Below are 144179 nucleotides of genomic sequence, written 5' to 3' on the forward strand. Positions count from 1 at the left end.
CCCATGCTGTAGGTGCACACAGAGTTTTTAATACATCTGTACACTTCTAAAGAACCCCAGTCTGACTGGGGCATGCAGTGTGGGCCGAAGCCCACCTGTATTACGCACGACATAACTACCTCAGCTGTGTTGGGCAATGCAATGGGATATTTCTATGTACCACCGGTGGCTTCCTGGCACCCACCCATGCTGTGGGTCCACAGGGAATTATAAATGCATCTGTTTCCACTTATAAAGAAACCCAGTCTGACTGGGGCATGCAGTGTGGGCCGAAACCCACCTGCATTAACCCTTTCCAGTCCACCTGTGAAGACATTAGGGTTTAAGGCTGTACAGCTCCGTTGTTGGTAGACGTCCGTCGGGGTTCTCTTACTGTATATTGCCAGCCTCTCTGCTGTCGGAGCCTATCCTACGTGTCAGCTCATGCAGTACTGGCTTTAGACAGCATATAGCGCCGTTGTATAACGGCAGAAAAAGAGTAAGCCCCCTAGGAAAACCATATACAAATTGGATTGGAAAGGGTTAAGCACAACATTACTACCTCAGCTGTGTTGGGCAATGCAATGGGATATTTCTATGTACCGCCGGTGGCTTCCTGGCACCCACCCATGCTGTAGGTGCACACGGAGTTTTTACTACATCTGTACACTTATAAAGAACCCCAGTCAGACTGGGGCATGCAGTGTGGGCCGAAGCCCACCTGCATTAAGCACGACATTACTACCTCAGCTGTGTTGGGCAATGCAATGGGATATTTCTGTGTACCGCCGGTGGGTTCCAGGGAGCCACCCATGCTGTGGGTCGACAGGGACTTCACAATAGGGAGTTGTACCTGCCTGTGTCTATGAATTAAAAAGCCCGGTCTGACTGGGGCATGCAGACACCTTGACAGAATGAATAGTGTGTGGCACATAGGTTCCCCATTGCTATGCCCACGTGTGCAGCTCCTGATGGCGGTGGCACAGGATTCTATTTCTCATTGCTTCTGTACAGCATTGTGGGCTATCGCTCCGCCACTTTTAAAGAGGGTCGCTGCCTAGCCGTGCCAACCTCTGCAGTGTGTGCCTGCGGTCCCTCGTCATGGCAGACGCAATTCTAAATAGACATGAGCGTGGTGTGGCATGAGGGCAGCTGAAGGCTGCCCAGGGACACTTTGGTGTGCGCTGTGGGGGGGAGGGGGGGGCGGTTGGGCAGCATGTAACCCAGGAGAAGTGTCAGTGGAGTGTCATGCAGGCAGTGATTGTGCTTTGTTGGAGGTAGTGTGGTGCTTAGCAAAGGTATGCCATGCTAATGAGGGCTTTTCAGAAGTAAAAGTTGTTGGGAGGGGGGGGGGCCCACTCTTGCCGGTATTGTGGCTTAATAGTGGGACCTGTGAACTTGAGATGCAGCCCAACATGTAGCCCCTCGCCTGCCCTATCCGTTGCTGTGTCGTTCCCATCACTTTGTTGAATTGCCCAGATTTTCACACATGAAAACTTTAGCGAGCATCGGCGAAATACAAAAATGCTCTGGTCGCCCATTGACTTCAATGGGGTTCGTTGTTCGAAACGAACCCTCGAGCATCGCGGGAAGTTCGTTCCGAATAACGAACACCCGAACATTTTGGTGTTCGCTCATCTCTAATCATAATGTTTTCTTGGCAGACTTTTTGCAGGGTGGTTTGCCATTGCCTTCCCGAGTCATCTTCACCCCCCACCAAACTGGGTACTCATTTTACCGACCTCGGAAGAATGGAAGGCTGAGTCAATCTTGAGCCTCCTACCTGAACCATGCAACCTTCAGGTCATGAGCAAGAGCTTAGGACAGCATGTCTGCTGTCCTAACACTCTGCACCACACAATGCTCTGCTTTGGTGTAAATGTCAGCTTTCAAAAAATTACAGGTTCATTAGGGAGCATTTTCGCATCATGTGACAGATATTTTTAAAATCTCCTCTATATGGCTTGTAGTGTAAATGCCGCTGATTTTGCTATGGAAGCTCCGCAGCATTTACACTGTGTCTGAAGATGGACTTAAAGGAGTTTTCCTGACGCAAAATAATTTCTGGGGAGGAAATGGGTTAAAATGAAAAAATAAGCGCCACCCTCTTAAAAGGGCTTCCTAATGCAGTGCAGCCACCCCAATTCATGATGCTTCGGTCCCACAAGCTGCATATGTTGTTCACTTGCTGCAGCAGTGATACAGGTTTGAATGGCACATAACCGCTGAAGCTAGATTTGTTGCAGCAGCAGGGATCGGGGCGGCTGCAGTCGCTACTTTTTTGTTTTAACCCATTACCTGGAGAGACATCTTTTTTGTCTCGGAAAACTCCTTTATAGAACATAACTACAGGAAGCTTTTTTTAAAGCCACTTTTTAGTTTTTTGGGAAGAAGCTACTACTGTAGGTTAGAAGCTACTAGGGGTGCCCTGAGAAAGGAGAGAGAAGAAGAGAGAAAGAGGAGAAAGAAATAAGGATTAAAAAAGAGAGAAAAGGAGAGAATTTTTTTGCACTGTTGCCACTAGCTAAAAAATTTTTTGACGAGGTGTGCACCTAGCAAAAAATGGTTGGAAAATGCTGCCGTAGGGGTAAAAAAGTAGCAGTTGTACCTGGACTCTGATGCCTGAGGCGGTCCAAAGGCCCCTTTAACACACAAGGAGACACCAGTATTATAAGTGGCACATGATAGGTGGTTGTCCAGGTACAGATTTTGCATTGGAGCCTTCAGGTTCAGGTGTGCATCCATTGATTTTAGTAGGCACCTGTCATCCTCACTTGTATACAAATAATGCAGGAAAAACAGGCGAACCCATTTTTAACATGTATTAAAGGGTTAATGTCTTCACTTCTTATACCAACTCCCATAACTTCCCTGTCTATGATAATATATATTAAATATACTACTGTCAAGGGGACCTTGTGGTTGTCTGTGCCCTCCCTCCTCCTGCTTTTTCTCTGTTTTTATACCTCCCTTCCCACCCACTGGAGATGATATAGTTACTCCAAGCCCTGAAGCGCTCATTGGAACACAGAAGTTTTCCTAAGGAGTTAGCAGGGAGTGACGAGGGGGGACACTTGGCTGTAGCAGCACAAGGGAGACACCAGAAGATCCTATTGTGACAGAAGACACCCTGGAGCAGTCAGCATGGATCCTGATTCCTGAATGAAAGGGGCAGAATTGCAATGACTATGATTTCCAATACACTAAGCAGATCCTATGGCTGTTATCATCATAAAGGTCAATAGATCCCCTCTGCTGATTCAATGAGTTCTCAAGAGGAAGCTCAATCTCATTGCATGGATATAATCTGTCAGATTCTCCATCTGTAGTATTCAATCCCTGGACCCTGCGATACAAACCAAAGGAAAAAACACTAGATCTATTCTTAATTTCACCATAGACTTGGGGAAATGGAAAATGAAGCCGCCAAAACCGTGGACAATCAGATGGAGAAATACATGTAATTATGGGATGACTGGCACAATGTTTCCACTGCATATGGTGTCCTCATAGACCTTCATTATTAACCCTTTCCCCCTTGCTGTGCGTTATTCTCTGCTTGCTGTCATTTGGTTGCATCCCTGCCTCTAGTGTTAATATCTCTGCACCCTCTCTCTCTCTCTCTGCTTCTTCATTCTCTCTCTCATATGTGCTGCTCAAGCTGTGGGCGCCAGATTATTGGCTCCGCCACTTTAATATCTTCTGTTTTTTTTTTTCTTTTGAAGAGTTACAATTATGGGGAAATCCGAGAGTCAAATGGACATAGTAGAAAAATCCAATAAATCTGTGAAAAAGTCTTGGAGCGTCATAGAAATTGGCCTCTCTGTCCTGCTCTTCTTCATGACCTGTGGGCTCATTGCTCTCCTGGTCCTATACACAACTAATAAAGGTAAGAAGAATGTACTGCTATGTGATCAGTCAGAGCCACAATTATGTAGCAGAGCTGAATCGATCATTTGTGTATCACCGTGACTCTCCCAGTTAAGGGTTCATCACATTGTGGTGTCACGCTCAGCTCTGCTACATCAATATTTCAGTGTGTGCATTTGTATTTAGAACTCTTTGGGAATGCATCCTACGTGCATCGTGATACGTGTTAAGATAATGTAGTCAGTTTACCTGCAGTCCTAAAGAAAACCCCAGAGAAAACACCTTATATCACCATAATCTCTGCAAGTCTACAAACTCAGCTCTCATATGGGTATTTGTGTAGTAGTAATAATAATATAGTGTAGTAGAGCTGAGTAGGTTATTTAACTCTATAGGGTTGTATTATTTATGCATAGTGATACTTGGGTGCTTGACCTGTAGTCCTATGTAAAACCACATGTGATGTCAGTCAGTATCAATTGTATCAAAAGAAGCTACTTGCTACATCTAGCAAACTGAGCACTGCTACATATGGTGAGCACTGTTGATAAATAAAATAAACAACACACAATACCAAAAATGTCCATATTGGGATCTACAACTAGCAATCCTAGCACTGCTACTTCAGATTTTGTAATCTGAACTATGTTAAGTCTAACAACTACAGCTCTGCTACATCTAGAAATCTCAAACCTGATAGACCTGGCAATCGCAGTTCTCCAATATTTGGCAATCTCAGCTCTGCTTCATCTGTATATATACATTTTGCATTCTACCCAGTGAAGCCATTTGCCTAGACATGACACATATTTCCAGCCCTAATATCAGTAATGTATTGCAATTAAATGTCAGTTCATTAAATTAATAAGTCCAGTTATGGTTCTGAAGCAGTCGGATATTCTTCCGCGGCAAATAGATGCAGTAAAGGGTTAACTGCGGCCTGTCATGCATGATTACACCATTAAGAGAGGAGACAGATTGCTTTCTATACAAATCTATAAACCTTGGAATATTTCTTTACACTATGTGAGCAGCAGCCACTGAAGCATATTGATTTCCGAATGCTGGGGCGATTGGTCATAATAGAAGTGATTATCACTATTAAGTCAGCCAAGACCCTGTACACAGAGGTAGCAGAGCTGAGTCTGGCAGATGGAATGCAACTGATGTAGTGATATGTGCTATATCAATGATCTTACATGGGACTGCTGGTTTGCCCATTGTACTATGTTCCTCTATTGTTAATATGGAAAGACGATATTAGGAAATGTTAAAAGCTCCAACTATTTTAGTGAACTCTTTTAGCTCTGCTACATCGATAGCTAGCTGAGTTGGTTTTCTGGTACACAGAGGTATCATGATTAACCATCTCTGATTTCCCATAGGACACAGGTAAAGTTCCTTTAGAGCTCTTTCACATAGGCGCATATAAGCCACATTTTTATACCCAGCTGTATATATGCTACCGATCTAAAGCATTGTTTTTTGCAATGCATCCGTTTACACGGGCGAATAAACGGCGCATAAAAACGTGGAGCCATGAAAAATGGAACATACGTGTCCAAAATATGCGCCGACACATATAGGTTGGGCAAAAAGATAGTTCTGGAACTATCTTTTGGCCATTATACGCCGGCGGGTCCCATAGACTCCTACGGGAGCAGGTGAAAAAGGGAAGGGGAGGCAGTTTAGCAGTGGCCAACACTGCGAAAAACTTACAGGTGCCTCTATGTAGGCATGAGAAGTCAATTCAGAGGATTTAGGGCGAGTGAGGGTTTTCAGGGGTGCGACGCATTTATTTGCTAAAAACCATGTTCACGGTCGTTTGAATGGGTGAGAAAACGCTAATTACCCTGGTGGAAAAAAGTCCTTTCAAGCAATTTTTTGGCGCCGGTGAGTAAACGTAAAAATGCCTACGCCCATATGAAAAAGCCCTAAGTAGTATCATTTCCTTCAGGGCTCTTTAAGTTTGCCCGCCGGTGATGTAAAAACGCATGAACGGGCGCACAAATTGAACGCAATGCTGTCGGGTGGGTAGAGACAGTTAAGCTCTGATAAACTGTCTCCCCCCTTCCCTTCCCCCCCACCGGCTCTCGGCAAGGGGAGGAGGCGGGACAGGGCAGGAGCTAGTGTGCTAAGCTCCCGCCCCCTCTCTGCCCCTTGTCAGCAGCCAGCAATGGGAGGGGGTGGGACAGGGCGGGGGCTTACCAACTAGCTCTGCCCCTGTCCTGCCATTCCCATTGCAAACATAGCCGGCAAGGAGTGGAGAGGAGAAGAGAAGGGAGAGGGAGTTTAGCAGACACGCTGCTAAACGACCTCCCAACTCCCTTCTCCGGCAGCTAGCATAGGCTCCCATAGAAGTCTATGCAGCGGCCAACATATTCCGGCCGGAAAGATAGTTCCAGGACTATCTTTCCTGCCCGGCGTAAAAGCACCCGATGCTATATGGGCCGGTTGGGCGCTTTTACACAGCGGGAATACGCCCATCTGGAATCCAATGTGTTAAATGGTAGAGTATATCGGCCAGTCATGAATACGGCGGCCGATATACGCTCTTGTGAGTAAAGCCTCAGAAAGAGGCCTCTTTCACACGGCTGTATGTGTTTTTAAGCTCAGCCGATCGCACCTAAAAAAAATCGCATGAAAGAAGATTAACTACGATCAAGTCCTGATGTTACTTAGCGTTTTCTCGTCCATTCACACGGGCGACCGCAGCGTATCAGCGAAAAAATACACTGCAGCACGAAAATGCCTCAGCCAGCAGAAATCCTCAGAATGACTTCTAATAATTAAAAAGACCTGGCTGTAATTTTTGGCACGTTTGCCTCCATATTGGTATTATTTTCTATTGGACAAATAGATGGATCAGTATTTGCCCATTCTAAAAAATATACAGAGGCGAATCCTGCTGAAATACTGATGAAGTAGTAAGGAAATGCTGATGTATTTCAGACGTGGTACAATACGCTTGTCTGAAACCAGCTTAATAGTCTATCCCAGTGTTTCCCAACTCCTGTCCTCAGGGACCACCAACAGGTCGTGTTTTCAGGATATCCTATAGTAAGAACACCTGTGGCAATGTGTGAGGCACTGACAATAATTACATCACCTGTACAACACTGAGGAAATCCTGAAAACATGACCTGTTGGCGGTCCCTGAGGACTGGAGTTGTGCACCCATGGTTTAGATCCTTAACCCTTTGCAATCCAATTTTGGATTCAGGGTTTCCTAGATGGCTTTCTCTTTCTGCCATTATACAATCGCGCCACCTGCTGGCTAGAGCCAGTACTGCGGTATTGGACATGCTGGAGAGGCCCCCGACAACAGAGCGGCCAGTAATATACAGTAAGAATACCCTGCCGGACATCTTCCGACATCGGAAGCCATACAGCCTTCAATCAGAATGTCTTCAGACGTCAGACAGTGGATTGGAAAGGGTTAAGGAAGTTTCCTTCCCCACTCAGTATATAGAGGTCGCCCCACTTTTGACAACCCCTTTGACATGTTACTGAGAACGCTGAGTTGTCAACTATGGAGGAGCCATTGAGTAATTGCTCCTTTGTTCATTTCCAAATTTTTTAAGTAATAGCTGAACGCTATATATCTTAATCAGAGGTGTATTTGAAGCCATTTACAATACTGTTGTTTTCTTAGGTGGCAGAGTGGCATCTGGGCCCTCTAAGGTACCAGGCTCTGGGTAGGACACTGTACCCTATAGCTAAAGCACTGGATTAATACATTACATAGCGTAGATATACAATCCATGCGGTCCATAGGTCATTGTTTTAAAGACTTGTTTAAAGAGTCTTACATTGATTTAAAGGAATGCTGCCATCCAATAGGTGGCGCTGCAGAGGTATTGTTATATCTTCCTTATTTGTCCATAGGTATGGCAACCTTGGGTATCATACTTATTTGGCCTGTAGGTGTCAATAGCGAGTTTGTAACTGGTTATACATTTGTTCATGGTCCAAAAAGCATGAGAATTAAAAGTTTATTATTTCATTAGTTTTTTCCTAAGGAATTAAATGTAAAATATAATTTTAGGTAATGTTTTAGTTTTCATGGCAGATATTTTTAGTTGTGCCTTTACAATAATTTGCTTCTAAATGGCGTTTGAGCATTTTCCTGTGTGTCATTTATTAATCTGGTCAAAGATTTCATGATCAGAGTGGTATTTCTAGAAAAATTCATCTTCATCTTTCCCATTCATGAATAGAATCTCTAAACAGTGGAGACTGACACACAAGCAGAAAAGTGCAAGAAAAGAAATGTAAATCTCCACAGCAATATACTGTATAGTTATTATTATTCATTTAGGGTATATCAAAAACGGAGAGACAACCCCCTATGGACATGATTATGTTCTGCTGCCTTTTAATGTTTTCATCTGTTCATTGTTATTATTAATAATAGTTATTTATTTTTATTTATATTTTTACATTTGTTTTTAAACATTTCTTACTTTATTTACTATCTTGTATATTTTTTAATATCAATGATAAATGATTGAAATATTTTCAAAAAATCTCCTCTACAGACTCACTTTAGGAGGGTTCATCTGCGACTGCCCTACAATTGTATTATCTGGGAGTATGTTGGGGGCAGCGTTGGTTGAGCTCCAGCTTCGCAGTCTTTGCCAGTAACTTAACCATGTGCATCATAAATAATTGCTGTCAGTCGCTGTTTGTAGTGCAGAACGTCTTTTAGTGAATTATTAACACCCTGAGGCCAGAATGTTTGGAAAATTATTTTAATTCATTTTCAGAAAAACTAAACTTCCAACTTGCAAAAAAAAAGCCATGAAAAATGAATCACTTTGTAGGAGAAGTCATCTCTCCCAGTGTAACGACTTAATTATTTATTGCTGCCCTCATAAATATATTAGCAGATATTTAAATCACAGGATGTAATCATTGATGCAAATTATAACCAAGAAAGTGTCCAGGGGATCAGAGTCTGATGTCTTTCCAAGAACAGCGCCCCTCTTGTCCACAGGCTGTGTCTGGTATTGCAGCTTAGCTCTATCAAAGTAAATGCTGCAATGTTTTCCTCTAGAACCCATATCTACAGGGGCGTAACTATAGAGGATGCAGGGGATTCAGTTGCACCCCATATAGGGAACCCAGTACTATGAATAAAGCATTATAGTTGGGGCCCTGTTTCAAGTTTTGCATCGTGGCCCCAGAGCTTCAAGTTACGCCTCTGCATACCTAATTTGCCGTGCACTGGAAAATGCCACGGATGTTTTTACGTATAGACTTAATACAGTAGGAGACAATAAGAGACACCCAACACCTAGCTGTAGTAAAGTGGAAGTACACCACGGGTCCTTCATAAAATACACTCATATACAACCAGTATACGCAAGCGCAAAAAAGATCGCAGCATGTTCTATTTTGCTGCATATTACGCGCGAGAGAGACCATTGTTCTCTAAGGGCACGTAATCTACCCCCCCCCCCCCCCATACACAATTACATTGTGGCGAAGCGACATCGAGGGAAACTTAAACAAAAAAAAACGGGAAGACTGCACATGACAGCGTGCGTGAGATACGCTGTCATCCGCAGGACAATATCGCTGCCATACAGGGCCATAGGCCGGCTCCCCAGTGGTGAAGAACTGCGTGAGTCACTTGTGAGCCTGGCCTTACTATGAATCGTCAAGAGCCTTCACATTTAAAAGGAAGCATTGCTGGCACCAGTGACTGAAGCACTTAGAGTAATAGAGGTTGCTAGATGGAACCGAGATAAAGATTTACAATTATTAGGCCTTATTAGGTATTTTTACGCAGCTAATTTAGCCACAATAAAAAAATGCGGCCATCTGAAGCAATGGTTTCCAATTTAGAAGAGTGGTTTTTAGCCGCATAAAAATGTTGCACCGGAAATAATAAAACTTTGACGACCAAAAACGGCAAATGATTTTATACGCTGCTGGAAAAGATAGGTCTTGCCGTAACTTTGCCAAGATACACTGGAGGCTCCAAGAAACTTCTATGGGAGGGGGAAAAAAAGTGAGAGGGGAGAGTTTAGCTGCATCCCACGCTGGGAAAAGCTTACAGGAGCCTCTATTTAACTATTATAAGTCATTCCGAGGATTTCTGCCTGAGAGATTCCGGCACTGCAGCGTACCTTTTCGCTAATATGCGCATATTAAAGGATGAGAACACGCAGTTGAAGCTCAAGACTTGGTTCCGGCTATTTTTCATTTACTTGATTTTCGGCAGAGATTCGGCTAGCGCGAAAATACATCGCTTGTGTGAATAAGGCCAGGACTCCTTCCCACGAACGGATTGGCGGAAATCCGCTGCGTTGCCCGCTGCTATTAGGTTCTATTGAACCTAATAGCACAATGAAATCTCCCGTCCTCACCCGCGGCATGCTCTATTTGCCACGGGTGTACGCGCAGACGGCTTCCATTGCAGTCAATGAAAGCCTTCTGTTCACGCTATCTTCAGCTGTAGCACAGCGGAAGATAGCGTGAAAACGCTTCCCCGCCCACCGCCGCTGCGTCATATGATGCGGCCAGCGCGTCACATGACACGGACGGCCGCGTCATGTGACGCAGCCGGCATGTCCCATGACGCTGCGGGGGTGGGCGGGGAAGCGTCATGCGGGAGCGAGGACGTCGGATCCGCTGGTAAGTATGGGGTCTCTGGGGGGCGCTGTGACGGGCTTCGCCGCGGAATATTCCGTGGCGGAGCCCGTCACGGCCGTGTGCAGCCGGCCTTAGGCTGGTTACACATGACCAGGTCAGATTCCAGATGCGGAATCCTGCAGCAGAATCTGGCCCTGTGCTCGCCCGCTGACCCCGTGTACCTGTCAGTCAGTAGTCTTCTCTGTGCTGTGTATGGTCCGGATGGTTCGCTGTTAGACATGTGCAGCACAGACTTTTCCCCCCGCTGTCAGTAGGCGATGACGCAGAACCAGCGACCTGTTCACAATGTTAATTGCAGACGGGCCACAGGGCGGATGGCTTCTATTGACTGGAAGCCATTTCTGCGGACAACACACTAAAATAGAGCATCCTGCAATTTTTTTTCTCAGCAAGCAGAAAATCGCAATTGACTTCCGCTCGTGTGCAGGAAAGAGTCCTTTTCAATAGCATGCTATGAGCGGTATTTGCTCTGGATCCCGGAGGTGGATGCCTGTTCCGAATTCCGCAATGCAAAAGCGGCTGTGTGCAGCCAGCCTCAGGGCTTATGCACAGGAGCGTATATCGGCCGCCGTTTTCACGGCCAGCCAATATACGCTACCATCTGAGCTTTCTTCCCTCCTCCTTGCTAGCTCTCTGCCTCTCTTATCCCCTGCGGCTGTTTGCAATGGGAAAGGGCAGGACGGAGGCGGAACTAAGCTCCCGCCACCTCCCCGCAGCCTACAAATGGCCTCCACCCCATTCTGCCCCCTTCCATTGCAAACAGCTGGAAAGGAGGAGAGAGACAGAGAGACGACGATGGGGAGGGAAGACAGCTTAGATGGTAGTGTATATCGGCTGGCCGTGAAAATGGAGGCCGATATACGCTCCTGTGAATAAGCCCTTAGGGTGCCTTCACATTGGCGATGAAATCGTATGATTTCCCAGCGCTACGAGAAATTGCAAAAATACGAAGCCAATGGCTTCAAATGACTCCATGTAAATGTGTGATGCTTTAACGCTTGCGATGCAACATTAAAACAAAATGGTGGCAAAGCTATTCTTTTCGCGATCTCCCCCTATTGTTTCCAATGGGGCTGGCAGCAGGACTTGAAATATAAGTCCCCCCTGCCCGAAAATAATCCATGAACTGTGGAAAAAAAATTTAAAATATTAATACATCACCTTGGAAGCGCAGTTATCTCTGCCGCATCTTCTAACAGATCCCCGACACTCTTCTTCTCCTACTCTTCTCTTTCTTTTCATTCACTGATGGCTGGGCGCTGCCTCTGATTGGTCATAGCGCTCAGAGGCAACGCTTTCAAGAGGCGGGAATTTTTAAATCTAGCTGACTGGGGTAACTCTAGAAGGGCATAAATTAGACTTTTTGAGATTTTGTGACTTTTATGATTTATTTCATGCTATAAATATAGCTGCATTGAACTAAATAGTTAGAAAGGGGATCTCATACTGTTGGTCATGTTATATCTATATATCCTATCATATATAAGTATGTTTAGTGTGGAGCAAACCAAAATAGTAGAACCTTGTTTCAGGTCGAACTCTGCGAAAAAGTTTGGCGCAAACCTCGATCAGTTCATCTCAGCTGAACCCACTAGATGAAGAACAGAAGAAAAAGAACTGGAAGAGAGAGAAGAAATGGAAGAGGAAGAAAACTTTTTTTTTATTATTCTTCTTCCTTCTATTTTTTTCTGTTACACAGGGCTTTTATAGCTCTTAGGCCTCCTGCACGTGGGTGGGACGGACCCCGCATGCGGGATTCCCACAGCTGAGTTCGTCCCGATTCCCCGGGTGACCCCTGCGTACTAGCTGCTGGCGCTCTGGAGTGACGCAGATCCCGCGATACTTCCACAGTGCTCACTGCGGAAGTGACGCAGGATGGCCGGCTTCCATTGATTTCAATGGAAGCCAGCCGTACGTAACCTGCACAAAATCGCAGCATGCTGCAATTTATTCTCTGCTAGCGGAAAATTGCAATCACTTTCCGCTCAGGGAGCAGAAATGGCATTTTGCCATTGAATACTATTGGCTGTATTTGCTGCGGAGTCTGGAGGCGGACGCCCCCCGCGGACTCCGCAATGCAAATATGCTTGTGTGCCGGAGGCCTTAGACAGTATTGTACACCAGTTTTATGAATATTAGTGTAGTGCCGATACAGTTTGAGCCAGCCAAATTGAACTTTTGTAATGTTCACTTAGCACTAAATATGTTGCAAGTACTCAGAGCAATGTTTAATCATCTGTATCGATTACTATGGAGTTACTTTTTAAGGTTACACATTATAAAAAATGATCTCTTGGAACTTTTTATTCTTCTCATAATTTTCTTTACAGATCTGTTTCGAATGTAGTAATAAAATCTTCTTAACCTGTAAATTCCCTGTAGATGAAGATGTATTCCTGGTAGTTAAATAGATTTATATCCACAGCGCATGAGTTGATGTGTGTAAGTAAAGGGAGGATGACAGTTATAAGAGCGATCATCATTCTGTAGCGCTGGGACAATAAAACATCCAAATCTGAAGTTAATTTAGTGAAGTCATAAAATTAAAATAAAAAAAGTCCATATAGAAATCCAATACCTCCCTCTCAGGTGGACCTCTGTGGACTCATTGCGAAAAGATTACCATCTTGTTATAGTTAACCATTAAAAGGGAACTCTGGGAAATATGAAAATAACCCTGATGGGTAACACTTGATAGTGGTCATGTACTTGCAGAGAATCGGTGGTTCCTCATGTTCAATGGTTCTGCCAAATGTAAATTATGGCATTCTTCGGTTCTAAGATGTTCATCCAGACCCAACACTGGATCAGTTGGTACTTACCAGAGGGGTAGACTATGATTTGAGTATGGTTGCACTGAAATTTGATTATTTGATTAATACAACGTTTACACTACAATAGGAGTGAATATAAAGAACTTGTGGGACTGCCTTGGTCTCCAATTACATCTGCTAATAACTTGTACCAAAGTTATATTAGTCTCTGCGCTAGAGAGACATTGATTCGTACATTTACACGCATCTGGTTGTTGTTCATTGACTGAAACAAGACTTCCAGGATCTTTGAGTTGGTGGGAGTTGAGTCGACTTGGGGAAAAGTAGGGGACTTTGTACCCCATGTCCAAGTTTTTCTTCACCCCACATTCACTTGTCCTGAACACCGTTGTGTCAAACATATAGTTCATGCTGATCTTCTTGCTTTATGAAAGGAATGCCAAAAGTAAAATGGTGATATACAAAGCAAGAGCAGGGGCAAGAGGGGTGTAAGAAGAATAAAGTTCTATAAAACTCAGTAACTGGATGAAAAACCTGCAATAGAACTATTCCGATTGCCATATGGGTTTGTCACCTGTGTAGAAGACTAAATAATTCAAAAACAGCTAAAATAATATTGAAGTGGGCATTTTAAGGACTTAATGTATGTGAGGGGGAGCAGTTTATATGAATGCAATCTGCATCATCCATGTTGCATGATGGGACATTGGCTTGTAATCATTGCTGAAGCTCAGCAATACATCAACATCTGTAAAAACAATAGGCTTACAAATTCATCATACTTCGCTATTGTCTAGAATAGATGGTAATATTTATGGAGGGGAATCAGTTATGGAGCTCTCATACATCCCAGCTCCCTAGATACATGTGTATGGACTTTTGTAGTAAATGCTAAATGCCCCAGACACATGTATGGGACTCTGGAACCCGCTGAGATGATAAATGTGTGGCCTGAGAGCAAAGACACCAACATGATGTCAATGACTACTGGGAAGGTTGGATAAACAGCTTGCTCCTTCTCTACTGTTTGTTTTAGTTTATTGAAGGTTAATGGCTTTAGGAAGTCGGTGTTCTTCAGAAGAAATCAGTACGTATTGGACCAAGTTCTATGGAAAGAGGCAAATAGCTATAGAAAATATGTAGAAGAAATGGTAAATCTAAGAAAATGAATTTACTAGAATTCAGTAGTGGAGGAATATTAGCACGAATCTCGTATTTAAAGGAAGCATCAAGCATAATACAGTCAAACCTCTAGTTTCATTGTTTTCTAGTTTAGTTGGTTTCCTGTTTCACTGATTTCTCAAGCCAGAATTTTGCCTTGTTTCACTGGCTGCTTTTAGTTTCATTGGCGGCCGCAGGCCACGTGGCCTCGCTGCTGATGTGGCCCACGTGATCTCCTGCTCAGTGTCTCCTCCTCCTGATGCTCACACGCTACCCACCCTTCTCCAGTGCCGCTGTGGGCACTAGTAAAATAGTACTGTAGTGTAATGTAAGTGGCCATGTTTACCCAGATAACACAGTGATGTCACCTGCAGTCCTATGTAACACCACATATAACGCACAATGATAACGCTGAGGACAGATAATGATGTCACCTGCAGTCCTATGCAACACCACAGATAACACACAGTGATAATTCTGAGGACAGATTATGATGTCACCTGCAGTCCTATGTAACACCACGGATAACACACAGTGATAACGCTGAGGACAGATAATGTTGTCACCTGCAGTCCTATGTAACACCACAAATAACACACAGTGATAACGTTGAGGACAGATTATGATGTCACCTGCAGTCCTATGTAACAGCGTAGAGAACACAGTGATAGCCCTAAGGGCAGATGATGTAGTAGATGTGACCTGCAGTCCTATGTAACAGCACGGATAACACACAGTAACATGTTCAATAACATGTTAAATGTTCATTTATTCTTTACAGTAGTGTTTTATATTAATTCATTATTATTGTTTTTGGTATTAAAAACCATATTTATTCTCTATTAAATGTGGTTTGGAGTTTTTTGGAATGTCTAGAACAAATAATTGGATTTACATTGATTCCTATGGAAATAATTGCCTCCAGTTTCATTGGTTCCAAGTTTGGCCGATTGCTTTCAGACAGATTACCAACTAGACTAGAGGTTTTACTCTACATATTAGAAAATTACTTTGGTGCTGGTCCACCTCAGTGATCTTTTTAATGTTTATACACCAGATTCCACATATGTCAGCCAAGGACTTCTGGCCATCAGCTTATAGTACTTCATAATGTCATTGCCTCAGTTATACGGGTCTGTGTGGAAGGGGATCATTAGCTGCCCCTCTCTCTGTTGTCATTTATTTAGAAAACCCAACTTGTCTGATGTCCCTTTTGGGGCGAGTTGCCCTAAGGACATTAAGTTGTTAGGATCAGTCTATGGCCAACTTCAGAAATCTGTTTTGTGGATATCTAACAAAAAGCATGGGCTAGATCAAAGTCTGTAGAGGACTGTAGCATTAATACTACAGGGACAGAATTGATTAGGCAGGGCCAGAAGACATATATTATTCATTGAATAGACGCAGTGGGCCTTTCCTTTTAAAAAAAAGGGAAAAAAGTATATTTGGCCTGCCTCTGACAGTCCTCAGGGCTCTGGGTACGTGTGTGCTGCGTGGAGAACGTAAAAAAAAATTAGACGCAACCAGCTACGTTTTACAGCAGGCTTGCGCCACTTTCTTTCCTGCCTGTGAAATTCCTTGCTCAGCTGTAGTTAATAACTCTGCAACACTAAAGTTCTGTGACACATTTGCAGGGGCACAACACAGTTATTAAACTTATTATTCATTGAATAGACGCAGTGGGCCTTTCCTTTTAAAAAAAAGGGGAAAAAGTATATTTGGCCTGCAGGCTTGCGCCAATTTATTTCCTGCCTGGGAAATCAAATCACTGGTAATACAGCATGCTGAGGGGTAGGGGTAGGCCTAGAGGACGTGGACGTGGCCGAGGACACGGAGGGCCAAGTGAGGGTGTGGGCACAGGGCGAGCTCCTGATCAAGGTGTATCGCAGCCGACTGCTGCGCGATTAGGAGAGAGGCACGTTTCTGGCGTACCGACATTCATCGCACAATTCATGGGTCCACGCGGGAGACCTTTATTAGAAAATGAGCAGTGTGAGCAGGTCCTGTCGTGGATGGCAGAAAGTGCTTCGAGCAACCTAACGTCCACCCACAGTTCTGCGCCGTCCACTGCTGCCAATCCGAATCCTCTGTCTGCTGCTCCTCCTTCCTCCCAGCCTCCTCACTTCACTACAATGACACATGCTCAGCAGCGGGAAGACTCCCAGGAACTGTTCTCGGGCCCCTGCTCAGATTGGGCAGCAGTGGTTCCTCTCCCACCAGAGGAGTTTATCGTCACTGATGCACAACCATTGGAAAGTTCCCGGGGTCCGGGGGATGAGGCTGGGGACTTCCGGCAACTGTCTCAAGACCTTTCAGTGGGTGAGGAGGACGATGACGATGAGACACAGTTGTCTTTCAGTCAGGTAGTAGAGAGGGCAGTAAGTCCGAGGGAGGAGCGCACAGAGGATTCGGAGGAAGAGCAGCAGGACGATGAGGTGACTGACCCCACCTGGTGTGCAACGCTTACTCAGGAGGACAGGTCTTCAGAGGGGGAGTCAAGGGCATCAGCAGGGCAGGTTGCAAGAGGCAGTGCGGTGGCCAGGGGTAGAGGCAGGGCCAGACCGAATAATCCACCAACTGTTTCCCAAAGCGCACCCTCGCGCCATGCCACCCTGCAGAGGCCAAGGTGCTCTAAGGTCTAGCAGTTTTTCACAGAGACGCCTGACGACCGACGAACAGTGGTGTGCAACCTTTGTCGCGCCAAGATCAGCCGGGGAGCCACCACCAACAGCCTCACCACCACCAGCATGCGCAGACATATGATGGCCAAGCACCCCACAAGGTGGGACGAAGGCCGTTCACCGCCTCCATTTTGCACCGCTGCCTCTCCCCCTGTGCCCCAACCTGCCACTGAGATACAACCCCCCTCTCAGGACACAGGCACTACCGTCTCCTGGCCTGCACCCACACCCTCACCTCCGCTGTCCTCGGCCCCATCCACCAATGTCTGTCAGCGCAGCGTCCAGCCGTCGCTAGCGCAACTGTTGGAGCGCAAGCGCAAGTACGCCGCCACGCACCCGCACGCTCAAGCGTTAACCGTCCACATAGCCAAATTTATCAGTCTTGAGATGCTGCCGTATAGGGTTGTGGAAACGGAGTCCTTCAAAAGTATGGTGGAGGCGGCGGCCCCGCGCTACTCAGTTCCCAGTCGCCACTACTTTTCCCGATGTGCCGTCGCAGCCCTGCACGACCACGTCTCCCGCAACATTGTACGCACCCTCACCAACGCGGTTACTGCCAAGGTCCACTTAACAACAGACACGTGGACAAGCACAGGCGGGCAGGGCCACAACATCTCCCTGACGGCACATTGGGTGAATTTAGTGGAGGCTGGGACAGAGTCAGAGCCTGGGACCGCTCACGTCCTACCCACCCCCAGAATTGCGGGCCCCAGCTCGGTGGTGGTATCTGCGGCGGTGTATGCTTCCTCCACTAAAGCACCCTCCTCCTCCTCCTCGGCAACCTCTGTCTCGCAATCAAGATGTGTCAGCAGCAGCAGCACGTCGCCAGCAGTCGGTGTCTCGCGGCGTGGCAGCACAGCGGTGGGCAAGCGTCAGCAGGCCGTGCTGAAACTACTCAGCTTAGGAGATAAGAGGCACACGGCCCACGAACTGCTGCAGGGTCTGACAGAGCAGACCGACCGCTGGCTTGCGCCGCTGAGCCTCCAACCGGGCATGGTCGTGTGTGACAACGGCCGTAACCTGGTGGCGGCTCTGCAGCTCGGCAGTCTCACGCACGTGCCATGCCTGGCCCACGTCTTTAATTTGGTGGTTCAGCGCTTTCTGAAAAGCTACCCACGCTTGTCAGACCTGCTCGTAAAGGTGCGCCGGCTTTGCGCACATTTCTGCAAGTCCCACACGGACGCTGCCACCCTGCGCACCCTGCAACATCGCTTTAATCTGCCAGTGCACCGACTGCTGTGCGACGTGCCCACACGGTGGAACTCTACGCTCCACATGTTGGCCAGGCTCTATGAGCAGCGTAGAGCTATAGTGGAATACCAACTCCAACATGGGCGGCGCAGTGGGAGTCAGCCTCCTCAATTCTTTTCAGAAGAGTGGGCCTGGTTGGCAGACATCTGCCAGGTCCTTGGAAACTTTGAGCAGTCTACCCAGGTGGTGAGCGGCGATGCTGCAATCATTAGCGTCACCATTCCTCTGCTATGCATCTTGAGAAGTTCCCTGCAAAGCATAAAGGCAGATGCTTTGCGTTCGGAAACGGAGGCGGGGGAAGACAGTATGTCGCTGGATAGTCAGAGCACCCTCCTGTCTATATCTCAGCGCGTTCAGGAGGAGGAGGAGGAGCAGGAGGAGGATAAGGAGGAGAGGGAAGAGACAGCTTGGCCCACTGCTGACGGTACCCATGCTGCTTGCCTGTCATCCTTTCAGCGTGTATGGCCTGAGGAGGAGGAGGAGGAGGAGGAGGAGGAGGAGGAGGATCCTGAAAGTAATCTTCCTAGTGAAGACAGCCATGTGTTGCGTACAGGTACCCTGGCACACATGGCTGACTTCATGTTAGGATGCCTTTCTCGTGACCCTCGCGTTACACGCATTCTGGCCACTACGGATTACTGGGTGTACACACTGCTCGACCCATGCTATAAGGAGAACCTTCCCACTCTCATTCCCGAAGAGGAAAGGGGTTCGAGAGTGTTGCTATACCACAGGACCCTTGCGGACAAGCTGATGGTAAAATTCCCATCCGACAGCGCTAGTGGCAGAAGGCGCAGTTCCGAGGGCCAGGTAGCAGGGGAGGTGCGGAGATCGAGCAGCATGTGCAGCACAGGCAGTGCAACAGTCTTTAAGGGCCTGGACAGCTTTATGGCTCCCCACCAAGACTGTGTCACCGCTCCCCAGTCAAGGCTGAGTCGGCGGGAGCACTGTAAAAGGATGGTGAGGGAGTACGTAGCCGATCGCACGACCATCCTCGGTGACGCCTCTGCCACCTACAACTACTGGGTGTCGAAGCTGGACACGTGGCCTGAACTAGCGCTGTATGCCCTGGAGGTGCTTGCTTGTCCTGCGGCTAGCGTCTTGTCGGAGAGGGTGTTTAGTGCGGCTGGGGGAATCATCACAGATAAGCGTACCCGCCTGTCAACCGACAGTGGCGACAGGCTAACACTCATCAAGATGAACAAAGCCTGGATTTCCCCAGACTTCTCTTCTCCACCAGCGGACAGCAGCGATACCTAAGCAATACGTAGGCTGCACCCGCGGATGGAAGCATCGTTCTCTCTCACCATCCAAAACGGGGACATTTCTGCTTCATCAATCTGTGTATAATATTCCTCCTCCTCCTCCTGCTCCTCCTCCTGAAACCTCATGTAATCACGCTGAACGGGCAATTTTTCTTAGGGCCACAAGGCTCACTCATATAATTTTTCTAAAAAATTTTTATACGTTTCAATGCTCTTAAAAGCATTGGAACTTTAACTTGAACCAATTTTTCGTTAAACTGGGCTGCCTCCAGGCCTAGTTACCACTTAAGCCACATTAACCAAAGCGATTAATGGGTTTCACCTGCCATCTTGGTTGGGCATGGCCAATTTTTACTGAGGTACATTAGTACTGTTGGTACACCCATTTTTTTGGGCCCTCACCTACAGTGTAATCATAGCAATTTCTATGTTCTTTGCCTGCACTCATGGTACAGAAAGGTGTGTGGGGTTGGCCTACACTTTAGCTACATAAATGTAACTTGGGCCTTGTCTATACTGCAGCTACTGAAATGGAACGAAGACTGCGCTCCCACTATACTGCTGCTTCGGAATTGTTACTGGGGCCTGTCTTGAGTGCTACTATTACTGAAATGGAACGAAGACTGCGCTCCCACTATACTGCTGCTTCGGAATTGTTACTGGGGCCTGTCTTGAGTGCTACTATTACTGAAATGGAACTAATACTGTGCTCCCCCTATAATGCTGCTAGTGATATGTTAGTGGGGCCTGTCCTAATGCTACGGCTGAAATGTTACTAATTATGGGCTCTGCCTATACCGCTGCTAATGGTATATCTCTGGGGTGTGGAAACAGAGGCTTCCCAAAGACATGATGGCGGCGAGGCCATTTCCCACCAACGCTGTTACTGTTAAGGTGCATATAACCACGGACACGTGGAGAGGACACGTAGTGCCTCAAAAACATCCCCCGCCACGGCCCACTTAATCCTGGCCACATTCCGAAAACCAACAAAATAAAACCGCGCTACTAGGTCCGCAGTCACCACCACATTACCACCAACGCGGTTACTGTTAAGGTGCATATAACCACGGACACATGGAGAGGACACGTAGTGCCTCAAAAACATCCCCCGCCACGGCCCAATTAATCCTGGCCACATTCCGAAAACCAACAAAATAAAACCGCGCTACTAGGTCCGCAGTCACCACCACATTACCACCAACGCGGTTACTGTTAAGGTACATATTACCAGTCTGACTGGGGCATGCAGTGTGGGCCGAAGCCCACCTGCATTAAGCATGACATTACTACCTCAGCTGTGTTGGGCAATGCAATGGGATATTTTTATGTACCGCCGGTGGCTTCCTGGCACCCACCCATGCTGTGGGTCCACAGGGAATTATAAATGCATCTGTTTCCACTTGTAAAGAACCCCAGTCTGACTGGGGCATGCAGTGTGGGCCGAAGCCCACCTGCATTAAGCACGACATTACTACCTCAGCTGTGTTGGGCAATGCAATGGGATATTTTTATGTACCGCCGGTGGGTTCCAGGGAGCCACCCATGCTGTAGGTGCACACGGAGTTTAACCTACATGTGTCCACTTGTAAAGAACCCCAGTCTGACTGGGGCATGCAGTGTGGGCCGAAGCCCACCTGCATTAAGCACGACATTACTACCTCAGCTGTATTGGGCAATGCAATGGGATATTTTTATGTACCGCCGGTGGCTTCCTGGCACCCACCCATGCTGTGGGTCCACAGGGACTTCACAATAGGGAGTTGTACCTGCCTGTGTCTATGAATTAAAAAGCCCGGTCTGACTGGGGCATGCAGACACCTTGACAGAATGAATAGTGTGTGGCACATAGGTTCCCCATTGCTATGCCCACGTGTGCAGCTCCTGATGGCTGTGGCACAGGATTATATTTCTCATTGCTTCTGTACAGCATTGTGGGCTATCGCCCCACCCCTTTTAAAGAGGGTCGCTGCCTAGCCGTGCCAACCCTCTGCAGTGTGTGCCTGCAGTTCCTCCTCATGGCAGACGAACTTATAAATAGACATGAGGGTGGCGTGGCATGAGGGCAGCTGAAGGCTGCACAGGGACAGTTTGGTGTGCGCTGTGGACACTGCGTCGTGCAGAGGGGGGGGGGGGGGTTGGGCAGCATGTAACCCAGGAGAAGTGGCTGCAGAGTGTCATGCAGGCAGTGATTGTGCTTTGTTGTAGGTAGTGTGGTGCTTAGCTAAGGTATGCCATGCTAATGAGGGCTTTTCAGAAGTAAAAATTGTTGGGAGGGGGGGGCCCACTCTTGCCGGTATTGTGGCTTAATAGTGGGACCTGTGAACTTGAGATGCAGCCCAACATGTAGCCCCTCGCCTGCCCTATCCGTTGCTGTGTCGTTCCCATCACTTTCTTGAATTGACCAGATTTTCACACATGGAAACCTTAACGAGCATCGGCGAAATACAAAAATGCTCGGGTCGCCCATTGACTTCAATGGGGTTCGTTATTCGAAACGAACCCTCGAGCATCGCGAAAATTTCGTCCCGAGTAACGAGCACCCGAGCATTTTGGTGCTCGCTCATCTCTAATTGTGAACATATAACACTGAAATACAGTACCCATGTAAAAGTGCTACATTCTGCTATACCAAGCCAAAATAATACACTTAGTGTGTTAGTGGGAGGTAGAAATTCATAGCAGACTATGCATTACGGGGGCAACATGGTTGAAGACCAAAAATGGTAGTGGCCACACTGGGTCCTTGCCCCTTTTTGTCCATCCTGTAAGCACCATTGATTTAATAAATGCATTGCTTTACACGTTGTGTTGAGTTTATCATACTTGTAAAGATGGATGTTGTGTCGAACATAAAAAAGAGGCAACTTTTCCACCTGGCAAAGAACTAACAATAATCATGCTATTGTTTGCTTCATCCTGAAACATCTGGAGGATCAGGGGCAAGGGAGTGACTTCAGAGCATGACCTCCTATGTGATGAAAACAGAACCAGCATCTGTGCATCAGCAGGAGGGGACTCTCCGAACCGTACACACACCACAACTAGAAGAGGCACACTAGCATTAATGCTACGATAATATAGGTCATATATTATACACCCACTAGTATTGTAATAAAGTCTCATAGTCCTTAGAGAGTATTCCAAAAAAAATATCTGCATGTCAAAAGAAGTCCTTGAGTGGTCCACGTCTGCCACATATTTAGTTAGATCTGTGTCTGCAATCCCTGGATGACAATCAATATAGATTCTAATGCAGTTATCACATGGGTTTTCTTCTAAAGGATGAATATGCCTAGTTATTTTAGGAAAAAGGTGATAACCCTTGTGAGAAGCTTTTACATGAAAGGATATTCTTAAATTGGTTGTCCCAGATGTGTACCAGGGGTCCAGTACAGGGGGTGCGGAACATTCTAAGTGAGCCCCCACACCAGGTAATGCATATTTAGAAGAGCAGAGCTGCATCTGAATCAGTGGTTATACAAAGACCAATATTATAACCATACAGTGACCACATAGTGGTAGTTATCAGTTCTACAGTGGTGCTCTGCAGACCTTATAAGTGATTACAGTGCAACTATATTTAGTGATTCAACTGCGACGTCATCTCTGACTGGCCCAGACCTCCATGATGATTTCTTCCAGCCACGACTTGTCTTAGCAAACTTTGCAACACAAACATCTTTAGCTCCTCACTTTTGCAGCACCCTACAAACCTTTTCCCAACCTATACAAACCTCCATCCAGCTCCTACCCTAAATTCTATGCTCATTGCTGCCCTATTTGCCCCTATTACTGTAATTGTTGTGTTGTCCTAATTATAATTACCCCTTCATACCTACAAAAATTGTGCTACACAGACAGCAAGACTGAGAACAATGGTGCTATGTTGATAGTGCCCCTAAAAATAATATTGCTGAACAAATAGTGTCCTGTAATGTGCCACAGACAGTAATAGTTCACCACATAGTAATGGTGTCATCTTTTGTGCACCAAACAGTAATAGTGTGATGCCAAACAGTATTGGTCCTCATCCTAGTGCCATACACAGTGATATGGACCTTTTGTGCTCCTGCACACAGTAGTAATACTCTTTTTGTGCACCCATGTAGTAATAATGCCCACAATTGTGCCTCTTCCCTCTAAAAAATGATAATGCTGTTTTGAAAGTGATAATGCTTTCTGTATGCACCTTTGATAGTATTAATGCCCCTGAGTACCCCCTTAAAAGTAATATCATATGGTAACAGTGCCTTCAATAATGCCCATTAATAGTAAAAGTGTCAAGTGCCCCCTTAATAGTTATTATGCCTCCAAGTGCCTACTGTATAGTAATTGTGCCCTGAAATAATACATTTGCAAAACAGGAAAAAATAAACCTTATACTTATTTAACCTTGAGGAGTGCTGAGTCCTCCATTGGCGCAGCGCAGGTATCACGATGCAGTGATATCATTGTGCCGCCTGCGTCAGGACATTGAAGGTCCTGTCCGGCGCTCCCTACTCTTCAACAGGTTTCAACTGCGTAAGTGTCCTGTGAATGCTGATACAGTTGAGTATCGGGCCCACCCAGGAATCTGGCACAACGGATGGGCCCCTCCATGTAAATGGACCTAAGATGGCCAACTCCCTTGCCCTTCCAGTTGCTACCTCTCTGGGTTGTCCCACCATTAACTATCAAAAGGATTATGCAGGCCTGAAAAGTTGATTGCCTTTTCAGAGGACACGGCAGGCCACCGATATATGATCAGTGGTGATCTGTCCCTTTTGTGTACATAGTAATGCCCTCTCTTTGGGGCCTCTTAGACCTCACAGATTAATAGTGCCACTTTTAGTACCCCCACCCAGTATTAATGCTCCCTTTTATGCTTTCTACATAGTAGAGTCTCCCTTTGTGCCACCACAGTAATAATTTAACCCCTTTGTGCCTCCATGCAATATTTGCTTCTCTTCTGTCCCCTCCCATCACAGTAATGGTGCCCCATATAGGCAAACCAGATATTAATAGTGCCCCTTTATAGATTTCAATTGTGGCTGCATACTAAGAATGAGAATACAGTAAATAGTGGGGCTCACCTGGGGATCCGGGGCATGCATCATCTTTATAGACCTGTCATCATGAGCAGTATTTACAGAAGGAGAGGTTCTCTGCTTCTCATTTTTTTGTTTTTTATACTTACTCATTTGAAAAAATATTTCATAAATCTGACAAACAGAAAAAATACCTCTTATGTTTTTGTCTATTGATCATGGAAACATAGGCCGAGCCAAAGAATGTCAGTAAATTTCATGGAGAAGCAGCATTGGCAAAGAATTTCCACTTCACTTGACGTTTTACGATTGTGGTATTAACCTTGGCATTACAAATGGGAATTAGCAAGCAAGAAAAAGAAGACAGAATTTTCCAGCGATCTTTACCTACTAATAGAGTAATAGTGATATAGGCAACGGATTATCAAATGTTCCAGATTACTGGACAGTCATAGAAAGTGGAGATTGGTGCAGCATGTGATTCCAGCAATTGGTATATGAGCTTGCAGCATACATCGCGAAAATTGGGGCTCTGCAGAGTGACGGAAATGGGGTGCAGGCATTTCCAGACACACTCACTGTCTATTTGTTTTTCGTCTTAACAGGGCAACCCCTATCTGTCTTGTGGGTCCTGAGCCCCTTTATATCAAGACTTTACTCAAATATTTGTCTCAATGTGTTCATAGAATAGGATTTAAAAATTACCTTTATTTATTTAGATTAAAACCAGAGCAATTTGACAATTAGTGCCAGATAAAGATACAACATTGACGAGAGGGGAGCCGAGGTATGGACTCGACCCTTCGATATCTCCTTACAACTGGAATCCTTTACACCAAAAATGATGCTACACTTAGGAGAGGCCCCTTCAGTGAAAAGCAGTCACTAGGAATGGTGTCGCTTTAGGGGTACCAACGCAAGTGAAAATCAATTAAGGTGAAAAGGTAGAAGAAAATCTACTATGGCCATAGGGATATCAGATATTGTATCTCCCAAAGGCCACTTCACTAGATTTCTGTAGCTTCTTGGTGGACACCTATGATGGGTAATCCAGCTGCTAGTCAGACTGAGTAATGACATAGCATGACCAACCTCGCAAAGTACCACCATATATCAATAGACCCTCTTATACTCCGTGGAGACCCAAAGTGAGTGCCAGCCAAATGGATGCTAACTAGGCATGACGCTTACAAATGGGTTCCAACATAATGTCAAAGACTCTACCAAGTACTAGCCAGTACTGACTTAGCATAGCCCACCTATAGTATACCTAGTGTCTATGGATTTACCCTGAATCATCAGTGGAAAACCAAACTGAGTGCCAGCCAAAGATGGATACTGACTGCGTAACACCCGCACATGAGTTCCAATTTGCTATAAAAGATTCAGAATGCCATAATGTATCCACGGATGTGATCTTAATCCTCAGTGGAAAGCCAAAGTGAGTGCCAGCCAAAATAAATGCTGACTGTGTGTAAAAACCCACAAATTGATTCTAGTGCATTAAATAAGACTCAATGCCTTTCTCAGATGTGGATATAATCTTTCAGCAGGAGTCTAAAGCTAGGTAGAGAAGATAGTGCTATCTGTTCTATTAGCTGGCAGGATACATTAAAGCTTAGTAAAGGCCCTTTTACACACAACGATTATCACTTAAAATTCGCTCAAAAGTCATCTTTTGAGCGATAATTGTTGTGTGTAAATGTGCACCCATCGTGCTCTTACCGTGCACTTTTCGTCCATCGCTGACTTCAGGTCCGCATGAAATCCTCGTCTCTCAGGATGATATGATAGTAAGGATCGCACACTGTGTTCTCCACGGGCAGCGCTGATAACATTCTTTAACAGCTGTTAACATTCGCTGTCCTGCTGGAGAACAAAAGTTACGCATTTAGAGAACAGACCACCCGCTGTTCTCTAAATACATCCAATGAAGTATCAAAGGGCTGATTTAGCCCATTAGTAGTTAAAGCAAAATGATCGCTCAGAACTGTCGGTTTCTGACGAATTTTGAGTGATCATCTGTGTGTGTAAATGCAAGTCAATCTACATGCCCTGACATCTGGCTGAATAGATTAGAGTTTGGTAGATAATGCTAACTGCCCTGATAACTAGCAGCAGGATGCACCAAACCCTAATATGTCATTCTTCATGCCCTGATATCAGGCTGAGTGAACAAAAGCTTAGAGGTTAACTCTGACGGCCCTGATAACTGCCAGCATAGAGAGTCAAAGTGTCCTGTCTATTTGGTAGACTTAATTTAGGTTTTTCTTCACCCGGGCAGAGATTTAGTTTGGCCTACTCCCCCACTTCCCCCCTTCCCACTTCCAACTACATGTAGCATAACTCGTTCGGAAGTAGGGTGAACAGAATATCCGTTGATATGGCATTCAATATGCAGAGTTGTATGGCATTTGCCGAGGTGACCATCTGACACCCAGCGAGTATTGTCCATGGGTACGACTCTACTTAACAGGACCTGTGCATGATATTTGCTGGGCATCAGGCGGTTGTCTTGGCAGCTGGGGTGCAGCTACGGCTCTCCACATCAAACGTCAAATTGGGTAACAGCATGCAGTATACCTGCACAACAACTTTAGTAAATCTGTGTAAACTTGCTGGTACAGCGGCCCGCAGTTATAAAGGATTTTAGGGGCTTTTAGATGGAACGATTATCATACAAAAAACTGGTCAAACAAACTAAAGTAAACGATAATAACTCAATCTGAATGGGAGTCAATGACCGAACAACAAACAATAATTGTTCACGTTACGTTCATCGTTCATTTTATGCCGGTATAAAAACCATCGTTGGCTCATTCAATTATCATTCAGTTTAAATAGCGCGAATGTGAATGCCTGAACGATTCTCATTTGATCGAGCCAACGATGTATCTGTCTGTCTAAACAGGCTGTACGAGAGCGAACGAGCTAGCGGTGACATCACTGGCTAATTCGCTTGTTTTCTCATTCAAACGATAATTGGCTCGTCTAAATTGACCCTTACGTGTGAGAGATAATGATGTGCAGAAGGCGATAAAAGGGAACCCCACTGATCTTTAGAAGGGGTTTCCTGGGTCTCTCTTCCTCATTGCACCCCCACAAGTGGTTGGATCCCCAATGTCCACAATGTCTATGCAGCCCCATGTATACATCACTCCCTACAGACCCTCCAGCACAGTCCCATGTAAACATCCCTCCCTGTTGCCCCACAACACAGTCCCATGTAATCACCTCATCTAGGGTAGGATTGCATCCTCCTCCTTTCTGCTGCTCCTGCTGGGCACACATAGGAAGCTCAGCCCCCTCCTCTGGCTAGGCACAGTCCCTGAGGTTCAGTCCTGCAGACACTGACACACAGCTCTTGTGGCAGTAAGCGTAAACAGCTGATTGTTGGTGGCCGCACTGGTAATCAGTGGTTAACAAAGTGCCCTCTCTTCCTTCCCTCCCTCCTTTTGCCCAGGGCAAACCCCTCCCCCCTGCCCCCCTTACCCCCCAGATATGCCCCTGTATTAGTAGCAGTATTCACAGTTAATTAGAACTGCTACATGTTTTTGTTCTTCCAACTTATTTCCTGTTCATACCCGGAGGCGGCAAGGCATCTTGTGCAAGATTCACTTCTTTCCTCCATTTAGAGGGACCTAAAACAAGCTTGTACAACTGTTTTGGTGCAACGTGTGCTGTGACTTCCGGTATTTCAGAAGCAGGTCTGGGGTGACATCCCCACATCAGCCCAGGACCATATGATGTGTCGGGTAATGCATGCTCAGGGTCATTCTGCACTAGATGCCCAAGGACTAACACCTACCTCTGGCTAGTGCTGAGAAGCTGGCTGGGTTGTCTCTCTATGAAAGGTTGGGTTGGCTCTCTGCTTCTTGGTGCAAGGGTTGCTGGTCATACATCCTATGTATCCACAGTGCCAGTGTGTGCTCCACGTTATAGTGCTCAGTGGACCTATGCTCAGAAGTTCTGTTTAGCATTCAGCTCCATGCCTTGAATCCAAAACCTCTGGATTGTTGTTAAATCCTGAGTGTCATCAGTTCGTTCAGAACTGTGTCTTAGCTTCTCTCCTACAGTGGAGTCGCTCTTTTCGGTGTGGGTGCTCCACATGAGGAGCTGGTCCCATTTGGGCAGTTCTGGTTGTTATTGCCATGGTTGATAGTTGCAGTCTGTTAAAGCCTCATATGTTAAGACCATAATTATCCTATTTATTTGTCCACCAGCTAAAGTCTGTTCTGCTCAGGAATTTGTCACCACCAATTATTCAGACTAGTCTCACCAGATGTGACAGTAACATGGAGAGGCAGCCTATTATATATAGCATATAGAGCTTCATGTGACCACTGTGATATAGATAGCTGCATGTCCTTAATGGTGGTTGCTTAAATAGGAAGAACAATGATTGCTAGTCGACCTGAACTTACATCGTTTGAAGTACTATGCAAAAGCTTCATGCAGCTGTGGGAAAAATGTGGCAAAGTAAGAATGCTTTCAAAACTAAAAGTATTAACAGTTTTTTGGTCAGTTAAAAAAATTCAAAGTGAATGAACAAAAGGAAAATCTAAATCAAACCAATTTTTAATGTGACCACCGTTTGCCTTCAAAACATCATCAGTTCTTCTAAGTACGCTTGCACACAGTTTTTGAAGGAACTTGGCAGGGAGGTTGTTAGAAACTAATCACAGATCTTCTGTGGATGTAGGCTTTCTTAAATCCCTCTATCTCTTCATGTAATACCAGACAGACTGGATGATGTTGGGATGAGGACTCTGGCTGTATCATCACTTCCAGGACTCCTTGTTCTTTACTCTGAAGGTAGTTCTTAATTACATTGGATGTATATTTGGGGGCATTGTCCTGCTGCAGAAAAAAATGGGAGTCAATCAGACGCCTTCAATTTTTAAAAAGAAAAATTCTTACTTTAGAGCATTTTTCCACACTTGCCTAAAACGTTTGCACAGTACTATGTATAGGAACAATTACATTAGGCTGGCTGCATCCGACCCTGTGCCCAGGCAGCTTCCGTGCATACCTGTCTTATTTTCTGCTTAACTGTACTGCAAATGGTCCGCATGGCGAGCCGTCCGACATGCGCAGTACAGTTTTTTTTTATTTTTTAAATCTTTGCTTTTCCTGCACCATCACTAGGCAATGACGCAGGTACCCCTGACCTTTCCACACTGTCATCACAGAAGGGCTGCGGGTCAGACGGCTTCCATTGAGTTCAATAGAAAAAGCCATCCATGCGGAATCTGCTTAAAAATAGAGCATGCTTTGATTTTTCCTCTGCAAGAGAAAAATCGCAATCGATTTCCGCTCGTGTGCAGGAAAAAGCGTTTTTTTCCATTGCATGCTATGGGCGATATTTGCTGCGGAATCTGGAGACAGATACCCGCTCCAGATTCCGCAATGGAAATATGCCCGTGTGCAACCGACTTGTGTGTATACAGCAATTACTATGGAGTTCAACTTTAGACCTCTTTCACACGACCATATGCGTTTTTACATTGGCTAGTACGCACCGTAGTAATAAAGTCGTGTGAATAAGGTCTTCATTTTGGTCACTGATTTGGAATAATATGTACAGTTAAAAAAAGGCAGTATAAGAATACAAATTCCCAACTCACCGCTTCTGTCTCTGTGCCTGTGGAAAAAAAGTGCTGGGAGTTAACTGCCATAATTCAACAACGCATGCTCAAGGTTCTGAAACGCATGAGCATGAACTATATGTCTGGGCTATTTTATTGAACCTGAAGAACGTTCTTATTTCATCCATGTCTGCCGCTGGATCTTGTTGAATTATGGCAATTGTGAAGTGGTTTGTACTCTTACTTTCTATATATTCAACTATCCTCTGTCATATATTCCAAACGGAACCCTTGAAATAGAACTGATTATGTCACCTGTGCAAAAGAAACCAATATGTGAAATGCACAGCAATCTCAACTTGTAAAATTGTTACTTAGGATCAGTGTCACAGTCACATCATCATCAGATCCACTCACTAACACAGTGCAGGCTTTATATTGTTTCGATTGCATTTGCAACAATGTTTCAACCTGACCTCAGAATAACTTAACCTTGAAATTATTTTTCTGTCGTTCCTTGCAGTCAATGACTCTCTGGAGTTCTGAGTCATACTATATAGGGAAATAATGAAAGTAGATCTCCAGTTATTGTTGCAAAACATCACGTGGAGATCCTCCCAAGGATACTTTATTAAAGCACTGGATAAGATTGTGCCATATTTCCCTAAGTGTTACTTCCTAGGCTGGCATAAATCATACTGCCTTGAGTTCAGTGTAAGAGAATGGGAGGAGAAAACAAGGGCAAATCATTGCTAAGACGTCTGGGTGACTCTAACAGAAGTTTGCCCAGAACTGTTAAAAATGACTGCTGTAACTGAGCTGCTTTCAAAACCCAGTTACAAAAGGAAGGAGACTTCATGGGCGTAAAACACAACCTACAGTGACAGAGCAAGAAGAGTTTTCAGCGCAGTTAAGTTTAGAGCATTAAAATATATAAAATAACAAGGGTATAGTTACTTACCTGCCTTCTTCCCACGGACATCATAGCATGCCAGGAGAATGGGAGGTGACTGATGGACTGCAGCAGTCACCTGACTTCTGGCCAGTACTGAGAGTACTGAGATTCACTGGAGCCGCTCCGCTGTTTCTTGTGGAGGGAAGAAAGGTAAGTACTAGAGATGAGCGAGCACCAAAATGCTCGGGGGCTCATTACTCGAGACGAATTTTTCGCGATGCTCGAGGGTTCGTTTCGAGTTACGAACCCCATTGAAGTCAATGGGCGACTCGAGCATTTTTGTATATCGCCGATGCTCGCTAAGGTTTTCATTTGTGAAAATCGTGGCAATTCAAGAAAGTGATGGGAACAACACAGAAACTGATAGGGCAGGCGAGGGGCTACATGTTGGGCTGCATATGAAGTTCCCAGGTCCCACTATTAAGCCACAATAGCAGCAAGAGTGGGCCCCCCCCCCCAACAACTTTTACATCTGAAAAGCCCTCATTAGCAATGCATACCTTAGCTAAGCACCACACTACCTCCAACAAAGCACAATCACTGCCTGCATGACACTCCGCTGCCACTTCTCCTGGGTTACATGCTGCCAAATCCCCCCCCCCCCCCACGACCCAGTGTCCACAGCGCACACCAAACTGTCCCTGCCCAGCCTTCAGCTGCCCTCATGTCACGCCACCCTCATGTCTATTTATAAGTGCGTCTGCCACAGGAAAAGCAGGCACACACTGCAGAGGGTTGGCACGGCTAGGCAGCGACCCTCTTTAAAAGGGGCGGGGCGATAGCCCACAATGCTGTACAGAAGCAATGAGAAATGCAATCCTGTGCCACCTCCATCTGGAGCTGCACACGTGGGCATAGCAATGGGGAACCTATGTGCCACACACTATTCATTCTGTCAAGGTGTCTGCATGCCCCAGTCAGACCGCGATTTTTTATATATAGTCACAGGCAGGTACAACTCCGCAATGGGAATTCCGTGTGCACCCACAGCATGGGTGGCTCCCTGGAACCCACCGGCGGTACATAAATATATCCCATTGCAGTGCCCATCACAGCTGATGTAATGTCGTGCTTAATGCAGGTGGGCTTCGGCCCACACTGCATACCCCAGTCAGACTGGGGTTCTTTAGAAGTGGACACATGCAGTTACAACTCCCTGTGGACCCACAGCATGGGTGGGTGCCAGGAAGCCACCGGCGGTACATAAATATATCCCATTGCATTGCCCATCACAGCTGAGGTAGTAATGTCATGTTTAATGCAGGTGGGCTTCGGCCCACACTGCATGCCCCAGTCAGACTAGGGTTCTTTAGAAGTGGACACAGATGCATTTACAACTCCCTGTGGACCCACAGCATGGGTGGCTCCCTGGAACCCACCGGCGGTACATAAAAATATCCCATTGCATTGCCCATCACAGCTGAGGTAGTAATGTCATGTTTAATGCAGGTGGGCTTCGGCCCACACTGCATGCCCCAGTCAGACTAGGGTTCTTTAGAAGTGGACACAGATGCATTTACAACTCCCTGTGGACCCACAGCATGGGTGGGTGCCAGGAAGCCACCGGCGGAACATAAATACATCCCATTGCAGTGCCCAACACAGCTGATGTAACGTCAGCTGTAATGCAGGTGGGTAAAAAATTAATTTGATTACACTGTAGGCGAGGGCCCCCAAAAATTGCTGTATCATATCAACAGTACTAATGTACATCAGAAAAATCGCCCATGCCCAACCAAGAGGGCAGGTGAAACCCATTAATCGCTTTGGTTAATGTGGCTTAATTGGTAAGTAGGCCAGGAGGCAGCCCAGTTAAAATAAAAATTGGTTGAGGTGAAAGTTTCAACGCTTTAATGAGCATTGAAACGTATAAAAATTGTTTAGAAAAATTATATGACTGAGCCTTGTGGGCCTAAGAAAAATTGCCCGTTCGGCGTGATTATGTGAGGTTTCAGGAGGAGGAGCAGGAGGAGGAGGAGGAATATTATACACAGATTGATGAAGCTAAAAGGTCCCAGTTTTTGATGGGGATACAGAACGATGCTTCCATCCGCGGGTGCAGCCTACGTATTGCTTAGGTATCGCTGCTGTCCACTGGTGGAGAAGAGAAGTCTGGGGAAATCCAGGCTTTGTTCATCTTGATGAGTGTTAGCCTGTCGGCACTGTCGGTTGACAGGCGGGTACGCTAATCTGTAATGATTCCCCCAGCCGCACTAAACACCCTCTCTGACAAGACGCTAGCCGCAGGACAAGCAAGCACCTCCAGGGCATACAGCGCGAGTTCAGGCCACGTGTCCAGCTTCGACACCCAGTAGTTGTAGGGGGCAGAGGCGTCACGGAGGACGGTCGTGCGATCGGCTACGTACTCCCTCACCATCCTTTTACAGTGCTCCCGCCGACTCAGCCTTGACTGGGGAGCGGTGACACAGTCTTGCTGGGGAGCCATAAAGCAGTCAAGGGCCTTAAAGAGTGTTGCCCTGCCTGTGCTGTACATGCTGCCTGATCTCCACGCCTCCCCTGCTACCTGGCCCTCGGAACTGCGCCTTCGGCCACTAGCGCTGTCGTATGGGAATTTTACCATCAGTTTGTCCGCCAGGGTCCTGTGGTATAGCAACACTCTCGAACCCCTTTCCTCTTCGGGTATGAGAGTGGAAAGGTTCTCCTGATACCGTGGGTCGAGCAGTGTGTACACCCAGGAATCCGTAGTGGCCAGAATGCGTGTAACGCGAGGGTCACGAGAAAGGCATCCTAACATGAAGTCAGCCATGTGTGCCAGGGTACCTGTACGCAACACATGACTGTCCTCACTAGGAAGATCACTTTCAGGATCCTCCTCCTCCTCAGGCCATACACGCTGAAAGGATGACAGGCCAGCAGCATGTGTACCCTCACCAGTGGGCCAAGCTGTCTCTTCCCCCTCCTCCTCATCTTCCTCCTCCTCCTCCTCTTCACCGCGCTGAGATATAGACAGGAGGGTGCTCTGACTATCCAGCGACATACTGTCTTCCCCCGGCTCTGTTTCCGAGCGCAAAGCGTCTGCCTTTATGCTTTGCAGGGAACTTCTCAAGAGGCATAGCAGAGGAATGGTGACGCTAATGATTGCAGCATCGCCGCTCACCACCTGGGTAGACTCCTCAAAGTTTCCAAGGACCTAGCAGATGTCTGCCAACCAGGCCCACTCTTCTGTAAATAATTGAGGAGGCTGACTCCCACTACGCCGCCCATGTTGGAGTTGGTATTCCACTATAGCTCTATGCTGCTCATAGAGCCTGGCCAACATGTGGAGCGTAGAGTTCCACCGTGTGGGCACGTCGCACAGCAGTCGGTGCACTGGTAGATTAAACCGATGTTGCAGGGTGCGCAGGGTGGCAGCGTCCGTGTGGGACTTGCGGAAATGTGCGCAGAGCCGCACCTTTCCGAGCAGGTCTGACAAGCGTGGGTAGCTTTTCAGAAAGCGCTGAACCACCAAATTAAAGACGTGGGCCAGGTATAGCACGTGCGTGAGGCTGCCGAGCTGCAGAGCCGCCACCAGGTTACGGCCGTTGTCACACACGACCATGCCCGGTTGGAGGCTCAGCGGCGCAAGCCAGCGGTCGGTCTGCTCTGTCAGACCCTGCAGCAGTTTGTGGGCCATGTGCCTCTTATCTCCTAAGCTGAGTAGTTTCAGCACGGCCTGCTGACGCTTGCCCACCGCTGTGCTGCCACGACGCGCGACACCGACTGCTGGCGTCGTGCTGCTGCTGCTGACACATCTTGATTGCGAGACAGAGGTTGCGTTGGAGGAGGAGGAGGAGGGTGTTTTACTGGAGGAAGCATACACCGCCGCAGATACCACCACCGAGTTGTGGCCCGCAATTCTGGGGGTGGGTAGGACGTGAGCGGTCCCAGGCTCTGACTCTGTCCCAGCCTCCACTAAATTCACCCAATGTGCCGTCAGGGAGATATAGTGGCCCTGCCCGCCTGTGCTTGTCCACGTGTCCGTTGTTAAGTGGACCTTGCCAGTAACCGCGTTGGTGAGGGCGCGTACAATGTTGCGGGAGACGTGGTCGTGCAGGGCTGGGACGGCACATCGGGAAAAATAGTGGCGACTGGGAACTGAGTAGCGCGGGGCCGCCGCCGCCATCATACTTTTGAAGGACTCTGTTTCCACAACCCTATACGGCAGCATCTCCAGGCTGATAAATTTGGCTACATGCACGTTTAACGCTTGAGCGTGCAGGTGCGTGGCGGCGTACTTGCGCTTGCGCTCAAACACTTGCGCTAGCGACGGCTGGACGGTGCGCTGAGAGACATTGGTGGATGGGGCCGAGGACAGCGGAGGTGAGGGTGTGGGTGCAGGCCAGGAGACGGTAGTGCCTGTGTCCTCAGAGCGGGGTTGGATCTCAGTGGCAGGTTGGGGCACAGGGGGAGAGGCAGCGGTGCAAACCGGAGGCGGTGAACAGCCTTCGTCCCACCTTGTGGGGTGCTTGGCCATCATATGTCTGCGCATGCTGGTGGTGGTGAGGCTGGGGGTGGTGGCTCCCCGGCTGATCTTGGCACAACAAAGGTTGCACACCACTGTTCGCCGGTCGTCTGCACTCTCAGTGAAAAACTGCCAGACCTTTGAGCACCTCGGCCTCTGCAGGGTGGCATGGCACGAGGGGGCGCTTTGGGAAACAGTTGGTGGATTATTCGGTCTGGCCCTGCCTCTACCCCTGGCCACCGCACTGCCTCTTGCAACCTGCCCTGCTGCTGCCCTTGCCTCCCCCTCTGAAGACCTATCCTCAGTAGGCGTAGCAAACCAGGTGAGGTCAGTCACCTCATTGTCCTGCTGCTCTTCCTCAGTGCGCTCCTCCCTCGGACTTAATGCCCTTACTACTACCTCACTGATAGACAACTGTGTCTCATCGTCATCGGCCTCCTCACCCACTGAAAGGTCTTGAGACAGTTGCCGGAAGTCCCCAGCCTCATCCCCCGGACCCCGGGAACTTTCCAATGGTTGGGCATCAGTCACGATAAACTCCTCTGGTGGGAGAGGAACCACTGCTGCCCAATCTGAGCAGGGGCCCGAGAACAGTTCCTGGGAGTCTGCCCGCTCCTCAGAATGTCTCATTTTGATGGAGTGAGGAGGCTGGGAGGAAGGAGGAGCAGCAGCCAGAGGATTCTGAGTTGCAGCAGTGGACGGCGCAGAACTGTGGGTGGACGATAGGTTGCTGGAAGCACTTTCTGCCATCCACGACAGGACCTGCTCACACTGCTCATTTTCTAATAAAGGTCTACCGCGTGGACCCATTAAATGTGCTATGAATGTGGGTACGCCAGAAACGTGCCTCTCTCCTAATCCCGCAGCAGTCGGCTGCGATACACCTGGATCAGGAGCTCGGCCTGTGCCCACACCCGGACTAGGCCTCCGCGTCCTCGGCCGCGCCCACGTCCTCTAGGCCTACCCCTACCCCTCTGCATGCTGTATTACCAGTAATGCAGAAACAGAACGCTGTAATTAAATGTGCTGCTTATTGGCCTGTGGTTGGAGGCTGACTTCGCTTACGGAACGCCAGGAAATAATTTGGCTGCCTGCGTATGATTTTGTGGAACTACTACACCCAGCACACACGGACCCAGAACACTGAGCACAGTGACAGGCAGGCCAAATAGATTTTTTGCCCAATATTTTTTTGAAAAGGCCAACTGCGTATATTCAGTCAATAATATATGTCTTCTGGCCCTGGAGTGTGTGACAGAACTAAAGAGTGTCGTACTGTTATTAACTGCAACAGAGCGGTGGTTTCTGAGCCAGGAAATAATTTGGCGCACGCCTGCTGTAACACTTAGCTGCCTGCGTATTTATTTGTAGAACTGCTACACCCAGCACACACAGACCCAGAACACTGAGCACAGTGACAGGCAGGCCAAATAGATTTTTTGCCCAATATTTTTTTGAAAAGGCCAACTGCGTATATTCAGTCAATAATATATGTCTTCTGGCCCTGCCTACACAATTCTGTCCCTGGAGTATTACTGCAGGGCGCAATGCTCTGCACGGCCGATATAGCAAAAAAAAAAAAATGTGCAACACTGCAAAAAGCAGCCTCCACACTACTGCACACGGTTAGATGTGGCCCTAAGAAGGACCGTTGGGGTTCTTGAAGCCTACAATCACTCCTAACACTCTCCCTGCCTAACCACCACTTCTGTCCCTGTAGTATTACTGCAGGGCGCAATGCTCTGCACGGCCGATATAGCAAAAAAAAAAAATGTGCAACACTGCTAAAAGCAGCCTCCACAGTACTGCACACGGTTAGATGTGGCCCTAAGAAGGACCGTTGGGGTTCTTGAAGCCTACACTAACTCCTAACATTCTCCCTATAGCAGCTCCGGCACCAACAGCACTGTCCCTCAGCTATGTCACAACGCATCTGAGGCGAGCCGCGAGAGGGGCCGATTTTTATACTCGGGTGACACCTGATCTCGCCAGCCACTCACTGCAGGGGGGTGGTATAGGGCTTGAACGTCGCAGGGGGAAGTTGTAATGCCTTCCCTGTCTTTCAATTGGCCAGAAAAGCGCGCTAACGTCTCAGAGATGAAAGTGAAAGTAACCCGAACATCGCGTGGTGCTCGTTACGAGTAACGAGCATCTCGAACACGCTAATACTCGAACGAGTATCAAGCTCGGACGAGTACGTTCGCTCATCTCTACTAAGTACCTTTTCTTTTGTTATTTTATAGCATGCTTCGCCATTTTAAAAAATATATTTATAAAAATTATACTCAAACAAACGCTTTAACGTGTTTTTAAAGGTCTTTTCCAGGATATCGGCTATTTCTGTGGTTAAAATCAAACAATTTATCCATTTTGTAACTCTACACAACCCCTCTGTATATGAGCGTTCGCAGCGCTTTCAGATAATCTTTTATTTATTACCCTCTCAGCAAGCTGGGTACTCATTTTACCGACTTTGGAGGCATGGAAGGCTGAGTTAACTTTGAGCCGGCTACCTGAACCTGCGGGGAATGAACTCACAACCTTCAAGTGGTGAGCAAGAGCTTAGGACTGTATTCTGCTGCCTTAAAATTCTGCAACACAGGGGGCCCTATTAGAGAAAGATGGACCACCCAGGACCCCTCTGTTAGCCAGAGCGAATTGGCTATCCTGGATGAGGGTCCGTCTCCTCTGTGCAATACATATGTTGTAAATATGGGACTACATGTGCTTAACCGTTAATCAGTGGTATTGCTAAGGGTTCGAGATACTGAGGATGGCATGGATGAGAAAATGGAAGAGGACACTGATACAATTTAATGTGGCGATTGCTAAGACCAGGCAAAATGTTAATATCAATATTCTCCTCATTCCAGTGTGTACCGACAGGGGGAGCTATAAGCAAGTATTCTATATTAAAAGTGGAGTTTTCTCTTTAAGACTATACCATCTGCAGCTGTTGTGATGGATAATAATAGTAGCCCATCATTTTCTACTTATCCTCTGAGATTAAGTAAATTAGCAACCGGAGATGTAATTGGTTGCATATCACTGCAAATAAACAGAGTGCAATTTGTAACAAAGTGAGGAAAATTGTTCTCAGACTGATTTCTGGATGTAAACATGCAGTGATCTGGTCAGTAAGAGGATGAAGAGACCTTGTAATGGAGATACGCTAGACCGATTTGGAGTAGAGGGATATGTCTTGTATTGACCATACTCTATTATATTGTCAATATTTACATCATTCCAAAAAAATTTGTCTTTTACATTGCTAGTATTCGGACTTGTGGGTGCTTAATATAGTAGTCAAATAACTTTTATGTCAGTCTTTTTCTTAATGAGGTTATTTCATCTGAACCAGCCCTTTCAGGGCGCGTTAATGTCAGAGGGGCAGTCCCCCACTCAGGGTCCTCTTCATGAGTCAGATTAAAGAAAAGTTACAAAGAGTTGCTCTCACTGTGGCGCAATGCCATCATTCTTTACTTGTTCGCGCATTACATTAAATAGGCACTGTGTAATAATACTGCAGGGTAGCTTCAATCTAAGTTGTCTGAACATAACAAGAAGGTGGGTTTACGAAAACATGGTGTCCAATCACATTATGGGACAATAACAGCAGCAGAAGAGTGTACTGATCTTGTCGGAGGCAGTGACCTGTCCATTCACATGAGAACAAGGATGGATTTCATGAGCAATGTCATAATGTGAGGAGGGCAACAGAGGCACGTATGAGGTCCAGGCTGATTGTGGAAGGGGCAGAGTTCGACAACAGCAAAAAGCAATTCAAAGTAGTCAGTCAAATCATGGGAATAATAACAATAGCTGAAGCAGATTGTGCTACTCTTTTAGGAGGCAGTGACCTGTGCGCTCATATGAGGACAGGTCTACATGTAATGGCTTAATATGATAATGAGAGGGGGCAAGTGTGAGGTCTGGACACATGGGTGGAAAGGGCAGGGCCCTCCAGCAGCATTAAAAAATTTTCAGGTATGGAGTTTGTTGATGTGATAGAAGGCAATAACCTGTCCACTGATGTGATGTTAATGAGGATGAAGGTGTTTGACAGAACATGAAAGGGAAAAGGAGGCAAGTGGTGTAAGAGGAGGCTCCTCAGCAACACAGAGAACCTCATGAGATGAATTGTGTAGAAGTCATCTATCTACTCATGTGATGTTAGTGAGTGTTACAAGGTATTTGTGGATCTACTGCGTCGTCCTACCGAGTGAAAACACCCGGCAGGATAGATAGCTGACACCGAGGTGAAGATTGTGAACAGGCTGGAACTCGGTACAAAAGGACGAGAACAGACCTGACCCTGAACTCTGATGGGCTAAAATATTCCTTACTTGGAGATACCCTGAAGGTGGAGAGATCCAGGCCGCCTTTCCTATCCCTGACTCCTACTCTTCCCTACCTACCTAGTGAAGATAGAAATCCTGAGTCAATTGCACCGAGCTGAGCAGATATGGAGGAGTGAGGAGTGGACATAAGGTGAGGGCAAGAGACTGTCCTATACGGAGACAACAGACACAGGGGATAGACAGCAAACAAGAAACCAGTAGCAAAACACACAGAAAGCTGGATTCACCCAAAGACACAGTATAATCCAGCTAAGCATACAAAGGGAACTGAATACAGACAGCTTGCATGCAGTCATACAAGGAAATGCACAACAACACCAAGCATTCTGGGAAAGGTCTGGGGAGGTTAAATAGGAGGATAATTGCAAATCACCACCAGCTGGGTGGAGGAGCCAGACACAGTAATCCTGTGGCTGCTGGAAGAAACAGAAAGCAGACTCAGGAGGCAGAACGACTCCTCCATCTGCTAGACCCAAGAGTGCATATGACGTGTGTATGGTGGGACATGATATAGAAAGACAACGAAAGTAAGAAGGGCCACAGAGTGAAAAACTTGCAGCAGCAGCCACAGAGCATGTCAGGAGACACATTATATAGAAGTCAGTGTCTTGTCTACTAGTGTGATGTCAGTGAAGATGGAGTTGTGCGTGGTGGGACATGATCTAAGGAGGAAATGGGAGCACAGGGAGGGCCTTTCAGTAACACCTAGCATTTCAGGAGTAGATCATGTGATTATTTTATTGTCACCTGCAATTAGAACATACACAAGTCACAGACTGATGATGGAAGCAGTAGAGACCCCCAGTAACACCATTACTAAATATTAAGATTACGATTTCAGCCAAATTGTCATCTACAGGTTGGCCTCAGAAAAGTACCCCAGCCTCACACTCTTATGAAAGCTGTCTAAGAGAAAATCTATCTTTGTTGCCCATTGCAACCAATACAGATTTTCTTAGACAACTTTCATAAGAGTGTGGTGGTGGTGGCCTACTTTCCATAGCCCATCCTGTACTTACACTATCCAGTCCTGAAAGATGTGATCATTCCGAGTGGATGTAGTGGGACAGATTAACTAATATTACCTAATTGTTAGACAGTGCAAACTTCGACTAGACAGTCATAAAAAGAGCTATCCAGGGTCACAATTTTTTCCCCAAACAAGCTCAGCTGGCAGTTGCAAAATAACAGAAAATTATATTCATCTTCCCAACTTTCCGTAGCTTTTGTTCCGCTGTCACTTGGTCCTCGCTGATCTTCACCTTCCAGATTACAGTGACGATAACACAACACGAGTTCACGTGACCGTTGCAGCTATTCATAAATGGTCTGCAGCGGTTACACGGCCCTGTTGTTGGTGATGTCATTGTAGCTCCCTGCTCCGGAAATTGAGATCAGCGGGGACCCAGCGAATGCAAAATCAAAACTACGGGGGAGCGGAGAAAGTGAGTATATCTTTTGTTGTATTACTAAAGCAGACTAAGCTGGTTTTGGTAAAACAGTGTCCCTGGATAACCCCGTTAAATGTGACAGTTTTATAATAGTGACTCTGCTGAATAATAAACCTGTCACATCTTTAGACGGTCAAGTCTAACGTGGCTTACTTTATTACAAAAAATGTGCCAAAATGTGGCTCGAATTTTGATGCACAATGACACATTTAGTCCATGCCCTTTTCATGAAGCCATGCCCCTTTGTCAAATGAGTTGTACAAAGTGCCTAAAAAACTAAAGTGTCTAACAACACAAGTAAAGGCACATTCACACTTGCATATGCAGTTCCTGTCCGGTTCCAGTCTATTTCCATTGTTTGACTCGGTCCTCAGAGATGAACAATGAAAATACTAGGACCACCAGATTTGGCACATGCCAGACCTGAACAGCACCAATGGACTCCACTAACTATATTGAGGTCTGTCCAGTTTTCGACATTCCAACCAGTACAAAATAGCACAGTAGGCTGCGCTATTTTGACCAAGATTTTATGCCAGATTTTACACAAATTGCACCAGAAAACTGTCAAATTTGCAATAGTAAATTTGCTCCATTATCTCCTAAAGTAACAATAGTGAATTTAATGTATTCATCCGCTACAAAACTAGAATCTCATTGGGGCCTCCTCTGAACCCGCTGGTCCATTTCTCTGTGTTATCTTTCATACCCACCTTGTCTAACAATTCCGCCAATACTCGCGATGAGAAAGATACGGCCCCCCGTTATTATACCCAAAGGGCCAGAAGAGAGGCTGTAGAAATAAAAAGTTACATTTCAAAGACTTTCTGCCTCATTTGCTGCATTTGTCTTTGTCAAAGAAAGAAATAATTAGTTTCTTTCATGGCAGACTGAATGTTTAATTAGATAAAGATTATGCAAATGAGCACATTTAGTGAGTGTTTTCAATTTAAAGGGACTAACTGATTTCAGTGAATACAGCCACAAATTAAAACTGCTTCAGCTTCGCCACCAGCATGCAGTCACTGGATAAGTGGGGTCTGTAATAAGTGCAGGTAAGGCTCGCTCTGATAACTTTGTCATTATTAAGCACACGCTTCTTTTCACAAGTAGAAAAAAAAGAAATCAGATTTTCTAAATATTGAGAAATGGGAACAAAGAGATGAGGGCTACAGTAAAAACATTTTAACACATTTATATTAAAGTGGTGTCCAGTTTGGAGAACCCCATTTTTCAATGGGCAGGTCCCTTGCAAATAATCATGAAGAATCACAGGAGAATCCATTAGTGGGACACCCAACTTGTTTTCCATTATGCAGTAAACTGAACAATAAATATAGGGAGTGACAAACTGGCCACCCTCTCAGGGCCTCCATTTCCCCAATGAGCGTGACCTCCATTAGTAAAATATTCCATGCTGTCAGTTCCAGGAGTCAGGAAGAGTGTTCATTAATATTAAACCCTTTTCCACCCTACACCATTGGTAATGTGACTATTAATCTGTTCACAATTCGAGACCAATAGGATTGTTAACGTAAACCCATCTGCTACCCTAGCCAGGTGTTTGACCATTAAGGATTGTCCAGTTAGCAGACTACATTTCTGCTATAGCTCCTAGTGTCTTAAAATAACAAAAAGAGCAGTACTTAGCTGACCTCTGCCATGGAGATCCAGTGCCCTTGCCTTGCCGTCCTCTTGGTTATTGTTGTGGTAGATGACGTCACAGAAAGTCACCTAATCAATACAGCCAATCAGAGGCTTCAGGGTCACAGTTCTGAAATTCTGGCATCATGGTGCCCAGGATGTGATGCCAGGAACCTCTGATGATTTCCTGTGACATCATCCTCACAACAATCATAGGGAGGATGACAGGTCAATGGCGCTGCGGTAGAGGATGGGTAAGTATGGTCTTTTTTTGTTGTTTTAATACACTGAAAGCTTTAGCAGGAAAGATGTCTCAGTAAATGCACAACCCCTTTTAAACTCTTTTAAGTACAAGGCCCTTTTTTCCCATTTTCGGTTTTCCTCCTCCCCTTTAGAAAGTCATAAATCTTTTATTTATCCATCGCTGCGCTGTTTTTGCGGGCTTGTTTTTTGCGGAATGAGTTGTATTTTTTAATGGTACTGTTTAATGTGCCATATAATGTACTGAAAAACTTAAGTAGAGAGAACTGGAAAAAAAACTGAATTCTGCCATCTTTGTGTGTCTTGTTTCTAAGGCAGGCACACTGCATTACATGATAACTTTATACTATTAATCAGTATGAATACTATGATAGCAAGCTTATAGAGTTGTTTTTGCTGTGCTACTTTTTATTATTTTTCAAAGATATTTAATTTTTAAAATTATTTTCTGTCGCCATCTTCTGACCCCAATTACTTTTTTATTTTTTTGTCGACATAGTTGTGCAAGGGATCATTTTGTGTGGTACGTCCTGTAGTTCCGTTGGTACCATTTTTAAATACATGCAACTTTTCGATCGCTTTTTATTACACTTTTTCTTGCAGACAGGGTGACCAAATAAGGACAATTCTGGCGTCGTTTATTTATTTTTTTTACGATAAATTATGCATTACTTTGATAGATCTACCTTTTACGGACACAGCGATACCAAATATGTATTTTTGTTTTATTATTACGTTTATTCTATTATAAATAATACATTCTTCTACTTTTTTTATTGTTATTATTTTTTATTTAATAATTAGTAAAAAAATTTTTAATCTATTTTTAACTTTTATTTTTAGTCCCCAAAGAGAACAAGAACTTGCGATGCTTTGATCGCTCCTGCACTATGATGTAATACCATAACATTACATTATGCTGCGATCTGACAGGGATTCTATCAAGCCGTGCCATAGCACGGCTTGATAGGCATTCAACTATGACCGCCCTAGGGCCTTTCAGTGCCTTGACACCCACATGGCTCCCTGTGATCTCATTGTGAGGAGGGGGGGCATATGGGACCCCCGAACATTGGTCTGGGGATTTAAATTCTGGTGTCAGAATTGACGGAGGCATTTAAAGGATTAACAGCTCCAATCAGCCACGCGGCTAATCGGAGCTGTTGCGGCCGGGTGCAAGCTGTAAGAAACAGCTGGAAGTTGCGATTTATGGAGTGAGATTTCCGCACTATCTGTCTTTTTACATACCCTGATCCTGCAGGACATAACTGTACATTCTGCAGCATTAATGGGTTAAAACTAGCTCCCCAACTTAATTCTTAACCCCAGCAGTGATGAGCAACATATCTACATGACTGCTGAAGCCAAGCAGAGGCCTCAGCACTGTCATTATACTTTGTTTTACGGGCAGCGACTGTCGGCCCACCGTGCCAACCAGCCGGCTTGGCCCCGAGCTAGTGTGGTTAGCTGCTGACCCTGATGGGCAGAGGTACTGGAGCAAGGCACTGTGAAACAGATTGACCTATGAGCAGGGATTAGAGCTAAGATACACTTAATGGCAGCTAGGACAGGTGACACCAACCTGGCAATATAAGATTGGAAAACTCACCCTGGGCTTAACAAGAAAATGGGAAGACCCCTGCCTAGAAGTGGGATAGGCATCCTGACAAGAATGCCCCCATGGTCTTCCCCTCAGAACTAACTCACCCTGTCAGGACACAGGAGAGGTGTACCAAACACAGGACACATTGCAGTACAAACTAAACACAGTACAGGATTGACTTAGCACAGAGACAGGAATGATGCAAGTACTGGAAGAAAATGAACAAACACAAAGAACATGCAGTACTATCAGAAACAGAAACCAAGTTGAGTGACTGACACAACACACACCAACACTGAGGCAATGAGGGAGGATTCTCAGCTCAGCTAAATAGGTAGGCAATTGTCCATGCCTTACAGCTGAGCTGGGAGCACTGGAGAAAAGAACCCTTGCATTGCTGGTGAGATGTGTGCAACAGTTCAAGTTACAGAGAAGACGGGACGATGCCTGCAGAAGGCAGGCAAGTCAAAGAAACGAGCCTTATATACTTCTACATGCTAGCATCATTGATGAGGACTGTGATTAGCTGCAGCAGTCATGTAGATGTACGACAAGTCACCACTACAGGAAAATAAACACTGGTGGGGACCATCAGAGCAATGGTGATGAAGCAGCAGGGGATTTAACAGAGAAGTAATGATATTTGTTTTCTTTTCAGTACATTTCCTACTGTTAGCCTAATTTCTTTAACTCCCAGAAACCCCTTTCAATTGCCCCCCAAGTAGAACTTCAGAATGCGAAGCAAATGACACAAGTGGAAGATACGGACAGTAAAACACAAGAAACTTTTTAATTTTTCACCTGTTTTAAATAATGGGCTGTGTCAGCCGTGCCAAGCTTCCTGGCATCAGACAATGGCACTTTATAGTTACAAAAAGAAACGTTTAAAATCTGCTCTGAAGCAATTGTCTTTTTAATGCCTTTCAAAGACATTAAATTAAACGAGAGCATTACAGCAGGTTTGTTTAAGTGATAGGATAATAGAATTCTGTTCTTATTCAGAGGTTTTCGAGGCAATTATAGGGCTTTAACCACATGTTTCCAAGTTTCTGATTTTGCTCCTGAATAGATTAACTTTGAAAATGCCTGCCATATAATTACATTGTTATTGTACAGGGACTCTGCAAGCACAGAAAGAATAGAAAAATAATTGCACTAATTAACCCCCAAAACATACCCCAATAATGAAAGATATATCCCTGTTTCATGTATGGCAGCAGAACATTATCCTGATCCCTAAACGATGGGGCACATTCAGCAATGGTGGAAACTACATTTCCACAGCAAGCAGTCATATTACTTTTTAAAGCCAGTCATACACATAAAGGTGCGTACCCACTTGCTTTTTTTTCTCTAGCGATCCGAGATTGAGTGCCTTCGCTGTGATATCGCTCATTGTTTTTAATGGGGCCAGCGGCAGCACCAGCCTCATTGAAAACATAGGGAGTACCTTGCGGACTTCTGCCACAGGTGTGGCAGAAGTCTGTGATGCTATCACATTTCTTTCAACGGGGCCAGCACTGCTGCAGCCCCATTGATGGTAGTGGGTTGCAGGCAACCCCTGCAGCGATGATTTTTGGGAAAGGGCTTCAAATATAAACCCAACCCTGAAAATCATGGCTAACTATAAAAAAAAGTTAAAAATATATAAATATAATTACCTAGAAGAGCCATCCGGCTCTTCTCTCCTGCCCCGGCAATTTTCTTCTGTGTTCTGGAGGCTGGGGGTTGAAAAATACCCACCCCCAGAAAGCGCTGGTGTCATTGGCTGAGCGCTCAGCCAATCACAAAGCCCTTCCCCGAAAATCATCATCGCTGCGGGGGTTGCCTGCAATCCACTGCTTTCAATGGGGCCACAGAAGTGCTGGCCCTATTGAAAGAAATGGGATAGCATCACAGACTGTGACAGCTGTGGCAAAAGTCTGCAATGAATTCCCTATGTTTTCAATGGGGCTGGCACTGCTGCTAGATTGAAACACTGAGCGATATTGCAGATTTTTTTCTGTGTGCTGCAAGACTTAAGAAAAAAAAACGCAAGTGAGAATGAAATCATTGAAAATCATTGGTTACATAATCATCACTCACGCATTGCAATAAAAAAATATCGCTAGCGGGTAGGCACCCTAAGCTAGATGTCAACCGAATGATCATTCAGCCAACAGTTTGAATTCAGGGGGAGCTGTTCCAGTATTAGAATCATAGAATCATAGAACGGTAGAATTGGAATTTTACCATCTTGGGCCACTACAATGGGTACAGAGCTGTTCACATGGACAGTGGGCCAGATGACAGCTGATGACAGGGGTCCAAGCAGTGGACCCCGCTGATCAAGTATTGATAACCTATCCAGAGGATGATAGGTCATCAATAAATTGGACCCATACAACCTCTTTGTAATTGCTAAAACAAGTCTGTCGAAGTTGGCTGCCTTCACCAAGATTTAGAGCACAAAACCTGTTATTCAAGCTATGGACTCAGGACCTTTTCTTTTTGACTTCCACAATCCATGTACCCCTGAATGATGTAGTTTTGGAATCATTTTATGAATCAAGGTGGATGGTTCCTGGTAATTTCTTGAGTGGACAGTCTTAAACAATACTCCACACAGGGAGTTTTTCAGGTGTTGATACTAACTTATGTCCTACTGCTAAAAACTTGACTGGCATAGTATGTTGAGTGCAACTCAATGACTCAGAGTGGTGAAGAACTTAGTCCATGTGTACAGTGTAAACACAATGATAATAGTTGACATTGCCAAACTTAGATTGTCTTTGAGTCAGGGCACTCCACTCATATATATTGTTTTAGACTGATAGAACAATCTGCGTTCTTGAGAACTGTGATGTATGAGCGCCATGCAACCAAGAATCCCATGCTGCTCCCGTCTCTTGTGTCACATGGACAAATGTGGAATTCTAAAGATAAACAATTATATCCAGTTACCTAATTAGAACCGGCGCCTGTCAAAGCCTTGTTAGCAATTCATTCTGAGGTCTTAACTTTAATTTCACACTGTCATGCTTATGTCAGGATAATTTAGAAATTTATCAGTAATTCTGAAAGATTTGGCAATGCTTTTCTCTTATCACAAAACACGTTTTTATTTGGCAGTCAGAGCAATGTTTCTCAATGTCTGTAGCTGTAGCCTGGCTGGGTGTTCGTCGTCAGTTATATCTATGGGCAGAGTTTTTCATGTTGGAATTAAAGGAGCAAACCCATGAAGTGCAAGTTGGATCATCTCATTGGACCTCAAAGTAAGTTTCCAAATACACATATAAGAGCTTTAGATGTTTATCAAAGGTAAAGTCCTACTTGTTGAGAGAAGATGACAACCTGTCCTATAATATCATTGAAGCACACCATTGGAAGGGTTCGCCACCGTTTAAAGGGTGTCTGTCAGCTTGAAAATGTTGTCCAAACTGTAGGCATGATGTTGTAGAGCAGGAGGAGCTGAGCAGATTGATATATCGTTTTATGGGAAAAGATTTAGTTTAATTTGCATTTTATTCAATTATATCTACACACATTCTGAGCTGAACAGTCCAAAGGGCGGTCCTATCAGTGAATAACAGGTAACCCTATACATACAGTCATACACAGATAGTTATAAATCACTGATAGCTCCGCCCATTCTGCAAGTGCTGTTTTATACTATCCTTGCCAGTTTTCTGAGTAATGGGTAGGGTTTACTGTTAGGGGATATGGCTTCCCATGGCCTGGCATGTTTACTATAATTTATGCAAGTAATTGGCATAAATCATAGTTCAAATCTCTAGCTGTTAGCCACGTGGGTTGACCAGAGATCTACTTAATTTATTAATAGGCGTGCATCTCTTAATAAATTAGGCACATTTCAAAGTGATGTACCCTATCTCAAGATTAGCACAGGATACGCATGTCTTAATACACTTTCAACTAAGTGTTCTACAACAATCACAAACTACAATAAATGGGGCAGCATATGTCCACCTTAAATTCTCTTTTCGGGAATGCCAAACAGGAGATCAGCCGTCCCTCATTAGCTCCAGTTACATGGCAGATGGCCCTTTGGGCCCCCTCAGACACCAGTGCCAGGTGTAACTGCTACCTCTGCACCCCTTATTGCTACACCTATGATTACATTCATATACCCTATGCTACTGACAAGAGTCAGTGATATTTACATGTCTCAAAATATGTTTCAACCCATCCCAAGCTGCTAAGCTGTTTTCCATGTTGAAAAGTCTGGGACAACTGCTGGAACAAGTCACATCACTGTTTCTGGCGCGTTCTGAATCTATTACTTTTATTCTGCTTTGAAAATTTTAAAAAAATGAATAATTACGTCTTTGTGATATTAAGTTTAAAGAGTTACTGCCAAATGAATATGTAACATTCCTGGAGAGGCCATGTTCTGCAAGATTGTGGAATCCAAATGGTTCTTCCACTATCAGTATATAGCTTCCACCCTATCTTGTCTCCATTTTACTCCTGAACAGGACCATCGCACCATTTCCAAGCAGCCCTTTCTTTTCTAACATGCTCATATTAACGCACAAGACACTGCCCCTACATGATCAGCACAGCCACTTCTTGGAATACACCGTGCTGCATGGGAACCAATCCATCTAACTTTCAGTTTGACGGTATAGTTTTGGAACCTACCAGATGCTCTTTTTATAAGTTACTAGTAATTATTAGGAAATTATAGTAGCAGTGTTTCTGGTGGCGCAATTCACCACACAGCTCTGCTACAAGCATGTCATGCACACACAGGTCTGCTACGTGCACATCACACACACAGCCCTACTACATGCACATCACAGACACACACAGCTCTGCTACATGCATGTCACACACACACAGCTCTGATACATGCATATCAGACACATAGCTCTGCTACATGCATGTCACACACATAGCTCTGCTATGTTGCTTTTGCATATAAGTTACATGTAATTATAGACTTCAGCAGCTCGCTTAGGAGACATGTTCGCTCGTAGCTTTTGCATATCTGCTACATGAAATTTAGTAACATGAAATCATGGCTTGTCGCTGTGTCATGTAAACTGCAGTAGCTCTATGGCGGCGTTGAACCCTCTGTGGTGACATGTTTGCACGACAGCGACAACACTGGCTAGTGGTTGACGATTAGATGAACTGGACTGGTGTTGGCGGCATTAGCACTTGAGATGAAATCACATTCAGGAGATTTGAAGCTAGTGGTAAAGGACTATGCTTTAATATAGTTGGTCAGTATGCACCACCAGCTATGTATGTGGACATTTGTGAGGTGTCATTTATTGGAGTCTCCACACAGGTGTGCAGCTGTCTCATAAGCAGGTACTAGAGATGAGCGAGCGTACTCGGATAAGCACTACTCGCTCGAGTAATTGGCTTTATCCGAGTATCGCTGTGCTCGGGTCTAAAGATTCGGGTGCCGCTGCGGCTGACAGGTGAGTCGCAGCGGGGAGCAGGGGAGAGCGGGCAGGAGAGAAGGAGAGAAAGATCTTACCTCCGTTCCTCCCCGCTCTCCCCTGCAGCTCCCCGCTCCGTGCCGGCACCCGAATCTTCAGACCCGAGCACAGCGATACTCGGATAAAGCCAATTACTCGAGCGAGTAGTGCTTATCCGAGTACGCTCGCTCATTTCTAGCAGGTACAAACTGGCAGACTGAGTACTGCTGTATCTATCGCAACTGAGGCCGAGGGGGGTTTGTGGGGGATGTACATAGTAACATAGTATGTAAGGCTGAATGAAGACAATGTCCATCTAGTCCAGCCTGTCTATCCTCCTGTGTTGATCCAGAGGAAGGCAAAAAACCCCAAGGGCAGAAGCCAATTAGCCCTTTTGGGGAAAAAATTCCTTCCCGACTCCCTAATGGCAATCAGACTGTTCCCTGGATCAATCCCTAATAGTTCCTACCTGCCTGTATACCCGGATTGACAATTAACCTAAGATTTATATCCTATAATGTCCTTCCTCTCCAGAAAGACATCAAGTCCCCTTTTAAACTCCTCTATGGATTTTGCCATCACCACTTCCTCCGGCAGAGAGTTCCACAGTCTAACTGCTCTTACAGTAAAGAATCCCCTTCTATGTTGGTGATGAAACCTACTTTCCTCTAATCATAGCAGATGTCCTCTTGTTACCGTCGCGGTCCTGGGTGTAAACAGATCATGGGAGAGATCCTTGTATTGTCCCCTCATGTATTTATACATAGTTATTTGATCGCCCCTTAGCCATCTTTTTTCTAGAGTAAATAATCCCAATTTTGATAGCCTTTCTGGGTATTCCAGTCCCTTCATTCCATGTATTAGTTTAGTTGCCCTTCTTTGAATCCCCTCAAGCACTGTGACATCTTTCCTGAGCACGGGTGACCAGAACTGTACGCAGTATTCCATGTGGGGCCTGACTAGTGCCTTATATAATGGAAGGATAATGTTCTCATCCTTCGCCCCTATACCTCTTTTAATGCACCCCAAGACTTTATTTGCCTTTGCAGCAGCTGACTGGCATTAGTTACTCCAGTTTAGTCTACTATCCACTAAAACCCCCAGGTCCTTTTCCATATCACTTTTTCCTAGCGGTACTCCATTAATTGAATATTGGTGGCATCCGTTTCTCCTGCCCATGTGCATAGTCTTACATTTTTCAACATTGAACTTCATTTGCCATTTTTCTGCCCAAGCCCACAGCTTATCCAGGTCCATTTGTAGCCGCACATTGTCCTCCCTTCCATTAATTATATTGTATAATTTTGTGTCATATGCAAATATTGATATTTTGCTGTGCAGCCCCTCTATCAGGTCGTTGATAAATATGTTGAACAGAGTGGGGCCTAATACCGAACCCTGTGGCACCCCGCTAGCGACTGTGGTCCAATCAGAGTACGAACCATTTATTACCACCCTCTGCTTTCTATCATTGAGCCAATTTTTTACCCACTTACACACGTTTTCGCCCAGTCCGAGCTGCCTCATTTTGTATATTAGCCTATTATGTGGCATGGTGTCAAAGGCTTTAGAGAAGTCCAGATATACGAGATCAATAGATTCTCCCTGGTCCAGCTTAGAGCTTACTTCATCGTAGAAACTGATCAGATTTGTCTGACATGAGAGACCCTTCATGAATCCATGCTGCTGAGGAGTTATTCCCTTGTTCTCCTTGAGGTACTCATCGATGGCGTCTCTCAGAATCCCCTCGAAAACTTTTCCCGTTACTGAAGTGAGACTTACTGGCCTGTAGTTACCAGGCTCACTTTTACTCCCTTTTTTGTAAATTGGAACCACGTTGGCAATGCGCCAATCCAATGGTACTACACTGGTCTTGATAGTGTCTAGAAATATTAGATATAGCGGCCTAGCTATCTCGTCACTTAGTTCCCATAGTATCCTTGGGTGTAATCCATCTGGGCCCGGCGATTTATCAATTTTAGTCTTCTTTAGTCACTTCCGCACCTCCTCCTGCGTTAGGTATGAGATATTTTGTGATGGGTTCATTTTATTCCCCTGCATCTCGTGTGGCATTTCCTTTTCGTTTGTGAATACACTTGAGAAGAAACTGTTTAGTAGATTTGCCTTCCCTCCATCATCTTCAATGATCTCTCCTGCATTATTTTTTAAAGGGCCAGTGCTCTGCCTGCAAATCCTTTTGCTGCTAATATAGTTGAAAAATAGCTTCGGGTTGTTTTTGCTCTCTTTGGCGATCAGTCTTTCTGCTTCCTCCTTGGCAGTTTTGATCTTATCTTTGCATATTTAGTTTTTTTCCCTGTATGATTTTAGTGCTTCTTCGCTGCCTTGTTGCTTTAGTAGTTTGAATGCTTTCTTTTTTTCATTTATTGCCCCTCTTACCGTCTTGTCGAGCCACATTGGTTTCCTTTTAGCTGAGTTTCTTTTATTTTTAAAGGGAATGAACTGCTCACAGGAGGTATTTAGGATCCTTTTAAACTTTTCCCATTTGTCCTCTGTACCGTTATTTTTGAGGATGTTGTCCCAATTAATGTTACCGATAGGAGTTCTAAGCTCATCAAATTTTGCTTTACTAAAGTTTAGTTTCTTTGTCTCTCCCTGATAAGGCTTCCTATTGAATGACAGCTGGAAATTGATTGTATTGTGGTCACTGTTCCCCAAGTGCCCCTCAACCTGCACCCCCTTTAAACGTTCCGGTTTGTTAGTTAGTACTAGGTCCAGAATGGCTCTCCCTCTTGTTGGTTCCTGCACAAGTTGGTTCAGGTAATTATCTTTAATTACTTTCAAGAACTTATCTCCCCTGTGAGATTTGCAGGTTTCGTTCTCCCATGTTATATCTGGATAATTAAAGTCCCCCATGATAATTACTTCGTTGCGGTTTGACACCTCTTCTATCTGCCTTAATAGTAAGTTATCATTTTCTTCTGTTGCTTTTGGTGGTCTATAGAAGACACCTATCAGGATTTTGTTATTTTTTCCTCCCTGTATTTCTACCCACAGAGATTCCACCTGTTCTTCTTCTATGTAGTCTGCCCATAATCCCTCATTCAGCTCATAGACCATGTGATTGATCAAATGATGGTGAGATCATCACAGGTCCTGTCAGCACACAAGCTATGTATGTGTACATTTGTGAGGTGTCATTTATTGGAGTCTCCACACAGGTGTCCAGCTGTCTCATAGGCAGGTACAAACTGGCAGACTGAGTACTGCTGTATCCATAGCAACTGAGGCCGCAGGGTTTGTGAGGAATGTAGTCTGCCCATAATTCTTCATTCCCTTTAGGAGGAGGTTAAAGGACCTGTGATGATGCCACCATCATGTGATCAGGGAGTGGAGCTAAGTGAAGGTATATGTAAATTTGAGAGGTGTCATTTATTAGAGTCTTCAGAGAGGTGTGCAGCAGTCTGACAACCAGGTACAAACCAGCAGACTGAGTACTGCTGTTTCCATAGCAACTGAGGCCGCAGGGGTTTGTGAGGGATGTAGTCTGCCTGTAATTCCTCATTTATTGCAGAAGGAGGATAAAGGAGCTGTGATGACACCACCATCATGTGACCAGGGAGCTGAGAGACGGTAACTGACATCACAGGTGCTGTCAGAATCTGCTTGTAACTCACACATCACACACACATACAAATTGGACGGACAAGTGGTCGTTAGTAGTTTGATTCTTGACCGAGAGTCTTCAACACTTTGAAGGTCTTCAGCCAGTTTCTACATATCATTTACTTTGTCAAGCAAGCCAACTCTCAGATTCAATACTGCTTTATGCTATTATTTGCTGTAAACTTAAATCACGTTTGGAGACGCCTTTTATGAAGATCATGAAGAAAGCTGATAATATTCTGCAAGAGCTTTTATGTTACCGTACAATAGACTAAACACCGCAAGGTAGTAGAGCTTTCTGTGGCCTCAGGGCCCATTCACATGGGCGTATTACGTATTTCGGTCCCTGAATACACAGTGTATTCACAGACCAAAATGCCCTGATTCTATGCATATTTTTGGTTATCTGCATTTTTTCCACGCGTAAGTACACATGAAATCCCATTGATTTTTTGCTTAAATACAAAGCAAATATGCAGATTTCCAGTGTATTTACTGTGTACTTAATTACTCCCATGGACTACTTAGGTGGGTAATACGCACCAAGATCTGAAATGCTGTGTATTTTCTCAAAAATACACGTGAAAAATATGCAGCTGTGAACGAACTTATTAAAATGAATGAGTTCTATTCACTGCATATTATGCGTATAATACGCTGCCTGAATACACTCATGTGAACGAACCCTTACTATATGCCAAGTGGCCAGTTTGCACGTTGTCAGACCTCTGTCTTTCTGTGTGTGACCAGTCCTCTGACTTAAAAGTGGAGCCATAAAAGACTTAATGTGCTTAAAATCTTTTCTACCATTAAAACTTAATGAAGTAGCAAAAAAAATAAAAAAAGTTGGCCCCAACCATCCAAATAGTTAAGGAATGCTATATAGTATCTTGCACTATTTGTGTTGGACAGGAGCGACATGTCTCTAAAGCTGAGCAACTCACGTTACTGATCAAACAAGATGTTATTTTTACTGGACTGCTGTTGTCTGAGCATTTTGTGTTTTGGAGACGGACAGAGAATGTGCAGATTTTAATTTGGCCTCTATGTAGACCAAAAGATGAAGTATGTGTGGAAAATACAATAACTCCAGTTATAATATTTCAAGGGGCTTAAATGAGGGTTATTTGTGATTTTGTGACTGCTCTGTATCCATCAACATTCATACGGAAAGTCTAAAGATGAAAAGGATGCAGATTGTAGGAACCAGATGTAGCTTAGCTGTAAATGACTGGAGTGTAATGATTCATTGTTTATGGCCAGGCTTAAAGGGCAGTTCTACTCACCATTGATAGTGACATTAGTGGTATAGGACATATTTCTAAACTAATGCTAAACACAATTTTAGAAGTAGATTGAGCAAAATGACATTGTTTAACCAGGAATGTCACTCCCATCATTCCTCAGAATGCAGCGCTGAGTTCAAATTCTCTGGATCCTTTGAAGGAGCAATTTGTCCTGTGCTCATCGTTGCCCCCTAGTGTGTAATTCATTTTTAATGTTTGATTGGAGCTAGAGTTTGCCACTAGTAGTTGTGTTTTCCCAACAATTGCCCAGCTGAAAGTGCAGATGCAGCCCGGCAATTGTCACTATTACATGAGCATTAATGAAGGGAAGGAGGTAACTACTATAAAGAGAAAATTTCCACCATAGATAGTGGATCTTACTAAAGGCCCATTTAGATGGGACGAATATCGGGCAAATGATGCCCAATACTCGTCTCCGCACATGCTCGCTCTCGTGCTGCTGCACAGGAGCTAGTATCGCTGGCTCATAACAGGACGTCTGGAGGAGATTTCTCCCCTCGCACTCCCCCACCCCTCTCGATTGACTTAACATAGCGGCTGTTCAGTACTGAACGGCTGCTATATACACTGAGCAATCAGCGATCTGCTTATCGACCATCATTTATGCTGCATAAATGATGGACAATGAGCTGATCGTTCAGTGTAAATAGCAGCTGTTCAATATTAAATGGCCGCTATATTAAGTCAATGGAGAGGGGCAGGGGAGCGCGAGGAGAGAAATCTCCTGCAGCCTCCCTGCCCTGCCCTGCCCTGCTGGCCACTTTGTGAGTTAGCCAGCAATACTAGCGATACTAGCTTAAAAGGGGCTTTCAAGTTTTCTGACAGTCCAATATTGAAGAGGATAGATCATCAATATTCAATCAGCATGGGTATGTTGCTTGGAATTCCTGCCAATAAGTTGTTTGAAGAGTTAGCACCATGGCCTCTTCCCTACATAACAAATACAGCGCTGAACATTTTGTAGTGGTAGTACCTGGTAGAGAAGCTCAATCCCATCCACTTGAATGGAACTGGGCTGCTCTCAGGCAGCGTGACGAATGAACGTGACCTCACAGACCTGGAGAGAGTTTGCTTGTCTGCTTCAAACACCTGATTTGTTGGATTTAAGAGGATAGGTCATCAATATTTTTGTCCTCAAAAAAACCTTTAAATGTCTTACAGTACAAGTGAGAACATGACATTGATGAAGTCTTTGATCTCTGACTACATAGGGCTCTATAGAAAGCTTTAATTCCTTTGGCACTTTTCAGAGATTTATGTTACTGAAAATCTGACATAATCAAGTGGTTTGAGCTCTCCATAGAGATCTTTGATTCTTGAAATCAATGATGGTCCAAGTTCACAGATTTTACCATTTCTACCACAGAACTAGATGCAATGAGTTTCAAGACTGCACTGGTTCTGTAAGAACTGGACTGGACTGCACTGGTTCTGTAAGAACTGGACTGGACTGCACTGGTTCTGTAAGAACTGGACTGGACTGCACTGTTTCTGCTGGTAATTGGCATGTCTCTTTGTAACTGTGCATACAGACTCCTGTCGATCAGTGGCAGAAGGCGGGGGTAGCAGTGAATATATGTATATTAATGAATGTAATTGGACTCATCTCTGGCCGACGCAGCAAAATCAGCTTGTCTGTTACTATACTGTGCTGCCCAAGGCCTCGTTATGGACCTGACAGGTTCTATTTAAGATCATCATAGATACCAACATTTAGATGCTCTCTGAAGGTCGCAGACACCAACAGAACAGTTTATGTTAGTGAAAAACAAAATCCAGCATGCAGGGGGCCTCTTCTTAGAGCACCCTACAATGCCCTGTATTCCAAAAATGTGCCAGGGCTGAGGCCTTGTGTGCCCTGGATACTCTGCACTATTTAATCGCACATGCCTGAAGACAGTTAAACCCAGAAGATGACTTTAAATTCCCAATATGCCTCCATGCGCTTTGTGTATCTGTTTTATTTATTTATTTTTTTTTGCTTATTATAAGAATCCGATGAATATCTCACATGAGCCATTGTGTGACTGGAAGATGTAATGTAATTACATGCATAGAGAAATTATGTTTCCCTTGGTGGTTTTTGCCAAATATTGATAACATGTATCACAAAGGTCCTCTGGGAACTAAGGTTGTCAAAGTTATTTTATCTGAAACAACATGTGAAGGTTATAGGAATCTCACCGGAACTCCGGCCACATGTGACAGGAGGTGTTCTGATAAAGCTCTGAATTGAAGAGGGAGGGTAGAATACAACAAATCAAACTTAGTATGGCTATATTGTATCTGTATTGATTTTGGGATTCTTTACGAGTATGAGAACCATAATTCATCCCATAACTCAGTACGGATTTTGGATCATAATAAATACATATTTGAGTATATGCTTCAAGAAAGAATGTAAAAGACAGGGGGCCCATAGCATCCTAGAATGGTAGACTTGGAAGGGACCTCCAGGGTCATTTGGTCCAATCCCCTGCTCAGTGCAGGAGCACTAAATCATCCCAGACAGATGTCCATCCAGCTTCTGTTTGAACACTTCCATTGAAGGAGAACTCACCCCCTCCCGTGGTAACCTGTTCCACTCATTGATCACCCTCACTGTCAGAAAGTTTTTTCTAATGTCTAATCTGTGTCTCCTCCTTTTCCGTTTCATCCCATTGCTTCTAGTCTTTCCTTGTGTAAATGAGAATAGGGCTGATCACCCTGCACTGTGACAGCCCTTCAGATATTTGTAGACAGCTATTAAGTCTCCTCTCAGCCTTCTTTTTTGCAAGCAAAACATCCCCAGATCCTTTAACTGTTCCTCATAGGACGTGAAAAAATATAAAAATGGATCTTACATTATGGTGTCCCATAGGATAGATCGGCAATGTGTTTCTCACTTTACATTCTTTTCATGACCCTTCGGCGAATTTCCCACCCCTCTATTTGCTAACAATGCAGGTTAGAGAAGTCTGATGCAAGTTTTTGTTACTCACATCTCCCATCCTCTCTGCAGAGTCTGTTTACAAGCTACAGTCAATCTGCATACGGAACATCACCAACAGCTGCATCCAATCCCAATCTTCAGCGGTGAACTGTGATTGGCTGCAGATATCTGTGGCATTCTGGAGAACGGGAGATGCAGCGCTGGAGATATGGGGGTCTGGGAGGGGTGGCTATAGATTATTTTATTAATTTTTCCAATTTCTTGCTGTGTTTAAAAAGTAAAGTACTGAATTGCTCTGTGTACTTATGAGCCACTTATTTGTTACTTGGAAGCAGTCAGCTGTTCTCATGTGAGTTTTCATTCTCTAAAGTTTCAAAAACTGAACTGAAATGTTTTGCTTCTTCTTTTATTCAGAGACCGTATGCACAACAACAGGATGTGTCACCGCAGGTACGCTCTAACATTTCCTAATTAACCCTCTTCACTGTGGAATGGAAAGTTCTTTAAGTATGTCTCATCATTTGAGAATTTGTTTATTTTATCACACAAAGTTATTTAATTAGGTTGGATACAACATAGATCTTCCTTGTTCTCTCTAGAACACAATCACCTCAGGGGGTGAAACTCCATTAAGGCGAAAGAGTTGTACCTTTTATTGGTTTCGGTGTAACATGTTACCTTTTTTTCAGCTGCAAGAATAATCCAGAACATGGACTCCTCTATAGAACCTTGCACTGATTTCTACCAATATGCCTGTGGTGGTTGGTTAAATAAGCATGTAATACCAGAGACCAGCTCCCGCTACAGCATTTTTGACATTCTCCGGGATGAAATGGAGATTATATTAAAGGGTAAGTTACTAACACTGCGTTAAAATGCATGCATTTACTAGTTAACAAAATGGCACATAGTCCTTTACTCCCATATGGTTTATAAATCGTGGGGGTTAAGGAGGTTCTCAAGTTAACTTTTTTGCCAGAAGGGGGAGCATTGCATCTAGGGAAGAATACCTCCATAATATGTACTGTGGCAAATGGAGGTATCATATTGCAGCAAGTGGAGCGTACATGGAGTATGGAACCATGGGCACTCTGTGTGGTTCCGTAGAGGCTCGGTGCTTGTGGCTCTGCCAGGTGTACTAGAGAGACCTTAGTTTAATACAGCAAATAAAAGATAGACCTAGAAACACTGAGATTTCTGACTTGTGGTCTAAGGTCAGGTACTCTACAACTTTATTTGCAGAATTTTAATCAAATAACTCGTATCTTTGTATGTTGTTAAGGTTTACTGGAAGATTCCAACCTTGATGACCGCGATGCCTTTAAAAAAGCCAAAATTTTGTATAAATCCTGCATGAATGAAAGTAAGTAATGCACAATGATAATAATTAGTGTATTCTTATCTTCCAAATCAGTGTCCTTGGAGGTTCTCCGCAGCAACACAGTTCATATTAATGGCTAGAAATAGTTTGAATATAGTTATGGGAACATTTACTTTAGAAAGCCCTAAGTTCTCATACAGAATACCTTAGGGGGCATGAAAACCCATTGTCTTAGACTTGCTGCTATATACACTATAGTCAGTATTTATGTTGATTTTTACTGCTGTTGAACAGAATAGAACTACAATTTTTGTACAGGTTTTGTGAATTTCCATATTTAGTTTTTTTTAGATGGTTTGTATCCACGATCCTTACTATCTGTATTAGGCCCAATGTCCATGGGGGGGTTTGATTTGCAGAATCCGCAATTCAAGCCGCCCATTGGAAAGAATGGGCGTCTGCAGCTGAATTAAAGCATGCAGATTTGTTTTGCGGACCTTTTGGTGCAGAAAAAAAATTGCAGCATGCTCCATTTTGCTGCCGTTCGCACACGGACTGCTTCCATTTAAGTTAATGGAAGGCGTCCGATTCCACAGGAAAGCAGGAGTTTGAAACAAGGAAAACTCCACTGCGGATGTGCGCCGGCGCTTATGCACACATCCGCAGCACGGAAAAAAGAAGACCCGGACAGGCAAGCAGGGTCGCCAGCCGCGAGCAGGGTCGTATTCCACTGCAGGCTCATGCATGCGGAATCCGACCCACCCCTGGACATGAGGCCTTACTCATCACCCTCCCCTTTCCTTCAGTTCTACAACCATTCACAGTCATCCTTGCTTTATGAAGTGCAGAAACACTTACGACACAACTTTCCCAACAGAATATGTTGATATCATCAGAGGTCAATTGCGGCGGGTTACATTAAAGTTGGAAATGTTCTAGTGGATTGGTTAGCATAGTATCCATTGTAGATGGTAACACAACACAGATGGCCCATTAGATTCACTAATTATTAACTTGGAAGAAATGTCCAACAGCCCAATTGCAAAAGGATGGCATATTTTAAGAAAAAAAGATATTCTAACACGTGTTCACCATTTTACGGTGTATATATAGATTGAATTTATAATGAAACATTACATTATTTATTCTCTACTGATCCTGCCTGTGTTTTGCTCCAGAGATGAACTCACTATTCTGCTAGTAGAGCCACTGTATACATGCATTACTAATCTTGTACTGATCTTGCATTACATCCTGTATTAGAATCCAGAGCTGTGCTCACTATTCTGCTGATGGAGTCCTTGCATGCTTACATTACATTACTTACGTGGTACTAATCCTGAGTTATATCCTGTAGTATGCTCCAGAGCTGCATTCACTATTCTACTGATGGAGTCACTGTGTACATACATTACTTATCCTGTACTGATCCTGAGTTACATCCTGTATTATACCCCAGAGCTGCACTCACTATTCTGCTGATGGAGTTACTGTGTACATACATTACATTACTCATCCTTTACTGATCCCGAGTTACAACCTTACTCCAGACCTCGATTTGCAATTTTGCTGCTTGTTTTTGAAAACGGAGTGTAAAAGTTCAAATTCTCAGACAGGCTGACCTGTGATCAGGCTTGTTTACAGTTAGTACAGTATGTTATTTTAAGGGTTTTTGTCTGTCTTATCAATCATTGATGGCAGTGGGGGAACAAGTTGTGTAGTGAAATAAAAACCACACATACTCACATCCCGCTGCACCCTGCTCCATGCCATCACTGGTCGCCACTCCAGTCCTTTGTTTACATCCACAGCAGCAGTCACGTGGGTTGTTTGCCAACGGGAACCCAGCAGGGACATCATCAGTGATGTCCCATGAACCTGCCTCTGGGTTTCTGCATTAGAAACCCACGTAACAGATTTACAGACCATCACCAGGCCTTTTGGCCAGTTGCTGCAATGAGTATATTTTTTTTATAAAGTTTTGACCATGGGTAGCTCAAAACTATATGAAAGAAATAACTCGGAAAACCCCTTTAACTTTACTTCCCATAGCCAAGAGCTTAGAGTTACCACTAATGGTTTTCCCTGCTTTAGCTTACTGTACAATGCCTGGTATAAAGAGGACACATCTCAGAATACAAATCACTAAAACAAGCTCTGGGCAGACACTGAACCTGCAGGAGATGCTTGGAGATTTCAGCTTTGAGACCTACAGAATTGTTCATGCAGCTTTGGACTTTGGTACAGTCTGTAACTCAGGATCAATATCTATTACATTATATACTCTATATTCTTCTCGCAATGGCCTCAAGGACTTTTAGTTTTAAAGTGATACACTAAACAAATGCTGAAAAACGGCTATTGCTTAGAGTGGAGCCTCAACGTCTTTCCTACATGGTCCACTCTGATCGGGGATCTGGATACACAGGTGTCTTCTGGTAGGCCACGCTTGTACATATACAGTAAGTCATTCCTTATGCAAGTTACTGGGTTGGTTAAGACTTTAGTGCTGGAATAGACATCTCCACTCTGGACAATCGCTGAATATTTATCCTTTAGCTTGTGCAAGATAAAAACCCAATTTTGTTTTTATTCCTAAATACCCCATGTCAAAGAACATAATGGAAAGCTACAGCTGCCATTTCTTATCCTTATTAGGTTATCATAGAGCTCTCTAATGTTTAATGTGCTTCTTGACTACATCCTTGGGTATCTCTAGGTAATAGTTAGGCCTTCAAAATGGCTGCTTTGACAGTACAAGTGACTGGAGCCATATGGAACGTACTACATTGTGACTCTCTTGTACTATGGGGTTTTTGTGAGCATGTTCGATAGGGATCTGTGGTCTTCAACAAAATCAAGCATTGTAGCATAACACAGAAAACAGTTCTCTTAGCTTATTTTGGGATATGTCCATTGTTTTCCAGCCAGCGCTGATAGACATTTGTACTTTTGACAATCTATTGCTTTTCTTAATCTCCGATCTAAGGTATATTACAACATATTGAGATGACATCAAGGCATACCTTTTCCGTGCTGATTTGTGTGTCTTTGCATCCAGGTCTGATTGAACAGAGAGACTCATTACCTCTTTTAGAACTTTTAACTGTTATTGGAGAATGGCCAGTGGCTTATACAGATTGGAACCTCACCAAAGGTAACACTTAGCACAGTTCTCCTTCCAAACAACAACAATCTCATAAAAACACTGTTTATCATAAGTGAAATAGGATAAAACTAAAGTAAAAGGGCTTCAGAGACTTGACCAATGTTCCAATAGGGCTTTGAACCTCATTAAATTAAAAACACAACTTAACTACCTTATTTTCTTGCTGATTCACATGTCTATTATAAGATATGAATCATGGAATGTTGAGCAACTCTTTTTTAGGTATTTTGGGTTTCTACTAATGAACTCATTTGCTAAACATTTTTGAAAGATTTTTCAAAATGTGAAATATGTTAGTTTGTGCTATTTTGTTGCTTTTATTATTTAACTATGTTTTGTGTTCATAGAGTCCAGCTGGAGTTTAGAAGAAAAAATATCCATTTTGAACCATAGATTCAACAAAAGAGTTCTCGTTGACCTGTTTGTATGGAATGATGACCGGGAGTCAAGCAAGCACATCATTTATGTACGGAGATGAGTTTACATATTTATTGTTCTCACTTCCTGTGCTAAAAGTGTTTCTCTAATATTTATTGAATAATTCCAATTGCAATTAATGGAGCTATCAATGGTCTGGTAAGTGCCAAAATGCAAAGTAAGCAACATGGGTTATTGAGACTAGATTGTTGGGTGCTTGATGTTCACTGGTGAATGGAATAGTAGTTTGACATCTAGTTAGTCTTTGTTTGGACTCCATTTGCCACTGTATGGAAAAAATTTAAAAGTCCTTTATTGGATGCTGATATGGGCACAGTTTTGTCACTGGAAAGGTCAATGGAGACTGCAGATTGTATACTTGTTTATTAATCCTCTGTATCAGTAAATTTCTTCTCTCCTAAGTCATTAGCAAGGAGGATTTGTATATTAAGCAGGAAATACTTTGGAACTCATACGGTACCCGTACAGATCACTTTGGGGAACTCAAACAGTAGTACACAGAACTCACCGATGGCAACACTTCTCTATCCAGTTTATAACACTAAGGCTGCCTTTCCACTAGCCTTTTTTTATCGCTGCGTTTTTTTCACGTGATTGTCAATGGGACTTTCTAATGTTAAAAACGCAACGCAATGCACCAAAAACGCAATTGCATTGCATTTTTAACATTAGAAAGTCCCATTGACAATCGCGTGAAAAGGAAAAACAGAGACGGAAGCTGTGTGAAATGGAGACCAAAGAGGTCTCCATCTCACATATTGACTACTATGGTTCCATTCTGGTTCTGTCCTCCATCCCATCCCTATGCAATTTTCTGCTTATAAGATAGATCAGACAAAGCCTTACCTGAATGGAACACCAAATAGAAAAATATATTTATATATATACAGAAGAATACAGTACCATAATTAGCATGATGCCTAAGGCCGGTCTCACATGACTGGATTTGAATCACGTTGTTGTAGTAATATGCAGGCATTGAAAGGCACGGATTTCCAAAGTTTTGCTCACACTTGCGGGTAGGAATTGCAGATTCTGCGAGCAGTTGAAAAATCATGGCACACTCTATTTTACCACCAGATTCCGCACATATGAGCTGCATTGATCTCTATGGATGCATTAGATCTGCAGTGCATATGCAGTTAACATTACGTATGGACACAGATTCACTCGCAAGTTGCTAGGAGATCAGATAGAAATGGAATAAAGAAAGCAGGAATTTGTGGAGGGAGAGAGAGAGAGATCGCCTGTGTGGTGTTGGGCTACTTTCTAATGTCATTCCTGCTTGCGACCATATGAACTTCGTTTCTGCAATCATTCGCAGGTCTTCTGCACACGTAATCTGACCCATTCGTGTGAGTTCGACCTAAGTGTTCATAGCCACCAATGTATAGCCAATCGTTTTCCCCTCTCCAACATGCTCATACTTCAACTTTATCCAAAAAACAATTTTGTGATCTATCCATGTTTAACAAAATTTGCATGTATTTTAAACTTTATACAGTATTTTGCAAAATACCATGAAATAGTTAGCAATTCAATTACTAAATGCTTCACGAAGTAACATAGTATGTTAGGCTGAATGAAGACAATGTCCATCTAGTTCACAAAATACACAAAACCTTCTTTAAAAATGATTTTAATGGCCATGAACAATGAGTATTAATATTATGTGATGTTTTCAATTGCAACAGGCACCTTGTCATAGTTGACCTGCTGTATAGTTGACAGGCTTATAGCTTGTGGGTTCACAATATAAAACTGCCCTTATACTAGTTAGTGTGCTACAACTCAGCCTGCGCACACTTGCCTGCTGCAGGTCATGTTAATGGTGCCTGACACCGGTGGCTCCAGTTGGGTTTACAGTGAATTAAGTCATTTTCTATGTCAGTGTTGCCCAGTGGTTTCTCATTCAGTGTGTAATGGTGACATGTATTTCTTTTGCTCATGTGCATAACCTTTGGTTTATCAGTGTTAAACCTCATTTTCTTATCTGCCCAAGCCCTCCATTTGAATTCTGTCCTCTCTAGTGTTATTTTACATAATTTTTTATCATCTGCAAATGTTAATATTTTGCTGTGCAATCTCTCCACAATCTATGTAAAAACATATTAATGAGAATAGAGCCCAATACTGCCCCCTGTGGTACCCCACTAGTAATGGTGACTCAATCAGAGTATGTACCATTAATAACCACCCTTTTAATAAAAAGAGGACAACTATGAATTCTTGGTATGATTCATATTAATATATTGTATACTACTACCCATGCAATAAATAGTATTCTCTTTTTGCTTTTAGATCGACCAGCCCAGCCTTGGAATGCCTTCCAGAGATTATTATTTTAACAGTGGAAATTATCAGCGTGTGAGTCTAATATTAATACTTATGAAGCTATCTAATGTATGTTTCTAACATGGTTAGGTATAGAAATTAAGTAAACTTAGCTAAAAAACAGGTCCATATCATGGCTGCAAAACCCAAAAGCCACATGGTTCTATTGAACTAAGCTTAGATAACCATAAAATTCTATTACTTTTCTAGTTACAGCCTGAATTATACTTCCGAGCTATATTCATAATTCTGCAAACTTTTGAGTTCAATTCTCCCAGAATCCCTGGAATCTGAATATTCACATGGCAAATTTTTCCCTCGCATAAGGATTGCTTATTTTGGACAACCATCATTCCTCATGTCCCCTTTTAATTCACACTAAACTGATGGAGGGGATATCCCTTTATTAGCTTTAGATACATCAATTTTGGTGAGACTACTACTGACATTCACAAAAGGAAATGGCTGTTCACCAAAAGAATCCATTCCCAACAATAACGGATGAGTGCAATGGGCTTCTAAAATGGATCAACTGGTCTTGAAGTGACCCTTTTGATTAAAGGGGTTTTCCACCATAGTAAGATATGTCATATTGCTAGGATATACCATTATAATTATTTAATGATTGGTGGGGACTAAAGATGAGCGAGCATACTCGGTAAGGCAATATACTCGAGAGAGCATCGCCTTTTTCGTGTACCTGCTGGCTCATCCCTGAAGATTCTGGGGGGGCCATTGTATTCGGCTCCATGTGAACACTCAGTGGAGCTTACATTCTGCTCTTCTTCTTTTCTGCAAAGAAAGACAAATGCAGTTACTGAACTCTCTTCATGATGAACCAATCAGCAATTACTAATATGAAACCCACATGTTTTCTAGAAGAATAGAACCTAAATGCATTGGTTAAACTCAAACCCATTATAGCCCAGAGCAGTAATCCTATCCTTGTGCCAAGTCTGCTTAGGTTCTTACTTATGGGAAGGCTGTCCCTTACTCATAGAGGCCCCTTTTTTGTTGCAGTTTAGTCTGTTTATAGGTATAAAATAGTGGGAATCACAACATCCTGTGGATAATAACTTCTTTACCCAGTGGGGATTACTGTCTGGCACTATAAATTCCTCAATGAGCAGAACAGGCTCCTGATAAAAGCCATATGTATTGTATACGGCACAAAAACTGCTCTCAGAGTAGATTGAACTTTTTTCTCAAAGAGAAACTTTTTTATTTGCAATTTCTGCAAGAAATCATCCACAATATCCCATTTTGTCACATCCTGTTATATTTTGGAGGCTTACATAATGGGAAACTCAACTTTTGTGAAAGTTCCCTAGATTACGGCCATATAGGCATTATGTATTATCTACTGATCAACAACTTTAAGAAAATTGCTTCTGGAAGCACCTATGGAGAGAAGGACGGCTTACTGATTGCCCATTTAAAAAAATAAATAGTACCTTTATTAACCATGATTCGCTTGTGTAGTGGATACATTTCCATGGACTTCACTAGGCAAAGAATAGCCCGGTTAGACAATGTGACACCGCTATAGTTTAATAGATAAAAGGCTCCTAACAGCAAGATCCTAAAAATCAACAATTTCATAGAGGTAATAATAATAATCTTTATTTATAAAGCGCTTACATATTCTGCAGCGCTTTAGAGGTAGCCATGATCTAAGAAGTAGTGGTCCATACTAGACTAGTATTGTGCTGAAGAACATTTCTTGCATTACTGTACTCAAGGCTGGTAAGATCATCGGGATGACACACTGGAATGTGGCTGTCTCATTCTCTAAAGTAATACTGATATAGCAATTTTCTTACCTAGAAAGTAGATATAAGTTCTTCTTTCAAGTATATATAATATTATATGAACACTGCAGACCAGCTGCCCATATGTAGTAGCTTGAATATGTTCCTTAGATAGAGCATCATTGTGTGGAGTTATAAGTTCTCAATTGTCTACCAAGTGATGTTGGAATATGTAGAATCACCACAGTACATTGGCCCTAGGTGTTACATACAATAAATATGATCTCTGTTTCTCCTCAGATTAGAGAAGCCTACCTCCAGTTTATGATCACCATTGCGAAAATGGTACGAGAAGACAAGAACCTGACAAAAGATGACAATTACGTGCAAGAAGAAATGGCTCGTGTGATGGATCTAGAGTCTGATATCGCAAAGGTGGAGATTAATCAGTCACTACTCATTTAGTGAAGGGTTGGTCATACAGTGTGCAGGAAATATCACAGATCTTTTTGTCTTTTAGGCAACGGCACCGTCTGAGGAACGAAATGATGTCACCTTGTTATATAACAAAATGACCGTCACGGCGTTCCAGCAGAAGTTTGCAATAGATGTAAATTCCTGTTCATGATAATCCATGCAGTCCACCATGGCCAAAATACGCCTTGGCTAACAATTGTGATGTCAATTTCTTCGGTTAACATGATTGCACAGCTCGGCCTATTAAACATGTCAATTCTATAATGCAGGGGAGATGAGAAGCTACTAGACATATGTGGCACTGTTTATCTCGAGAGAAACAATAGGAACGTGACAATAAAATTCATCCAGTCAAATTTTCTCCATTATAAATCAATACATAGTAACATAGTATGTAAGGCTGAATGAAGACAATGTCCATCTAGTCCTGCCTGTCTATCCTCCTGTGTTGATGAGTGATGATTTCCTATGACAGTGCCAGTGTTGTCCATAGTCTATGTCTGGTGCTACATATTGAAACTGACTGGGGGTGAGCTGCAATACCAGACACGGCCTATAGACAACAGTGGTGCTGTGTCTGGGGAAAACTGCTGATTTTTATCTACGCAACAAAAATGATAATACTAAATAATCCAAAATTCAGTGAATATAAATCCTTAAGTCATCCTTGGATTGGCAACCAATATGGTCGCCGGAGGTATCTTTCACGTGGCCGTAGGCGCTTTTATGTACGCCCACCGGTGCCGTAAAAACGTGTGAATGGGCACACAAATCCAACGTTTGTGCACCCGTTCTGATGGCACGCGCCCCAGTCCATATACGATGAGACTGCAATGCCGTTGCCTTCCCTCCCCTTCCACGCTGGCTCACCTCATCTCTCCTTCCCTCTGGCTGTTTGCAGTGGGAGTGGGCAAACAGCCGGAGAGGAGGAGAAAAGAGGGAGGGAGTTTAGCATTCATGCTGCTGAACTCCCACCCACCTCCCTTTTCCAGCCGCTGTCATTGGCTCGCATAGGAGCCCATGCAGCGGCTGACGTATTCTGGCTGATAGTTCCAGGACTACCTTTTGGCCCAGCGTGAAAGCGCCCGCCACTATTTGGCCGGCCGGGTGCTTTTACGCCGCGGGAATATGGCCATGTGATCTGATGCATTGGAATCTAATGCATCAGATCATAGCGTATATCGTCCAACCGTGAAAATGGTTGCAGATATACACTCCTAAACAGGATTCTGTGCTACCTGGTTGTTGTCCAGTAGTCCTTCTTGACAAGTGATGACTCCTTTAGGTTAATATTGAGGGGGGTGTACTTTATTATACGCTTATAATAGCACAAACCATTTTTGCTAAAAAAAAAAAACCTATGTTTTTCATTTTAGGATTTTAATTGGACTACCTTCATCCAAGAAGTAATGTCTTCTGTCAGTGTTCAGCTTCAACCTGAAGAGGAGGTTGTAGTCTATGGGGTTCCTTATCTACATCAGCTTAAAGCAATTGTCTCCAATTACTCAGCGAGGTAATTACTCTTAAGGTGCGTTTAGACAGAACGATCATCGTTCAAAAAAGTTGCTAGATCATTCGAATTTGAACGATCATCTTCAGTGTAAACACGGCCAACGATCGAGCGATGAACAACAATTCAGCATTCATTTCATGCAAGCATGAAAGTCATCATTGGCTTGTTCGTTAATCGTTCGGTTTAAATACTGATCGTTCAGTCGCTCTCATTCACTTATACAGAGAATTTGAACGACTGAACAATTTAGCGAGCGAACAATATATCTGCTTGTATAAACAGGCTACATGAGCAAACTTTGATATTGTTCACTTGTGCGAACGGTAAATCATTAGGTTTGAAAGCCCCCTAAGTATATTTAATTTTTACATGTGTTTTGTTGAGAGACAATATTTAGTCCAGCCGCTCTTATCATGTCTTATGTGGACCCATTATAATCAGTGGGGCCCTTTAATGAGTAAGGCATTTGATGGTTGACTGCATTACTGTATGTATGTACTTATATGTGATATGAATATTCTGTAAGAGTTCATTTCCATTGTGTGCTTAGTAGGGTGCATGGTATTAATGGGCTTTAAACTACTTACATAAAGATGTTGTGGCGACCTTAGTCTAAGATGTTAGTCTTACAAAGGATAATGCAGAGAAGGGCCTTTATGAGCCATGCAAAATAACAATAAGTATGAGGCTAAAATTTAATATGATGTATTTATTATTTACAAAAATGAAGCCCTTTTGCATATATTCTTGGTCACAGTTTTGTGTATACAGCTCCTATGCAGACCTATGTGTGTCTATGTTTACCTGCTACAAGCCAAACTTATGTAGTCAGATCCTGCAGTCATTTTTTTACTGTCTTCGATCTGCTAACTTTTCCACACATGTAAATTATCATTAGAGAAGGCAAAGGGAGTGTAATAAGAGCCCTTTTACATGGACCAACACTGATCAATGGGATTGGTGTTAGTTTAAATGGCCTTTACACAGGCCGATGCTGACTATAATGGAGACAAATGATCATTAATACAATTGTTTGCCTCCAATACAATACAATCATTGTTGACTGCACATACTCTGTTCACATGGGGAGATGGGCTGCTGATAATTATCATTTTTTCTGTGGCATAAACAAAACAATCAGCCAACAAATGATCTTTGGCATATTTACACATCCCTGCTTAGGGCTAATGCCCATGGACGGATTTGCACCGCGGTTCCCGTGGCATAAATCCACGGCGGAATAACATAGCTATTACGTTCTGTTGAACCTAATGGCTCAGTCTTTACATGTAGGATTCTGCCGGGGATTTACACCACGGGGGAAAAATTGTGGCATGTTCTATTTTACTGTGTTTTTTCACGGCGGGAGGTCTCTTTTGTTTATCCCCGTGGCATAAAAACGCGGGCGTATCCCTTTCCATCCATGGGCATGAGGCTTAAGAGTTATTACAAATGATTTTCCCGATTAGAAATACTCATAACTCACATTTAATGACACTCAGATACCAATGGTATTTGATATCAATGGAAACAGAAACTTAAAATGATTTCAACATCAGGTGCGCAATGTGAGCCCCCTTTGTCACTCATCACACATTGAGCCTATAGTTATGTCCCTGCCATACACGTTGTAACATGTCATCATTGATGGATTCAATGGCTTCTGTGATGCATACTTGCAGACCATGCATGGTGGGTGGTAAGGATGGCATGTAGACTCTAGGACCCCCAGAAAAAAAATCATAAGCTGTAAGGTCCAGGCAAACATGGAGAGCAAGAAGAAGTTCACTTTCATTACGACTCGCATGGCCAACCCAATTTTTTGGTAGTCACCTATTGAGATCACTTCTGACTCAATTGTGATAATGAAGGGGTGCTCATCCTGTTGGAAGATGAAACCTGGGATTTCCTGTTCCAGCTGCAGCAGAAGCCATATTTGTAGTGTTCAGGTACAAAATCCCCTTGATTTTTTCCACATTCACCTTGGGGGAGTCTATGCCATATAGATATGTGGGCTTTCCTTCCCCCAGATCCTGACATTACATTTGTTAACTGTGCCTGAAAGATGGAAGGCGGCTTCATCACTAAACACTAAAGATTCCATGTAACCATCGCTTTCCATTAGAGTCGGCATACTCTCACAGAAAGAATGTCTCCTCACTTTGTCGTGCGGTTTCAAGGCCAGTAACAATTGCAGTCGGCCGGCAAATGTTTTCGCAGAATTGTCCACACAGTCAGCTGCCGGTTGTCCAATTCTCTGCTTGCTCTGATGGTGAATTTCTGAGGACTTCATATGAAACTTGCTGGACACCATTTTCACTTGCAGATGCAACTTTTTTCCTTAAAATTGGAGTATCACTTATAAATTGTGCACCCACTGTGGATCTTCACCAAGCGTTGTTCTAAAATAACATTGCACACTAATAACAGACTAGTAGACATGAAAAATCAAGGACGCAAAATGCTCTCATGTCTTCGTTGGCAGCCATTTTGTCTCATATGCTCCTTGTGATGATTATGGTAGAATGAAACTTTTTGGGTCTCATTTAGCAAAACTGTCATTGTTGTCCATAGTAACAAATCACAGTGCAGCTTTCATTTTACCTCAACGGCTTGAGAAATGATAGCTGCGCTGTGATTGGTTGCAATGGGCAAAAAGGATAGTCTTGCTAAATGAAAATTTTCGAATTTCCATTGATATCAAATTAATATATCTGAGTGTCATTTAACGTGAGTTATGAGAGTTTCAAAACAGGAAGAGGATTCATAATAATCCTATATGTCAAGCAAGTGATTTGTGTCATACAGATTTTACCTCTTAAAGGGGATGTTTACTTTGAGCAATCTCCTTGTATTAGAAAGGTCCCCCTACAATAAGCCAATCACATGCTGTCAAGAGTCTAGAAAATCTCAACACACATCTGTGATTTGTAGGTAAAATCGTCAGTAGTAACATCAAGAGAATGGCGAAGGGCTGCTTTCAGGTGCTGCTTGACACCACCACATTCCTAATCATCTGCAACAAAAAGTGTTGGTGCCCCTATTTCATTTTGTTTACTCTAGTAGATTTTCCATTTCCTTGCTTGTTAACATTACAGCCCTTGTAAAGACCACATCCTTGTGAGGGTTCGCAACAATCATTGAAATGGGGGCAAAACCAAGCAGCAATGGGTCTCTCTTTCCATAGGGAAATAGCAAAAGCATAGGGTCCCTTTCAATTATATACGCCATTGCTTGTCAGCAAGTGTTCAAATCCACTGCAGCTCTACCACAGGGGTAATGAAACCTTACAAATATCCCATTTAGAGCAATAATCTGTCTATATAATGTACAGACATGCTGCGTTTCTTTGTCTCAAAAATTGCTTTGAGCCACATTTCAGCCACACTGAGTTACAAATAATGCTTAATTGTAATAATAAGGATGTAGTGGTAATGTCACATCAGATGCTGAGAGTCTGTGCACATCTGATCTACATACCACTGCAAAAGTCTTCTTTAAGTTTGTCATATATGCACCATAGTGGCCCAGAGTCCTTTGACAATAAGCCTGAGACTGAGGTAACAAAACTGAAACATGTGTTGTATGCTCTATTAAAACAGCCTATCATTTATGTAGAATAAGAGGCGATCATAGCATAATGTCCCTTGCTCCTAAAGCAAGAAGGTTAGTACTTAAAAACGAACACCCACCTTCTTTCATTTTCTCCAGCACTTTGCAGAATTATCTTGTTTGGCGACTGGTAATTGACCGAGTTAGCAGCCTGAGTAGACGCTACAAGGATGCAAGGTCCAGTTACAGAAAGGTAAGTTACAATATTCATTCACCATAAAATCGTTTTCCATAAGTTCAAACTGACATGGGAAGAATACTGTCACTATTGGTTAGTGCCAGAACTGGAATTGTTGCAGACACTAGTTGATCTTTTCAACCTTTGAGGTCTAGGAAAATTCTTTATGTGGAACAGATTATGGTGCACATTTAGAAAGGTTTTTATACCGGTTTCTGGCATAGAAAGCTGCTAATTTTTGTGTAAACGTATATTTGGGCATACATTTGTAGACTTTTTTTAATGTGGGTGGGGCTTATTGGGAGGGGTGTGGCTGTCCAGGACCATCGGATTTAAGTATAATTTACACCAGAAGCTGGCATAAATTATACCACAAATGTAGCCTGGTCAGACCTGGCATACATTTCTGTCTAGGCTCATGGAGCTGTCAGGGATCTTGTCATTTATTTATATTTAGCACACCATGTGCTTGGGGAAATTGTAATAAGCTCGGTGCAGGAAATGCCGGGGTAAGTAAAAATCCCCCTATGTGTTTCAGGTCCCACTGACCTCTTCAAGAGGTCAACTGAGGGATCAGTGTGACCCAAAATGCATGACTTTTTGAGTAAAGTTCTTTCAGAATCAACATTCCCCTCACCTCGCCCATTGAGTTTGGCATTGAGTCTTAGTTCACTGGGACACAGAAGCATCTAAAATATATAAGTTTACTTTACCTACTCCAGGTTATTATTTTGTACTTTTCAGCTCCAGTATCCTTTGGTTTAGGTTGCACCATGGCCTGTACCTTCTTCACAAGCCAACAAATGTGAGAGGGAACCATTATCCTCAGAGAGATCCATGAAGACATAAGCTACTGTATGATCAGTTCCATTAGAACCATAGTTTGTTTTTTGGAGGGTGTGAGAAAACCTAAGCACCCCAAGGAACTAGTGTGAACATTAAGAGAATCTGAAACTTCATTTAGATGTTGCTCCTGGTCAAACACCATCCTATTCTCCAAGGTTTATTGGCAGCATTACTAAATACTAAGTCACCAAGGTGTGCATTACTGCAATATTCCTTGTCTGTACAAGGCATGGAGAAATGAATTATGGTGGATAAAAGTGAGCTGAGATGATCTGTTTTTTTTATCCAGGCTCTGTATGGAACCACATTGGAAGAGGCTCGATGGAGAGAATGTGTTAGCTATGTCAACAGCAACATGGAGAATGCTGTCGGAGCCATGTATGTCAAGGAAACTTTTGCTGGTGAGAGCAAGAGGATGGTATGTAACGTTCACACTAACATGCTATCCATCTGTGAATAGTATATGCCACAAAAATATCACTAATCATCAGTGAAAATTAGTTCAATAGTCACTCTTTACTGTTTCTTGGAAACCTGCTAAAACTTTGGAGTTTGTAATTGCTTTCCATGACATTTCAATGGTTTTGGACAATCCTTTTTTTGTTAATGATCAACTGTAATCTGTGGGCTAATCTGAAAGCTAGCGTTCAATTCCCTTGCAGTATTATAACAGGGGAGACAAAAAGTTACGTTTGAAGTCAATGTCCAAATGCCAGATATACCTAGTCTTCTAGGGCTCTTAAAAGGCACTTTCTGATCTTGGTAATAGAAGAAGGTCCTGAACAACCACCACCCAACACCCTATATACTCAAAATGCCATAATAGGGTATCCAAAAATAAGCTGCCTAGGCCTCACAACCCCTGGTTAGTTGGATGTTGTATAACGGTCTAATTTACTTTAAAAAAAAAAAAAAAGAGAGACCTTGAAAATGGTCAAAAATTGAAGCACAAAGTATATTAAGAAGTTGCAGTATTTTTATTAATTCACACTGAACCAGTAAACTCCTTAAAATGTTGACCAGACAGCAAAAAATATATTAACTTTCGATGAATCTTCATATTTTACTAACATTGTTAGGAACCACAAGCATTTTAATTCTTTGTTTTTGTCATTCTTTTGTCTACTATCACGACTTATCTTTGGCGCTGTTTAGCACACATTGATCAAATACTAGCCATGATTGTTTTGTTCTATCATTTGCTAAGTATGTTTCTGATTTTACTGCATCTCAACTCCGGGGTGTTACAAGGATAATTAACAAGTGAACTGGATATCTCAGGAATTCTGTTTGGGTCCTGGTGCCAGTTATGTAAAAGTATAGGATCAAATTGTGCAAGCACAGAGATCACATCTGTCCTGTAGATGGAAGGTATATGGGGGGGGGCATTATTATACATCTTATAGATTTAATATTAAAGTAATTGAATAAAAGAAGACATTTCAATTCCATAATTTACCATTGTTCCTCTTGTGATATAGTAGCCATATATAGGGCCTTTGAAGGGGGCATGGAGTTAGTAAAAGTTATAAATGATATGTCTGTATAGTGTTAGTTTGGGGCTACAAGGATTTTGGCAGGACTTTGAGAATCCGGGGTAGAGTAGGAAACCGCTTAGTGGAGTTAAAAAACCCTTGATGGGGTCAGGAAACTCTTGGGTGGGTATCCTAGGTATGGTTACGTAACACTTGTGTGTGGTTATTTAACTGTGTTTCCAGGGAAAAATAACTTGATGGCAATCTAAGGATAGCCCATTAATATCAGCTTGGTGGGGGTTAAACCATCTGATGATCAACAGGAGTGTAGCGTCGTACCCCTACCAATCTGTTATTGATTTATTAGTCCCAGACAATGCCTCTAACTATGGGTGGGGTTAGGAAATTTCTGGGTGGGGTTAATTAGTCGCTCTTTTACAGAAGTAAATTCCTAGGTGGGATAAGATCACATCCATCATGTCCGGCTTTTTGATTTGTGAATCTAGCCAGTCGGGATAGATTGATTTAAATGTATGTGACTATGCATCTCTTTATTATGTTTTTCCTTGAAATGTTCTAGATCAGCGACCTCATAAATAAAGTCCGTGAAGTCTTCATTGAGACATTGGATGAATTACAGTGGATGGATGAAACATCAAAAGAAAAAGCACGAGAAAAGGTCAGTCAGCATCCTTGAACAGGTCCCACATACAGCAGAAAGCATAAATCCACCTTCAAAAACCAAGTCTAAGTGGCCATTTTGCAGCTTTAGTCCTCCAATGTTCTGTTCACATTTCTTTTCCGTCAGCTTTCTTTTTGTCTTTGACATTTTGTTATTATACACAGTATTAAACTGAAACCTAATGGACTCATTATACAGTAAGTCAATTAGGAAAAGGTGAATCCATCAATCAGGTCATAACCGATCACGACAGATAATGCATCCACCATGTCTGTCATCAACATGGTAGCAATGATACCAATGTCAACACTTACTGATGTGATTCAAAATGATTAACAAAAAGTGTAGAGTTCTATTTGATTTATCTTTGGCCCACATTAATTATTTATGCCTGTCAGTGGCAAGAAACTAGTCATCACTAGCCATAAAGACCATGTTCTAGCTTGGTTCATGATAACCTAGTGATAAGATAACCAAATACAACATAGATCACTAATGATTATCCTTCTAATGTCCATATGATTATTTTCAAGCTCCTTATAAAGTTCTGGACCTTATTAAATAGAACCTGAATGTCTCATAGTCAAAGTCAAAAGATTTGAATTACATTTACAGCTCTAAATGGTTCTACAGTGGGCAACTGAGAAAATCAGGGAAACATAGACTCATAGAATCTTGGAGTTGGAAGGGTCCATTCCCCTGCTCAATGCAGGATTCACTAAATCATCCCAGACAGGTGTCTGTTCCAGTCTCTGTTTGAAGGCTTCCACTGACGGAGAACTCGCCATCACCCATTGTTCATTGATCACCCTCACTGTCAAAATGTGTTGTTTTTTTTAATTTAATCTGTATCCCATCCCCTTTGGTTTCATCCCATTGCTTCTAGTCTTTCCTTGTGCAAATGAGAATAGGGCTGATCCCTCTGCACTGTAACAGCCCTTGAGATATTTGTAGACAGCTATTAAGTCTCCTCTCAGCCTTTTTTTTTGCAAGCTAAACATCCCCAGATCCTTTATTTGTTCCTCATAGGAGATGGTTTGCAGACCGCTCACCAATCTGGTAGCTTTTCTCTGAACTTGCAGTTTCCTTGTCAATCTTATATTTGGTCATTTTTTTCAAAACGTATGGCATAAGATACTTTGTCTAATGCTTTACTAAGGTCAAGATATACTATATCTACAGCATTTCCCTAATCAACCCAGGCAATGATTCTGTAATAAAAGGAAATAAGATTCATCTGGCATGACTTGTTTGTTACAACCCATGATGGATCTGGTCAATTACTTCATTCTCATCCAAGTATTTGCATATATACTGTTTAATAATTTGTTCAATGACCTTTCCCGGTATAGAAGTCAGGCTCACAGGCCTGTAGTTACCTGGGTCTGCCTTCTTCCCTTTTTTTTTGAAGACAGGGACAACATTTGCCCTTCTCCAATCTTCTGGGACTTCTCCTGTTTTCTAAGAATTTTCAAAGACTATGGCGAGTGGTTTAGCAATTACCTCTGCTGCTTCCTTCAGTATCCTAGAATGTAATTCATCTGGACCTGAAGATTTGAATTCATTGAAGTTAGCTAAGTGTTCCCTCACCATCTCTCTGCTTATAGTTAGCTTGTATTCTTCCTTCCCTAGCACAGGAAAGATCAGTTGATGTTACATCTACTTTCTGAGAGAAAACAGACACAAATAGGAATTTAAAATTTTAGTCCGCTCAGCTTCATTTTTTAACCAATTCACCATTTTCAGGGCTCAGTCACAAGGGTGCATTCAGGCGCCGATGCACCCGTGTTACTGCACGAAGACGACGGCCGCACTGCAGGTGCGGATAGCGGCCGCACTGCTGGTGCGGACGACTCTCCGCACCGCCGAAAGAAAGAACACATGACCGGCAATGGAGCCGGTCATGTGTTCTTTCTTCCGGCGGTGTGGAGAGTCGTCTGTACCTGCAGTGCGGCCATATTATCCTGCAGTAACATGGGCGCATCGGCGCCCGGATGCGCCCGTGTGACTGAGCCCTCATCCTGTAAAAATCCTATAGTATCTTTGACTTTTCTTTCGACATACCCCCCAAATTATTTTTTATTGTTTTAGTCTTCTCTTGCAAGCCTGAAATCATTATTAACTTTAGCTTTTTCTGACACTTGCCCTGCATTTTCTACAGACCACATTATATTCTTCTTGAGATATTCCCCCCTCTTTCCATTTGATAAACATATTCTTTTCCTTTCTAGGATGTGTTTAGATTCTGTGTTCATCCATCCTGGTCTCCTGCTTTCTTTAAATGCTTCCCATTCCCACAACACTACATGTAGATGATGAAATGCACAGGCACTTATGTAGCACACTCAGCAGGGGGTGGGTATTACTTTAAGAAATCAACATGTTATACAAATTAATTTATAACACTTGATTAAAGAATTCATCAAGTCCCGTATCAGGAATCCAATGTTTAATCAATGAGATGGAGATGGATGAGCATATTCTGCTTCTCCTGGTGTGTGGTCTCCTCCTGGCACACACTGCTTTAGCTCCAAGACAGGTCCGGTTTTGAAAAGTCTTGTAAAACTGCAAAACAAGAAAAGAAAACAGCTGCTCGTGTAGAACATTTACATTCCAGAAATGATAACTCTTGGGGAATGCTAATAATAATTGATAATAGATCTTAATGAGAATCTTCATCTTTTAACACCATGCCCATTTTAGGTCTATCATTCTATACTGATTAATTTCTTAATATATCTATATAGCATTGCTTCTGTGATACAAATCTCAAAATTCCCTACATAGAGAAGAATTGACCAAAGGTTGTACACGATAATTGTGGCAAAATGTCACAAATTGTAGTGTAAAGCAGAGATGAGCAATAGTTAGCAACTTTTTGCACTTCTCTGGACATTTTCCTAAGTGCTGAGCAAAGTGTTTGGGGCTTAGTGGAGGGAAATGGTCTTTTACAGGCAGACATATTTACTATCGTTTACACCAGAAACTGACAAATTATAGTGCAAATCTACACCAATTCACAGCTGGCCTATACCTACATTTCTTGAATATGGACATCTAAAGATGCACCAAACTTGTTAAAGGGGTTTTCCATGGAGAATACTATTGATGACCTATCCCTAGGATAGGTCATCAATAGTTGACTGGGTGTGGTCCATCGCTCAGGACCCCGGCCGATCAGCTGAGTGGGTGCCTGCTGTCAGTGCCCCAAATACACTGTTGGAGCTGAAGCAGCGGAAGTCTCCGCGCCGACCTCTGTGTAGTGGCCAGCGCTTGTAACTGCAGGCACAGCCCACATTGACAGAACCCTTACTAAATATATTGGACTCCTTTTCATTAGTTTCAGATTCAGAGAATAGCCAAGATCAGGGTCATGGGCTTATGTTCAAAAACGGTAGAAAAGCACGAGTCAGGGTCACGGGCAAAGGTTTATAAATTAACTACCAGTCCAAGTTCAGATTCATGAATTGCCAATCACAGCTTACAAATACTATTGAAACACATGGCATCATAGGGAAGTCTTCTAAATTGAATGTAATGCCTGCCACTGACCACTAGAGGGAGCTCTAGCATGTAGAACTGCATAGCAGCCACTAGAAGGAGCGTCTACCCAGGCACCGGAATTATCGGACGTATGAAGTTGGTATTTAGTGTCACTTTGTTATACATACCGGGGAAATTAGATCTCTGTATCAGAAAAACGGAGCTCCAATGAACCAGTTTTTCATAAGCAAAATACGTGTCAGATTACAGCAAGCTTCCACTTATACTGAACAAGACTATAATGATAACTTCATCTCAAGTTTTACAACCATTAATAATGGAATTTTTTTGGGACTGACTATTACTGCAATTGGGATTTCTGCAGATGTGAAGTGTGTACCGTGAACACTGTAGATGTCTACATGATAGAACTGTGATAGATAAAAAGTGGTAGAAGAAGTGCGCAGTGACCACCAATGGCTCCAGCACCACTGTATACATATCCTCACAATGCTATTTTATTGAATATTTTACAGGCACTGTCAATTAAAGAGCAAATTGGTTATCCAGACTATATTCTAGAAGATCAGAACGATAAATTGGACCAGGAGTTAGCAGCAGTAAGTACATTATTGGTGATTTATTGGGGCCCTTCTACTCTTATAAAGAAGTGTGGATACAACAATGTTGGAAACTGTAATACTCGGTAATGGATAGTGCTAGCATACAAGTAGCCTTACCACTAAGTAGATCTTGAAGTGCGATCAAGTGATGTTTTACAATTTTCAAACAATGCTGTTATTGTCAGAAGGGCTAGAAGAAGAGAGAGTCCACTGTCTAAAGAATAGTGGATTCCCATGACAAGGTCCTGGCATCCAAATGACCTTCTATAGTGATCAGCAATCACTCACAAAGAGCTCCTTCCAATCAAACAGAAGTGGCTTTCAGAGTAGATCTGCTCCATCTGCTGTTGGAGAACTCAGTGATTGTCAAAGAACCACCTAGCTGATTTCTGCTAACTGTGCTAATCTCAGTTTAGAAATAAAATCTTTATGTTAGACCACGCCCCTTTTAGGATAAGCCACGCCCTTCAACAGTAATAGTGCCCATCATTCCCTCACAGTTATGGTGCCCCAGGTGAGTAATAATGCTCCTTTATGTCCCTTAACAGTAACAATGTCCACCCACATGCCTCCCTCAGTAAAAATGCCCTCACATTCCCCCAGTAATAATGTCACCGCATTCCCACACTCAATAATGTCCCCTTTTATGTAGTAAAATATAAAGAAAACAGTATATTCACCTCCGGTCTGGTCCACACCACACCATCCCCTGCCCACTTCAGGGTAGCATTAGCTTGTTACGTAATTGCTGCGGTCAATCCCCAGTCTTAGCATTGGAACAGCTGAGGCCAATGATTGGCAACAGCCATCATGTTCTAGATGGCACATAATCTCCCACTACTTGGAAGTAAGTCGAAGACCTGAGCGGGGCAGACCAGAGCTATGGGGCAACCAAAAAGGGTGAATATATACTGTTTTGTATTTTATTCCATTCATGGCTGCCCAGGCGGTATATCCATCTTTTTGGGAGATGTCTACTGCCTTCCAGAACTGCGGTACAGAATCCATAAACCAGGACTATCCTCCAAATCTAGGACTGTTGGAAGACATTAATTTACTACCTGCAAAGGACTGGTACAGAAGGGGAATGCAGAAAAAGAAAAAATGGGGAGCAAAACCCGTACAATTGTGATAGGTAAAAGAAAATGCAAGAATTGGGAAGCTTCTGATGGTACTAAAAAAATAGTAGAGGTGCCGCCTACCAGATAATGCAACACCTGAGTGGGTGTGAGTGAAAGGGAGGATAAGACTAAAAGAACTGGTGGTAATGGCGCAACACACTGAATGTGAAAGAAATATTAAAGATGATACAGTGCGAAACGTCTTCTTTATTAAATAACGTGCATAGACTGAATCGAAAACGAATTTCAGTGCAAAACCCCTTCATCAGTTCAGCTGGCTATGATATACAGACAACTGGAGACCTAGGGATGCCCCACTTCACACAGGTTGTCGGGATCCCCCTTGACTTCTGGGACCCCAACATCCCTACATCTCCAATTGTCTGTATATCCTAACCAGCTGATGAATGGGTTTTGCCCCGAAATGTGTTTTTCCATGCTGGCCACGCAAGTTATTTAATAAAGAAGAAGTTTTGCTCTGCATAATCTTTAATATCTCTTTCACATTTAGAGTTTTGCACCAAACCACCAGTTCTTTTAGTCTTATCTAATAGTAGAGTGTTCCCCAACTCCAGTCCTCATGGACCCACACAGGTCATGTTTTCAGGATTTCCTCAGTATTGCACAGGTGATGTAATTATTGTCAGCGCCTCAGACATTGCCACAGATGTTCTTACTATAGGATATCCTGAAAACATGACCTGTTGGGGCTCCATGAGGACTGGAGTTGGAGACCTCTGTTCTAGTACAGGAGGGGAAGGGGGGAACCTTCTGGTAAGAACAACTAGCTTGCATGGCCAAAAGGCAACATTAAAAGAGCACCCCAATCAAAATGCATCCACTGAGGGGGTGGAGCATAATGCAGTGATGCAATGAACACCAAAAAATAGACCCCCCTGCTCCCCAGCCCCTGCACCAGTTTAGCTTGGAGTGTTCCTTTAATCCTTATTGTCCTATTTTCTTATTTTGAAGTTTCCGCTATAATGAAGAATTGACACGGCGCAGTGTGTTGGGGTCACAGCTGGGCCTCTACAATGTGCTTGAGATCTCCGCTGTTATCCCCCTACACGTGAAATTGGCAGCCCTCAGTAGATAATTGCCGCTTTAGTTCCGAGCCCGCTTGTTAGTATGTTCTTCCCAATCTCTGTTTTCTTTAGAGGATACAGGAAGAGTTGAAGTCAGTTTTAATTGTGACATAATAATTCAAGTAAGAAAGACAGCTCCTCACCGCCACGCATTTTAAAATAGCTTTGAGAGTCATTTGTTTTGGCTCCTGCGGTTTAAGCCATCTTCTCCAGGTCACAGACATCTGGCAGGAGTTCCTTTGATTTGCAGTAACTTGAACAGTACTTGTGACAGCTCTGAGCGTTTTCATAAAATGCTTATACAGGAGAGGGAAGGTCAGCGTAATTGCAATGCTTTCACAAGCTGAATAGTATTGAAAGTCAGCCTGACAAATATAATGGCTTCATAAAAAACACGGATCAAGCTGGATACATCTAATGCATGAAATACAGATCTTTCCTTTCCTATTTTTCCACAGTTAAGCTTCAGTGAAGAGAAATACTTTGAGAATATACTGGAAATCCTAAAAGCCACAGCACAAAAAAGCCTAAAAAAGCTAAGAGAGCCGGTTGACCCCGATGCGTAAGTAATAATAATAATATTCTCTATTTATATAGTGCAACATATTCTGTACCACTATATCAATCCAAAGGTACATAAAAAGAGAAAATCAGACATTACATACAGTATTAGACGACTAAAGGATTTGAAGATAGGAGTTAGTGCCTGCTCACGAGCTTACCATCTATAAAGAAATAGGGGTGACTTGAAAGGTACAAGTGCTTGTTCTGTAGGGTGGTCCAGCCATCTTTTAGATATCTGGGGTACTATACATAAAGCTGTATGAGCCGTGACCAGCGAATATCTATATACATACTGATGTAAAGTGTAAGAGGTGAAGGGGATGGTGGGATGAGAGGGTTGGGTTCCGATTGTGAATGTAGAAGAGGGGTACACAGAGAAGAATTAGATTAGGGAATGTGATAGGCCTCCCTAAAGAGATGTATTTTTAGGGTACACTTAAAACTGTGGGTGTTGGAGATTAACCTAATTGCCTGGGGTAGCGCATTTCAGAGAACTGGTGTAGCTCTGGAAAAATCCTTGAGACGGAAATGGGAGGTATGGATAAGAGGGGTTGTCCAGTTGTAAGCTATTGTTGACCTATTCGGACTACAGAACATGGATAGTAGATCAGCTGTAGTCTGTCGCCTGGGACTCCTGCCAATCAGCTATTCACTGGGCACATGTGCTTGTAAACTGAGCTGATTTTTACAGAAAACAGATAGCTCCATTCCCACTGCAGTGCTCAGGTTTGGTATTACAGCCAAACCTCCTATTGAAGGGAATGGGTGTTGTGTCTGTAATACCAAGCCTGGGCACTGCAGTGGGAATGGAGCTTTTTGCTTCCTACAGACATCAGCTCAGTGCATGAGCATACCAGTCTGTTGTATAGCTGATCAACAGGGGTCCTGGGTGGTAAAACCCTAGTGATCTACTATTCATGACCTGTCCTACGAATAAGCCATCAATAGTTTCCAACTGGATAAGCCCATTTAAGGCGGAACATAGTGTTGTTAGCAAAATGGAGATCATGTGTAGGTGGTAGACAGAGATGATGGAGGTGATATAGGGTAGTGCAGCACTCTGAAGAGCTTTATGGATGAGAGGGAGGAGTTTGAATTGCACTCTATGGTGGATGGGCAACCAGTGTTGAGTATTGACATCCCTACGTAATTTGCATGAGGTTCACCTTTGATTGGAACAAAACATGTAATATTTATACTTCACCATTTTCCATCTGAATATAAAGACAAGAAGAATCGCTGGAGGACTGTGTTACCCTAATAACTGTCTCTCTATTACTCTGTACTAGTTGGATAATTGGTGCAGCAGTAGCCGATGCCTTCTATTCCCCCAATCGGAACCAGATTGGTGAGCTAATCCAAAAATTTTATCTGTTAGTGTTGAGCTATAGCTTAAGCCTCTTACCATACTGTACTCGCACATATTATGCACCTAGCCCACCCTTATTTATGTTATTAACTCACATGCAATCATTACCATTGTAATATTCTACCATTTTTACAGTATTTCCTGCTGGGATCCTTCAGCCTCCATTTTTCAGCAAACAACAGCCCCAAGCATTGAACTTTGGTGGGATCGGAATGGTCATTGGTCATGAAATCACTCACGGCTTTGATGATAATGGTAATGATAAAAAGCAGTTGATTGATTATAATATTAATTCATCAAAGTACCACCAGTATCACCAGTTGTGTATTTATGGAACTGCCAGTTTATGAAGCTGCATTAGAGTCCCCCCCCCCCAAACAAATTTTGGGGTCATCCCATTCATTGGTACAACATTCAGTCCACCCTTGTGGTCCATTTGGAAACAAAAAAAATAACTTTTTTTTAAAGTTTTAGGCTTTTTCAAGGTTTTTTCTCCTTGATCATTTTCCCACAACACAGTTTCGGAGCAGTGCTACTCAAAGTAACCAATATGCCAGAAATGTGATCTAGCGTGTTCTCTGTTATTTAACAGGAAGGAATTTTGACAAGGATGGAAATATGTTTGATTGGTGGAGTAACTTCTCTGCAATGCATTTCAAAGACCAGTCTCGATGCATGGTCTACCAGTACGGCAATTACACCTGGGATTTGGCTGGAGGGCAAAATGTGAGTGTTTTTTTTTTATTTCTCAAAGCACACTATCAACAGTCTCTTATTAGTTGACTGAATAAGTCTGTGGAATAGACTCAGCTGACCAACCAGACAGATATAAAGCTGAATTAGTAGTTGAAGATGATTGGGTACTTTTTGTTGTTTTTATAGACTGTTATCCCACTGCTCCTTGAGCTATAGTTACAGTACAGACAATATAATGGGGGTGATCTTGAATGTTTTTGTAGTAAGCAACCTGGAACATTAAAAGAATTTCTAATTGGCTATGACAAAAAGCAAGAAAAAAATCCCCAAATTTCTAGACCTAATTTTGCAATACATTTCTTGGCTCTGTAGAGCAAGAAGACATACCCTAAAGCTAATCTGTCTGAGGGTGTTTCTAGTAAAGCATAAAAGTATTTCAGTGACTGCCTAACCAAAATGTTAATTGTCTCTCTGTATCCTGAGTCTCTACCAAACAGAATACCCAGAGCATTAAGATACAATTTTGGCCACACTATTTAAACGGGGAATTCAGTAAAACATGATATTCTGATTAGTCATAGTTGCCTATAAGAGTATGACATTGGTGAAGCTTGTGATCTTGCACCACCACTGATCAAAAATTTTTAAAAAGTGGCAAACTTCTTGGCACTGTCAATCAGCTGATAGCACAAGGGGAAGTTACAACCAGCCATACAGTTTCTCCCTGCAGTGGCCACTGCTGGGGGAATGTGGTATTACATTCTGGCCATTCAAATGAATGACTATTAGAGATGAGCGAGCGTACTCGGAAAAGCACTACTCGCTCGAGTAATTTGCTTTATCCGAGTATCGCTGTGCTCGGGTCTGAAGATTCGGGTGCCGGCACGGAGCGGGGAGCTGCAGGGGAGAGTGGGGAGGAACGGAGGTAAGATCTTTCTCTCCCTCTCCCCCGCCTGCTCTCCCCTGCTCCCCGCTGCGACTCACCTGTCAGCCGCAGCGGCACCCGAATCTTCAGACCCGAGCACAGCGATACTCGGATAAAGCAAATTACTCGAGCGAGTAGTGCTTTTCCGAGTACGCTCGCTCATCTCTAATGACTATCCATGTAATACAGGGATGAGCCATGCACACCAGAGAGTCTGAGCTGCTCTTACCTCTACATATAGACACTTATCACTTGATTTTCCTCTCAAATATGCCAATGACATCTTAGGTCTTGAAAGACAGACTTGAAATTCTATCTTTGGTGGTTCATCTCTGCTTTATGATCCACTGACCTTAAATCTTCTATCTGTATAAAGTGTTACATTAGGCTGAGGATGAGACTTCTCAGGGCACAGCATAAATTATATGAAATCATAACTTCTCATTTTTAGGTAAGCGGTATCATTACCCTGGGAGAAAATATTGCAGATAATGGCGGTGTCCGACAGGCATACAAGGTAAAATATGTTAAGGTTCATTCTTTGTCCCATTATTGCTGGTAGCAGTGGATGGAGAGTGACAGGGTTCTGACATTGAAATGTCACAATAATTAATGTTCTTCATGGTGCTTAGGAAGCGACACACTGCTTAATATGGTCAAATCTGCAATCTTCCATGACGAGTTAGTTACAGTGTAAACCTAATAATGCAGCTGGCTCTCTCGGGTTCTCGCTGTATTTTGGGCTTTTAACGTTTTTTTAATTTGATTTTGACAACACTCTCCTGCAAGATTCTCCAGTCTCCTTATATAATAATGATATATCACAAATAAAGAAGAAGTGTAACTTGAAGTTCCTGAACCCCACTGCAAAACAACCTCCCACCACCTACTATGTTTCACTTACAAGAGTGAGGAGTAACAATATCTCTGCAGCGCCACCTATTGGATGGTAGCATTCCTGCAAGTCAATGTTGGATGCTTTAAACAAGTCTTGTAACAATGACTGGGAATTGTAAGCCAAAGCCAGAAATCATACACAGACAGCCATTTCGGGGTGATTGCCCCTCATCAGTGTGCAGTAGGTCCCTCACGTGTCTAGTGAAAGGCCTATAGAGGTGAGTCAAGAAGGGTATCATTTCTCCTTAAGGAGAGCATCTAGAAGATGTGTGAGGAGACTTATAAGACCATCCATGCTCCTCTGGGAAATGTGCAAATAGGAAGATGGAACAATACCTCTGCAGTGCCAGCTATTGGATGGCAGTATTCCTGCAAGTCAATGTTAGACTATTTAAACAAGTCTTGTAACAATGACTAGGAGTTGTCAGCCAAAACCAGAATACACAGACAGCCTCTCACTAACCAAGCCAGAAACCTAATGGAGGCTGATGAGGGGCAATCACCCGAAACAGCTGTCTGTGCATAGTTTCTGGCTTTGGCTTACAATTCACAGTCATTGTTCAAATACTTTTTTAAAGAGTCTCACATTGACTTGGAAGAATGCTACCTTTCAATAGGTGACACTGCAGAGGTATTGTTCCATCTTCCCATTTGAATATTTCCCAGAGAAGCATGGATGGCCTTATAAGTCTCCCCATACATCTTCTAGGTGCTCTCATTAAGGAGAAACTATACTCTTTCTGACCCAACAGTGGTATGTTCTTATGTAGCAGAAGAGCATTTAGTTTCTCCCAGACACCAGGGCCCAAAAGGGACTGCTACCTCAACATTCACTATAGTTATGGCTCTAGATATCAGACAACTCTAATGACCGATAGCATCTACATCTACTTATAGGTTGGCCATAGATGCATAGAACCCTGGTTACTATGTCTTAAAGATTTGATTGATGGCATAGCTATTTACGTGTTTATGGTTGTCTTATAGGCATATCTGAAATGGGTGGAGAGACATGGTAGAGAGCCTAAGCTACCTGGACTGGACCTGACACACAAGCAACTTTTTTTCCTGAACTTTGCACAGGTGGCTCCAAATTGTCCTTTTGCGTATCTGTGTAATACTTCTGCTATAATATTGGGTTTTGACACATATTCATATTACCATACATTTGTATAATAGAGGGTTTTAATACTTCTATGTTACTAGGTTGCACTGCTTTTATTGTATGGTTTACTGGTACTTATTCCATATTACTAGGCAGTATTGTTGGTATAATAAGGGTTATTAGAACTTACTCCATATTACTAAGAAGTACTGTTGTAATAATATGGGATTTTCATACTTATTTCATATTAGTAGGCCACACTGTAAGTATAAAAGGCGTCATTGATAATTATTCCATGGGCAGTGCTGTTGTATAATATACATTATGGATACTTATTCCATATTACTAGGCAGTTCTGTTGGTATTGTAAGGGTTATTGGGTTATTGATACTTATTCCATGTTATTTGGTAGTACTATTATGTAATATGAGTTACTCATGCTTATTATACCGATAGTACTGACTATTAATAGGAAATAAGGGTTATTGATACTTATCCCATGTTATTTGGCAGTACTATTATGTAATATGAGTTACTAATGCTTATTATACCGATAGTACTGACTATTAATAGGAAATAAGGGTTATTGATACTTATTCCATGTTATTTGGCAGTACTACTATGTAATAGGAGTTACTCATGCTTATTATACCGACAGTACTGACTATTAATAGGGAATAAGTGATATTGATGCTTATTCCACATAACTGGGCAATACTGTTAGTGTAATAAAAGTTATTAATACTTATTCTATATACTGGGCAGTACTGTTAGGATTACGATACTTATTCTATTTTATCAGGCAGTACAGTTGGTATAATATGGGTTAGGCTTTGTTCACATCTATGTCAGAGGCTTCCCCTTTTGAGCTGACAATGGAAATACATAGCACATGTGTGAAGAAGGCTTATTGATACTTATTCCCATGTCTAGGCAATACCATTGAGTATAATAAATCATCTTATTAAAACTTACTCCATATAGTTAGGGATTACTGTAGAGATAATACAGAGTTCTGGTGTTTATTCCGTATCACTAGGCAGTACTGTTGGTCTAATATAGGTTATTGATACCTTTTCCATGTCGTACACACAGGTATGGTGTGGATCTTATCGGCCAGAGTACGCCAGGCACTCCATAAAGACAGACGTGCACAGTCCATTTAAATACAGGTGAGCAGCTTATCTTAACACACTCATTTATTATATACGTGTGGTCAGTGATCGTACAGTACAAATATAGTTTCTTCTTCTTTTTGCCTCTTTTTATCCCGTTCTATTTGTCTTTGTTTCCTTCTTCTATTGCATATTCTTATATTGTTCTTTTTTTCTTCCTTCTCTTCCTTTGCTTCCTCTTTGAGCCTTCTGTTCTTCTTTCTCCTCATTTCTTGAGTCCTCTTCAACCACTTTTCGTCTCTTATTTCTGTACAGTATTCTTTTTTGTCTTCTCCATCGTTACTCATCTTCCCTTTATCATTTATCTCTTGTTCTTGTTCTTGTCTTGCCTTACTTTTTCAATGACTTCTATTTATTCATCCTTTTCTTTCCATTCTCTTCCTTTTACTACTTCATTAACTTTTCATACCTCTTTTCCCCCTTCTCTTCATCCTATTATTCTACTAATACTAACCCAAGAAGAAAGAGCATATGAAAAAAATACAAAAAAAACTATATTTTAGATGGTAAGCAACTTACAATTTGTATTGAAAAATGGACATAAATATGCAACATTTATAAATGTTTAAAGGTGTACATAGACACAAGGTATAAAACTGGGTCACCCCTCCCCCCACCCCACCCCAAATAAGGAGTGCATCCCCACCCTTTACCCTTATAAAATCTTATAATAAAATGACTCTAGCCAAAGTAATACATGCTAACTAAGAGCTCAATATGACCTGTTATAGCAGTAACCATTCTATACAGAACAGGTCATAGTGGAAGCATAAACAACCACGACTATCAGTCTAAGTGTGAAGCACTCCCTGCAGAATTGCACAGCTGAAATCCAGAACCCTAAACAAGGAAAACCCACCAGCAAGAGCCCTTAAGCAACAATGATTATTGATCAATGATCAAATAAACATTTAAAAAGGATGCAATGGAAGGGGTGTATTTAACCCCATGTGTATCGCCACTACTGGGGTGGCTTCCTCAGGAATGAGTAAATAGTACAAGGTTGTAGTTATAGCAAAAGATTCTCATTACTCCCAAATGAACTCCCCAATCAATACTTTCTCATAGTCCAAGAGGCCTGAGGCGTGCCCACCAAATCATGGCGTCATGGCCAAAATAACACACACATAAGACTGAAGTGTCAGAGAAAGTCATGCCTCATTATACAATGAGCTTGTATCAAGCAGTCAGCCGCATATGATCCTGGCATCTCACACAACCCAAAGAACACACACTAAGCAAAAGTAATCAATGCAGGATGGTGGTAGAATCAATGCCAGTTCACAGAGGGATACACGCGCCGAACTGTCAAACATCGCATCGAGGCACAAGTATGATTTGTTTAGGAATATGTTACAAATAGTAAAGAGCATATACGGATGAATGGAGCAAATCATACCACTCCATATCATTATGTTCTTTTGCAATGGTTGCCTCAGGCTTAGACTGATATTCATGGTTGCTTATATATATGCTTTACAACTCTTTTTTGCATCCACTAGGACCTGTTCTGGGATATGAAATGGTTGTTGCTATAGCATATGTATTTTGTATTTTGTATCTTTTTGTCATTTGAGCTCTTAGCAAGTATTTATTACTTATGGTTGGAGGCATTTTTTAATGCAAAATCCTATAAGTGTAAATGGTGGGGGTGGACGCCTTATTTTGCTGAGTGCCCCAGTTTCACACATTGTGTCTGTGTACACTTTCTTAAATATTTTTAAATGTGGTGTATTTATGTGCATTTCTCAAAATAAATTGTGCTGTATGTTGTTTACCACCTAAGGGTGCATTCAGACGAGCGTGTGCTGGTGCGTATATAGGTGTGCGCAAAACCGGCGCACCCACGTACGTGCACAAATGCACTTGAATGCAGGTCTGTGCAGTATTTCTGTCAATGGGGCCGCGGCTGCTGCCAGCGGCCTCATTGAAAGCAATGGTCTGCTGGCAAACCCTGCAGTGATTTTCAGGGAAGGTCTTATGTTTAAAGCCCTTCCCTGAAAATCATTCCTATCTGTTGCATAAAAAATATATATATACTCACCTCTCCGCTGCTGCCAGGGCTCAGGCACGTCTAGCCGCTTGGTCCCCGACACTGTATTGAAGTTCTTTTAAAATCTCCACCTGCTAAAAGGGCTGCGCCTGATTGGCTGAATGCTCAGCCAATCACAGGCAGCGCTCTCCATTCATTGAATTTATTGATCCATTGGTTTCCTATGGTGCATGCACGTACTATGTTTTACAGGTACCTGCGTTTGACGCCTGTAAAACACGGACATGTGAACACACCCTAGGGAACCAATGGTTCTAACAGACGCGTGGTGATGTGCGCACGTATGTACACACATAAACATGCTCGCCTGAATGCACCTTAAAGCATAGTTTTTCATAAGGTTTTGGTGTGCCAGATTTACTTTTCCTTAGACTGTTTCTTCTTTAGTTTGTATCAGTGCAAATTAGTGTGGACTATCTGTTCACCGAAAATGATTCTTGATTAGTTTTTTTTGTGGTGCTCTACTGTTCTATCTATTATACATATTCTTCTAGTACTACTTTGTATTTATTCTCCTCCTTTATTGTCTTCTCTTTATCTTTCTTTTTCTTTGTTCTCCTTTTTATTCTATTCCATCTTCTTGATTTTTTCTCTTCCTCTTTCTTAAACATTGTATTAAATGTGTCTACGAGTTCCTCTCCTCCTTATTCTACACCTTCCTCTTTTATTATATATCCATATCGCTTTCTTCTAGATTTTCTATAGGGAGGAATTTATCAAAGCATGCACACAACTTTTATTGTGTAAAACGTGACAAAGTCATATATCTGCTAGAATTTAGTGACTTTTTAAGCCTCTCACCATTCACGTTTGGTAATCCATGTTCCGTATTTCAGGGTGATGGGATCCCTACAAAACTTTGAAGATTTCTCTAAAGAATTTAACTGCAAGAAAGGCACTATGATGCACCCTGTAGAAAGATGCCGAGTCTGGTAGTCTCAAGTCTTGATCTTTAAAAAGTCAACGTAAAAATGTATACTGGGCTGGCTTATACATATTGAACAGTTTTAGCCAATGATGTGCCTGGTATTTCCCTCTGATCAGGTCAGAGCCATGGTGTGTGTAGCGAGTCAGGGACAAGCAAAGCGGCAGACATACTGGTTAAGGATGCCTATGACACAAACACAAGTGTTAAATGTTTTATGCAGTATGTCCCATGGATAAAGTTGCGGTAGAAATGACTGTTTAATGGCTTGACTGTTATAAAAAACTTCTGTCAGGTTTTCAAAGACTAGTTCCAAGAGGATGTATTTTTTCCTCAAGTTGACATGGCTTTTGATAACATGTATGTCTGTATTGCTCTCATTTCACGTCTTCTAGGAGCCGCATTGTTGCAAAAAACATACAAAACAAAAAGTTTGAGGAAGAATTACAAGAAAGATAGCAAAACTATCTCTTATATACAGCTTTCCATGTAAAGTTAGCCTCGGCAGCCGGACACATATCATTCAAATATAACTGTTACTTCATGGCATTGTCATACCTTCCTGTTGCCTGTAGATGGCGTGCTCTCTTCTATGACTACATGGCAATTTTTCACTACAATTTGCAGAATTATTACTACTTTTTTATTAGATATAATGTTAAATCTTATGTAACCCAATTAATTGTAAAGCATTTCTCGGATATTCTCTGAAATATATTGGGAGAGATTTACTAAGCTAAATGTGTCGGAATCAGAATTCTGGCTCAGATTGCGCCAAAAAAACTGCCATACATGCCTTGTACCACATTTATTTTGAGTTTTATATACTTTTTGCGCCTCATGGGCGCAAAGGGTGGCAAAGGGGCATGGCTTAACATACACCACCATTGCAACAAAGTGTTGGCACAAAATATTGGTGTAACCTAAGCCAATCAATAGGAGTTAGACAAATGTGTCTAAACACGTTCCAAATTTATCATACAGCATGAGTCTCTGTGCATTATCAGACTACTTAAAGTTTATGCTGTCTAAATATTAGACAGGATTAGGAAGTCCACCCCATTATATGAAAGGGAAGATTGACCATTTGGGTATTAGGGCCCATGGCCCATGGACTAGGCCTGCAAAAACAGTTCAAGTGATAAGCGCTCCTCAAATGCATTATATTAACCAAATCAAATGTATCCTGGCTAACGTAGTTGGCAGACAGCCCAAGACCTTTAATCCACAAGGGCCTAGATCACTCTCTGCCCACCCTTTATTATGTACAAATGAAAAAATATACAGCGAGACACCGGCATTCTTGGTGAAAATGGTTATGTTTTTACAGACATAGACCAAGTTTTGAGTTGGCCTAGTTTAATTTGTCCACATACTACACTAAAACATAAAAACCTATCAAAAATTCTTACAAATATGACCTTGCTGAAAAAAAATCCCTTAACCATCCAACATACAGTATGATAGGGCCACTGAGATTTATGAGTAAGCTGGAGACGTTTGAGAGTATAGGACTACTGGGAGAGTTTTGTTTTCACTGCCTGATTGATGAATACACTTAAAGGGAACCTCTCATCAACTATAAGCATTATAAAATAAGTTATGGGGCATATAGTATAGGTGACAGGAAGTCCGGGAACTGTGTTTCATAATTCCCCGCTCCTACCTTCTAGTGTTGGGCCCCTACGAAGTCGTGGCGCGTCAGCAGCTTGATTCTTTCATAAAGATGAATAGGAGATGTGCACGCAGAAAGAGTCAAGCCGCTGACACATGCTGACATTGCCAGGGGACAGCGCAGGAACGAGGGACTAGGAGAGTATAATACACATACTATACACACCATAACTTAGTTTATGGAGCTGAGCAGGGGCGTAACTATAGAGGGTGCAGGGGATGCGGTTGCACCCGGGCCCAGGAGCCTTAGGGGGCCCATAAGGCCTCTCTTCTCCATATAGGGAGCCTAGTACTATAAGTAAAGCATTATAGTTGGGGGCCCTGTTACAAGTTTTGCATCGGGGCCCGGGAGCTTCAAGTTACGCCTCTGGAGCTGAAAGGTGATGACCGGTTCCGTTTAAAGGAATACCCCATGTAAAACAGATACACTGGTGGTGATGATGGTGACTGCCTCTCCCTACCCTTTCCCAGTGTACCATGCACTATATGTACATCTATTAACTTATCACATGCTCTGTTGATGAATATGATGAAAGCCTAAATAAATACTATATTAGTAAAGTGGTAAAAATACTGAGGCGATCTCTTCAGCCCTGCCCACCTTTTTTCAACACATTTGGGCACATTGGGCAAATGGTGCTGGGTTTTAGGAACATGATGTTCTGTCCTAATAAGATATTTTTTAGGTATTTATGTTAATGCATTTCCTCCTCTGTGTTGCACTTAGTGCAGGACCTTTAGCGTTGGGACATGACACAAGGGTTCCAAGAACAATGAAGCCAAAATCCCTGTGTCATGCTCTGCCCCCTTAGCTCCGGCAGGAAGCACAAATGATACAGTGTATCAGCTTTGCCTGAAGTACTCCTTTAAAATCTATGTACACCATCATGCGCAGTTTGGTTCTGTAGTTGGGAAGTTGTTTCATAAACACCCGTTCCAAGCTGCAGAACGCATCAGTTGGGCTAAATGGTTTTTCAAGAAATTCAGTCCTCTAGCTTATAGTGTATACTACAAGCTAGAAAGAAACGAGTTAAACATGTGTAATCCATCCCAATTGCTAATTTTTTAGTGTTTAAATACTGTGTACAAATGGAGTACATAGCATTTAGTCCAATAAACTGAAGTGGAAACTTACAAAGTTATCTGTGTTCTGATGCCTAGAAAGACACCGACTATAGAATTTGGAATAATTCTTTCAATGATGACCAATATTATATTTCTGCTGTTCTAGTAGTTAGGGCACAGAAACATTATTTACATACACATAAATATATATTTCATGCATACTTACCAACATTTGAATCCAAAATCATGGGGAATTTAAAGGAATTGGACAGCAAAAAAATATGATGCAGATAGTTTAGAATGGTATATAAACATAGAAAAGGCACACTCGCCTCACTGGTACCCCACTGCTCCCATTCCAATGACGGCTGGTCCCTGGCCACTCTCTGTTTCCTGCTAGAGTGATGACAGAGCCATGTGAATGCTGCCAAATCACTGACTTTAGCGGGTCACCTCTTTCGTTGGCGATTGGGTGCAAAGATTATATGTCCCTATATTCATTACTGCAGCAGAAAGTAGACAGGATAGAATCATAGAATGGTAGAGTTGGAAGGGACCTCCAGGGTCATCGGGTCCAACCCCCTGCTCAAAGCAGGATTCCCTAAATCATCCGAAACAGATATTTGTCCAGCCTCTGTTTGAAGACTTCCATTGAAGGGACTGGGTGAAGGACTGGGCATTGCTGGAATGGGGGCATCAGGGGATTGGTGAGTATGTCTTTTTATGTTTGTATACCATACTGAGCTGTTTGCATCATGATATTTTTCACTGGGCAACCCCTTTAAGCCTCTTCAGTCCTTATTTCAGAAAGGTCCTGTAGTTACACAAGAACAGCCATTTTGAATGCAAATTAGCATATACCCTGCCCCTTACTGGACTATTGAGAGTGTTGGCAAGTATGTTTGATGTAGATTACATCTAATGAAGTCAATGAACATAAAGATGACATGTAATATATAAGATATAAATATATATAGAAACTTAATAATGACATCGCCCAGAAGTGTGCTATCCAAGAATATACACAAAGCTCAATATTTTTTTATAAAACAATGAAATTCAGGAGTTTTCACTTTCACACATCAGACAGTTGCTTGAAAGTGATTTGTTTTAGAGAAATATATACAAAAGCTATGTAATTTTGTTTAAAAAGAATAAAAGTATATATAAATATAAATCTACATACTTGTGCTACGTGTCGTCTCAGGCTTTCTGTAGAAGATAAGTAATTATATTGCAATGTATGTACTTTTCAGATTGCTACGATGTCATGTTTTGATGGTATATGATGTCATTACTGTGTGTCGATTATTTTTGATTAAAATGACATGTTAATGGCCTCTTTTATTTCTCAGTTTGCTTGTGCCTTGTACACATTGGGGGTAGTTGCTCATTTTAATCACACCATTTTCTATTTAAAATAAACTTACTCCTGTTGCTTAAACACCGCCAACATATTAGGTACAGAGATTGCCATCAGTCCCTGATGGGGCGCACAATGTGATAATCCCTAACAGTTACACACACTGTGGCCAATTCCATAAGAGCAAACTAACTTCTCATTAGGTTTTTGGAATCTGGGAAAAAATTCACAGAGCACATGCAATCTCCCTTCCAATGTTGTCCCTTGGTCAGATTTGAACCCAGTATCACAGTGCTGCGTGGAAGCAGTGCTAACCATTGAGCCATTAGGCTGCTCTTATGAAGTCAATACTAAAATTAATTGAAAAATTACTATTGGGTTAGATCTATGACTGCTGTTCTCCCTTGGGCAGGTCATTGGTGTCCATGTCGTGGGTGGAAATATAGTGATGCAGGATTAACCCTTTGCAATCCAATTTTAGATTCAGGGTTTCCTAGGTAGCTTTCTCTTTCTGCCATTATACAATGGCGCCGTCTGCTGGCTAGAGCCAGTACTGCGGTATGTGACATGCTGGAGAGGTCCCTGACAACAGAGCAGAAGGCAAAATACAGTGAGAATACCCTGATAGACGTCTTCTGACATCAGAGCTGTACAGTCTTCAATCAGAATGTCTTCAGATGTCAGACAGTGGATTGGAAAGGGTTAAGGATACAATGCAGCAGATGGGGTAACCAAAAGTACACAGAAATAAAGATTAACAATAGAATGATTATGGTAAGCAATTGAACTTGTACCTCCAAATCATGTTGTGCTATCAGCTAATACCTAGTAGTACCTCCTAAGTAATATCGTTAACACTCTTTTACTAGAAATACGGACTTTAGAAATACAGCATACAGAACCTCTTGACAATGTCTGTATTATGTAAGGCTTGCCCACTTCCACCTGTGAAAATATTTCAGTTTATAAACAGAAATTTGAGCAACAGAATTTTTTTTAAACAGTCCAATTTCCTTTGTGCAGTCTTTATCTTCTGCAGCAGGCCTGCTAACTAACTTTATAATTCTACAGGTGTACACACCTGGCATCCCTGATGAGACTGGCCTCACTTACAGTTTGTTGTGAGGCCAGTCTTGTACTAACCCCAAGTATTCTACAGGATTCTCTCCATTTCTTTCACAGTCTTCTCGTCAGTGCGGATCAGTCCTCTCCAACTCAGGGCCACCAGATCCTCCTCTCATTCCCATCCAGCAGCTCTGACAACCATGATCCAGGTGTTTCGTCCAGTGCAGCCCTCGGCTCTGTCTGCTTTCTCCTTGCACTCTTTTACAGTAGCTTCTTGGCTCTCAGATCAGCCCCTCCTCATCTCACTATGCAGCAGAAGTTTCCATTTCTATGGAAAGGCATCAACCAATCAACAAGTGTCTAGTGAGCATGCTCAGTTCCTTTGCACCAAAATTTGGTGCTAATTTGGCATACATGGCAATTTTAGCACAATTTTTGGCACATTTCCCCTGTCCATATCCATGCAACCTCAAGCACTTTGGGCGAGGCCCTTTAATCCTCTGCAGTCTTTATTACTCCAATTCTGGTCACAAGTAGATGTGATAATGATTAGAAAGGATTGTTTCACAATTTGATGGACCTAGAATTTAATGAGAGACATGATTAACCTATTTGTGAAGCACCTACTGAAGATGATGTGGATCCATTGTCTTGCTACGGATTTGGCTTTGGACTAAACCCAGGTATCAGAGTGCAAGGTTTTTGCCAGTATTCACTCTTTAATACAGGGATCTGGATTTTGTTACAGGGATTCCCCAAGTTACTACCCCATTAGTAGTCTCCATTAGCAATAGCTAACATAGGCCAGACAGAAGACACCAGGATGCTGTACCAAAAAAGCAGGTAGAAGATGTAGTCAGGCTAGTAGGGCCCAAAATAGGTGAAGTTTGTTCACAAGAGGACACATGGGAGAGGCCAGGACCATCAGTGGATGGGTAAGTATGGTTATAGGTCAAGTAATGTCAAATGGCAAGAGTCTAAACAGAATAATACCTATTCAGCTACTGGTACCAATGGACTTTATTGCTCAGACACAAGAAGATGGGTGAAGAGTCCTTATGAAGTAAGTGCTAGCTGGAAATTGCTTGGAGAACAGGTGATTTCACATATGCTGGCGATTTGAGAGATGACAGTCAGTGCTTGTGGCAGCAACAGTAGAGAACTCATGAAAGCCAGATTGAGAATACCAAACCTAGAGGCCTTGATCAGGAGGAACAGCTGGGATATTGTCCATGGAGGCATTGGCAAGGAGCAGCATGTGAAAGCAAGACAGCAACTTGGAGGTGAGTGTGGAATCATGCTATTATTCTCTATGTAAAATGAGTCTCAAACATGGCAAATTGACTTACTCAATGAATCTTGATGACCATTGAATTGTAAATTGTTTGGTCTGATTGTGGAAAATGGATATATTTTTTAAACACATTCAAACCTCTAACTTGAAACACAAATTCATTTTGTGTTCCAGACAAATCACCATCACAACTTCATCTATTGGGATCAATAGTTTATAAAGTCCTCCAAAAAATAAAGGAACACGCCCAATGCACTGTTTATACCTACTGCAAGTCTTAAGGAGATAATATATGACTTAGCTAAGGGTAGAATTGAATCTCTGTGTCAAGCTCCTCTCCTCTATCATTGTACTAAGCAGAACACACCATGTCACTTTTGCCCAGAGTGTTCCTTTAACCCCTTGAGTGGCGGGTTTCCTACCACCCTGTCGTGCCCACCAGGGCAGGTTTTTTAAAATGGTCTAATCATTGAATTTCAACTAATTTTGCAATTGCGTCTCAAGAGCCATAACTTTTTCATTTTTCCATTGACATGGCCATGTGAGGGCTTTGTTTTTTGCGGGACAAGTTGTGATTTTTTAAACAGGGGGGAGGAAAAAAAGAAATGGGGAAAAAAGAAAAAAAGGGGCCATGTCATTAAGGGGTTAAATAATGTATTAACTTCCTTCTCTGGGTCATTACGACGCATGGATACCACATGTGTGATTTTATTTTCGATTTTTTACAAAGTAAAGGGAGACAAGTGTTTTTATTTTTTTTTTTTATAATTTTTTTACTTTTTTTTTTACATTTTTTTTTTTTGTCCCTTTAGGGGACTTCCACAGGGACCCATCAGGACCCTTGATCACATTCCGGGGGTCCGATGGTGACAGCCCTTTACATGCTGCAGTGACAGCCCTTTATATGCTGCAGTCACATAGACTGCAGCATGTAAAGGGTTAACACTAGAGATGAGCGAGCACCAAAATGCTCGGGTGCTCGTTATTCGGGACGAACTTTTCGCGATGCTCGAGGGTTCGTTTCGAGTAACGAACCCCATTGAAGTCAATGGGCGACCCGAGCATTTTTGTATTTCGCCGATGCTCGCTAAGGTTTCCTTGTGTGAAAATCTGGGCAATTCAAGAAAGTGATGGGAACGACACAGCAACGGATAGGGCAGGTGAGGGGCTACATGTTGGGCTGCATCTCAAGTTCACAGGTCCCACTATTAAGCCACAATAGCGGCAAGAGTGGGCCCCCCCCCCTCCCAAAAACTTTTACTTCTGAAAAGCCCTCATTAGCATGGCATACCTTAGCTAAGCACCACACTACCTCCAACAAAGCACAATCACTGCCTGCATGACACTCCACTGCCACTTCTCCTGTGTTACATGCTGCCCAACCGCCCCCCCTCCCCCCCACAGCGCACACCAAAGTGTCCCTGCGCAGCCTTCAGCTGCCCTAATGCCTCACCACCCTCATGTCTATTTAGAAGTGCGTCTGCCATGAGGAGGAACCGCAGGCACACACTGCAGAGGTTGGCACGGCTAGACAGCGACCCTCTTTAAAAGGGGCGGGGCGATAGCCCACAATGCTGTACAGAAGCAATGAGAAATAGAATCCTGTGCCACCGCCATCAGGAGCTGCACACGTGGGCATAGCAATGGGGAACCTATGTGTCACACACTATTCATTCTGTCAAGGTGTCTCTGCATGCCCCAGTCAGACTGGGGTTCTTTACAAGTGGATACAGATGCATTTATAATTCCCTATGGACCCACAGCATGGGTGGGTGCCAGGAAGCCACCGGCGGTACATAGAAATATCCCATTGCATTGCCCAACACAGCTGAGGTAGTAATGTCGTGCTTAATGCAGGTGGGCTTCGGCCCACACTGCATGCCCCAGTCTGACTGGGGTTCTTTACAAGTGGACAGATGTAGGTTAAACTCCGTGTGCACCTACAGCATGGGTGGCTCCCTGGAACCCACCGGCGGTACATAGAAATATCCCATTGCATTGCCCAACACAGCTGAGGTAGTAATGTCGTGCTTAATGCAGGTGGGCTTCGGCCCACACTGCATGCCCCAGTCAGACTGGGGTTCTTTACAAGTGGAAACAGATGCATTTATAATTCCCTGTGGACCCACAGCATGGGTGGGTGCCAGGAAGCCACCGGCGGTACACAGAAATATCACATTGCATTGCCCAACACAGCGGATGTAACGTCAGTAGAGATGAGCGAACGTACTCGTTACGAGTACTTACGCACCCGAGCACCGCCATTTTCGAATACAGCGGTACTCGCGCGTAAAGATTCGGGGGGCGCCGTGGCGGCACGGGGGGTAGCAGTGGGGAGTGGGGGAGAGAGGGAGAGAGAGAGGGCTCCCCCCTGTTCCCCGCTGCTCCCCCCCGCCTCTCCCCGCCCCCCGGCGCCCCCCGAATCTTTACGCCCGAGTACTGAAGTACTCGAAAATGGCGGTACTCGGGTGCGTAAGTACTCATTACGAGTACGTTCGCTCATCTCTAAACGTCAGCTGTAATGCAGGTGGGCTAAAAATTCATTTGATTACACTGTAGGCGAGGGCCCACAAAAATTGCTGTATCAACAGTACTAATGTACATCCAAAAAATTGGCCATGGCCAACCAAGAGGGCAGGTGAAACCCATTAATCGCTTTGGTTAATGTGGCTTAAGTGGTAACTAGGCCTGGAGGCAGCCCAGTTTAACGAAAAATTGGTTCAAGTTAAAGTTTCAACGCTTTTAAGAGCATTGAAACATATAAAAATTGTTTACAAAAATTATATGAGTGAGCCTTGTGGCCCTAAGAAAAATTGCCCGTTCAGCGTGTTTACGTGAGGTTTCAGGAGGAGGAGCAGGAGGAGGAGGAGGAATATTAGACACAGATTGATGAAGCAGAAATGTCCCCGTTTTGGATGGTGAGAGAGAACGTAGCTTCCATCCGCGGGTGCAGCCTACGTATTGCTTACGTATCTCTGCTGTCCGCTGGTGGAGAAGAGAAGTCTGGGGAAATCCAGGCTTTGTTCATCTTGATGAGTCTAAGCCTGTCGGCACTGTCGGTTGACAGGTGGGTACGCTTATCCGTGATGATTCCCCCAGCCACACTAAACACACTCTCTGACAAGACGCTAGCCGCAGGACAAGCAAGCACCTCCAGGGCATACAGCGCGAGTTCAGGCCACGTGTCCAGCTTCGACACCCAGTAGTTGTAGGGGGCAGAGGCGTCACGGAGGACGGTCGTGCGATCGGCTACGTACTCCCTCACCATCCTTTTACAGTGCTCCCGCCGACTCAGCCTTGACTGGGGAGCGGTGACACAGTCTTGCTGGGGAGCCAGAAAGCTGTCAAAGGCCTTAGAGAGTGTTCCCCTGCCTGTGCTGTACATGCTGCCTGATCTCCGCGCCTCCCCTGCTACCTGGCCCTCGGAACTGCGCCTTCTGCCACTAGCGCTGTCGGATGGGAAGTTTACCATCAGTTTGTCCACCAGCGCCCTGTGGTATAGCATCATTCTCGAACCCCTTTCCTCTTCGGGAATAAGAGTGCAAAGGTTCTCCTTATACCGTGGATCGAGCAGTGTGTACACCCAGTAATCCGTAGTGGCCAGAATGCGTGTAACGCGAGGGTCACGAGAAAGGCATCCTAACATGAAGTCAGCCATGTGTGCCAGGGTACCTGTACGCAACACATGGCTGTCCTCACTAGGAAGATCACTTTCAGGATCCTCCTCCTCCTCCTCTTCCTCCTCCTCAGGCCATACACGCTGAAAGGATGACAGCCCAGCAGCATGTGTACCCTCACCAGTGGGCCAAGCTGTCTCTTCCCCCTCCTCCTCATCCTCCTCATGCTCCTCCTCCTCCTCCTCAACGCGCTGAGATATAGACAGGAGGGTGCTCTGACTATCCAGCGACATACTGTCTTCCCCCGGCTCTGTTTCCGAGCGCAAAGCGTCTGCCTTTATGGTTTGCAGGGAACTTCTCAAGATGCATAGCAGAGGAATGGTGACGCTAATGATTGCAGCATCGCCGCTCACCACCTGGGTAGACTCCTCAAATTTTCCAAGGACCTGGCAGATGGCTGCCAACCAGGGCCACTCTTCTGTAAATAATTGAGGAGGCTGACTCCCACTGCGCCGCGCAAGTTGGAGTTGGTATTCCACTATAGCTCTACGCTGCTCATAGAGTCTGGCCAACATGTGGAGCGTAGAGTTCCACTGTGTGGGCACGTCGCACAGCAGTCGGTGCACTGGCAGATTAAACCTATGTTGCAGTGTCCGCAGGGTGGCAGCGTGCGTGTGGGATTTGCGGAAATGTGCGCAGTGCTGGCGCACCTTTCCGAGCAGGTATGACAAGTGGGGGTAGCTTTTCAGAAAGCGCTGAACCACCAAATTAAAGACATGGGCCAGGCATGGCACGTGCGTGAGGCTGCCGAGCTGCAGAGCCGCCACCAGCTTACGGCCGTTGTCACACACGACCATGCCCGGTTGGAGGCTCAGCGGCGCAAGCCAGTGGTCGGTCTGCTCTGTCAGACCCTGCAGCAGTTCGTGGGCCGTGTGCCTCTTATCTCCTAAGCTGAGTAGTTTCAGCACGGCCTGCTGACGCTTGCCCACCGCTGTGCTGCCACGCCGCGTGACACCGACTGCTGGCGACGTGCTGCTGACACATCTTGATTGCGAGACAGAGGTTGCGTTGGAGGAGGAGGAGGAGGAAGGTGCTTTAGTGGAGGAAGCATACACCGCCGCAGATACCACCACCGAGCTGTGGCCCGCAATTCTGGGGGTGGGTAGGACGTGAGCGGTCCCAGGCTCTGACTCTGTCCCAGCCTCCACTAAATTCACCCAATGTGCCGTCAGGGAGATATAGTGGCCCTGCCCGCCTGTGCTTGTCCACGTGTCCGTTGTTAAGTGGACCTTGGCAGTAACCGCGTTGGTGAGGGCGCGTACAATGTTGCGGGAGACGTGGTCGTGCAGGGCTGGGACGGCACATCGGGAAAAGTAGTGGCGACTGGGAACCGAGTAGCGCGGGGCAGCCGCCGCCATCATGCTTTTGAAAGCCTCCGTTTCCACAAGCCTATACGGCAGCATCTCTAGGCTGATCAATTTTGCAATGTGCACGTTTAACGCTTGAGCGTGCGTGTGCGTGGCGTCGTACTTGCGCTTGCGCTCAAACTGTGGCACTAGCGACGTCTGGACGCTGCGCTGAGAGACATTGCTAGATGGGGCCAAGGACAGCGGAGGTGAGGGTGTGGGTGCAGGCCAGGAGACGGTAGTGCCTGTGTCCTCAGAGGGGGGTTGGATCTCAGTGGCAGGTTGGGGCACAGGGGGAGAGGCAGTGGTGCAAACCGGAGGCGGTGAACGGGCATCGTCCCACCTTGTGGGGTGCTTGGCCATCATATGCCTGCGCATGCTGTTGGTGGTGCCTCCCCAGCTGATGTTGGCGCGACAAAGGTTGCACACCACTGTTCGTCGGTCGTCAGGCGTCTCTGTGAAAAACTGCCACACCGTAGAGCACCTTGACCTGTGCAGGGTGGCATGGCGCGAGGGGGCGCTTTGGGAAACAGTTGGTGGATTATTCGGTCTGGCCCTGCCTCTACCCCTGGCCACCGCACTGGCTCGGCCTGTGCCCACACCCTCACTTGGCCCTCCGCGTCCTCGGCCGTGTCCACGTCCTCTAGGCCTACCCCTACCCCTCAGCATGCTGTATTACCAGTGATTTGATTTCCCAGGCAGGAAAGAAATTGGCGCAAGGCTGCACTCAACCGTAGCTGGTTGCGTCTGATTTTTTTACGTTCTCCACGCAGCACAGACGTACCCAGAGCCCTTAGGACTGACACAGGCAGGGCAAATATACTTTCTTCCCTTTTGTTTAAAAGGATAGGCCCACTGCGTCTATTCACTGAATAATAAGTTTAATAACTGTGTTGCGGCCCTGCAAAACTGTCACAGAACTTTACTGTTGCAGAGTTACTAACTGTGGCAGAGCAGGTATTTCCCAGGCAGGAAAGAAATTGGCGCAAGGCTGCACTCAACCGTAGCTGATTGCGTCTGATTTTTTTACGTTCTCCACGTAGCACAGACGTACACGGAGACCTTAGGACTGACACAGGCAGGCCAAATATAATTTCTTTTCCTTTTTTGCAAAGGGAAGGACCCACTGCGTATATTCAATGAACAATAACTTTTAGAACTGTAGTGTGGCCCTGAAAAAGTGACACACAACTTTAGTGTAGCAGAGTTATTAACTCTAGCAGAGCAGGTATTTGCCAGTCAGGAAAGACAATGGCGCAAGCCTGCAGTAAACCATAGCTGGTTGCGTCTGATTTTTGTACGTTGTCCACGCAGCACACACGTACACGGAGACCTTAGGACTGACACAGGCAGGCCAAATATAATTTCTTTTCCTTTTTTGCAAAGGGAAGGACCCACTGCGTATATTCAATGAACAATAACTGTGTTGTGGCCCTGCCTACACAATTCTGTCCCTGTAGTATCAATGGAGGGTGCAATGCTCTGCACAGACGATTTTTAGAAAAAAAAAAATATGCAACACTGCTAACAGCAGCCAGCACAGTACTGCACACGCTTAAATTTGGCCCTAGAAAGGACCGTTGAGGTTCTTGAAGGCTACACTCACTCCTAACACTCTCCCTGCCTAAGCACCACTTCTGTCCCTAATGCCGGGTGCAATGCTCTGCACTGCCGATTTTGAGGGGAAAAAAAAAAAAACACTGCTAGCAGCAGCCTGCACACAGGTAGATGTGGCCCTAAGAAGGACCTTTGGGGTTCTTGAAGCCTACACTGACTCCTAACGCTCTCCCTACAGCAGCACCAGCACGATAGTACTTTCCCTCAGCTAAGTCACAAGGCATGTGTGGCGAGCCGCGGGAGGGGCCGACTTTTATACTCGGGTGACATCTGATCGCCCCAGCCACTCACTGCAGGGGGGTGGTATAGGGCTTGAACGTCACAGGGGGAAGTTGTAATGCCTTCCCTGTCTTTCAATTGGCCAGAAAAGCGCGCTAACGTCTCAGAGAGGAAACTGAAAGTAACCAGAACACCGCGTGGTGCTCGTTACGAGTAACGAGCATCCCGAACACCCTAATATTCGCACGAATATCAAGCTCGGACGAGTACGTTCGCTCATCTCTAGTTAACACAGCAGAGGTTTTCTCTGATCTCTGCTGTAAGAGCTAATACCTAGCTGTCCTCTGACAGCTAACAACCAGCTCTCCCTGCCACAGAGACCATCGGCTTGCTTCTGACAAGCCGATGGTCTCTATGGCAACCTGTAAACAAACCAGTGCAGGAGATTGCCAACATATCGGCAATATCTTCTGCTGGTTTTTCAAAGCCCTTGCTTTGTTCTCTGTGGGTCTGTGCAGGCAGAGCACAATGTCACAGCTTGTGGCCTTGTGCTCTGCAGCTCCCATAGTGATACCTAGCCCGGAGATCTTCCGGGCTGTATCGCTATGAGCAGTGGAGCTCGTCCCGGAAGATTTCCGGGCGTGCCACTCAAGGGGTTAAGAGTACAGGAAAAGAAGCAGTAGTGGATTTTGGAGTTGAGAGTCCAAGAGAGGGAGAAAAAGAAGCAAGACAGAGAGAATACCATAATAAACCAAACCTTTGCATTTTAGAAATCCTGGATTTTAATAAATAATGACTTTGTAAGGTAAAGATTTGTTATAGAGGAGAGTAAACAGGTCTAGAATCGTACGTATACCGAATATTTGATAAAGGAAGAAAAACATGAAATCTGGAATTGACCCAACTATTCTTAGGGAGCTTAACTCAGTTTTGGCCAGACATCTTTAATCTTGAAAGACTTTGTTTCCTCAGGCTCAGTGTCTCACAATCACAATCATATCTATGGCAAAGTTTTTAAAAATTCCAAGCAAGTATTTCTCATAGTAAAAGATTCAACAACATAAAGTGGTCTAAAACAACAAAAATCTCAGCTGAATATTTATAGTGGATCACTCCTTTAACGCCATGTCACTTTTAGATACAATTTTCTTGGTGGATTTATTCTATAATATGTCCTTATAGAGGTTGGAATACTGTTTTTCAAATACAGCACTCCAGATTGCCTACATACACATTGAGGTATTGTAAATGAAAAAATTCTGGCAGCCTGCAGCCACAAGTGGGTAAAACATAGGAGTTTACTTCAGTTTTATTATTCAGTTCATATAAAGATATAATCTGTAATCTCTATTTAATGAATTTTAATATTTAGTTCTATGTCTAAACATGGGGTTTTGAGCTCTGTATCAGAAAAACAGAGGTCCAAACCAATGATAACATATTTAGAAATAAGACGTATAAAGAGAAGAAAACATTTTAATGTACAAGGGCGGATATGTTATGTACCCCTATTATTACATTGATGTTTTTTATGCTCTTTCTTGGTTCAGTGGAGTCTAGAATTAGGTGGGAGACTCCATAGAGGCAAAAGAATGAAGTAACAGAATGCTATTTAAGTGCAGGGCAGAGGTAATATGACCATAGTGTGTTGTAGAAAGTGGTGGTTGGAGTGAAGTCAGCTAACGATTGATCTAGTTAGAGGGAGACAGGTTTCCAGGTCTAATGGCAACAGAAAACTCATCAGAGCTTGAACTCCAGAATGACTTATGACTGATCAGACATGACTAGAGTCAGTTGAGTGTTCTCAAAGCAGACATTTCTCCGTAAGCCATGTCTCCTACAGAGATTGTCCTAAAGCAGGTCCTGCAAGTAGAGAGTGAATTAGTACACTACCCAAATCACCAATTGATTGTTGTAAGATTGATGACCTAGTTTATGGTGCTCATAGTTGATGATAAGTTCCCTTTAATCAACACACCGAAGAAAAGTATACGGACACAGCAATTCTATTTAGGTTTGGGAGCACTGGAATCCGCAACATTGAGGACACAACTCCTTTGTAAATCCGTGTTACCTTTGTATCTCCATGGGACATTCTGATAGCAAAGTATTCTCATAGGGACTCTGAGGCTCAAAGCACTGCATCACAGCAGTGACATGTCTTCTTGTCTTTACTTCATTCTAGATAAATGAAATCTAAATTCTTCTTGTCCCTTTAAAGTCCATGTATCCCACAGCCAACACTGTGTTACCAGTGTACAGAGGCAGAAAGAACTATCATGTGGACACAGCCACTTCTAATAGCTTAGTGCTGAAATTTCATTTTTCATATTTGTAACAGCTACTAGAATTTATATCATGTTCTTCCTTTGGCTCCACTTAATGTTTGCTCTTCTTCGATGTCAAGAGATAGTTTAAGAATAGACTTCCAGAAGGGCTCCACTCTAGGTCTTCTGGAAGTCCATTCTTAAACTATCTCTTAACATCGAAGAAAAGCAAACATTAAAGGAGATGTCCCGCGCCGAAACGGGTTTTTTTTTTTTTAAACCCCCCTCCCCGTTCGGCGCGAGACAACCCCGATGCAGGGGTTAAAAAAACCACCCGCACAGCGCTTACCTGAATCCCGGCGGTCCGGCGTCTTCATACTCACCTGCTGAAGATGGCCGCCGGGATCCTCTATCTTCATGGACCGCAGGGCTTCTGTGCGGTCCATTGCCGATTCCAGCCTCCTGATTGGCTGGAATCGGCACGTGACGGGGCGGAGCTACACGGAGCTACACGGAGCCCCATAGAGAAGAGGAGAAGACCCGGACTGCGCAAGCGCGGCTAATTTGGCCATCGGAGGGCGAAAATTAGTCGGCACCATGGAGACGAGGACGCTAGCAACGGAGCAGGTAAGTATAAAACTTTTTATAACTTCTGTATGGCTCATAATTAATGCACAATGTACATTACAAAGTGCATTATTATGGCCATACAGAAGTGTATAGACCCACTTGCTGCCTCGGGACATCTCCTTTAAGTGGAGCCAAAGGAAGAACATGATATAAATTCTTCTTAATGGACTTAGAAACTAGACCATGTGCAGCTCATTTGGCCTTCAATGAATTCTGCTGTGTTTCCAAAAAATGTGTAAGAGAAAGCTGCATTTCTGGGAAAAAGTATCTTCAAACATCTTTGTCTTATAATAAATTGCAATATGATAGGGGAGCAAGCATGGCAATTAATACTAGGTTATGTGATTGATGAACTACTTGCAGGTGCTGTATGAACACTGTATTATTTCTCATGGCCTTTTACCCTTCAGAAGGAACAGCAACTTTGGAATCTGTTTGAAATTATTATTGCCTTGCAATTAATAAGAAATTCATTGCAACAGACTTAAATCAACGCACGTAAAAATCTGGTGTTTAGCCATATTTTTTTGGACGTGCAGAAGGAACATTTTTGATGAGGAGTTAATGACGTCCACGCACTTGGTTTTCTCCAAGTCTTTTCTAAAAAAAGAAACTATCATTCTTCTTGCACTGAGGATCCATAGTAACCTTGTCTTCACTCCGGTGTTGGACCTAGTATGATGAAGATTCATTATAGGCCATCACCACTTACCATTAATGGAGTAAGACTTCCAGCTATCTACAAGTGAAGTGCATAGAGATCTACAAGTGTAGCACAGATACCTATAAGTGTAACTCATAGAGTTAACATGCAAAATGTTTTCGTAGCTGTTTTATTACAATTTTATAACTGTTTTACAGTTGTTTATATTGCACTTAGGTAGTGGCTATCTCTCCCTGATGCGATACAGACATGCTGGTAGACAGACAAGCTGTGGTAAACAACTTTTGGGATTTCCCCTGAGTTCATCTTAATTAGATAGGTGGGGCTTAGTGTATAAAAAAGGGGCCACACCTAAAAAAGTGGTAAGAGCGGATAAAGGCCCACTAGAGATAATGGTTGAAACAAGGCAGAGTGCTTAAGTCACAAGTTCTGCATGCTCCATGCCTAGTGGTGCAGATGTTGAAGGTCCAATGGTATGGGGTTCTGGAGAGAGTAGCTAAAGCAGCAAGCCAAGAAACAAGACAAATAGGAGAACTGCAGAATGGAGTAGGATGGTAAATAAAACCCACTAGCAACAATTAGAGAGGAACCAGGCCCAGTAGGGGTAAAGAGCATAGATAGAGCATCTGTCATGAGATAAACTGGCAGAGACCACACAGTCAGTGGGAAAACCAGCAGCCCTGTGTGAAAGGGAAAAAGGACAACCAGAGCATCACCAGAAAGTAATCAATTCAAGCCTGTTGCCTCTGTATTTCAGACGAGTTACCCTGCCGTCTTGGCTTCTGGACTATTATTTGAGGTTTCTTCACACTCAACATCCCAATCAGGGGTCATTACAGCTTGGAGCTCCATACTTTTCATGGTATCAATTTGGGCAGTGAAAAGCAAAAGCCATTATGGGCCAGAACAGAGACTGAACACCTGTGACTCTGCCCACCTAATTACCATCCTCATTCCCAGATACTACACAAGCAAAAAGAGACACCTTTTGGTAGTATATACTGAACAGGATAAGAGAAACTGATAAACAGTTGACTGCAGGGTCCCTACTTCCCACTATATTTCCTTGTCCTATTTATGAAATCACAACAAAGACACAATACTCCTTTTTTTGTGGATTAGGGTCGGTCACAGCTTTATTAGATTTTTTTTAAATAAAACCCATATAGCCATTAAATGCACTTAATCCAAAACAACTCCTGAGGCTGTTGCTGTAGGCTGCCACCATATCCTGGTGGTAATGTCCACCAATGACCAACCAATCTCCAAATTTTTCTTTTTCTCCTTTATTTAAATAAAGGATCGCTGATAGAAAAACAGACACAAGAGAAACATATAACACCAGTATTAATATAATCATGTGCTTCCAGCCTGTGCTACCCATAACTGAAAGAACTTCTACAAAAGGGGGAAGGATGATGGGCAGCGCTCATGTCTAGGATCCAGTGGGAAGAGGAGGTAGGAAAAGCCACAGCTCACTTTAAAAAGGGGAGGGCCATAATTTCAGACACGAGCTATTTGCCAGATATGACAAAAACATACCACTGTCAGTGAGCAATGACCATCAGACTGCAGAGACCCAACTTCCCACCACCCAACAGCACCAGGGGCAAGCAAGACTTCAAATTATTAATGCACTGAATCACGCTCATATCAGACCAAAAGCGTACCCTCCAAATTCAACTCCCCATAACTCCACAACCACTATGGGAAAGAGATCCAATAAAGTGAGGTTATTGCACAAATGCAACCCCACACATCTGGCCATGCCTCTGCACACCAAACCAACAGACCCAGCCGCATCTGTAAACAACTCCAGTTTGCAACTGAGAAATTCGCTACAAATGAACAAGTTAGCCCTCAGAGATTTGTAACGAGTATATGATCAGGGTACCTTGCATGCCTCGTCACCAAGGAAGAGTGGCAAGAGAAAACACTGCTCATTGGCATCACGTGATAGGTAAAGACCAACAAACCCAACAACTGTATATGTTGTAGAATGACCTTGCAAATAGCCTGAAAACTAGCAATCAGTTCAAGCAAATGCTCCACCTTGACCTGGGGGAGATGGAAAACCATGAAAGACAACGTTGTCACAGGCAAACAGGAGAATTCCCAGGAGCAACAAAAAGAAAATTATCCAAGCAGCTGTGGCGGAGGATTCCTGCATCCCCGCGGTCCCTGCGGGCATGAAGGAAACTCCTGCCACAGCTGTGACAGCTGTGGCAGAAGTCCACGGTATTCTCCCTATCTTTTCCATGGGGCTATCGCTGCTGCCGCTGGCCCCATTGAAAAGTCGGGCGATATCCCGGCTTTTTTCTCGCACTGCGAGGCGAGTGCGCAATAGAGGAAGAAAAGTCAGTGGGGGTCAGCCCATACAGTTAGAAAAGATCCTAACCAATCCTTCAATTTGTTAATCAAAGGAGAGAATGAGGGATTTTAAATCTGGGTACCTTGAGCCCTAATTCCTGAGGCTTCACACATGGCCATGTACAACAAGTAATTTTAGCATACACCAAAATACTTATGAATATATGTAATATAGTGTATCTGTTCCTCCCTTCGAGCGGTACGAAGAGTTACAAATGGGTAAAATGAATGTGCTGTATACTATACCTTGTGGGGGTAACTGGCTGCCCATGAACACAAACCATATGTGTGTGTATTATCTATATGTATATACATATATATTTTAAATATTATTTTATTAACCCAAATTTCGTACATCTTCTATTTAGGATTATCCAGCTTTTTGTCCAGTACATAGTTACCAAAGATTACTGCTTGCTATTATCACTTCAGAATGTATTATTTTATAATGCATCATTAATATGCGGATAATTAGCAAACTTTGTTTTTTTGAACACTTAATGAGCACCTGTTTCACCTTTAGTATTTTCTTTCCCCAATCCGCTTCAGCTGCTCCAATCGTCATGACAACCCAGACGCACAATTACTCTTCTGTAAGAGAGCTTCAGTGACTGTCAATGTGGCTGTGGTCACCTTGATGACTGGGGCGCTCCTGCAGACGGCTTGACGTATAGTGAATCGCCCATGTTTAAATTAATACTTTGCCTAACGAACTCTGCAATAGACATTCACTTCCCATTATTTGTTTTTAAGGGTGGCTCCACATGAGCGTGTTTTTGTGCATGCGTATGTGGCCACATTCAGCTCTTTCAGCAGGCGGGGATTTTAAATCTCCGCCTGCTGCTAGATCAGCACTACAGAGCCAGGGACAGCAGGAGAAGACGCGGCTAAGCCCCAGCAGCTGAAGGGAGGTGAGTATCTAATTTTTTTGTTTTTTAAACCACTTTTACTTGATTTTCAGGGAAGGGCTTATATTTAAAGCCCTTCCCTGAAATCAATTGCCGGCAGCAGAATCCTCTACCGCAGCTGACACGCACAAAAATACGCTCTTGTGAAAGACTGTTTATGATATGACTGTTTGCCATGTGACGTGTGATATCTAGTTTCCAACTCATTCATCTATTTGTTTGCACTTTTCAGCATTCATTCAGATGAGTTTATATTTTCATAAACTTTCCATTTTTGACTGTATCTGTGTCCTGTACTATTTTTTTAGACATGCAGTATTCTAATTGCAGTGAACACAGCTTCTTCCCCTTGCCCTGATCCCTTTTTGGGAGGAGCTGTATATATAAACGTGAACCTGTATTTTTTGTGTAATATGACTGGACCCAATGCAAGGAGATGTTCACTCTAGAAACGTGTTATCTAAGGAAGTTTATTCACTTAGGCTATCCTTTCTTTTTGTGGACGTCCAAGTGCATTCCCATCCAGGCACTGTGGTCATAATCTCCTATTCAGATATCTACAAGAGTGTAGAGATCATGTGTGGCTCATATTCGGCCTTTAGTTGGCAGCAGATTTAGTTAACAGCCAACTTCTTATGTATCAACTCATAAGAATTATCCCTAACAGTAAGTAATGCTTTCTTAATCAACTTTAAATAGGGTTGTTCTTTGCTGGAATAATGGAATCCATTATGGAGTGAGATCCTTAGCTCCTTTTAAATCAGCCAATAGTTTGTTAAAGCACGTTCATAAATGCCCCAATGCAAGGCCTGTTGTAGATGTACAGAGAGGGCCACAACTGTGTCAAAAGAAGTTAATCAAATATATCAGAACAGTAGGTATCTGGTAGCTGAAACCGCATTCATTTCCAGACACAGACGAGTACTACTCCAAATACTTAGTAGAGAAGTATCTGGCCATGTGTGTTTCTGCTACCTATAGGAGCTGCACCTACGATATCTCCACAATGGGGCTCCTGAGAATATGTCATATATGTCTATGATGGTAATACTCTTTTATTGGGTCTCATGAAGACTGATAAGAGAGTTCTCATAGGCTTCCATAACCATCATCCACTTTTCTTGAAAGGAACATCACAATCAAGTGCAGTCACCTCTCAACTGATAGCCATGACCGGGACTGATACTTTTCTTAAAGTTGGGGTTGTGGACATCTGAGGTTTCCGTACACTTCTGCTCCAATTTCTTAGTGACCCATTTTGTTGTCACTCTTAGATCTCTAATACTGTAAAGCTAGAATAACCAATCTTTATGGTTTTTCCCACCTGTATATTTTTTATGCCTTTGGAGTGAAATTATTACTTCCACCCTGCATTCTCCTTGAGGCAAATGAATAGCGAACTCCCACATACAAATACATTAGAAACATTTTGCTACTTTATTCATTTGCAAATCAGCGGGAAGAGCATTCCGAGAATCTGAACAGTCTCCAGGTAATTGTTTACAAGTCTGTAAACCAATTTGAAGAAATTATGAATCTGTTGCCATCAATTATTGAAAACAGATTGCGAGGAGAATGCATTTGTTTGGACTTGAAATTAGATGAACTTCAGATGGTACGTGAGGTTTCCAGAAGAAACATCTTCCAAGTTCAGTTACCTTGGTTGTCATGTCTGGAAGACAAAGGGAAAAAAAATCACATACTAAGTTAAAATAAGAACCAGTGTGATTTTCAGAGTAACCAATCAGATTCAAGCTGAAATGAAACATGCGATTGGTTGATATTTTTGCTCGAATTTTTATACATGACCCAATTGGTGTAAATATTAGAGACTGTAGACGTCTTCAGCATGGTAAAATGGTGGATTATATTCAGTATTCGGACTAAATCCCTAACACCCTTCAATGGAAGCTGTCTGTGCGGAATCCTCACTTAAATAGAACATGCTGTGATTTTTCCTCTGCTCGCGGAAATCGCAATTCGATTGCGCAAGTGTGCAGGAAGAAGCGCTTTTCCATAGCATGTAATAAATGGTATTTGCTGTGGATCCGCGGTGTGGATGCTGACCATGGATTCCACAATGCAAATCTATTTGTCTGCAGGCAGCCTAAAATGGTAGTAGAAGCCACCACCTGATTAGCCAGACTCAGTCTTGACCAATGACTGCGCTAATAGAATGTGTTTTGCTGTCTTACACCACGGATGAGAATAGAACATGCGATGCCCACTGTCCCGTAGACTGCATAGCACATGGATGGATATCTGTGTGCTGTCCGATGCGATTTGCGCACGAGTCTGAATTAGGCCTTAATCTCAGTGCCACTATGTTACAACAGACTATGAGACATTTGAAGCAGCCCTAATTATAGTCTCGGAGTCCAATTCTGATGGAGCCCATACAACACCAAGCTCAGCATCTGCACCCCTGACCCAAAACCAGTCACATACATTATAGCATAACAGGCAGTTACCTGTTTAGCCCACCCAGTACCTATAAATAAATGTCATTAACACATACCATGACACACTGTAACAAGCTTTACAGCAGTGCTAAATTTGACAACTCTATTTATGGCCACTAGGACCTTGGCAGATCCAAACATAATGTCGATAGTTCAGACTTTTAATAAGAAGCTGTGGTACATGCCAGCCTCAGCATATACCTCCTTACAAACTGCTTCTCTGTATAAGGCCGGTGACACGTTGCCATATTTGGGTTCCTGTTTTATGTCCATAGTACAGTGCCTCCTGGCCTGACCACTGGTCCTCTGACCCGAAATCAGAGTATCACAGGAATGTATGATGCTCGGCGTTTGGGTCAGGAGATCCATGGACAGGCCCGGATGAACCCCCATATTACGGATATGTTGCAGGAGGTGGTGTGCAACACATGTTTCAGGATACAATAGAGCCAATGGAGTTACCAAAAATTTATAATGTTTTTTAAAAATACAGAAATGTAAATAATACCAGTATGAGAAGCAATCTGACTCTTACCCTATATTTACTTAACGCTATCTGCACTAAATCAGCTCTACGAATAATACTCAATGCAAGCGTAAGGCAAAAACGGTATTTTGAAAACAGGATTAATGATGCTTTGCAAAAATTGGTCATATAACACTGAAATACAGTTCATGTGATACAATACACAGTCCTTCCGAGCAATGTTATCACCTTGCTATTACTAATGCAATTTTAATGAACACAGCGTCTTTCCTACAAAGGCTTACATAGGTGTATGGAATTGGCTCTCCGTCCATTATTTGCGAGCAATTTCCCTTAAATCACAACATGCCCGATGTACAGGGAAACACTGCAGCAGTTAATAATGAATGTAGTGTGCACACTTGTACTGGAGTCGTTCTCACTTACAGTTTGCGCTAGAATCACTGTCCATAAGCCTCCTTAGCCAGTATTCAATTGCCTAGTCTAGTGACACGAGGGATTTCTGGAGCCACGCTTGCAACTGTTCTTCTTGCAGATAGTTTCTCTGTCACTTACTCAGCGTTCCCACTAGATTAATGGGGATCCTGTTGCCTCACTTCCCAGGTGCTGTGCTTTTCTTACTCTCAGGGATGTGTCCCATAATGTCCTCCACTGACTGCTAACAGCTAATTTGTAGAGTACCATGCCCTCAGTCTGTACTTCCAGCAGCACTGCCAGCCACTCCTACAATCTCTACTCTGCTGCTGTGTCGCAGCAAACAATTCCTTTTATAGTCCAATCAGCAGCCAATCAGTTCAGGATCTCTTGGACAGAATCAATCCAAATTGTCACTATCACTGTGTACTATGTATGGGAGACAACATAGCAGCTAGTATACAACAACCAGCTCAGGGAAGAGAATTAGTGATGGAGCCTGGAGAGAGGAAAACTATTGGAAAAATGTCATATACAAGTCATACAAATGCCCCAAATAGTGTTAATCCTCATGTACACACAACACCTTATTCTGAAAGGATACCTGAACATGGTACCCCCTAACATCTGAGGATTTGCAATGCATCCCTCTCATCCAATATATTTTCCTACCAGCAGGACACTACATGGTACAAATACTCGGTGGGCTGGATGCGTATTTACAACAGTAACTAGTCAGTCAAATTTGCAAATATTTCTTTTCAATGTATTCAACTGTATAAAAATAAACAGAAGAATCATCTATTCTGGAAGAGCATCAACTCCTGAGCCAAAGATATCAGATTCATAGTAACATTCATATCAGCAGACAACACATGGAAGACAGGAATTTGCATGCGGAATTACTTAAAAACTAATACAAAGGGACTAAAACATGCATTTTAATAGACTATCTTGAGAAACAAACAATGGAGAAAAAAAAATACCCTCAGAGGATGGATTTAAGAATGTATACCTTGAAACATATGGTTTATAATGACATGGATGGGATAACCATCCTAAAGGTTGTATTACGTCTGTTTACCTCTAACACCAATGTCCATATAGAATTCTTTACTTTGCATATACACTATCTAGAACTGCTCCCAAGCTACATCGTCTATAGCAGTGTTCCCCAACTCCAGTCCTCAGGGACCTCCAACAGGTCATGTTTTCAGGATTTCCTCAGTATTGCCCAGGTGATGTAATTATTGTTGGTGCCTCAGACATTGCCACAGGTGTTCTTACCATAGGATATCATGAAAACATGACCTGTTGGTGGTCCCTGAGGACTGGAGTTGGGGACCACTGGTCTATAGCATGCACCAGTCTTGATATCATCAACATGATCTTTTGCTTGGTGCCAACCAGTTTCAATTTTATCTAGAGATGAGCGAGCAAGCTCGTTTAAGGCAGATACTTGAGCGAGCATCACTCTCTGCTTACTCGTCCGAGCAAATTCCGGGAGGCGGCGGGTGGAAGCGGGGGGGGGGGGGAGAGAGAAAGAGATCTCTCTCACTCCCCCCCCCCGCATTAGCTCGGATGTGTAAACAGTTACTCGAGAAGAGCAATGCTCGCTCGAGGTATCTGCCTTAAACAAGCGTGCTCGCTCATCTCTAATTTCATCCTGTATTATACTCCAGAGTTGCATTCATTATTCTGCTGGTGGAGTCACTGTGTACATACATTACATTACCTACTTTAGGCAGCTGATGCCAAGGCAAATAGGATCATATGGGGCATCAAAGAGGTCTAAGGGCACATGATGAGAACATTGTTCTTCCTCTTTACAGGTCATTGGTTAGACTTCACATGGAATATTGTATACAGTTTTGGGCACTGGTACTCAAGGAGGACATATCAGAGCTTGAGTAGGTACAAAGGCGGGCAACTAAAGTAATAAACGGAATGGGCGAACTACAATACCCAGAGAGGTTATCACAATTGGGGTCAATTAGTTTAGAAAAAGACGGCTGAGGGGCGACCTAATAAATTAGATATATCTATATATATCTCTATTAGGGGACAATACAAAGATCTCTCCCATTATCTATTTATACCCAGGACTGTGACTGTATCGAGGGGGCGCCTTCTACGTCTAGAGAAAAAGGTTTCTACGCTAAAGGCCCATTTAGACACAACGATTATCACTCAAAAGCCATCTTTTGAGTGATAATCGTTGGGTGTAAATGTGCCCATCTTTCAGTTTTCTGCTGAACAACGGTTTTCAGTTCTGCTTGCCAACCATTGTTCAGCAGAACAGCTGATAAGCAGGACCGCACGCTGTGCTCTGCCCGGGGAGCGCTGATTACAGCTGATAACATTGTATCAGCTGTTCTCAGCTGTCAGCCCCGCTGGCAGATCGAAGGGAACGTAATATCAGGAAACAGCGGAAGGTCTGTTCTCCAATTACAACTCCTGGTGGCTCACACACTGCAACTTGGAACATAGGCATTAGTGCCAAGTAGTAGTCTATGCAAAATGATCGCTCGAAAGCCATCTTTTGAGCAATCATCTTTGTTGTGTAAATGCACCCTAACCCCCTAGAAGGGGGTTCTTTACTGTAAGAGCAGTGAGACTATGGAGATCTCTGCCTGTGGACATGATGGTGAATTCGTTACAAGAGTTCAAGAGGAGCCTTCACAATCAGGAGGCTGGAATCGGCAATGGACCGCACAGAAGACCTGCGGTCCACCGAGGGTGAAGATCCCGGCGGCCATCTTCACAAGGTAAGTAAGAAGTCACCGGAGCGCGGGGATTCAGGTAAGCACTATCCGGTTTTCTTTTTTAACCCCTGCATCGGGTTTGTCTCGCGCCGAACGGGGGGGCTATTGAAAAAAAAAAACCCCGTTTCGGCGCGGGACAACCCCTTTAATGCAAAAAAGACATTTGACCAAGTCCATTGGGGAAATATCTGAGTGAAATTCTGCTCAAATTAGGGATGTCTGGGAGTAACCTGACTCAATTATGGCACTATACTCCCTTCCAACTGCTGCTGTATTAACTTCATGATACACCTCTAAAACATTTAATATCTCCAACGGCACTTAACAAGGATGTTCGTTATCACTGGTGACGGAACCCCCTAGTAGAATGGGTGAGGAACTCAAAAGGTGTATCTGGAACTACTAGAGGGAAGAGAACACAGTTTGTTTGCGGATGACGCAATTATAGCCCTTACCAGCCCAAAATCTCCATTACCTGCAGTGTTAGGTGCAAATAAACCTAGACACTTTTTTGGGATTGCATATTAACTAGAGATGAGCGAACTTACTCGTCCGAGCTTGATACTCGTTCGAGTATTAGCGTGTTTGAGATGCTCGTTACTAGAGGCGAGCACCACGCGATGTTCGAGTTACTTTCACTTTCATCTCTGAGACGTTAGCGCGCTTTTCTGGCCAATAGAAAGACAGGGAAGGCATTACAACTTCCCCCTGCGACGTTCAAGCCACAGATGCATTCTGACAGAGATCAGGGAAAGTGCTGCTGATGCCGGAGCTGCTATAGGGAGAGCGTTAGGAGTGATTTTAGGCTTCAAGAACCCCAACGGTCCTTCTTAGGGCCACATCTGACCGTGTGCAGTACTGTTGAGGCTGCTTTTAGCAGTGTTGCACAATTTTTTTTTTGTATATCGGGCGTGCAGAGCATTACGTCCTCAGTCTGCAGTCATTGTACAGAGTATAGGGCCAGTACTGGTGAGGCAGGGAAAGAGATATGCAGGCTATATAGGCAGTGGGCTTTTTCAAAACAATTCGGGAAAAAATACTATATTTGGGCTGCCTGTGACCGTCTTCAGTTTACTGCGTGTCTGCTGGGGGTACTAGTCCTAATTAATACGCAGCTAAGCGTTACAGCAGGCTCTGCTGTCACCGTTACATCACCGCCGTCGTCCCGGCAGAGGGAAACAGTATACATAATATTATACGCTGCCTACAGTATCTGTCTGCTGGGGGTAGTAGTCCTAATTAATACGCAGCTAAGCGTTACAGCAGGCTTGCGCAAAATTGTTTCCTGGCTCTGCTGTCTCCGTTACATCACCGCCATCATCCCGCCAGAGGGAAACAGTATACATAATATTATACGCCGCCTACAGTATCTATCTGCTGGGGGTAGTAGTCCTAATTAATACGCAGCTAAGCGTTACAGCAGGCTTGCACAAAATTGTTTCCTGGCTCTGCTGTCTCCGTTACATCACCGCCGTCATCCCGCCAGAGGGAAACAGTATACATAATATTATACGCTGCCTACAGTATCTGTCTGCTGGGGGTAGTAGTCAAAATTAATACGCAGCTAAGCGTTTCAGCACGCTGGCGCAAAATTGTTTCCTGGCTCTGCTGTCTCCGTTACATCACCGCCGTCATCCCGCCAGAGGGAAACAGTATACATAATATTATACGCTGCCTACAGTATCTATCTGCTGGGGGTAGTAGTCCTAATTAATACGCAGCTAAGCGTTACAGCAGGCTTGCACAAAATTGTTTCCTGGCTCTGCTGTCTCCGTTACATCACCGCCGTCATCCCGCCAGAGGGAAACAGTATACATAATATTATACGCTGCCTACAGTATCTGTCTGCTGGGGGTAGTAGTCCTAATTAATACGCAGCTAAGCGTTACAGCAGGCTTGCGCAAAGTTGTTTCCTGGCTCTGCTGTCTCCGTTACATCACCGCCATCATCCCGCCAGAGGGAAACAGTATACATAATATTATACGCTGCCTACAGTATCTATCTGCTGGGGGTAGTAGTCCTAATTAATACGCAGCTAAGCGTTACAACAGGCTTGCACAAAATTGTTTCCTGGCTCTGCTGTCTCCGTTACATCACCGCCGTCATCCCGCCAGAGGGAAACAGTATACATAATATTATACGCTGCCTACAGTATCTGTCTGCTGTATCAGCTCAGCATTTTAAAAAAATAGAAGCAAAATACTTAAGGCCTACTACTGGTCTTTGGCCACTTGACTGCTTCTGCGCTGTGAATTCCACCTACGTCTCACTACAGGCGTGCGCAAAATTGTTTCCTGGCTCTGCTGTGCGTTCCGTAAGGGAAGTCAGCCTCCAACCACAGGCCAATAAGCGGCACATTTAATTACAGCGTTCTGTTTCTGCACTACTGGTAATACACCATGCTGAGGGGTAGAGGTAGGCCTAGAGAACGTGGACGCGGCCAAGGACGCGGAGGCCCAAGTCAGGGTGTGGGCACAGGCCGAGCTCCTGATCCAGGTGTATTGCAGCCGACTGCTGCGGGATTAGGAGAGAGGCACGTTTCTGGCGTACCCACATTCATCTCACAATTAATGGGTCCACGCGGTAGACCTTTGGCCCACGTCTTTAATTTTGTGGTTCAGCGCTTTCTGAAAAGCTACCCACGCTTGTCAGACCTGCTCGGAAAGGTGCGCCGGCTCTGCGCACATTTCCGCAAGTCCCACACGGACGCTGCCACCCTGCGCACCCTGCAACATCGGTTTCATCACCCATGCTGTCGGTCCACACGGAGTTGTAACTGCATGTGTCCACTTCTAAAGAACCCCAGTCTGACTGGGGCATGCAGTGTGGGCCGAAGCACACCTGCATTAAACATGACATTACCTCAGCTGTGCTGGGCACTGCAATGGGATATATATATGTGCCGCCGGTGGGTTCCAGGGAGCCACCCATGCTGTCGGTCCACACGGAGTTGTAACTGCATGTGTCCACTTCTAAAGAACCCCAGTCTGACTGGGGCATGCAGTGTGGGCCGAAGCCCACCTGCATTAAACATGACTTTACCTCAGCTGTGCTGGGCACTGCAATGGGATATATATATGTGCCGTCGGTGGGTTCCAGGGAGCCACCCATGCTGTCGGTCCACACGGAGTTGTACCTGCCTGTGTCTACTTATAAAGAACCCCAGTCTGACTGGGGCATGCAGTGTGGGCCGAAGCCCACCTGCATTAAACATGACATTACCTCAGCTGTGATGGGCAATGCAATGGGATATATTTATGTACCGCCGGTGGCTTCCTGGCACCCACCCATGCTGTCGGTCCACAGGGACTTCACAATAGGGAGTTGTACCTGCCTGTGTCTATGAATTAAAAACCCCGGTCAGGTTGGGGCATGCAGTGTGGGCCGAAGCCCACCTGCATTTAATCTGACGTTAGCTCTGCTGTCCAGGGCACTGCAATGGGATACATTTATGTACAGCCGGTGGGTTCCAGGGAGCCACCCATGCTGTGGGTGCACATGGAATTCCCATTGAGGAGTTGTACCTGCCTGTGACTATTTATAAAAAACCGCGGTCTGACTGGGGCATGCAGACACCTTGACAGAATGAATAGTGTGTGGCACATAGGTTCCCCATTGCTATGCCCACGTGTGCAGCTCCTGATGGCGGTGGCACAGGATTATATTTCACATTGCTTCTGTACAGCATTGTGGGCTATCGCCCCGCCCCTTTTAAAGAGGGTCGCTGCCTAGCCGTGCCAACCCTCTGCAGTGTGTGCCTGCGGTTCCTCCTCATGGCAGACGCACTTATAAATAGACATGAGGTTGGTGTGGCATGAGGGCAGCTGAAGGCTGCGCAGGGACACTTTGGTGTGCGCTGTGGACACTGCGTCGTGCGGGGGGGTTGGGCAGCATGTAACCCAGGGGAAGTGGCAGCGGAGTGTCATGCAGGCAGTGATTGTGCTTTGTTGGAGGTAGTGTGGTGCTTAGCTAAGGTATGCCTTGCTAATGAGGGCTTTTCAGAAGTAAAAGTTTTTGGGAGGGGGGGGCCCACTCTTGCCGCTATTGTGGCTTAATAGTGGGACCTGGGAACTTGAGATGCAGCCCAACATGTAGCCCCTCGCCTGCCCTATCCGTTGCTGTGTCGTTCCCATCACTTTCTTGAATTGCCCAGATTTTCACAAATGTAAACCTTAGCGAGCATCGGCGATATACAAAAATGCTCGGGTCGCCCATTGACTTCAATGGGGTTCGTTACTCGAAATGAACCGTCGAGCAGCACGAAAATTTCGTCCCGAGTAACGAGCACCCGAGCATTTTGGTGCTCGCTCATCTCTAATATTAACTACTTTTGGAACCAAACTAAATTCGCTCTTGAAAACACTTAAGTATTCCAATAATATGGAGCTGCACTTTAGCACTGCTAAATGTAGGCGTTGCAAGTTTAGCCCCTACTGATCAGACCATAGTCTTCCATGTCCTACTAGCAGCAAAGGCTCAGATTGTGAAATTTTAGGAAATCTCTAGGGTTCCTGTGATGTCTGAGCATACCACCTATGTTAGCAACACTTGCAGGGTACATTAGCAAGTATGCATGAGAACTATGCAAGATATACTCTTAGGGGGAAGCAGATTAATTCACAACTTTATTCTTCTACCTTGTATTATCACATAAGCTAATTGAGGTTTTTAGACAGAACCTTATTGGAGGTATTCTATACAAAAATATAAGTGTATTGCATGTAAATTAAGAGCTTTTTATATTTATTTGATTTGACTTTGTATCATTTAGTACTGTGACTTTGTAACAATCCTCATAAACACACAGATCTATTTGGAGAAGGGTTAAATCTCTGCAGCTCTTCATCTATAGACTTAAATGCCCAGATCATGCTCGTCAACTGGAAGCTTCTTGATATAGCAAGGCTTTCAGAGAATGTATTTCTGCCACATCCAGCTATACCTTAATCACTGCTGATAATGTACCTTCACTACAGGACTGTATTTTCCTTTACATAAATGCCATCTGGTGGTGACAACTGCTGCTGCAGCATAAGGTTTAATGAAGCTGGCAGTTTTCCCCATGTCAACTAGGACAAAACAGAATTGTATGAAGAATGATGCAACTTAATATACATTTGTATCTTCGGCTACCAAGATCTCTGCTGACTTCTGTGAATGGAAACACTGCTCAAACAGCTGGCGAAAAGTTAAGAGCTTTTCTTTTTAATCAGCTATACAAGTGTGTAACAAGAAGATAAAAGGGTCGTCCAGTAACCTTTATAAAACCTGCTCATCTTCACTTCAGGATGCAGAGTGATTGTGTTCTGGCTCCCTGGCAAAATATTGATAGCCTAACAATCATCTCTTCATACAAACGGCTTTCAGTGGGGCAGGGCCAGACATCCAGGTCGAAGCAGGAGGTCTGAGGCTTCTTTATTATCATTGAAAACAGTTGTGAAGTAGCCAATGAGGCTTCCAGCTCTGCATTGGGGGATGGAGCAGGAAGCCTTGAGGCAGCTTTGCTCCGATTTTTTTCAGTGGGAGCAAAGCCACCTCTGAGGTTTCCTCCTGACTGCTGAGCATACACCAGGCCAGGCAAGCGGCTGATGCCCAGTGATCAACTATTGAAGAGCTGTCATGGAGGTTAGTTGATCAAACTCTGGCTGCCTACAGCCACCACTAGGGGGAGCTCACTGTACATTTGAACTCAAAACCAAAGCAGTTAGTATGCAGTAAGCTTGCCTAGTGGTGGCTTCAGGCAAACAAGATTATATCACAATGCTGCCTATGCAGGGCATCTGAAACTGCATGAAGCTTAGACTGGTCTTTGGAATATGGTTTTACAATATATCAGTCACATGGTCTCTTTCCTCCTGCTCTACAGGGTAACACTCCCTGCATGCACTGGGCCTCTGATACGGGAGCTTTGCTCCAGCTGTCTTGTGCTCAGTCTGCGGATGTGTTCCTGCTAACCGTCTCCCCATCTCTTGGCATCCCACGGGAACATTCGCCCTGCCTGCGCTCGTCATGGCAAATTACAGCTACCACTAATGGACACTGAATAGGTCTAGGCCTGTATTGTTTGTGCACTCAAAACCTTTAATTCCCATATACTTACAATATTGCAGGACCTTTTTGGGTCACTACACTCGAGGGTTCAATAGAACTGTGGGCAGACCAGGGCTTGTAGCCCTAGCACAAATCCTAGAAGGCAGTCATGTTACAGCTACATGAAACCTGCCTGATGTTAATGACAGGGTAGTGTACCAGTCTGGGTGACCATTTGAGTTAAGGCCCGTTACACCAGACGATTGTTTAACCCCTTAGTGACGGAGCTTTTTTGCTTTTTTCCCCATTTTTGTTTTTCCTACTCCCTTTAAAAAAAAAAAAAAAAGTAGCTCCTTTATCCATCGACGTCGCTGTATGAGGGCTTGTTTTTTGCGGGACGAGTTGTATTCTTCAATGGCACTATTTATTGTACCATATAATGTACTGAAAAAAACTTTAAATAATTCTTAGCGGAGAGAAATGAAGAAAAAAACAAACAAAAAAAAACATTCCACCATCTTTCGGTGCGTCCTGTTTCTACGGCGCACAAACTGCAACAAAAACGACCTGATATTTTTATTCTATGGGTCAGTATGATTACTACGATACCAAACTTATATAGGGGGGGGGGGGGATTGGGGGGGGGTGCGGAACCCTCAAACAGCGTTCGGTGGATTTAAATGCCGCTGTCAATTCTGATTGCCGCTGTCAATCATTTAAAGGGTTAATAGCCACGATCGGCCGAACCGCCGAGCGCAGCTATTGCCCGCGGGTGTCAGCTGTAATAAACAGCTGACACCCGCGCTGTATGGAGAGAGATAGCGGCACTACCTCCCTCCATACACGTCCTGCAACAGCAGGACGTAGTTTTACGATAGCGCCGTCACTAAGGGGTTAAACAAGCAATACATTGTTGGCCCTATTAGTAAGAGAACTGAATGATAAGTGGATGAGCCAACAATGATTTTTAGTCCTGCATAAAGTGGACAGATGAATTGGTGCAGGGAAGGACCAAGACATTTTCAGCCTATGGATATAAAGACTGTTTATATCCATAGAGCATGCTGAGATCTTAAAGTCACTGCAGAATATATGGGAAAAAAAAGTTGAGAATGTTGCAAAAAAGGTTTTATTGTACAAGCAAATTTATATAAACATGAAAGTTGGTTTAAATTATGTCTTAATGCTATAAAAGCCCCTTCAGTTAGTGGCAGGATTGCAAAATGTAAACTTTGGATGGAAGTGCACAGTGTCTTCATACACATTTCTAGACATTCAGTGGTGGGTGACCGGGAACAAAGACAACAGCAAACAGTGCAAAAGAAATAAGCCGAGACGCCAAGCAGCTCCCACAAGCCAGAGTCCTGGATTCCTCGGTCATCGTGTGCATGCGTCGTCACCACACTGCGAAAGGAAGGCGAAAGGGTAAGATAATATGGATACATAATACAGTACTGGACAACATAAGGCAGCTGCATATGAACGCATTGCCATGTGTTACCCAGTTAGTCGTGCAGCAAGAACACAGACATTGCATACTTGCTGCAATTGCCACACTATCTTGGCAAGTATGCGCACCAAGATAGAACATGCTGCGATCTATAATGCAAACAATGTGTCATTGACCACATGGGAATCTATGGCAGATTGGTACAACATATTCCACGTGCAAAACCTGCTGTACCCACATAGTTGTGTGAAGGAGCCCTAAGCCTGCATCCAAATGAATATTGTACTCAGAATGCAAGATAGATCAAAAGTGACCCAAAATTGAGGGGCTCTAGAACTAATACAGAGCAGTTGGCCTGGCTCATTCTCTAGGGACAAAAAGACCTAGCCCAGATGAATCCATATCCAAAACGTCAGACATTGTTCCACCTTAGAGCCAGGAAAAATAAAGCTAAAACTACAGTATTCTGCCATGGATCCACACATGGGTTAGTCTTTATTTAATGGAGCCAATATACATCGACTTGCTGATACATGATCACTTCCCCCACTCCGTCCTTTGCATTTAGATTTAAAATCCACACATGAAAAAAATCTGCACTGTATAGACCGATATACAAAACCTATAATAAATGTATAAGCCATTAGGTGCCTCGTGTATTTTATAGGTTATTTGCCCGGATTTGATGCAAGAGTGGATGCGAATTCCACAAAGCCTGCTGTGTGAACAGGGCCTAATAGTGTCAGTGATCACCTTGTAAAAGCTAGGAAAAAAATATATATATATTGCATATGACAGTCCATCACACCAGCAATGGGGACAGTATCTGACTCCACAGCCAAGGCAGAATTGAGGCTCACACCTAGGTTGCCGTATGCAAATAATGTCAGTGCCCCAAACTAAACGTGGATTTGTCAGTGCAGTCAACCTAGTTCCACTCCGTAGCAGTCAAGTTTTGTTGTACACACTGCAAACGGAGGAGGAGACAGTGGTTGGGTAGTAGTACATGTAATGGGCCCTCACTAGTCGCAACACTTTCTAACAGTTTGGACAGAACGGCCCGGGTAGAGGGCAATGCATCAATACAACCATCCATCTTATCTCATTCCAATGATAATGCCCCCTCTCAAACAGTTAACAGCAGTTAACAGGGTGAGATCTGAGTCGGGGGCAGGTCTAGTGGTCAACAAGCAGAATAAGGGAGGTCCACTGCACACAAGGAGCCTCTGAGAACCTTTTTATAAGCCAAGGATGGAACCACTTTTAGTGCCTCAAGTGGCAAGACCATTCATCTAAATCGCACCACAACCCTAATCATTTGTACATCTGCCTGAGATTAACCGTATGTTTTGCAGGAAAATGACAACTTCTAGGTGCTAGATTCTCTTTTACAAAAGAGAATTCTAGAGACATGTTAAAAAAAAAAAAAAAAAAAAAAAAGAAGTGCAGGGCATTAGCAGACTTCAGTGAATCTCTAGTGTAGAACACCTTATGACTTTAGGCCCAAAATTTGGTGAGTTGCTTAATATAACCTTCCAGTGGTCAGAGCTTAGGATCCTTGTATCAGAAAAGCACAACCCTACAGCTACGAAGCTACATATTAGGAAGTTGGCCATCGTTTTATATGTAGAAACAGTATGTGAGCAAAGAGACACTTGTAGACACAAATAGGTACTGCTATATACGGCTTATAACATGACATCCGACTCCCACCTGAGGTTGCTGCTCTTCAGTCACATTCGCAGAAATGCCTAGAGTTTCCATTATAGTTTCTAGAGGAACATGGTCACCAGGAGAATCTTGTGTGAAATGAAGCAATACTTTTTCTCCTCCTAGTGGGAAAAAAAAAAAAATCATTTCAGCTACAAAATGAGGTCTATGAGGCTCCTCATCAGGGCATGCTAAGAGCTGAACAGCCACAGGTTGTAACCCGCCTGCTCGAAAGCTTTATGACCAGCTTCCCACTCTTGCAAGTTCACTGAACAGTACCCCTTCCTGCCACCTTGTGCTGCTCTGAGCAAGGTCTTAACTATACAAGTTTGTTTGCAGAGATGTAAAATTAATACCAAATGTAACATGTTTTTACCTTTACTAACAATCAGCATGCCTCCACTCTGCAGGAGGTCGCCACTGAAGTTTCCTTGCACCCCATCTGCGTTTGCCTGTTAAATGTAAGACAGTTGGAGAATGTTAGACTGAATCACTATGAACCAGGAATATACTCAACTTGAAGAGATCACCTTGGTAACAACATCTCGAACCTTCTTCCCAAGTGCTGCAGGAACTATAGAAAGAGCATTGTACCTACGATGAGGGGGAAGAAAAAAAAAATTTATACACAGTACTAGTCAAAAGTGGAGACTGTTTTATTCCATAGCTTTTCTAGTTTGTTTATTTTCTATATTATCTACATTCATATTGAAAACATTAAAAACATTAAGTTAAGTAACCAAGTGAAAAAGCTAAAAAGTATTAAATGTATTTTGGTTTAACAGAGTAGCCCCCCCCCCCCCCCTTTTTGCTTTGATGCCAGCTTTGCATACTGTTGGCATTCTCTCAATCAGCTTCATGAGGTCACCCTGAATGGTTTTCTGAAGGAGTTTAGAGATGCTAAGGACTTGTTAGCTGCTTTTTCTAAACTTTGCTGTCTGAATCATCCCAACTTTGTTTAGGTTGGGCGACTGTGGAGGCCATGTAATCTGACAGCACTCCACCACTCTCCTTGGTCAAATAGTCCTTACATAGTCTGGAGTCATTGTCTTGGTAAAAAACAAATTGTCCCACCAAGGGCAAACCAAATGGGAAAGCATGGAGAAGAATGCTTTAGTGGTCATCTTGCTAAGTGCGCCTTGGATAAGTCACCAACAAAGCACCCCCACACAAACACTTCCCCATTCATGCTTCTTGATGGGAACCACACATGTAGAAAGTCTCAAAAACATGGCAGTTGAAGCCAAAAATCTCAAGTTTTGACTGAAGCCAAATTACAGATTTCCACTGGTCTAATGTGTATTGCTTAACCCAAGCAATTTTCTTCTTAGGCTGGGGTCACATGGGACAGAGTTTCAGCAGAATTCTCACTAAATGGCTTTAAAAAAAAACCAAAAAAAAAAAAAAAAAACCACACAACACATGAATTTCACTGGAAAAAAAACCAAAAAAAACCCATGGTCTTTAGAGCGGTTTCACTGTCGGCATTCTCTCCCCATACAGAGGCTGCTGCGGAGAAGAATTGACATGCTGCAGAATTGAATTCCGCGCCGCATGTCAGTCTTTGTGCGGCTTGGCCGCAGCATGTGGATGAGACCAGCAGAATAATGAGACTGTCATTTCTCTTTACTGAGTGGTTATTTCCATAACTGGAGCTGAATGCAGCCTTCCCCAACAAGGTCACCTCAGAAGGGTTCTGTTAGGTGAATGTCTGCAGAATCCTGCCCACCAGAAGAATACTGTTACTTTTGGAGTAGCCCCTCATATCTGGATTTATACACCTGTTACTGAACCCAATAAGCTGTATGAAGTTGTATACAGTGAGCTCCTCTACAGGTAGCCACTATGAAAGTTCCACAGGAGACAGTGCAATGCTAGGCCTCCCTCCTACCACATGCACTACAGCAGGACCAGGTACTGCTTCTATAATCTTGTTGTGTTTGGTTATCTCTGTCCCAGTTCATAAATGGCAATAAAGTGAAAACTTCTAGGGTTGAAACATTAAAACAGGTATTCTGGAAACTGGTTAAAATGTTCCATGATTTCCACCAATTGCCATTATTCCAAACATTAAACTAAACACCAGTACCTTTTTTTGCTGACCTGTGCCACTGCTGCATCCAGCCTAAGATTCACATTTAAACAGCTACCAAGGAGTGCAAAAGGCACATCTGCCCCAATTCCCCATTGCCAGTTACTGAGTGCGTTCCCAGCTGAACAAACTTGTCATAGAATTTAAAGGCACTGAGCATGCCTGACCAGTAAATCAGTGGAACGTACAGGTCAGAACCATGGAATACCAATGGAGAACCAAGTGGGGAGGTGGGAACCACAGGTAGGGCAATCTCTCTGAAGCTTTGTAAAACAAGTTATAATGTTACAAAGTGACATGTTGTTGCCATATGAAGCTAATGCTTGCTCCGAAACCCCTCTTTAAACCTAGCTGAGCTCCAATCATGCTGAAATTAGAGCTTCCTAATCAGATGACTATAGTGCAGGGTGTAATATGCACTTTCCAGAAGGCAAACTGCAGCTGGGAGATTTCAGTCTTGAGGCCTCCAGAATTATGAATGCAGCTCAGGAGTACATGAACTCTCAAACACTGACCTCTTGAATCCCAACTCTTTATAACTCTGCTTTGATTCATCCAGATATAGTTCTGAAACAGAAGAGATTTCGAGTTACACAACCAGTAATAATGTTTACGCAACTTCACAGCTGTAAGATTACAGATAACAGAATCACCTGGGTAATGAAGTTACACCCATGGAGTGTTGGTCTGTTAACAAATTAGCTGCACAACAGTTTGGTAAAATTTGCAGTAAACCCAGATACCATGGATCATAAGTATTAGGAAGTTAAGTGAAGCTCCACCCTTGAAAGAATAAGGGAATGATATCTTAGAGGGGGTTGTACCAGAAGCAGCTTTTATCATTTCCTCATAGGATATGAGGTGGGGATCTCACCTCCACTGTCAAGAGTGAAGGGGTTCCCGTGTTTTGCTTCATTCTTACTGTACCCCCCACTGAAAAAGATAGAATGGAGTAACAGTTGCAACTGTCCACTGCATCTCCCATTAATTTGTATTGAAGCTACTGGAGACACCAGAATATAAGCACTCAACTATTTCCACCAGTCCCATTGAAATGAATGGCGCGACAGCTGCACATGCACTACCATCGCTCCAGTTGTTGCGATGTCACTGTGGGTGGGGGAAGTGACCCTGCAATGACAAGGGGGACAAAAGGACCTCCATTCTTAGGAGCAGTGAGGGTCTAATTGGCGAGACCCTAATAAAGCAGTCTTCTCACCCATCCTATGGAGATAGTTGATTCTAGCAAAACCTTTTATTGCCATCATTCTCTTTGCTAAGGTTGCAAAGTAGAAATATCACAGGATTGTAGGAATTTTCCTCCATTTTCTAGCCATTTGCCTGTTGGCACCATCTACAGCTGTTTATGGTGGCCTGGGTCCTCTCTCTATTACTTTAGCAATACACATAGAACAGGTCAAACAGCACTAGTGCTATATATATTGTTACAGCATTGGACTAAGGAAGTACAGACCACCATAAACAAGACCCATAGTCTCCATGGCACTTGGAGGGCAGAGAGGATTCTGATAAGCAGGAGTAGCGACTACAAACCAGAACACTTCAATAAATCATGAAATTCTTTCACACCAGCATGTCATAATCCATGAAGCCTGATACTCCAGCACTTGGTCTTAGCAAAGTGCCTTGGTTGGAGCATTTAAAGGAACACTACACCTCATTTCACTCATGGAGCCACTATATGGCCTTTTGACTTCGTGTCATTCTGCATGTACACAGACCCCACACCAGTTTTTATTTTATGGAGTGTTCCTTTAACCTCCTCCAACTCTGTACTGCAGGATCAAAGCAGTACAACAGCCATGTATGGATCCCTATTAGGCCTTAAAAACATAGGTCCCAATAGTCGGCCTGTTAGAGTTACAGTAACACGATACCAGAGGTATTGCAGTACAGTATATAACTGAAGGATCCCATGTACAAGTCCCCTACTAGGATTCAAAGACAAAAACACCTTATTTTCATAGAATAAATTGGTATTACAGCATCTGCAACCACCAATACAGTAAAAGACCACTTTAGCAGACCTGGTGAACACTAGCCAGAGGAAAAAAAAAAAAAAAAAGCTGAATTTCTATGTTCTATTTAATCTGCCTCCCAAAAACTCATGAACCCTGAAGTGGCCAGACGACATCCAAAGCAAACTAGTTCAAAGCAAAACGAATGGAAGATGTAGATGTTAACGTCTTAAATGCAAAGTCAAAGTAAACTGCATGCCCAAGTACTAAACTAGGCAGAGTCCTTACAGTGTTAGAGTGCATTCACACGACCGTATATCTTCCAGGCTCCCCCCCCCCCCCCCCCCCGCAGAGAGAGACGTCCTACATCGGCAGGGCGTGAAAACCCAGCCGATATATGGTCGTCTGAACGCACCCTTAGCAACATGCAGCCAATAAGTTATCATGTAGCTTAAAGGGGTTCAGCAATTTAAAAAAAATAAATATATTTTATATTCTATTTCTCCCCCCAGTCTCCTTACCACATCTTCTCCTGGCTGAGCTTCTGCAGTATCCCAGGTCACCTCACAGCATGCTGGCCATCTTGTTATTATACATTCCTCACATTGCTTCCTGCCAGGTCAGTGAAGGAGGTGACTGACATCTGTGCTGTAGCGCTCAGTGACCAGGAAGGAATTGTAATCCATTTCAGAGTCAGCTCGCATGAGCAATCTCTGAAGCAGATAGGCAGTTACCCTGCTGGCCTGTGACTTAACATACAATGCCGAGCAGGTGACTGCCAACCAATGTACCTAACCTCACAGGAAGGAGAAGAATCAGGCAGCTGGAGGTGAAGTGACTTCCCTGGACTGCAGGAGACAGGAGAAGATGAAGGAAGTGAAGATCTGGTAATTAGACTGATGGGGGAGGAATAGGCAAAACAAAGGATTTTTCTTTTTTAAAGATGAACCCCTTTAATGCAAGTATTAAGACATAAGATCGGTCATGATTGTGGCTGGATCTTTGCATGTGACCACCATATTGATTTTCAATGCTGAACTTGTCAATAAGAAGACTTACCCCCTGTAAAGTATTTCCCATTCACAAATTCTTGCAGCCCCACACGCTCTGGCCCAATCCCTATCAGACGTATCTGGTTGGCGTTGAATGATTCTTGCAGCTTGGAAACTTCTTTTGCCGTCCAGCGGCAAACCTGGCAGCCGAACCTCCTCAGAAAGAACAGGACGGTTGTGTTCTCTCTCCACAACAACTGCAACTCAACTGTCTGAAAGCACAAAATGGCAGATTAAACAATTTATCTACATGGTGGGGGGGGGGGGGGGTCAGTTCCATACATTTAGCACTGCTAGCTTCCACTATGAAGAGTCAGACTTACCTGCTACCAAATTGTTCCTATTGTGAGGCTTGTTTGTTTTGTTTTGTTTTTTTTTTGGGGGGGGGGGGGGGGGGGGGGGGGAACGGGGGGACAACATTCTATGTAATGTGTTATGCAATACAGTTTGACTCTAGTGCCATCAATTACCCATTTAGATAGTGGCACTGACAGCAAGTGTCCAACCAACCGATGGGGATCCCAGACAATCAATAGTATTTGCATGGAAAACCCCTTCAAAAGGAGTCCAAAGGCATGAACTGCAGTACAGGTGCTGCACATATATAATAACTCCCAAGGAAAAAATTCTGCAGGTCTTCACATGTGTAAATGGCCCAATTATACGTACGTGCATCTTTCAACACTTCTACCTGTAAGGCCTCCTTCACACAGGCGACACAGCATCGCTGCGAGAAAATCGCAGCGATATCGCATCGCTGCACCATACGATATCGCTGCGATATTCTCGCAGCAATACCGCGATTTTGTAGCGCTACAAAGTTGCATGTAACACTACAAAATCACGCGACTTTGTAGCATCTGCTACTGTCCAAGTTGCATCGCATTGCATGCAAACCGCATTTTCGTGCGATGCGACGCAACAGAGAGGAAGGCTCCATAGAGAAACATGGGCTACAAAACCTAGCGTGTTGCGGGCATATCGCCGGACCTGCGAGGTTTGTGTGTCGTTTTGTAGCATGCTACAAAACATCTCATGTGTGAAGGAACCCATAGGAAACCATGGGCTTCACATACATGCGATTTGTAGCATCATAGCAATGCTACAAAATCGTGCGACTTTGTCGCCCGTGTGAAGGAGGCCTTAAGGTTTTGCCAGGACTTTTTAAAGAGCCCATATAGTACAGCAAATGGAGCAGAAAATTAAAAACAAATCAGTACTCACTCCTCAAGTGTCCTGCAGCTCTTGCCACTGTCACATATCCACCATTGCTGGAGCTTACAGCAGATCTGCTCAGTTCTTAAATTCCCTCCCTATAGGAGCCTTCAGAAAACGCACTTAAAATAATTTATACTTTTGGTATAGCGGTGATCATGTGACCCCATAATCAGATCTTGTAGTAGCTAGCAGACATACCACACAATGCTGAACACATGATACACATCTCCCAGCAGTCTCACTTACATAGACCTTTATTTTTGTAATAAGAAAAGATAATTTGTATTGCTGCATTTGCAGCCTCCAATACAGTATGAACAAGTTTATGGCAAACTTTGTATTAAAAAAAGTAACAAAGATCTGCCGTGTGTTCACACAGCTCTAAATCAAAATGCACAAAAGGTGTTAAATATCTTAATTGTAGGGACACAAACAAAAAAAAAACGGCTGCATCAGCAAGTAGTAAACTAGGCAGAGTCCTTAACGGTGCTAGCAGCAGGCAGCCAGTAATGCCCCATGGTGCCAGCCCACTACCGCAGTGAGTGATGACATCCCCCTGCTGTATTACTACACCACACCCCGGGGGATTATGTAGACCTGCTTTGAGCAGTCACCACTGACCCTCCAGCTGCAGTGACAAGGGGCTCCGTGCCGCCATCACCTGCCCCCAGCTCACCTCCCCGCTCAGGGCATTCATCACGGGGAATCTTCCCAGCTTCTCCAAATCCACGGTATTCATCTTGCCCCGTTAACCGGCACAGCCGCTTCCTCCTCTTAGCACTACAGGTCAACCAATCACAGCGCAGACAGAAACCTGTCATGGAGAGGCTGTGGGGCCTTATATGGTTATGTGGGCGGGGCTTGGCTGCGTAACTTGCTACAATGTAACAACTGTACTGAGTTATCATGTGACTTGATAACGGTATAAAGTCCAGTACCCATTGTAGCAATGTGATTATACTGCTTGCTTCACTGTTTATCACCCTTTTTGTATACATGTGTATATACTTATGTGTATATAGTATGCTTGTGTTTATATTTATGTGTATTTGATTCTACAGGCATATTTTCCTATGTATATATAGTGTGGGGAATTTAGCACGTAAAATCCACCATTTTTCTTAATAATATACTTGCACTTTTTGGCGCAGAGCATGTTCACTCAAGAATGTGCGACTATTTTGATTTCTACAACTGATGTCAGAAGCTGGTGTAAATTATAGCTGAAATGGATGTCGACTAATAGCTCCCAAATAATTCAGATTGTAGGGCGCATGCTGTCAGAGATGCGTCTGTTTAACCCCTTATGCGTAAGGCCTTTTTTCCCGCTTTTGTTTTTTCTCCCCCCCCCCCCCCTTTTAAAAAATCGTAGCTTATTTATCTATTGACATAGCTGTATGAGGGCGTGTTTTTGTGAGAAGTTGTATTTTTAAATGGTACCATATGATGTACCATATAATGTACTGAAAAACTTTAAAAAAAAGGAGTTGAATTAAAAAAAAATTGAACTTCCGCCTTGTTTCAGTGTGTCTTGTTTCTATAGAGGATAAACAGCAAAAAAACTAACATGATAGCTTTATTCTATGGGTCAGTACTCAGTATGATTACTATGATACCAAACTAGGGGTGCATTTAGACGACTGTATATCGGCCGGCTGATTTACGGCGTCTCTGTCTGCAGGGGGAGGAGGCTGGAAGATCCGGGAGCAGTGCTCTGAGCTCCCGCCCCCTCTCTGCCTCCTCTCCACCCCCTCTCCGCCCCTCTGCACTATTTGCAATGAGAGGAGGCGGGAGGGGGGCAGGGCTAAGTTGCAGTAATTAGCTCCGCCTCATCCTGCCTTCCCTCATTGCAAATAGTGCAGAGGAGCAGAAAGGGGGTGGAGATTTGGCAGAGAGGGGGCGGGAGCTCAGAGCCCTGCTCCTGGCTCTTCCAGCCTCCTCCCCTGCAGAGAGGGATGCTGTATATCGGCCGGCGCGAATACACGGCCAATATACAGTCGTCTGAATAAGCCCTTATATATAGGTGACCTGAGGTTGGAGTCGTGTTTACAGGTTTCGCCTTGCACACTCCTTGACTGAGCAGTGTGTTCTTCAAGGTAATGAAAGTCAAACACTTATAATGGCACGTCTCTGGATGCATACACTCTTTTTTAGAGACGCCGGGAGTGCTATTGGAGGACCCACAGTGATACAGGGAAGCACCTTCAGCTTGCTTGTGTCAAAAATGGAGAAGAAGGAGAGACTCCCTTTGCAGGAGTTGAGGATCTTCCCTCTTCCCCCATCAGTTGGAGATTCCACAGGGGCGTAGGGAGACATCTCTGGTTTCCTTGTGTTCAATATGGAGGAGAAGGAGAGATGCCCGTACCGCATGTGAGTCGCATGGGATGAGTGAGTATCATCAATAGAGAGAGAGCAACTCCCAAACTTTCTGACACCACGTGCCCATTCACATGACAGGCGTTTTCCTGTGAAGCCGTCCAACATTAGGATCACCCCACAGAGGTACTTGATTGCGACACCCACGCATATGCGTTGCGGCATGTATACTGGCTAAGCCTCTTGAATAATTGTGTTTTGCCAGAGTGTATGCGGAGTGACCCTACCCTCCTTTCTCCTCTGGAGTGCTCCAAATCCAGGACCAGTGACATATAGATAACGTTGACTATAGGGCTGTATTGATCCTGTGTATCCTCTTTACCTCTGAGCCATAGACTGTCAGTACATAAAGTAAAAAAAAGTACTAATGGTGCACTGCGTAGCCATGTCTGGGTCCCCTATATATTAGGACAAGTAGTAAGGATGCACTGTGTATTTCTGTTTGGGTCCCCTATATATTAGGAGAATAAAGTGTCATGACCTGTTTGACACTTCAGAAATGAGTGTATGAGTTAAGGCTAATTTACACGCAATGATTATTCCAAATTAGTTCGGACAATGGTTTTTTTTAGCGATAATCGTGCAGTGTAAATGCTCCCATTGTTTGCTTTTCTGCTGAAGGATGGATTTCATGTGAGAATGAAATTCAACATTCATGATAGCAGGGACCTCTCGCTGAGTTCTCCACATTGTTTTCAGCTGTAGTCCACCTGCTCTTATCTTCATTCAGTGAAGGGAGCCTCATTTACATGCAAATGAATCTAATAAGCTACTCATGGGCATTAGTGCCCATGAGTAGTTTATGCAAAATGATTGCTCAAACTGTCAATCAAACTGTCTTTTGAATGAATTGATTTATTGTGGTATATACTTAGAATATATCATAAATGTCTCAGATGGGAATACTCTTGTGGCCCTTGGAAGTAGTTGAGTAATATGAGTATGGCAATGTGGTCCTCAGGCTGCATTCCCACGAACGTATATCGGCTCGGTTTTCACGCCGAGCCGATATACGTTGTCCTCGTGTGCAGGAAGGTGGAGGATGGAAGAGCCAGGAGCAGGAACTGAGCTCCCGCCCCCTCTCTGCCTCCTCTCCACCCCCTCTCTGCCCCTCTGCACTATTTGCAATGAAAGGAGGCGGGACGGGGGCAGGGATACGTTCCAAGAATTAGCCCCGCCCCCGTTCCGCCTCTCCCCATTGCAAATCGTGCAGAGGAGCGGAGAGGAGGCAGAGGGGGGCAGGAGCTCAGTTCCTGCTCCTGGCTCTTCTATCCTCCCCCCACCCCTGCACACGAGGACAACATATATCGGCTTGGCGTGAAAACCGAGCCGATATACGTTCGTGGGAATGCAGCCTCAGACTAGAAAAAGTTGTACACCCCTGACATAGGAAACTAATTAGCCTCTCAGGATATTTTTGGAGTATGGGAGAAAACTGATGCAAGCATGGGGAGAATATACAAACTCCATGCAGATGTTGTCCTATCAGATTTCAACCCAGGACCCCAGTGCTGCAAGACAACAATACTAACCACTGTGGGAGCTGACTGCAGGAGATACTCATTTGATCAGAGTGAGGAGGCTTCCTTTCTGACTCAATTGGTGCCTTCGCAATGTGATCACAGTGTGGTGAGGTCTTGCTATGGAAGCCAGGGTCTAACAATGTACCTCAGGTCTACCATATGTGAAAGGCCATATAAGAAGCTATGATTACCAGGCTACCTGTCAGTCCTCTACAGCATCTAGCTGTACCACAATTGGTTGCAGCAAATGATCATTATGTGCCCCCCGTCAGCCTGTCTGCAGAGGAAATGCACCAGCAGGACATCAACCCTTTCCAATCCACTGTCTGACATCTTCAGACATTCTGATTGAAGGCTGTACAGCTCCGATGTCGTAAGACGTCCGGCAGGGTATTCTTACTGTAAATTACTGGCCGCTCTGTTGTCAGGGGCCTCTCCAGCATGTCCCATACCGCAGTACTGGCTCTAGTCAGCAGATGGCACCATTATATAATGGCAGAAAGAAAAAAAACCCTAGGAAACCCTGAATTCAAAATTGGATTGCAAAGGGTTAAACCATGTTCTTTTTGCAGGATTCCTACAAGAAAATGCTGCAGATTAGGCTGCTTTCACACCTGTGTTACAGTCAGTTAAGGCTCATTTTTTAAGGCAAGAAAATGAAATAAAACAGGAAAAAAACTGATCCAATTTTCCTAATTGATTTCAATGGGGTTTCAAAAAAAAAGGAAAGCAAATGGAAAAGCTTCCATTCCCTTCCATTGTCTTGTTTCCGTTTTTTTTGGATAGAAAAATAAGGGCGCATTGAGACGATTGTATATCGGCTGGGTTTTCACGCCCAGCCGATATACGGCGTCCCTCTGTGCAGGGGGGAGAAGCTGGAAGAGCCGGGAGCAGTGCACTGAGCTCCTGCCTCCTCTCCACCCCCTCTCCGCCCCTCGACACTATTTGCAATGGGAGAGGGCGGAACGGGGGTTGAGCTACGCACTGGAACTTAGCCCCGCCCCCTTTCATTGCAAATAGCGTCGAGGGGCGGAAAGGGGGTGGAGAGGAGGTGGGAGCTCAGTGAACTGCTCCCGACTCTTCCAGCTTCCCCCCCTGCACAGAGGGATGCCGTATATCGGCTGGGCGTGAAAACCCAGCCGATATACGATCGTCTGAATGCGCCCTCAGGCTGCAGACTATGCTATTTTTATGTACAAAAATAATAGAACCCTAATGGAATGGAAGCAAATTGTAGCATTTCCAATTACTACCTGCTTTTTTTTTTTTTTTTGGAAAGCCTATTGAAATCAATGTAGAAAAAATGGATCCATTTTTTACCGTTTTATTTCAGTTTCTCTCCTTCACAAATGGAGCACAGAGACAGAAACCCTGAACTGAGCCCTTACACATGTGTGAAAGCAGTCTAACAAACAGTGGGTCAAGGTTGTCTACTGCTCACATTTATTTCTAAGTGTCTTAAGTGTTTGGTGTGGAATTTATTTGGCAACAAAATACTTGAGAATAATAAGCTATGGCTGCGCAAAAAGGGTCCAGTTAACGGGGTCCGTCGGGCACCCTTCAGGATCGGTATGTGCCAATTTTCATTGTTTGGCTCCTATGCTGGAGCCACGTAACAGAAATTATATAAGATAAAACAAGCTCATGACATAATTGCTGTTTCCTTCCCATTTCACTAATGAGTTCTAAGTACCCCAATCAGTTCATCAGTGTATCCTGGAGATTATTGGGAGATATTGATAATCACCTAAATATTCAGCATTGTGGTTTTCGTTTTTTTTAACCAAAAGAGACTGCTGGTGTATTTGTGCAGGTTTTCATTGGCCCCAGTGGCCTAATGGATAAGGCACTGGCCTCCTAAGCCAGGGATTGTGGGTTCGAGTCCCATCTGGGGTGGTGTTAATTTTAAGTTTGTATTTTGTCTTATATTGTTGCATGTTGTCCCTTATGTTCTTTATGGCATTGTTTATAAACTTTGTACATATCTACATTAACAAGTAACTGTGCTCTTACTACTGACTGGTCTGGAAGGAACTAATTTGCCCTCAGTCCTTAAGGATGGCTGAGTGGGCTAATGTGCTGCATTCAGGTTAAAAGTTCCATTGGAGATGTGAGTTCAACTCCCTCTTCTGACAGCAGTATTTTCAAACTCTTCCAGTAGCTCTATTATTGAGGCGCATATTCAGATTACATCGGAATTTATCAGTTCTATTGTTAATCTTTTTACATTATGTGATCCGCACTGATTGTGGTAATTTGATTCCTGTTGTGTGATCATAGCATGCGCACTTTGGTGTTAGAACACCTACATAGGCCATAACAACTATGGGTATTGTGTTTGTATGTAGATATATGTTAGTATAGTATAGTAAATAAATTAAGAATTCACAAGTAAGATTAAAAAAAGAATATAAGAATAAAAAAGTAATGTTAACAAAATAATTGTTAAAATACATAAAAGTTCTGAAAAAAAAAAAACTTCTTGCAGCTACAGCAAATAAAGAATTTAAACCTATGCCCTTCAAAAAGGAAAGGAAAACTTTGATTAAGTTAACCTTGCAGCACTTTATAGTTAGGTTAGGTTTTTTTTTAACATCTTATTTAGACTATTTAGGCTGCCTGCACACTTGTGAGAAAATCGCACGAGATTTGTGCATTGCGAGACACACAAATATGAACCCCATTGTTTTAAGCGGGGTCATACACATTAGCAATGTTTTCTTGCATGGCACCGTGATGCAATGCTGTGCAGGAAACATATCGCAGCATGTTCTATCTAGCTGCAAGATTTCGCATTGCAGCCCCATTGTTTTCAGTGTTTACAGTTTTAGGGCTCTTTCACACGAGCGTATATTGGCTGCCTTTTCACGGCCGGCTGATATATGCTACCCATGTGATGCATTGGTTTCCAATGCATCAGTTCAGATGGGCGTAATCCCAATGGGTGGAAAAACGTCCGGCCGGCAGAGATAGCGCATACAGTGCGCATGCCAGTCGTCCGTTTTTACGCTGGCCGGGAAAGATAGTTCTGGAACAATCTTTTCCGGACGGAATACGGCCGCTGCCATAGACTCCTATGTAAGTCTATGACAGCTGCCAGAGAAGAGAGGTGAGAGGGAGTTTAGCAGTGTGGCTTCTAAACTCCCTCCCCCTCTCCGACCCTATCTGGTTGTCTGCAATGGGAGGGGGCAGGAGCTAGTGTGCTAAAGTCCCGCCCCATTTCCCTTGCCAGCTGTTCCCATAGGCTGAAGCAGGGAGGGGAGGGACTAGCTCTGCTAAGCTCTCGCCACCTCCCCTTGTCGTAAGACGGCAAGGAGCGAAGAGGGGGTGGGAGTTTAGCAGAGCCAAACTTCCCCCACCCTGCTGATGGCACTCTGAGGCTGTGGCATATATGCGCCTCAGCCGTCTGAATGGGCGTTTCAACGGGAGTTGCAGCTGTGACTTGATTGATGTGATTTTCACACAACTGTGGCCGTGACACGGCTGGCCGAAAATTGTCACGCCCCTGTAAATGAAGCCTAAAGCTGCTCTTTCATAGCCTACATTTTACAGTATTTAGCGCAGCGTTTCAAACCCCGCGCTAAATGCTGTAAAACATTCCAGATGATTTCAATGAAGCCTCACAGACTAGCGTTCAAACGCAGCGTTTCTAAAACTACGATTTTCCAGTGCAGTCTGCTATTTTTGTGCATTTCAGTGCTTTTTAACGCACCTCATCACATCACAAAGATGGGATGCATTAAAAACGCTGTCAAACGTTGTAAAAATCCATTTGAAAACGCCACAATTTGGAATGTGGCGCTTTGCTAACGCTTGTGTGAGAGAGGCCTAACGGGGACAAAAAAACCTAGAGCCTGCTGAAATCCAGGATCGAACGAGGAACCTCTAGGCCTCCTTCACATGAGCGTATGTATATTTGCGCACTCATGAGTGTAACGTCTTTGCGGAATAAAGAAGGCTTTTTTTAAATGCGCATTGGAGTATTTTAATGTACTTTTTGCACCTGCAAACAAAAACGCACCAAATTAAATGTCTAATTTATCTAATGAGTTGCAGATGTGTTTCCAGCAAAATTACACAGCAGATCATGCATCTCCTAGCATATTGAACATGCATTGGCACCCCCTCCCCCCGTTGACTTCCAATAGGCCTTTTGTGAATGAACCCATTAAAATCAGCTTAGCTCCGCCCCCACCCATTGCAAACAGACGGAGGGGAGAGGAGGAGAGAAGAGGGAGGGAGTCCTCTCTTCTCCGGCTGCTGTCATTGGCTCTCATAGGAGCCCATGCAGCGGTCGACGTAATCGCACAACGACGCTGATCCCTGTACACACTCTGACGTCAGTGTGCACCTGGGATCCTCCTCTCCTCCTCAGTTCCGCAGGAGAGGACAAGGTAGAAAACATTTCAAGCTCACACACTGAGCTGATGTCAGTGTGCACCCGGGCTCAGCACCAAGCAGAGGAGGAGCGGTGCTGACTACAAGGAGGAGGTAAGTTTATGGGTTGGGGGGCTATTATCACTGGAGCTACTGTGGGGTAAATATTACTGAGAGGGTTAATATTATGGAGCGGGCTAATATTACTGTGGCTACTGTGGGGTTAATATTACTGAGGAGGTTAATATTACTGAGGGGGTAAATATTACTGAGGCTACTGTGGGGTTAATATTACTGAGGGGATAATATTACTGTGGCTACTGTGGGGTTAATATTACTGAGAGGGTTAATATTAATGTGGCTACTGTGGGGTTATTATTATTACTGGGGACACTGTGGGGGTCACTATTACTACTGAGGCCACTGTGGGGATTACTTACTACTGGGGCCACTATTGGGGTCACTATTACTACTAGGGCCACTGTAGGGGACACTATTACTACTGGGGCCACTGTGGGGGACACTATTACTACTGGGGCCACTATTACTACTGGGGCCACTGTGGGGGTCGCTATTAGTGCTTGGGCTACTACAGGGGTTGCTATTACTACTGAGGCCACTGTGGGGTCACTATTACTACTGAGACCACTGTGGGGTTCACTATTACTACTGAGACCACTGTGGCGGTCACTATTACTGCTGGGGCCACTGTGGGGGTCATTATTTCTACGGGAGCCACTGTGGGGGACACTATTACTACTGGGGTCACAGTGGGGGTTACTATCACTACTGGGGCCACTGTGGAGACACTATTACTACTGGGGCCACTGTGGGGGTTGCTAGCACTCCTGGGGCCACTGTGGGGGTCAGTATTACTGCTGGGGCCACTGTGGCGGTCACTATTACTACTGGGGCCAGTGTGGGGGTTGCTATTACTACTGGGGCCACTGTGGGGGTCGCTATTACTAGTGGGGCCACTATTGGAGGCACTCTTACTACCGGGGCCACGGTGGGGGAAACTATTACTACTGGAGACAATGTGGGGGACACTATTACTACTGAGGCCACAGTACGGGTCGCTATTACTACCAAGGCCACTGTGGGGGTCACTATTTCTACTGGGGCCAATATGAGGGATATTAATACTACTGGGGCCACAATAGGGGATGCTGTTACTACCAGGGCCAATATAGGGGAAGCTATTTCTACTGTGGCGGCAATGGGGGACTCTGATACTACCGAGGCAGCAGTGAGGGACCCTATTACTACTGGGGTTGCAATAGGGGACACTATTACTACTGAGGCCGCAATAAAGGTCACTATTACTACTGAGGCCACAATAGGGGTCACTATTACTACTGCGGCCACCAATATAGGGGGTTACTATTACTACATGGGGTGGATTTGCTGTGGAATTCACATCAGCTGTAGCAGCAAAGTGAATGAAATTTTGAAAATTTCATCCACACGCTGTGAAAAAAAACCTGCACAAAACCCGTGCGAATATTAACATGTGGTGCGGGATTTAATTCCGCAGTATGTTACTTTTTACATGTATGTATATCAATAGCCTATCCAGTGCTCCAGCATTACTCCCTGTTTTTTTTTTTTAAACCGTCCTGTCCTTTTTATAACAATGGATGTAAAAATTATATGTTGTGATAAGCCACGCCCCTAACAACTCCATTGACCACACCCTCCATGGGGCTCCTCAGGAAACTTTTGCTTCAAAAAGGGACTTCATGGCTGAAAATGTTTGGTAACTACTAACCGCTGCTCTAGAGTTTACTCAGCTATTTGTAATAAGTTATCAGAAAAAAACTCTCCTGTCTGGATTATTGGGAACAAGACTTAACTGTTTCAATTAATGCAGAGGATGACATAAATAATCCTTCTTATCCTCCTCTCCATCAAAATGGGTCTTTCTCTTGGAATCGACTAGGAAGCTGTTCTGTGGTTGGTACCTCACTC

The 144179-nt window shown here is 43.8% G+C and overlaps 2 protein-coding genes and 1 non-coding gene across 3 annotated transcripts; 2 read left to right on the forward strand and 1 right to left on the reverse strand.

The window, feature by feature from the left end:
• The first annotated feature begins 2966 nt into the window (after positions 1 to 2966).
• Positions 2967 to 96193, forward strand: MMEL1 (membrane metalloendopeptidase like 1). Its single transcript, XM_066607389.1, has 23 exons — positions 2967 to 3439; positions 3705 to 3868; positions 58712 to 58747; positions 58987 to 59148; positions 59580 to 59660; positions 62680 to 62775; positions 63135 to 63253; positions 65527 to 65592; positions 67611 to 67745; positions 67831 to 67920; positions 69164 to 69300; positions 73012 to 73105; positions 74226 to 74354; positions 75992 to 76090; positions 80113 to 80196; positions 82864 to 82967; positions 84259 to 84317; positions 84474 to 84593; positions 84931 to 85064; positions 86411 to 86476; positions 87844 to 87939; positions 89057 to 89133; positions 92026 to 96193. Exons 1-23 carry the CDS (start codon positions 3390 to 3392, stop codon positions 92123 to 92125), a joined length of 2298 nt encoding a protein of 765 aa, XP_066463486.1. The 5' UTR covers positions 2967 to 3389; the 3' UTR covers positions 92126 to 96193.
• A 29349-nt stretch (positions 96194 to 125542) lies between these two features.
• On the reverse strand, positions 125543 to 134742 carry PRXL2B (peroxiredoxin like 2B). The gene is made up of 7 exons (XM_066605708.1): positions 134609 to 134742; positions 132722 to 132926; positions 130199 to 130250; positions 128122 to 128185; positions 127968 to 128043; positions 127595 to 127713; positions 125543 to 125835 (listed from the first exon to the last, which is right to left on the reverse strand). Exons 1-7 carry the CDS (start codon positions 134669 to 134671, stop codon positions 125809 to 125811), a joined length of 606 nt encoding a protein of 201 aa, XP_066461805.1. The 5' UTR covers positions 134672 to 134742; the 3' UTR covers positions 125543 to 125808.
• A 4912-nt stretch (positions 134743 to 139654) lies between these two features.
• On the forward strand, positions 139655 to 139727 carry TRNAR-CCU (transfer RNA arginine (anticodon CCU)). Its single transcript has one exon. It is a non-coding gene; the product is annotated as a tRNA-Arg (tRNA).
• The last annotated feature ends 4452 nt before the right edge of the window (positions 139728 to 144179 follow it).

This window comes from Eleutherodactylus coqui, chromosome 6, assembly GCF_035609145.1.
Source record: "Eleutherodactylus coqui strain aEleCoq1 chromosome 6, aEleCoq1.hap1, whole genome shotgun sequence".
NCBI lineage: Eukaryota > Metazoa > Chordata > Amphibia > Anura > Eleutherodactylidae > Eleutherodactylus > Eleutherodactylus coqui.

Excerpts from the sequence above, each read along its gene's own strand:
- MMEL1 (XM_066607389.1), top strand. The coding sequence starts at position 3,390 with ATGGAAAATGAAGCCGCCAAAACCGTGGACAATCAGATGGAGAAATAC. Across the intron at positions 59,661-62,679 it reads TAAATCCTGCATGAATGAAA|GTCTGATTGAACAGAGAGAC; the intron begins GTAAGTAATGCA and ends CTTTGCATCCAG. Across the intron at positions 69,301-73,011 it reads GTCTCCAATTACTCAGCGAG|CACTTTGCAGAATTATCTTG; the intron begins GTAATTACTCTT and ends CATTTTCTCCAG.
- PRXL2B (XM_066605708.1), bottom strand. The coding sequence starts at position 134,671 with ATGAATACCGTGGATTTGGAGAAGCTGGGAAGATTCCCCGTGATGAAT. Across the intron at positions 128,186-130,198 it reads AAAGAGTTGGGATTCAAGAG|GTACAATGCTCTTTCTATAG; the intron begins GTCAGTGTTTGA and ends CCCTCATCGTAG. Across the intron at positions 125,836-127,594 it reads CTGAAGAGCAGCAACCTCAG|TGTGGTGACGACGCATGCAC; the intron begins GTGGGAGTCGGA and ends TTCCTTTCGCAG.